The sequence below is a fragment of the Sciurus carolinensis genome, chromosome 5 (genome assembly GCF_902686445.1).
Source record: "Sciurus carolinensis chromosome 5, mSciCar1.2, whole genome shotgun sequence".
NCBI classification, from domain to species: Eukaryota; Metazoa; Chordata; class Mammalia; order Rodentia; family Sciuridae; genus Sciurus; species Sciurus carolinensis.
In genome coordinates, this window is record NC_062217.1 from 112,187,525 (window position 1) to 112,331,703 (window position 144,179).

Sequence of the window (144,179 nt, forward strand, 5' to 3'; positions counted from 1 at the left end):
ACTTGCAAGATGGTATCATAAATAAGTTGTTGAAGACTACTCCTAAGAGAGAATCCTGCTAAATAGTACATTTTCTCCCCAGAACATGAATTCTAATTGCTATGGGCTTACAACTGACAAATCATACTCCCCACCTCCCAGTGTGTATAAACATCATTCCAAATATCCATTCTGTGTTTCTTCCTGAATGAATGGATGTGGGGCTAATCCATGTTTTATTATTTAAAGGACTGTGCTCTACTTTCAAACCAATTTTCTCATTTTGGCAAGGCATATAAATCATGTTATTTTATAGATGAGAAATTAAGCCCAAGAGAGTTTAAGTAACTGGCCCAGGGAAAGAATGGGTACACAAACCCAGAACTGATTCTTAATCACCTTCCTACAAAGTAGGAAGCAAGAGCTAGAGATGTGGCTCAGTGGTAGAGTGCTCACCTAGCATGTGAGGCACTGAGTTCAAATTCTTAGCATCACAATAAATAAATAAAGGTCCATCAACAAAAAAGAAAATTAAAAAGTAGGAAGCAAAACCATATTTATAATTTAAACTTTTAAGAATAAGCACAATACCACACCAATTGTGACATACAAAGCCTAAATATTTGCAGTCGTGTCACTGAATGACATGGATGACACTGAGAAATTCACTGATAGGCAATGTGATTGTGGGAATGTCACAGAGTGTACTTATCACACTGTCACTGTGTGTGGCCTCCTAATGCAATCCAGAGATGCTCAACACAAGATGCATGAGGCTGCTGCTTGGGTAACAGGGCATACTGTTCTATGGTATGCTTTCATAAGTAGTTCATTTTTAAAGAAAATGATAAATATATAAAGCAGTAAGTCCATCTATCACATTGTATGCACTGTTCATAATTGCATGTACTGCATTTGTGCATGACAGGTAGTACAGGTTTATTTATACCAGCACCACCACATACATGTGTGTAATGCATGGCATGACAAATGACAGCTGCAATGCCACTAGGCAACAGGAATTTTCGGTTCCACTGTAGTCTTGAGGGACCACTTTACATATGCAGTTCCTCATTGACTGATGTGGCACGTAACTATTATATTTGCCTGTTTAAACATAACATTTTAAGAGTTGGCTATCCTTTCTATTTCAAAATCTCATCTTCTAGGTTTACTGTTTTAAAGAAATGCAGCACAGAATAGTGCATGAATCGTAAGTGCACAGCTCAATGAATTTTCAAAACTACAGCACTTTAACTAAACCGCACCAGCTCCTTTCATCCTATCTTCCCTAAGTTTACTTTCTAAAGCAGTATTTAGAGTTTAGATTCTATGTTGGATATCTGCCAGAAGCAACAGGGAAATGTTTGTTTTCCAACCCAAAGAACAGGGGAGGGGGAAGAGAGAGAGAGAGAGAGAGAGAGAGAGAGAGAGAGAGAGAGAGGGCTTAAGGCTCAAGAGGTACATTTTAAAAAATTATCTTTATTTAGGTTTCTGATTCAGCACATGTATCAAAGACTAATAAACATAAAGTAAATAAGACATTAATTGGAAGTCTTACATCTCTCTAAACTCCGTCCAAGAATGTCAAGATTGCCACAAGTACCAGAATCCCAACATAGTCAAGTTGTAGACAAGCCACCATGAGCAACACAGAGTGTGCACGGACATGCAGAGGGAAAAGGCGTGCTACCATCTGGCTCTCCTCTTTCCCCTGTTGACCTCTTTCCTTTTGACAGTCCACTTTTGCTTTCCAGGCTAAGTTCCAAGTCAAGTCCAAAGACCACTCAGGGTCAATCCGACCACATACTTTTCCAGAGGAATGTATTATCCTTAACATGTTGTGCCTGCAACTTTGTTTTTGCCAGGATGAAGTTCAGACTGAGATGTACAGTACAATCTAGATGACGGTGCAGACTATGTCAAAAAAGTAAAGTTGAGCAGTAGCCTGAGTTAAGGCATGAATGCACACAAGCACTCCTGCACACACAGCACTGTGCTATCATGAGCACGGGTTCCTTCAACCGCCTACCAAGAGGCAACCTAGGCATAGCAGTTAATCACAACTGCTGAGCATTTTGAAAAATGTGCCCCAAAACTTTATGCTAACATGTTTTATCAAACACACACAGAGAAAAAAAGAGAGGAGAGAAACTAAAAAGCAAAAACTCTAAAACCCCTTAATCTCTCTTACAATGGCTCTTGAGCATGGAACTCGTGTAGCAGCGTCAATGGCTGGCTCTTTAATAATTTGGAAATAAAAGTTTGTTTTACTATGCATTTCTTTGGTAGTCATCACTACAAAGTTTTCAGTGTAGGTTACCTATGAGACAAGAAGTAGACAGAAGATCGAGTGACAAATATTTCTTCTGTACTGATAAATATTAAGCTCTCAAAGCACAAGTGACTATGTTTTTTCTTGCCTGTGGGAAAGCAAGCCTCCGTGCAGGGGAAGTTCATATCTACCTAACAAAGGGTAATGCACATTTTTTCCCCCCTGACAACTGAAGAGTTAACAATTCACATTATAGATTATTTCTGGTCAAATCAGTTAGAAGCCAATCACAAGGCACAGCAGTACTTGATGTCAAAGCCACATTCTGGTCACATTCATTCCATGGTTACTAGTTAGAATCTCAGAAGCTCAGAACTGAAAACTCCTTACAATCCAAGGAGTAAGTTAAATTCAATCTTAAATACTTCTACCATCTGCCAAATTTCTAGAATTCTGTCTAGAATGCCAGCATGCTTGATAAGAGAAAGCAGTTCAGAGCCCAGAGTTGTCAGGTATTAGGTAGGTTAATTTGGTTTGTATAAAAGGCATGGTAATCTGGCAACAGAGTACTTATACTATTAGCAGCACAGTGGTAGCCAAGGGTCTCTGTCAGTAAGACAGGAAATAAAGCTACTAAGCTACTGTTTCTCCCTCCACCTGCGGGATGGCTACTGATTTTACAAAGACCTTTGAGAATCAACATCGGGTTCGGTTGTGCAAGTGGGCAACAGAATGGCAGGAAGCACATTCAGCCCCCATGAGAAGTGCCCAACCTAGGTAAGTCCATTTCCCACAGATGAGGGGGCTTCTGCCTCTATGGTCTCAGGATCTGAATCTCACTGGTCCCGGGTGGCAAAGCAGTTGCCAAGAAATTGTTCTAACTGCTGGTACTGCCCAACCATTAGTGGCTCCACATAAGGTCATAAAACATTTTAAAATGACATGAAACATCATAAATTCAAAAAAGTAGTGTTTGTTCTGAGTTTTGAATGTCCACAGGGAGAAACAACTAGATTTTTGTTGAAAAGTGCTGTTTGAAAGAGCAATATTTTATTTTGAAGTGAAATAATGAGTCTAGGGGAACCAGCAATACATTTCTGCAGAGGTCTGAATGTCAAGAATCTCTCTCTCAAAGGCATTTATCAGGAACTGTCTGCTCAAAGTGCTTTTTCATTCACCATATGGCAATGTTTTCACCTTTGTGCTTTGAGGAGGTAACGAAATTGACAGGAAACTGAGGAAAGATCATTACATTATAGGCCTTCTTATTTGAGCATAAGACACCAACCAACAGCATTGAAATTTACAATCCCATAAACAATTCTTGTAAACGTGTATCTCCCATAAGAAAAAAAAAGAACTGTACGGTGAAGGCAAAATCGGTTTGCCTAGTCACAGAATTCCTTGGAATGGCAATAATGTACCAGAAGGATCAGTGAGCTATTGGGGAAATCCCCAGTTTGACATGTCCCAGTCAGATCACATTAAAAACCTAAAGCCTTGATAATAAATGCCAAACTTCCCCAAGTTTGAGAACTGCACTATGATTATGTATATAACAGACATTATAAATAAAATTTTTACAGATCAACGATTTCTTCCTAACAATTGGGGATGACGTTCTCAGTATGGGGGTAGAAGCAGGAAGAGGTGAAAAACCTTTTTGTTGCTTTTACTCTCAAGTTCTTAAATGCTAGTCAAACACTATTATCCAATAACACTTTTTTTTTCATTCTGTTAACTCTTAAATATGCATTTGAAGGCAAAAATGGAAGTTTCTCTACTGTACAATATTAAATATCTACAACATCATGGTTCCTTATTTTTTAGGAGTGTGTGCAATAAGGAGTTAGATATTAGAGATGGTTGTCACAAAACATGAACTCTTAAAAATTACTGATAAATTAATATTCAGTTCTCTGATTATATCCGTCAGATAACACGTTCTCATCATAAAATATACATTCTCTAGTAAGTTATGTTCATCCACAGCATATATAAATATGCAAACACAGGTGGTAAAAAGCACTTTACTACCAACGTACAAATCAGTAACTGCTGAAAAACAAAAAGAAAGATGGAGCAAGTAGTAATGAAAGAGTGACTCTGTTCCACATCAAAGTGAAACCAAAGGGCTTAATGAATGGAAATATTCAGAATATACTTCTTTGTACACCATACTTGCTTATACTGGGCAAAATAAGCAGTCCTCGGTGCTAACGTACCACTTTCCTCTACATGTCTTTTCTTTCTGCCAAGCAATACAGTATTTTTGGCCATTTTGCCAAGATAGTCTAATGGCAGATAGTATTTTCTAATAGTATTTTGCACCTTTAAAATATTTGTTCAAATTCCATCTCAGGAGAACATAAAGAATGGGAGGGGAAATCACACTGGTATAGTTACAATCACCTGCCCTCTGCAGCAGGAATCAAAGAGCACATTCTAATCAGCCACTGAAATCACCCCAGGTTGTACACTCATGTTAGACTCATGTTAGAGGGGTCAAATAGGTGGAGTAGCATTAAAGATAAAGGGAAGAATCACATCTTAATATGTAAGAATTATCCATCCCAGGTTTGTGAAGATTTAGTCACGTGATTCGTTCTTTAGGTTGTTTTACAAGAGACATGGATGTTGCATTGGAAATAACCTATAAAAGTGTACCTGTAGAAAGCTCTACTAAACAGGGTGTGTCTTGGGCACCGATTCTTCTAACTTCCCATTGTACACTGAAAGTCAGATTTTCAAAGGTGTGAACTGTAGTGCTGAATTCTTGGTATGTTTGGTAAACACCACAATAATTGGAGAAGGGGGTAATAACAGCTGCTCAGTAATTTTCTGCAGATTCATGGAAAAAAATATAAAAAATATATCCCTTTTTATTTTACAAACCTAAAAGCCAAGAAAATGAAGCTCCGGGGCCAAGCAAAAATTGCACACTGCTGCTGTATTACCAAATACCAAATAGCCAATGTTCCAGCCAGGGAATGGACATACATGTAGATTCAAGTAAAACACGGATGGAAAGTCGTCTGGTTAGTGTTGTAGACCCACAACACTGGCTGCGTTTCCAACGAACGTTTACAACACAATGAATAGTGAAGCCTAGATAACCTCAGTGCAAATAAGTCAGATCCAAATATGCCAGGGAAGGAAGCCTTTGGCGTTGAGTAGACGGCTCCAATGGACGAGTCCCAACTTGAAATTCAGACTAAGCACATGCATTAAGGCTGGGAGGAGGGGTGCACCGAATGTTGCGAAGGGGCGGGCTGCGAGGCGCCTGCCGAGGGGACCGCGGGCTGCATGGGTGGCGGAGGTGGAGGCGGAGGCGGCTGGACTGGGGTCTGTGTGTTGGGAGACGGAGGCGGTGTGGGCCGTTTGAATTTGTCAGGACTGTTGCTTCTCCGTGGTGAAGGCCTCTGTGGAGAGGACAGGAAGCAGGTCAGCCTGGGGCGCCAGCAAGTTTCCAACACAGCACCGCCAGGAGTGGAGACTCCTGGAGAACTGAGCAGCGGACACCAGGAACCAGTGATCTCCTTTATCCCCACTGGGTACTGGGGAGTCAGGAGAGCTTAAGGTAGTGCTCACACCTACGCCTGTGGAAAAGCTGGGCAAAAATTACTATAAAACTTGCATTGGTCACACTATTGCACATGGCCCCATGAATGACACAGCTCTAACTTTTAAAAACAGGTGTCATATCATCCCCTTATGTGGTCACTGTCAGTTGTATGTCCTCAGTTTCTCCTCTCACTCCCCTCAAACAACTTCTCCATATCCCAAAGGTCAGAGCTCAACAAAACAGTCCCCATTTTGCACAAAGTCTATCAAACTGACTTAGAAAAAGCTTCAGAAATATCTCAATGATTTCACAGAATAGGGTTCCTCTTTGAAATATTATCTCAGTGGAAATATCCTCAATTCTTTCCACCTTTCTCACCCTATTAGCTACCTTTCTTCTCTTCCTTTGTGTGGTTACACAGATTGAATCCAGGGCCTAATGCAAGCCAGCCAGGCAAACACTCTTATCATTGATAATCATCCCCATTCCCCACCCCTCTTTTTTTTGGAGACAGGATCTCATTAAGGTGCCAAAGCTGGCCTTGACCTTGTAATTCTCCTGCTTCAGTCTCCTAAGTGTCTGGGGTTACAGGTGTGCACCACCTTGCCCATTCCTATTAGCTACCTTTTTGACTGGTCTGTTAGTCAACTATATAATTAATTCTAATTAATTAAATACCCTGTATTTAAGCTTCCTTCTAATTCCAGGAGAGAAATTTCTGAGTAAAACTAGAAATAAGGTTAACTTCAGGGAGAATATCAAGGGTTAGTGAACTGTGAAGGTGTAGATGGTAAATATTTTCAGAAACTATGGCAACCAATAATAATTCTTTATGGCAAGGAACTGGCCAGAGTTTGGTTAAGGCACTGGTCAGACTTCAAGTTACATTTCAAACAGGGCGATTTTTCACAGGAAGTAAAGTTGAAGTTTTGCATACTGAAAAGGAGTCTAGTTTTAACATTAGAACTTTGTGTCAAACTACAGAGAAGTCTCTTCGGTTTAAGGTGAACTGAGCGGGGGAGATGGGAAGAAAGGTAAATGTTTAAGGGCAACAATTGCAGTCTCCGAAGAGGACCATCTGGTACCTGCACTGAAAGCGCTGCTTCCCACCCTACAGACACTTACTGTGATTCCATGGGACGTCCCCATGTGTTGCACGTGAAGACCTGGAGAATTGTAGTAAGACATTCCGGCTCTAGTCAATGAGGTTGGTGGCGTGAAACCAACTGTGTGACTTGCATATGATAGACCTGAAATATAACAACAAATTAAGCATCATCTCTAACTCAATTAACTATTAGTATCTTCAATCATCTAGGTTTTGAAATGCAGAGGTCTCAATTAACCAAAAAATAAAAACACATGAGAAAGGCGATGGGCTCACTGAACAGCATGCTGGATAATGAGGGATATAAGAAGTCGAGCCCTGGAACAGAATAGAAAACCCAGAAATAAACCCACACATATACCATCAACTGATTTATAAGAAACATGCTGAGAACACACAATGGGGAAAAGACAGTCTTGGCAACAAAAATGTTAGGAAAACTGGATAACTACATGCAAAAGAATAAAACTGGACCTTTCTATTATACCATACACACAAATCAACTCAAAATGGATTAAAGATTTAAATTTAAGACCCGAAATAATAAATGCCCTAGAAGAAAAATAATCAAAGAGTGACAAGTCAATCTATAAAACGGGAGAAAATATCTGCAAACTACTTATGTGATAAGGGGTTAACATCCAAAATATACAAGGAACTTCTATACTCAATGATGAAAAAAAAACCAAACCAAACCAAAGACCAAATAACTCAATTTAAAAAATGAGCAAAAGGAGCTACAGGTGTTGTTTAGTGGTAGAACCTATCATATGTGAAGCCCTGGGTTTGCTCCCCAGCACCACCATCATGAATAAAATAAATAAAAATAAAGCAGAGCAATTGGATTGGCATTTCTTCAAAGACATACCAATGGTTGTTAAGTATATGAAAAAATTATGTCATTAATCATCAGGGAAAAACAAATCAAAACCACAATGAAGAATTATTTCTCACTTACTAGGATGACTATCATTTTAAAAAATGACATCCTGTCGAGAATATGGAGAAATTGTATTGTTGGTGGGAATGTAAAATGGAGCCTTTGCTACAGAAAATGGTATGGAGATGCTCCCTGTCACCAAATGAAAACAGAACTATCACAGAGACCAGGAATTAAGGATGGAAATCAGGATTTCAGAGAGACATGTGCACTCCCATGTTCCACACAGCATTATTCACAATGTCTAGATACAGAAACAACCTAACTGTCCATCCATGGATGAACTCATAAGGAAAAATGTGGAGACACATACAATATAATCCCTTTCAAAAAGAGAACCTGCTATATGTGATAACAAAAAAACCTGGAACACTATGCTAAGTGAAATAACACAATCACAGAAAGACAAATACTCAATGATTCCACTTACATGTGGAACAGAAAATAGTCAAACTTAGAGATAGGAAGGTGACTGCTAGTGACTGAGGAGGAAGAAGAAAAAGGGCAGAATTGCTATTCAACAGGCATAAAGTTTCTGTTAAGCAAGGTAAATATGCATAAAGAGTCACTGTACAAAAAAAGGATCCATTCAAGAGTGTGTGGACAGGAACTCCCGATTAACTGTTTTGTGTCCATTAGATGCCAAGCCAAGTGAACTCTACTTCTGCTTTTCTGAATGACATGAAAGAGAGAAGCTGTTAAAGATGCTTTTCTATACACTTTTTGCTTCCACAGTAGACATTCAGCCACCAAGGCTTTTCCTTCAGTTGTCCTACAACAGGACATGGCTGTGCCCTCAACACCTAATGACAAGAACTGACTTTGTCTTTTGTTTATCAATTAGTGGTGCTTTCTGTTTGACATATTTCCATTTCCAATTGTGGATTTTTTATTCCATTTGCAAAACAGAGGTCTGAAGTAAAGCATGTCTTTTGAAGTAAGTGGTCCATATGATGCTTACTGGTATCACAGGGCATTGTTCAGCTAGGAGAGGGAGGAAGAGATTGTCTTTAAATAGGTTTGGCAATTAAAACCCTAATTCTACTTCTTATGAAAGTGGTAAATTTAAGTCTACAAAAGTGGATTCTTATCCCCAAAGAGACCTTAAAAGTTTCATTAAAAAAAAAAAAAAAAAGGAAAAAAAAATTCCAGCAAGTTTTCTAGTATTACTAGGTTAACCTTTCTGAAGAGTAATTATATTAAGTCAGTGACCAAGAATCTCCAAAGACTGTTTACCCACCTGAGGGGGAAAATAAAACTCCAAAAACAAACAAAGAAAAAAAAAAACCTTTCTGGCTGCTATAAAGCTCTATGTGTTTGCCTTCAAACTACCTTCTCATGGTCTAGATCAGTCTTCTTAACATGGGTATGAAAGTCTTGCTTGCCTTACCCCAAACCAAATAAATAAAGAGCTTGAGCCAGGTGCAGTGGTACATGCATGAAAGGACAGTGATTTAGGAGGCTGAGGAATGAAGGTGAAAAGTTCAAGACCAGCCTCAGCAACTTAGCGAGGCCCTGAATCAAGATTAAAAAAATACAAATGACTGGAGATGTAGTCCTGTGGTAAGGTGCCCCTTGGTTCAATCATCAGTACAAAAAAATATAAATAAAAATTCAGGGTAGCTGGCACCAGGGTAGCAAAATGAGAAGTACAGAGATATTATCACTCTTCCTCAGACCTGTCTGTCCATCGTTTGTCACCTGCCCGAGAATGTCTTCAATTTCCTTGCCTCTTCCTTTCCCCAATGTCATTCAGCGCTTCTCCCATTCTTTTTTTCTGGGAGCAGGGGGAATGGGGGATTGAACTCAGGGGCACTCAACCACTGAGTCACATCCCCAGCTCTATTTTGTATTTTATTTAGAGACAGGGTCTCACCGAGTTGCTTGGCGCCTCGATTTTGCTGTGCCTGTCTCTGAACTTGTGATCCTCCTGTCTCAGTCTCCTGAGAGCTCCCCCATTCTTTGGAGAGGCAAAAAGCCCAGGCTTTAAAGCCAGACTGAATGATTATCTTAGATTGCAACTATGTCACTTGGCACTGAGCAAGAACAGACAAGTCACTTACTCCCACTGTGCTTTAAATTCCTCAACTGGCAAGTGGGATTACTTTATAAAATTATTGTGAGGATAAAATGAGTTATCATCATATGTACTGTTCGACCTACTTCCCCAGGTCCTGTTGTGGCTTATAGGCCCTGTTGCCTCTTAGAGGCCACGGTCCATGTCTTATTAATTTTTGTTTTCCCTTGAATGCTAATGATCAAGCATCTCATCTTCTTGCCTAGGGATATAAAAAAAAATTTTTTTTAAAACAAAACAAAACCAAAAAAAACAAACAAAAAACTCTAGGTTAAAATTTCAAACTGCAAAATCTGGTTCACTCAATACAATAGAGTCAGGCATAGCTGAATGAGGAGGGCACAGTCTGAGAAATGCATTGTTAAGTGATTTCGTTATTGTGTGAGCATCACAGAGTGTGCTTACACAAACTAAGTGACAATGCCATCATTGACATAAACATCATTATTCTGCACCCATTTCTTTTATTGCTTAAATTGTTCTAGTTCTGGTGTTTGGGAGTTCCTGTATTCATTGGGCACCCCTCCCCCCCAACCCATTTTGTTTTTTGAGCACTTCCTTAACTTATTATACTACAAGGTGCCTCAGACCCGGAAACATCCATCACTCAAGTAGCCCACGTTCTTTTCACTGATGAATGGAGTTAGAAACCAAAGTCTGGGAGCTGGGTGTTCCCATTATTAGTGGGAGCAGAGCTATTTTTAGAAATCATACTAACCACCCTTGATTTAGACACATCAGAGTATACTAATTGGGATTATCCTTTCCTGAGGCACCGTAAAATAAGGAAGAATTTGAAAAGTAACACACTTCACACATATAAAGCTACATGTAATCAAGAAGAGGAGCTTTCATAAGTTGTTAGATAGGTAGTTTTCCACCGAATTGTGAAAGAGGACGCAAAATAGTTCAAAAAGCTGGAGAAAATGCAAGGATTTCCAATGTTAGCAACAAAAAGGGAGGAATAAAAGCTAAAATATTTAAAGTGGAAATGAAAAATATATAAACTTCTACTAAATAAGTGTTGAGATATTCTTTTTTTTTCTTTTAATTTTTTTTTATTGTAAACAAATGGGATACATGTTGTTTCTCTGTTTGTACATGGAGTAAAGGCATACCATTTGTGTAATCATAGATTTACATAGAGTAATGTTGTTTGACTCAGTCTGTTATTTTTTCCCTTCCCCCCCACCCCTCTTTTCCCTCTATACAGTCCTTCCTTCCTCCATTCTTGCCCCCCTCCCTAACCCCTCCCACCCCCCATTATGTGTCATCATCTGCTTATCAGAGGAGATATTCTTAACATTGAGAACTACTAATTGTTCCAGAAAAAATAAAAGGGAATCCCTTTTTTTCTTCTTTTGTCTGATTTCTCTGGTTAGAGTTTAGAGAACTGTATTAACTACATTGAACATCCTTACCTTGTCCCTGATTTTAGAGGAAATGCTTTCAGATTTTGTCTGTTCAGTATTATGTTGGCTTCAGTTTTGTCACAGACTTTAAAATGCTGAAGTAGGTTCCTTGCATCCCTAGTTTTGCTGGTATTTTTAATATGATTGGGTGCTGCATTCATTAGAGGACTTTTCTGCATCTATTGGTAGTGGTCATATGATTCTTAATTCTATTTAAGTGATGAATTACATTTATTGATTTGCATATGCTGAACCAAACTTGCATTTCTGGAATGAAGCCCACTTGATCATGGTGTATTGTCTTCTTCATGTGTTTCTGAATGTGGTTTCCTAAGATTTTATTGAGGATTTTTGCAGTATTTGGGAGGGTTCTCTCCCTTTCAATTTTATGGAATAATTTGAGGATGACTGGTATTAGTTCTTCTGTAATGGTCTGGTAAAAATCAGCCGAGAATCTATCTGGTCCTGGGTTTCCCCCCATCCCACCCCCAAAGGTTTTCAATTGCTGTTTCAATTTCATTACTTCATATTGGTCTGTTTAGGTTTTCTATATCTTCCTGGTTCAATCTGGGAAGGTCATATGTATCTAGAAATTTCTCAATGTATTCTACATTTTGTAGTTTATTGGAGTATAAATTTTCAAAATAGTTTCTAATGATCCTCTGGATTTCAGAAGTATCTGTGGTGATACCTCCCTTTTCATCTCTAATTTGGTTAATTTGGGTCTTCTCTTTCTTTTGGTTAGCTTGGCTAAGGGTTTATCAATTATAGTTATTTTTTCAAAGAATCCACTCTTTGTTGATCATGTTTATTTTTTTATGCTCAATTTCATTGATTTCAGCTCTGATCTTTATTATTTCCTATCTTCTACTGATTTTGGAATTAGTCTGTTTTTTCTCTAGGCCTTGAGGCAGAACATGACTATTTGGTTTTTTGTTTTTTTTTTTTTTTTTTAAATGAAGCATACGATGCAATACATTTTCCTCTTACTACTGTTTTCATACTGTCCTAGATTTTGATTTTTTGCATCTTTGTTTTCATTTATTTGTAATAATTTCTTCTCTCATTTCTTTGATCCATTCTTCATTTAAAAGTATCTTGTTTAATCTCCATGTGTGTTGTTATTTTTCTTGCTGTTGATTTTTGATTTCATTCCATTATGGTGCAATATGATCCATGGGATTGTCTTTTTTTGTGTATTTGCTAAGAATTACATTGTGACCTAGAGCATGGTCTCTTCTGGAGAAGGCTCCATGAGCTGCTGAGAAGGTAAATTCAGCTGTTTTGGGGTAGAATGTTCTGTAGATGTCTATTAGGTCCATTTGATTTATAGTGTTATTTAGGTAAGATATATATTGATTTTATGCTTTGGAGACCTATTGGTGATAGGGATATGTTGAAATCTTCCAGTATTATTGTTGGGGTCCATCTGGGAATTAATGTCAATGTATTTCTTTAATGTACTTGGGTGCATTGACATTTGGGGTATTTATATATATTAACTATCATTTCTTTCTGTTGGATTGTTCACTTTCCCAGGACTTAACACAGCCCTCTGTCTCTTCTGATTAATTTTTACTTGAAATCAGCTTTATCAGATATGACAACAGCTACTCCAGTTTGGTTTTGGACTCCATTTGTGTGGAATATTTTTTTTCTATTCTTTTACCTCTAGTCTGTGATTGTCCTTACCTATGTGTCTCTTGCAAACACCATGTAGTTGGATCTTGTTCTTTGATTCATCATGCAAATGTTAGTATTTTAATTGGGGAGTTAAGACCATTTATTTTCAGTGTTTGGATATGTTTGTGGTTTGCTGTCATTTTGATTTTTTTCTTTGCATTTAATTCTGTCTTGGTTCTCATTTAGATGAATAGTGTTGTATTTACCTTCATTCATTTGGGAGTTTGGGGATTTCTTTTGGGGTTCCTCTGTTTGCAATTTATTTTTGAACATTCTTTGTAGGGTTGGCTTGGTTCTCATGTATTCTTTTAGTTTATCTTTATCATGGAAGATTTTTAATTCCCATGGAATATGGAAGTTTTGCTGGGTAATCTTGGTTGGCAATTATTTCTTTTTAGAGCTTGAAATATCTCATTCCATGCCCTCCTTGATTTTAGGGTCTGAATTAAGAGGTCTGAAGTAAGTCTTATTGGTTTGATACTAAGTGTGAACTGATGTTTCTCTTATGGCTTTTAATATTCTTTCCTTATTTTCTATGTTAGCCATTTTGATTATGATGTGTTGGAGAAATTATCTTCTGGATAGGTCTTATTTATGTATGTCTACCTCCTTTATGACATGGGGAAAGTTTTCTGTGACAATCTTATTGAAAATGTTCTTATGCCTTTAGCTTGTGTCATGTTCTCCTCTATCCCAGTGATTCTCAGGTTTGGTGTTCTGAAGTTGTTCCAGAGTTCTCAGATATTTTAATCATGTTCTCTTTTTTCTTCTTTATGTACTCTGTGTGCTCAAATTCATACATCCTTTCTCCAAGGCCTGAGGTTCTGTCCTCGAATGCTGAAGTTCTATTTCCCACATAATCTAGTCTGTTGGTGATTGCTTTAACATGAATTTTTAAATTGGTTGTGTTTTTCACTTTTAGGAGTTCTGACTGGTTTATTTTCAATATTCCTATTTCTTTATTAAAATTATCTTTCATCTCCTGAATTTGCTCTCTTAATTCATTCAGTAGATCTTTAGTTCACTAAACATTTTGATAATCAATTTTTTATAATCTTTCTCTAGAACTTCCTTTACTTTCGTTTGTGGATTCTTTGGTTGGGGATTATTAAATTTGGGGGCAGAATTTGCTTGTTTCCTCACATTTTCTGAGGTCCTAGATTTGAGCATCAACTGAGGTGGGTTCCCCTTTCTATTTTATATGTGTACCCTTATGTGTATTTCTTTATTCTTATAGGATCTGTGTTTTTGATATATGAGTAGATGTCTAGGAGGGGGTCCTGAAGTTCCCCTCTGGCCATTTCTCCTTAGGGTCTGGTTTTGGGCTTGGGGTTTTTGTCTCCCCAATTCTATGAGGTAAAGAAATGCTTAGGCTCAAATAGTGTTAAATCAACTGTGGGGTGATGTTCACTGTTTGTTAATCTGGGTTGTTCTTGGTAGCAGGATCTCTTGAATTGTACCAATAACGTTCTAGCCCCTCTTAGAGGGAGGGGTAACCAGGAATAGCACTAGTATCAGTAATACATGTATAAGATAAATTTCCAGTGTCTACTTTGACATATGTAGCCCTAATTGTCACCTATACAGAAATGGTGGGGGCAGCATTTGATATCAGTAGCAGTACACAAGACTGCAAACTAGATAAAGCATTCAACCTCAGGTGTCTACTGTATCATCCACTGTATTTATAATCACATTCATAAGAATGGGGTGTGAATTGCATGAACTGTATGATTTTATTATTTAGTGGGATTACAGTTTCTTAGGTAAAGAGAAAGGAGAGTGGGAAGGTAAAAGAAAGGTTGAAAATTTTTAAAAAGTGAACAGAGGAGAGGCAGAAAGAAGGTAGCAGATGATGACTATAAAGTGCAAGTAATACAAGATTTGCTGAAAATAATAAAAAAAGAAAAATAGAAAGTGGAATAAGAAAAATTGGGGCATTAGTGGGAGAAGAGAGCAAACAAGGGGAGATAAAAGGGAAAATAACAAAAATATGAATAAACTCACAAATGTAAGAGTGAAATAACAAGGATAAATAATAAGTGCAAAGAAAGCAATTAACGTTAAAGTACAAATTTAGGAATATACATTAAATCTTTTTGAAGTTACCATGCAATGAGTACACATGTAACCACACAAAGTCATGCACAATGGAAAAGAGTGAATACTAATATGATAAAATGATGTTTTAAAACATCATTTTAAAACATTTTAAAATTTAAAAAAAGATAAATACAAAATAGATTAAAAAGGGAAATGGTGGAATGAAAAGAAATTAGAAAAAAACTAAATAGAAATTTCTCAAAAGAAGAAATACAAATAGCCAACAAGTATATGAAAAAAAAATGTTCATCTCTAGCAATCAGAGATGCAAATCAAAACCATGTAAAATTTCATCTCACTCCAGTTAGAATGGCAATTATCAGGAACACAAGAATAAATACTTGCAAGGATGTGGAGAAAAGGGTACATTCATACATTGTGGTAAGCCTGCAAATTAGTACAATCACTATGGAAAGCAGCATGCAGACTTCTCAAAAAACTAGGAAAGGAACCACCACATGACCCTGCTATCCTACTCCTCAGTATTTATCCACAAGAAATGAAATCAGCATACTATAGTGATACAGCTATGTCAATATTCATATTAGTACAATTTACAATAGTCAAATTATGGAGTCAACCCAAATGCCCATCAAGAAAATGTGGCATATAAACAGAATGGAGTGTTACTCAGTCATAAAGAAGACTGAAATAATGGCTTTCGCTGATAAATGAATGGAAAGATAGAAAATCATGCTATGTAAAATAAGAGACTCAGAAAAATTAAAGCCAAATGTCTTGTCTCATGTGGAAGCTAGAGCAAAATAAGGGAAAGAGGTGTCAAGGGAAGGCACAAGATATCAAAGATACAGGGAATATCAGTGGATTAGGAGGAGGAGAATGAGAGGGAGAAAAGGAATAGAAATATGGAATTTTTAAATCATCATAATATATGCATATAAAAATGTGCCAAAAAATTTCACCTGTATGTATATGTAGAAAATACCAATCAAAAATAAATATATAAAGGAGTAAAAGAAAGATTAATGGAGGAGAGGAGAGATACTGGGGGAAGGAGGAAGAAAGGGAAGAAGGGACATGGGGATTGAAATGAAATTCCTTGCATGTATTATTTTGTATAAATGAACCCAAATAATATGTACAATTATAATGCTCTAAAAAAAAAAAAAAAATCCATTTTGCTGATCTACTATGTATAGCACTCCAATACTGTCACACAAAAATGGAATAATATTACTACCAAATAGGAAATAAAATCAACTTTGAGGTTATAAATTTAAAATACGATAAAAACATTCTCACTTAGGCTATCTGAAAAAACAAATCTAGATGTTATCTATTACATAGTTTCAGGGAAAAATCACACAGTTAATCTATCCAAGCTAGCCCCATACTTGATGTAGGTCCCACTACAGGGACAGGTGCAGAGAAAGTCAAAATTATGCAAATGGGATAAATTTTCCTAAAGGTTATATGTTATAATAGAAGTAATATTCTGAACCAAGATATGATATTTGTATTTTACTTTTTTCAGTGACTTCAACATTTCTTTTTAATCAACTGAAAATTACAAATCTCTAAAACTTTCTTTAGCTTTAAATAAATCTAACAGGATGTTAAATTATACTAAGAATCAGCATCACCATCAACTGCAAAGTAACCTTCCATCTTGCCTCGTCCCAATTCCTGCCTTACTTTTACATTAATAAATTAAAAAAAAAAAAAAAAAAAAAAAAAAAAAAACCTTTATCATGGTAATGCAACCAAGAGCTATTTGGGGAAAACAGAGAGGCAAACAGGAAGGAAGCCTTTGGAAGGAGACATTAAGGCCACTGGAGGGAAGGAGAAACAGATTTAGGAACATCTTCTAGCAAAAACAAGGGGCAATGACCAGGCCATTATCCACCAGATAAAGTCCTTTTGGTCTGTGATCAGTCCCTGTTTACCTTGCTTGATGTCAGAGAGCATGCTGGCCCAAAATATACACAAGTTGCTACTCTTTGTGTTGACATTTCATCTTTTGATTTTCTCCACTTTAAAAAAAAAAAAAAAAAAAAGTCACAGCAGCCCAGTGCTGGGCTGGATCCCCAAATCACAAAACCAAGCCATTTCTTTCTCATGCTCTTGATAGCTAAAGGCATTACAGCACCATTTTTCTTCATCAACATTAAGGTGAGGGGTCCTTCACTTTATTATGACAGACAAAATACCATTGCCCTAAATGGAAGGTGTTTGACTTTACAAAACCTTATGCTGCCCCACTTGAAGGCAGTCACCTCATTCCACTCTCCTGGGAAACTCCTCCTCCATCCTCCTCACAGACCCCATACACTTTTACCTCCAGTTCTGTTTAAAACATGTTTATCAACGAGCACAAGAACAACAGTCTCTTCATTTCGGCCTCAAGATGCAATTCCTTGGCTGCCACCTGTCTTTCCTCCCCCTCCTCCACCTGCCTCCTGTCCCCTCTTCCTCTCTTGCTGGATCACTGACTTGTCCTCCTGGCCCAAGAGCCCCACACAGTGCTGGTGCTGAGCCAGATACCCTAGGGAGGGTACTTTCAGGTTCTGATGAAACAAGCCTGCCTTTGAGGACAAGGCTTCTGAAAGCAAAGCCAGAATCAGCATGCCAGACACAAGTCCACTCCTTCTTGTATGGCCAGCCTATTGGGGCCAAGTTCCACTCACCAGTCATGGGAAATATTAGGAGGCAGCTCATGCTAAGCAGAACACAGGCTGGGAAACAGCTGTGTCCTGCCTTCTCTCTTACTGGCTCTGTGACCAGTATCTGGGGAACCTCCTAATGGCTGCTTCCCCATGTTTAACACAGAGTAAAAATGAGGTAATGTACTTGGAATGTAGTAAAGAAACCCATAGAAGATATATCATGAGGCATCTTGGAAATCTACCCAGGAATTCTGTCCATCCACTGAGACTTAACATCATAGTCAAAGATAGTCAGTCGTCTTCTTCTTAACAGTCTTCATTTTAAAAGGTATTTCGGAGTCCAATTCCTCTAAGGTTAAAAAAAAAATTGAAGAAAAATACCAGCTGTCACTACAGCTTTTGTGCTTAAAATTTTCAAGTCGATTCAGTCTTGATAGTGACTTGTTTTTGATATTTTCGAACAACACGTGACTGTAATCTGTTATCTGTGTTTACACGATTTTTAAATGCTAGAAGAGAACATAATCAGGGTCTATTAAACATACTGGAAATCAGTCACTGAGGTAGTGAAGACATACTCACCGGGTGATATAGGCCTACTTGAACTTGGAGAAGGTGTGTAAGGGATTGGGCTGGACACAGTGCGAGGTCTTAATCCTTGTGCAGACATCTCGTTAAAATACCTAAGAGAGAAGGGGAAATGATGAAAATGCATTTAAATAATTCTTAAGCGCTCTTCCATGAGAAAGTGTTTGGAGGTCACATCTTGAAGTCAAAATCCAGAATGTTTAGAGTGATAATGTAGCTAGGAGACATAACACGGACTTCCCAGATCACACCGATCCAGTTTGGCAAACCTCTCTCTTACAGGGGCAAAGGGAAGGAAATTCAGGATGTCTTTTTCTCAGGATAGAGGTCTGGTCACAGAGTCACATGGTACACCATGGCTATGCAGAAATTCCACTCTTCTGTCCCAAGAAATGAAATAAAAAGAAACCCATGTTTTAATGGTTATGTGGTCTCCCCTCCCCACCCCAGATACTAGGGATTGAACCCAGGGTCCTTTTATCATTAAGCCATATCCCATATCTCCAGCCCTTTTTATATTGTAATAGGATCTCACTAAGTTACTGAGGCTGTCCTCAAACTTGGACACCTTCTGCCTCAGCCTCTTCAGTCACTGGGATTACAGGTATGTGCCACTATGCCCAGCTTAATGGCTATGTCTGAATTGCAATTTGAAAACTCAAAATCATGGAAGACTCAGAGATTTATGTCATCAAATTAAACAATGAATGGGACAATGAACCGAATGTCAGTCACCTCTTTACAAGGCAAGTCATGCTTATAACAAATGGCTACATATTAGAATGGATCAGAGGACATGAGTATCAAGCACCTTTGGGTAATCATGCTAAGCTACACTTTGCTACGTCTGATTACCTGGATTTTAAAGTCTCATCAGATTTGAGAATGTTGAAAGGTGATTGTGAGGAACATCAGTTTTCACTTTGTGAATCAAGCACAGAGTGCTGAAGAGGAGAAATTTCTACCTGAGAAATTTCCTGATAAACCATCTTTCATGGGCCTGTAGCCATATGCATGTACACCCTTATCCCAAGGAAGACCTCAGCCCCGATATTCAGTCACTTTGCTGAAGAAACTGATGTGGCCGCTTCTAAGCACATTTATGGACTTGAACAAATCAGTTCAAGTTCAGTTCTTAGTTTCACAAGAACTGCAACTACGTAGCCACCGCTGATTCTTCCTATTCTCTTTAGAGCAGCTCACCATAGTGGCACTGGGAGGGACCTCTCTTTGTATTCTACATCCAGATAGGCAGCCAGCACCACCTCTTGTGGTCTGAAGTGTCATGATTTTCTTTCTCCCAAATATGAGATCATCATTTCTAGAAGGCAGAGAAGTACTTATTGGGCGGCTGTACTCTGGCTGGGATAATCTGACCTACAAAAAGTAAAGTAGATCTTCTGGAGGGAATATCAGTTCTGGAAAAAATATTCATCTGAATCTGAAATAACTTTAGCCTTGTCACCACAGCCAGAAGAAACTGTCCCTAGAGTATATCTTATCCAAAATTGGGTACAGGACTCTATGTAGGGTAACATGTGGTCTGCTCTGAGAATCAAGGTGGTTAATAAGGTAGTTAATAAGATGTTTGATGTCCTACCTCACATTATTAGTCCAAAGTCTCACAAGATTCCCGAGGATTTTTAGGGGGTGAAAAAAAAAGTGTAGGGGGGAGGGAGCGCCAGAAATACATCAGTAAAATTTAGAATTAAAGATGACAGTTTTGTAATAAACTTTTGAGAAAAAGTAATGCTTTTTCTTTTCAAGTGAGGACACATAAAACATTTTAAATAGGATAATCTACTATCCTCTTTCTATAAATGTCTTTTTTCTCATTTACAGACTTCCATTACAGAAAAGCTTACATTTTTCTTGAAACTATCGACAGCAAACAGATCAAAGGCTTTGGCAGCCCCCTGGATCTATGACAAGGGTCCAGACATGTTTGGCATCGTCACTACTACTCCACAGATACCAGCAGATCCTGGTCTCATACACTGGCTGCCCAGTCGAGCTGGAGGGGCCCCCAAAGAGGCTCGGTCTCATCTCTCACACTGAGATATGGTCTAAACTCAGGGAACCCTAATCCAGAACAGGAAATGTCCTTGAAGAAAATTTCCTTGCAGAAATTATCTGGTTCAGAGAAAATGTTAATCCCCTACCTGTAGGGTTTCTCTGTTAAACAGGGTTCTAGTTTTGTCAATTTAGATCTCTTGCTTATCTTAGCAACCACTTTCCTCTGAAGTTCAGAGGAGGAGGTAGAAGAGAGAGATCTAGATGGGAGACAAGAGCTGAGACCAGTTCCTCTAGTTAACTAATGGATGACCCTCCCAGCTCATTTGTAGTGACATAGTAAGGAGGTTCAATGAATAGCCTCATGCAGATGAATACCATACCTCAGTTTTATTTTAAAAAGTACCAGCAAAAAAGGCTGAGAAGTTATCCACTGTGCTAAGGCCAGTCCTTGAGATATCAGTCACCAGCACCTGGCTCCTGCTGGTTCTTCAACCTACAGCAGACATTTGTTTCCTTGGGCTGAACTACAGCTTGCTTATGCTTCCATGGGAATTAAGATGTGCTCAAGCTTTACCTAGCTTTAACACAGAATTAGACTAAATCAAAATAAAGGCAAACTCTGCTTCCATTTCTTCCCCGCCAAATAATCTTAAAATAGAAATTTTTTCACTAATTTTCTGTTTAAGGAAAGTGTCCAACCTCCTGCATTCATCCATTCTGAACATCTATTTTTATGTGGTGGCATTCGTCATTGCCATTAATTTGATGTGCATTTAAGCCCTCTACTGTCACCATATCTAATGGGATGGAAAGACAAGTCCTTTCTTGGGACCCTTTTTGTTGTTGTAGCTGTTGTTTTTTAATTTGATGACCCAGGACATATTGTGCACCTTTCATCATCCATTTCTAAGCTGGACTCGCTCTCAGAGAGCTGTCGACAGAGGGCTTCTCTTCTCTCCATTTCCCTCTGCAGCTTCCTCTGCAGCCGCAAGTTCTCTTCCCTCATGTGACGTTCTTCCTCCAGATACTGGGCCATTTTCTCTGAATCTGAAAAGGGAGTTCTCAATTAAACCACATTTTACACAATCATTAGTCAAATCTTAAAAAAGGAGACTCCAGGTCAGCTCCTAAGCCCCAGAGAGGGCAATTACTGTGAGACACTCTCATGCACACAGATGAGATCTGAATTTAAATTTTATTCCAAGCATCGAAGTTTACCACTGATTTATATTTAGAAAAAATATACACGGCAGAGCTGTGAGATAGGCATCTTTATACCCATTCCATCCCCATCCCCATTCTAAAGTACTTTAAGTAGAAGAGGAATTGGAATTGTATTTGAGTCTGGATATAATGGTTTCACCAAGTTGCTGGAATGAGAAGAGGGAGCAACCCAGTTGGGGAAATGGATTCTGCCACATGAGGCCCTCCAGGTACCAGTTTAGCTGCCTCTCTGCTCCAGACACTGCAGGTTACCTCTAGGGCCTATCACACTTGTTAACAGAAGTACTGTCCCTGGTAGAGGTGGTGCACAAAGAAGCACTGTGCTAGTAATGCTTGACAAAAACATTCTTTTGATAAAAATGGAAACTGATAGTAAACAAGAAAGTTTGAGACTAATAGTGGAAATAGGCATCACTGGTAGTATGTGATGCTGTTGCTGTGACAGACATACAGCACAAGTCAGATGGCAGGTGCAGGTCTGTATACTGTCTGCACCTCTTATGATGAACACCTGGTTCTCAGGAGATGCCCCACATACTTAGCCTGCAAGCTATATGAAGGCCTAGGCTGATTCAGGCAGATCCTCTTTATCAGGATCTGAAATGGGAAATTACATCATTATGAGGTCCCAGAATCTCCTGTTAAGTTCGCCTGTCCTTCTGAGGTTATTCATCATAGGATCCTATGGCTCTCTCCAATGAAATGCAAAATCCTCCTCTTCGACCTTCTTGTTAACCTCAGACAGAATCTGCTGTAACTAAGTAACCAAAAAAACTTTAGTATAAAATTCAGTATTTACCAATCGCCTTGCTTTCTTGGTTTCCCTTTAGTCAATGAACTTAGGAAAAACACAAATTTCCATGTTTCTCTCCTTTGAAAATAGGTGCAAATTCAGGGATTATGTGAACATCTCTGGGAGTTTTCTATTGTTGGTTACTACTCTGTATTATTGGCCCAGTCCAAACTCAAGAACGAGGGAGGAGCCGAATGTTGCATGATGCTTTCCCACATCTGACCTTACTTGGATTCCCAATGCCCATGAAATTTGTTTCAGTAACTCTCTGAAGGTCTTGCATTTCAGAAATAACTTACTATGGTAACTGTTTAATGATTTCCAAGAACACAACCTTATAGAACATAAAAAAGTTCAACACTCTTATTCCAGAAATTTAAAAATACTAAATTATTAAACACTATTATGTACACTAAACACTACATCTCCCAATTGTTTTCAATCTAGTCAGAAACCCTGCTGTCTAATCCAGATTCAAAAATCTCTTTAATTGAAGGCATGCTGGGACAATATTTACAAAGTGCACTTTCAATATGAATGATTTCTTTCTTCCCAAACATGAAAGTGTGCAGAATTTTTCACCTAGCTCTACTGGAAGGACAAGATTGGCCCCTGAGCTTACTTACTGTTTCTAGAGCTACAAGAACAACCATCACAACAAGTTGCCTTTCTCTCCCATAACAGAAAAACCTTCCAGAATTGAAGGTTCATGAGGTGCCCAGGACAGTTATTTAAGAGGAAGCACATCTTTTAAAGAAAATATCAATTCATTAGCATCTGGGACATTATTAGCAGGGCAATCCCGAAACAAAAACCTAGAAGAATGTTGCCTAAACTGAACTGATGGTGGGTGCTATACCACCAGTCCTTTTTATTTATTTTTATTTGGAGACAGGGTCTCGCTGGGAGAACTAGAAGACTACCTGGAAATTCTGCAATTCACTCAGATGCCAGAGGCACAGACAAGGCCCCGGGTACACAAGGCTGGCAACGTGGCATTCCTCAGGTACCCTCTACTCACTAACTTGCCGAGTCAGCCACCTTCTTTCTATCCCAAGTCCTTAGGCACCACAGTTCATATTTCCCCCATCTTCAGTTACCTCCCAAAATTTAGTCAACAACGCCACAAACTGAGGGTGAATTCCAGACAAACATGAAAAAGGGGGCCCCCAAAGGATCCTAAGCTGGCCTACAAATTTTGCATTCCCTTCCAATTCAATGGGTAGGAAAAACCAATGCCCACACCCCATCTGAGCCAATTAATTTGGAATCCCTGAGCATCAGAGGCCCAGCCACTGTATATATTAAAGTTCCCAGCAGATTCTATTGCTCAACTCAAGCAGAGAACTACTGAGAGAGAGGATCGTGTTCACATGCAGTGGGACTTGGAGGTGGGGGGGCAATGCCACAGTTGAATCCATAGGAGGCACAGGTCATCAAATCCAAGGGGGATGAGGCAGACAGTGAGGAAAAGCCATGGCTCATCCTCCAAGCCCAACAAAACCAACTGCAAGACAGTAGGAGCCACTTGCTGCTGCTTTGGTTCAGCTGTTTTTGTCCTTATAAGATCAGAATAATACTTATGGATACCTGCACTAGTAACTGCCGTTTTTTTCAGAGATCAAATTGTGTACCAGGGAGAAAAGAATAAGAATGAAAAATCCTTCCCTCAGGTTTTCTAAAAAGTTTCCTTGGGGCATAACAAGGCAATAAAAGAGGAAGAAAATGGCAAGCTGACAGTACAGCAAAGAGCCCAGAAAGGTGCTCGAAGGTATTCGTCTACCCAACACAGAAAAACTCAAAAACAGACCAATAATATTTGAGAAATCTTTGATTAACCTCACATGTTTTCATGGAATATAATTAGTAGAGAGCAACCTGAGATACACATCAAAATTACTTGTATTTAACACGCAAAAAAATTCAGAGGACCACACACTCTGCCCTGGCATAAGTCCAAAACCTCTGTTGTGTTCCTGTCTACATGCTAATCCTGACACCTATAGAAGCTATACTTCTCATGACAAAAGAGACATTGCTGATGTGATTAAATTAAGGATTTTGAGATGGAGGGATTATCCCCGGTCACAGGGTAGACCCAATATGACATAAGAGTCCTGAAAAGGGAGGCAGGGGCCAGGTGTGGTGGTGCACACCTGTAATCCCAACTGCTCAGGAGGCCTAGGCAGGAGGATTGCAAGTCTGAGGCCAGTCTGAGCAACTTAGCAATACACTGTCTCAAAAAATAAGAGAGAGAGCTGGGGATGTAGTTCAGTGGTAAAGTATTCCTGAGTTTGATCTCTAGTACCGCAAAATAAGGAATGATAATGAAAGTGAAAAAATTAGAATAAAGGGAGGCAGAGGAATCAAAGTGAAAATGAGAAGAGACAAGGAAGCAGAGGTGGGAGTGATACCACTGCAGGGAAGAACCAGGAGCCCAGAAAAGCAGCAGCCTCCAGAGGCTGGAAAAAACAAGACCACGGATTCCCCCAGTCTCACCTGGAGCCTCCCCACAGGAACACACCTGCTGACACTCTGATATTAGCCCATGAGACCCATGTCAGACTCCTGGCCTCCAGAGCTAAAAGATAATAAATCTGTATTGCTTAGATCTACTATGTTGGGGTGATTTGTTTTAGCAGAATTATGAACTTATTCACTGTACTACATAAAGAGCCTGGGTATGATCTTGATGCACCATCCCAGATGCATCACAGGACTAGAACTTATGATAAGCCTTAAGAAGAAACAAAGAACCACTGAAATCTCCAATGCACATTCTGTTTGACCCAGCAAAAGCACCTGGGATCTATGCTGAAGGTATTCTTGCATAGGTATCAAACATATATACAGAAATGTTCACTGTAGTTGTAGCCTTAAAGAAAAAGGATCCTTTAGGATTGAGCTACTTAAATTACAGTATATTTAAACAATCAAATACTATGCATCCTTCACAAAAAGGACCTAAGACAGTTCTGTAGTATTCTCTGTAAGTATTAGCTGGGGAGAAAAAAAAAGTGCGAGACATAAAAAGTGAAAATAGAAAGGTGCAAATGAGTATATTCATTTGTATGAAAGAATTTTATATACACATGTATATCTAAGTATTCAGAAATCTACTTCCTTTGATTTCCAATGCAACGTCTTGGCCTTTTCCAAAATATTAAGTATAAATATCAAAAGCATTTATTCTTCAAATATCATGAACAAATGTCAGCTAAGACTAAATTTAAAAGTAAGGAGGGTAAACCCTCAATTCTCTGCCTACATAAGTTCCTCCATAAGTGTATGGAGTTCTCCTACACAGTTTTGGTTAGCACATACCTACAGATAAAACATGGGAGAAAAGATTAAAATTATCACCTTGTGATCTTAGACCCTTCTGATATTATTTGGATTATCTTCTTGACGTATTCTCAACTGTTTGCTCTCCTCTACTGTAATACTTTAAAAATGTATTTCAGGATGACAGATATATTTATGTAAACATCTTTCAGCAATAAATACAATATGGACTTAATTAATACAAAACGAGCAGTAAATTAGTTAATACCATGTATTTGGTAAATGTATTAAGTCAACAGAAGGAAAACCAATGAAACCGGAAGCTACATACGCTGTAACTGGGCAGCCCTCAGTTGCTTCTTTAGCCTTTCCACTTCATTCTTTAAAAATCTGATGTGGCGCATCATGTTTTCTGGAGAATCTATCTCCATGGAGATATCTCTAGGTGATGGCGGAGCAGAAACAGGCTGGTCCAATTTCTCTTGCAGGATTCTTCATTGAAAAGAAAAATTTCAACAATGAAAACCATTTTGACTTCAAAAGACAAAACAACATGCTAACTGGAAATTCTGATTTAAAAGCAAGCTCCTGGAATTGCCATAATTCACAGGGTCACTTAACTGTCCTGTCCATTTTAATTTGTCTGCTCCCCCTTACCTTTATTTCAGGTCAAAGTGCAGAGGTAAAAGAACTCACCTCATATTTTTCTTCTGAATGACACTGGTAATTCAGTCTTATTGCAAAATCTCTATTTACCATTTGGTTCTGATTATTATTCCTGGAATACAGTGAGCACTCAGAATTATGTGTCAACTATTTAACATGTTGGTTTTAGGGCACCAAAACAATAAAGGAATTTCATTCTTAATGCTTTTGGTCAAACTTATGAATTACTATGAATCTCCAGGAAGGATAAGGATGAAGTCGCATTAACATTTTTTTTTTTTTTTTTTTTTTTAACTAACTGGGAATTGGACCCAGGAACACATTAGCACTGTGCTACATCAGCAGTCCTTTTTGAGACAGGTCTCACTAAGTTGTTGAGGCTGGCCAGGAACTAGCATTCCTCCTGTCTCGTTCAGAGTTACTGGAATTACAGGCATGTTCCACAATGTCCCAAAAAGAAACTGGTAAAATTTGTTGTTGCAAAACCAATGCCAAGGGCATGGCAAACTGGACTGGGGAACGTTTGTTTCTGGCCAAAACAAAGAAAAAGTTAGGAACAAAATTTGGTTAATAACTGGTGCTTCCACTTTTCCACCAATTATCATTAGATCGAAACACTAAATGCTGATAGCTTTTGATGTACAAAATGAACATTTTGTACTTTTCAACTCAGTAACTTCATATTAACATATAAAAAGTCCCCAAGTACATTCTGCAAACACTAAATGGTAACATCTTTCATCCTTTTCTGTAAACTGCTGGTGTCTCCGGTTTTATTTTTGACTTTTTAACCTATAAGTCTTCCCAAGTACAAACTATGAATTATCTCTAGGTAAACACTTTTTTGAAAAAACTACAATGTCAAATAGTACAATGGTTCCTATACTTACTAAACACACTTTTTATAATTTATTAATATTGTTATAATAAATATACTTTATTCAATTATCACATGAATGTTTTTTATAGGTGTGTAATTTTCATTTTTCTTAAATCTGTACTTGTTAATCTAGAGATGATTCAAAAAATTTTATGAATGCGCATCCAAACAAAATTTATGACAGAAGAAATTTGGGTGGCAAAAGATTACAGTGAAGTGATTTAAGAAACACTTTCAAGACTCTTTTGTTATAGTCATATGTACATCCCACAGACAGAACCTTCCTGCTATTCCTAAGCCCTGTCTCAACTACTCCCAAAGTACAGTGATTAAAACTGAGGGCCTAAGAATATCTTGCACAAAGGGGTTTAAGAAATATTTGTTGTTGAGTTGACAGTTCACACCCAGGTGTACCTTTAACACACACAGATTCTTCACCTTAAGCACATACAAGCATTTCTTTACAGTAGGTTTTAAAACAGATACTAATTCTTCTATTAAAAACCCACCCTTTCTAATTAATTCTAGGGGTGCATCATAATTGATAGAACACAGTATATCCTAAGTACTTTGAAGAGCAGCTGCAGAAAGCAGTTCAACAAGGTGAAAAGTTGAAATTACAACTACCTTGAAAACAATTCAAAAATGAACAATAGCACCATGATGATTCTATTGTTGCCTCGTGACAGCAAATGAACAAATTCTGCTGGGGAAGAGGACAAAGTGCAAAGAGGCGACCAATGCAGGAAGACTTCAGAAGATTGAAGATTTTTTTTTCCCCTCTGGCAAATTATGACGATGTGTGTCACCCAAAGAAGTCAAATGTCCCATTGTTCACCCTCAGTCACACACCCATACCCCACATTAAAAGTAAGAATAAACAAACCGCTTTTCAGCTTCAAGTTTATCCATCCTTTTCCAGAGACGATTAACTAGCGCTTCTTGTTCTTGTTCCAATGTATTTTCAAGGTCAATCTTCTCCCGTCTCAACTAAAGGAAGGAAAAAAATTTTACCAAGAATGGCAGGCCACTGAAACACTTATTAAAAAAAAAAAAAAAATGAAGCATTAGGAACACCTTACTTGGAGAAAGGTACAATCTTGTGGCATTGGCACAGATAAATGTATTAAGTGTATCTAGCTCTTTTTTTTTTTTTTTTTTTTTTTTTTAAAGTAATGAGGATTGAACCCAGCAGTGGTTTAGCACTGAGCTACATCCCCAGCCATTTTATTATTTTTGAAACAGGTTCTCATGAACCTGCTTATTGCTTCACTAAGTTGCTGAGGCTGGCTTCAAATGTGGGATCCTCCTACCTCAGCCTCTTAAGCCCCTGGGATTATAGGCCCTTCTGCACCACCACACCCTGCAAGTGCATCTAATTCTTAAAACATACTTGAGAAAACCAAGACAGGCTCACTCTTTGATACAGATGCTTAATTGCCATCTGGCACATTAAATACTGAAGCAAGAAATGCAATTAACCAAGGAACATAGAAATTCTTCCTTAGACAGGTGTAGGGAAATCTGTTTACTAGTGTTACAGGACCTATCTGGATTTATTCCTAGGTCCTACATATAGTTCAATGTTAAATCAGGAAGGCTAAATTACCATTTATATAACTAACTGGAAACAGTTCTACATACTTACTGGTTGATGGATGTAGATAAATACATACTAAGAAAAAAAAAAAACAGCATGAAAAAGAGAACACTAAATTCACTAGACTGGTTATTCTGAGGATTTGGGGGAGGGCATATATTTGGGGAGGGAATCCCAAACTGTATTTCATTTCATAAAGTACAGAAACATGGGAAAATTCATTTGTTAATCAATATTGAGCAATATACAATAAAGACTGATAATAATGCCAGACACTAGAAAACAGGGATGCAGCAATGAACCAGGGTTTCAGAACTTTCTACACTCCTGGATATTCATTTTAGTGCAGACCAAGAGAATAAACAAACAAGTATTTAAATGTGAAAGAGACCAGAAGAAAAAGAACTTAGTAAAATAGGTATAGAAATGACTGGCCATTTAAATAACTTATTTCCTATAACTTGAGCAGCAGCCAATGCATTACAAGGGACTCCTATAATGACACTACTCTCTCAAACACTAGATAGAGGTGTTCATGATCACAAACCTTGAGCCCAATTTCTGGTTTCAAATCCCACTTCCCATCAACTACTAGTTGGAAGACTCTAGGAAAATTACAATACACAATTTTATCATTTGTAAAACAGAGGATAAAAATCTCTAGCTCACTGAGTTATTGTGAGTCTTTAACTCCTGCAAAACATTACTGATTAGCACATAGAAGGCACTCAACAGTTGTTGGCAATGATAATTGATGTCTCTGATTAGTTATTCAACTTCTGTCCTAGTGTTCTAGAACGTAAGCTCCATGAGGCCTCCATGCCTGCCTGCTCTCTTAATTGATGTACCCACGGTGTCTAGAACATCTGGCAGCTTACAGGCTATCAACAAACACTGGAGGATTCTTGAACAAGAGAATGAGCACCAGATCACCTAACAGACCAAAATTCAAGCTTCAAAATATTGTTCGCAGGGTGGAATATAACTCTGGAAAACAATTCGGGGCAAGATGTATAGAGGAGGCAAAGTCAGCGTAAGTTTAAAAAAAGAAATTGCACTGTCAAGGTGGGAGCCAGCTAACATGTTGAACAGGTCCTACCTCCACAAAGGAGAAACCCTTGGACACCTCACAGAACTCCCACTGACCTTTGTCAATCCCTAACCTGATCACATTTTGGGCCTAGTTTAATTCATAACCATTTCTTTAAAGAAACACAATTTCAAGGAATTTATATAGCCTCTGATGGCCCTGTGTTAAACTAAAAGCTAAAAGCAAGCATTACAAAAGGAAGGTTGTAAACAAGAGGAAATTCGAGAAGGTATCATATTGTAGTATGAAATCTGGAAGAGAAATGTAAGCCCAGTTATTTTTCAAATAATCATATAAATGCTAATCAGTAACCATGAAAAGCAAACTCTAGAAAAAGGTGTCTTTATCCATGTAAAACTTACTAGTCATGAGCCTGTGAGCAGCCCACTTATTGCCTTGAGCATCCTTACCTACGAATTGAGAAGGTTGGCTTAGGTGAACTCTGAGCTCCCTTTCTGGCTTACCCATCTTATTCTCTACACAATCTCAAGAGGTAGCTGTCTTCTTACTGAGCTAGTTCGGTCACTAATTCTGTAAGCAGAAGTAGCAAAAGAGAACATCTAAATCTACCCTTTTATCAGAGATGAGGAACCCATTAGCCTGGGAAATGGCATGACTGAGGCAAAGTAATATAAACATAGGACTCAATATTGGTCAAAACAGCAGTCAACATTGCTGGGCACACCCAGTAAGCAAGTACAGTCCTCTTTAAGTTCCTACAGGGGAAGAGTAGGATTTGCAGTAAATTATGCTGTGACCTGAAAGCTGTTATGGTTTGGATGAGTGTTCCCCCCAAAAAAACTCACACTGGATAATGCAGGAATGTTCAGAGGTAAATGATTGGATTATGACAGTTGTAACCTAACCAGTGAATGATCCATTTGATGGATTAATAATTTGAAAGGACTACTGGTTACTGTAGGTAGTGGGTAACTGGGAGTGTGCCCGTGAGGATTACATCTTGTCCCTGCTGGCTCTTCCCCTACACTCTGCTTTCCAGACACCATGAATGGAGTAGTTATCCTCAGTCATGCCCTTCCACCATGATATTTCTGCCTCACCTTGGGCTCTGATCAGTGGAGTCAGCTGAGCATGAACTGAGATCTCCAAAACCATGAGGCAAAATAAACTTATCCTGCTATAAATTGTTCCTGTTAGGTATTTTGGATAAGTTCATCCCCTTAGTCAACAATACTTGGGAGTAGCAGATTTGATGGGTAGATGGAAAAGAAATAAGAACAGCTAGAGGAATCCAAGAAAGAGTATTCAGAAACAGGTAATAATGTGAAATGGGGGTTTGCTGACTTTAATTTGCTCTACATTTATTTCCATGAGGCAGACAACCCAGAAGGCCCCACCTTGGCAGTTTCCATTCTCCAGAATTTCAGAGCATAGTCTGGCACTGCTGTAGGAGTCTGTATTATCTTTAGCCTCACAAAGGTCAGGGGCTCTTTTTTTTCTCAGCTTTAAGAATTTCAACTTGTCAGCAATGCTAAGGATTTATCATTGGCATTAAAGGGAGAGAAATGAAAGGAAATCATATTGAGCCATTTAAATAACTTTCCCTAAGTTCCTTATCAGACTCACCTCACCACCACCTTCTGCCCACCTAATTCCAAATCACATAGAATTAGAGCTAAAGTATACACATCAATTCTGCCAATTCAGAGAGGAAGACTTTAAGGCTTATATTGTCCTGGACATTGTACAATCTTACAGTATAAGAAATCAGAAATTCTTCCCTGAGATGTAAACACTGATTCAATGATGCAATGCTTTTAATATTGTTATCCATTTGGAATAATCTCTCCTAGCTCCTTCCCAGTGTTTTGGTTTTTAATTTTAAATTAGGTATTCATACCTTAAGCACCAGCTCATCCACTGTCAAATATCTAAGTCTCAGGTTGATGGATTCCTCTCCTGGCTGTGATTATAATGCAGGACCCAACACCAATGGATACAGATGACTTGTGGAATAGTCATTTAAATGGCTGATTTGTAATTAAGTCAGTTCAATGGACTGCCAAATTCTTTACTCCTGTTCAGTAGCTCCACTTCATTGCGGGTTAGTTAACATCAAACCAAGCATCCTTGTTATGTTCTTAATTATCCTTATTATGTTCTTCAATGGATAAACTTAAGTGTATGTGGCTCCACTGAATTCACAGCCTGTCCTACCTACATCATCTCAGCAGGCGGGTGCTGACTACCCCTGATAAAGCAGGAAGGTAGGGACAGCCAAGGATAGCACCCAAGGGTACCACGCTTCTTCCTCGCCACTGGTTTTTCCTAAAGAGGACTTTGATTCTGGGGTGGGAATAGGGGAAAGGATACTTGGGAAAAGCCTGATGAGAACTCCAGCCTCAGTACTGTGCTCTGCTATATAATGTGAGAGGTTTCTGTGCAATTTTCCAGTGTACTTTGAAAGGATTTGTCTAACCATCATTTTGTCATCATTACCAAGGAAAAATAAAGTTTAAACTTCTGACATCTGATTTATTTATTTACTTATTTAGGTACTGGAGATTTAACCAAGGGGCACTTTACTACTAAGCCACATTCCCCAGTACTTTTTAATAGTTTTTACTTGGAGACATGGTCTTGCTAAGTCGCTAAGGCTGGTCTTGAACTTAGGATCCTTCTGTCTCAGCTTATAGAGTTGCTAGGATTAGAGTCATACACTCACTGGGCCCGGTTAGAAATGAATTTTAAAGTAGACCCACATTAAATTCTTCAGATTGACAAGGTTTCTGGACTCATTTCTTCACTTTGACATACTAACACACAATTCTGGAATAAATTCTGGAATAAATTCTGGAAAGTAGTCCGTCACAATCAAGACATTTACTAATGTAGGTGTAATAAAGGAAATAAAGGACATTTACAAACAGAACAGATATACAGTTTGTGTACAGTATATGGTTAAAAAAAAACATTTTAAATGATAAAAGGAGTATAACTAATGTTTATAAAAAATGAGCAAACTATGCTAAGACCTATATTGACCAAACCCTTAGTTGGACAGATTTTTGGTTTTGTTTTTGTTGTTGTTGTTAATGAAAAAGAGGCAAATGAAAACAAGTGGGAGATAGGAATTAACAATTCCCCAAAACCTTGTGCTTGTCATTTCTGAAGGCCATTAACGGTTCAGTCCAATCGCCTATCACTTTATTATATAATATAATTCATGTTCAATTATTCAAAATGCTGAATGGGAGGTACATCAGAATCACCTGGGAAGATCAAAAAGTTCAATATTCAGAAAATTAATTGGAATCAGAAAAATAAGCCTTTTTGTTTCTGCTACAAGAGCAGACATGACAGAGGGTCTTGCCTCATTCCATGTTACTTTCCCATACATCTCAGTTAATCCAGGGTGTACATATACATTAGAAAGCAGTAGCTAATAGGACTTTTGAAGGGACTATTAAAATATATCATGCTGGAAGTGAAAGAGGAAGTACTAGGGATTGAAATGGAGCAAATTATATTATATGCATTTATGAATATAAAAATGGACCTCTACTATATATAATATATACAATACTTGCAATATATAATAAATATTTAAAAATAAAATATATCAGGTGCAACAGACACAAAAATAGCTAACAACAAGGCACAATGGTCCTTGCTCCACAGCAAATCCTTCACAAATTAAAGCAAGAGAAAAAAGAAACTTAAGTGCAGTCTATGTAGGCTTTTGCTGAGGTAATTGGTGAAATTTTTCTCAGTTCTGGCAACTCCCATCCTTGGCTAGAAGACATCTGACCCTAGCCTTCTGAAAAATATTTTTTTTAAAAAAACAGAATAGTTGATTTGTGTTACAGGTGTTCACAGATCACAGAAACCCTCAAGGTACTTAATCAAATGGCAGCTGCCTTCAGAATCAAGAACATGTTCTAGGACAGCCCCACAGCTCAAGCAATACTGAGGACAGAAAAAGCCAATGGAAGTCTGCTAGTGAAGAACAAGAAAAAGAAGAGTGATGGTCACTTTCAAGTCTAGATTACAATTACAACTGAAAATAAATTTATCTAAACAGAATTCAAAACAGAATTTTCCAGAAGATCAGAATTAGTCATTACTACACCATACAACCTTTTTTTCTCTCTCAAAAATTTGGAGCCAGGAATAGTGTCATAGGCCTGTAATCATAGTGACTTGAAAGGCACAGGAAGAAGAATCCTAAGTTCGAGGTCAGGATCAACAACTTAGCAAGACCCTGTCACAAAACAAAAAAATAAAAAGGTTTAGAGATGTAGCTCAGTAGTAAAGCACACCTGGTTGAATCCCCAGTACCCAAAAATTTTAAAAGAGGGGTATTATTCTTTGAATTATAAGACTTGCTCTCTGAAACTAACAACTTTATGATATAAAAATATTTTATTAGTATGTAAAAATGACCCTATTTATAACTGACCATCTCAGTAAATCTTGCTTCTGTTCAGTGATACTGACAGATGAATATTTATTTAGGTACCAGAGATTTAACCAAGGGGCACTTTACCACTCAGCCACATTTTTAATGATTTTTACTTGGAGACATGGTCTTGCTAAGTTGCTGAGGCTGGCCTTGAACTTGCAATCCTCTTCCCTCAGCTTATAAAGTTGCTAGGATTAGAGTCACGCACTCACTGGGCCTGGTTAGAAATGAATTTTTAAATAGGCCCACATTTAATTATTCATATTGATATGGTTTCTGGACATATTTCCTCACTTTGACATGCACAAATTTACATATAGGGTTCATAATTTGGGGAGCTTCTTTAAGCAAACAATAAACACTGATGGAAAGCATGTTTCAAGGTATTAGGTGTGTGCACGGGGTTTTTTTTTTTTTTCCGGGGGGGGGCTATATCTTGTCCGATGGAGAAGTCTTTAGGAAAAGAAATCATATATGCAACTGTCACAGGCACACTATTCCATCAGTCCATTACCTAAAATAAGATTCAAGAAAATAACCTTAGGGAAACTTCTCCTGATGTACCTTTATCCAAAATAGAGGTTTCCTTGATCAAAAAATGATTTCTTTCCTGTCCTTACCATAGTCAAACTTCTTCATATGAAGATGTTGAGTTTACTTAGCCACTCTCCTAAGGAGAATGCCTTTTCTAAGCCATCAACCAAATTTCATCCTGGTCATAAGGAAATAGTCTATGCATTTCAAAATAACAAGAAACTAAAAAGTCTCACTATAGTATATCTGGATTTTATTGCTCTTACTGCAGCATGTCATGTCCTTCAATTTAACAGACAAGGTCTCTCTCCCCAGTGCCTGACCAGAAAACGGATACTGGAGGCTGGATGAGGTGCTCTCCTTTTACATACAGGAAATTTTAAGTATTTTCCCTCCTGTCATGTAACATATCTCTGCAAACACGGCAAGTGTTACCCAATGCTTCAAAATAAAGTCTGAGATGGAATACAGTGAGCTTTTGTACTTAAGGGAAAGTGAAATTGTTATGGTTTAGATGAGGTGTCCCTTAGAAGCTCATGTGTGAGACAATATAAGAACATTCAGAGGTGAAACGATCAGATTATGAGGTGTGGCCTGATCAGTGGGTTAATCCACTGATAAAGATACTGGGTTGTAACTGTGGGTGGTAAGGAATAGCTGGAGGAAATAGGTCACTGGAGGTGTGCCTTTGCAGTTTATTTTTTGTCCCTGGTGAACAGAGCATTCTCTATCCTTTCTGGTGCCATGCCCTGAGCCGCCCTCCTCCACCACATCCTTCTGTCATGTTGTCCTGCCTCACCTCCAGCCCAGAGGTATGGAGTCAGCCATCTATGAGACCTCTGAAACTATAAGCCAAAATAAACTTTCCTTCCTCTACACTGTTCTTGTCTTTTTGTCCCAGTGATGAAAAAGCTGATTCGAACAAAAATGCATTTGGCCACGCAGAGGTGGAGGTCGGGGAGGGGATAGACTTATCTGTGTCCCCTGACAAAGCACACAGGCCAGAAGCTCAGTCTCTCAGTGGACCTGACATCCAGCAGGTCCAGGATGACAAATCACATCAACTGAACATAGCCTGCTCAAGTTGTGGGGTGGCAGGCAGGAGCATTAAACCTAGTTTGCCTACTTCCAATGAGAAAAAGCCTGTGTGTTTTACCACTACAACCTGAGGTTTCTGTCCCAGTTCTACTGAGTAGGTGGGACCCCTGTACCCAAGCTTCTGAAGTGACTGAAATATCCTCCAGGATTTACTACAATCCAATTCTCACCCTGTCAACTTTGAGGTTTATTATGGTAGTGTCCACCTGTGTTCTCTGTGCTCATCTGCAGGAGCAGGTATATGTTCTGATGTTTCCAAAAAATAGAAAGCAGGGCATCAAATTATACATAACTATTAAAAAAAGAGGATTCATTCATCCATCCAGTGGGATGGGGAATGAGAAAGAATAAGAAAGAAGAGAAAGGGAAGATAAAGACGAAGAAAAAACCAATAGGAGTTGTTCTGGGGAACTGCCATCTAGGTAATGTTTTTGTAATTTTGTACTTTTTGTACTCATTTTTAAAATTTTCTGGAAAGAGCAAAAATTGCTTTTACTATACAAATATTTAATTTCATGAAAGATCCTAAGACTTCCATAACCTGAGATTAGCATTTGAAATCAAGCTTCAAAGTATGCATAGTAGTCACTAAATTTCTCTCTGTAATGCATGTGAATCCTCAGGGAGCAGAATTATTTCTAATGCTTTCAAAGCATTACTACAACAGATTCCTCCCACTTCCAGAATCTGCAAGAAATGTGTTTCCCCAAGGAAAAAAAGGTCAGGCAAGAACGAAAATCTAAATGTGAGCCACAAGACACTCAAGTCACTGCTGCGTAAGTCACAAGGGCACAATTATTTGTGAAACTCACTAATTTCCACATCTACTACAATCAGTAGCATGAGACCTGCATGGTAATTAGCAGTGATGTCAGTCTGGTTAGCATTTTGAATCAGTTACCTCCTAGGCAAGAGGAAAGAAAGTTATCTGATAACCTTAACACTGTCATTAACCATTTTTAATATCTGAAGAGCCACCATTCTAAGAGCTGGAATCGAATACTTTCTTTTCTGAGAGAACTTACACTGAATATTCCCCTGCTTCATTAAAATAAAAAAGTGAGCAAAGCTGTGGGTTCCTACTATCTTCAGGTTTCTGCAGAGTGTGGCTGGGCTCCACCTGCCACTGCCATGGCCCATGGACAGAGTCAGTCACGCAGATTGCCATTAGGCTGAAAAGATGACCATGTATGATGAGTGGAGAGTGGAGACCAGTAACTCGAAAACAGAAGGCTGGTCCCAAAACTTCCAACTTCCACAGTCTCAGCTTCAGATAAAGAAGGCAGCTCACTCAAGTAAAGAGGTAAAGGACAAAACAAAATTTAGCCCTTTCCCAGTCACAGATCTAAAGCAAAGTCCTCAGACAACCAGCAAACTGTGGATGCACCATCACACATAGCAGCTAGCCGGAAGGACGCTGTTCTCAGCCTGTTTTCTGCGGAGGAAGTTCTGATTCCCCTTAGCTAATGAATACAATCCTGTGTTTCCTAATTATTATGAGAAAGGAATAAAGTGCCAAAGAGAAGATCGAAAGCAGCAGCAGGACTAGAAAGACAGAGGAAACAGAAGAAAGGGAAAAGAGGCGTAAAGACAGAGGAAGCCGGTGAGTTCTCAAGGCAACCAGATCCAGATTCCCATGAGGATAAAGATTAGGAGGAAGGAGGAAAGGGAGTGTGGGAGGAGATGACATCACCTCACCCACTTCTCTTGTAGAGGAAGACCAAGAGTTATTTGAGAATTTTCCTTAGAAAGAGGACTCAAATCCTTGATCACAGTCTTCCAAAGCTTCTATTCCTACCCCAGCAGGTGAGGAACAGGACAGACAAAGATCTCCAACCAGGCCTAGCAACTCCGCCTTTGCTAACATGAGTGACACACTACACATAACATCATGGACAACTATGGCTTCCAGGAAGTCCAAGGCCTGGGACTGAGCACCACATCATTGTGGGGCAACAAGTGGGAGAGCATCTGCTTAGCATCACTGTGGGTGATGCCAAAAAGAAGGATGCATCCAAGAAATCTCATTCAAATCTGTTAAATAAAATACATGAGTGTCATATGGAGGAATATGGTTGGTATATAAGAGAGGCAGGGGAATACCTGGAAGTTGAAACCAAGGAAGAAAGTGAAAAATATGCCAAAATTGGGAAAATGTGTGATATCTGAAATTTCTAGTGCCCTGATGATGAAGCAGTATGAATATTTTTAGAATTTCAAAGAGTCAAATCACCAATTAAAGCTGAATGGGAGGTATTTTGGTGGAAGGGCATAAAAGCATGGCTCTACAATTTGGATAAATTCAGGGTCTTGGATTTGGTGGAACTAGTTTGATTTTAAGAACTAGAGTCACCTCTGATGATCCTCAAAAAAGGTCAGACACAGCAGAGACAAAAAAAAAAAAAAAGGCAATAGTTTCCATGGCTGTTGAATACTGAGACTCTTGGACTCCCAAGATATATGTTGATTATCTTTTTTTCATTTTGTGGATATTAATAAAACATAAAAAATATTTTTAAAAGGGAATGCATATGGTGCAACCATTATGGAAAGCAGTATAGAGATTCCTCAGAAAACTTGGAATGGAACCACCATTTGACCCAGTTATCCCACTCCTAAGTTTATACCCAGAGGACTTAAAATCAACATACTACAGTGATGTAGCCACATCAATGTTTAAAGCAGCTCAACTCAACAATAGCTAAATTATGAAACCAACCTAGGTGCCCTTTGACAGATGAATGGATAAAGAAAATGTGGTTTGTGTGTATACACATACACACACACGATGGAATATTACTTAGCTTTAAAGAAGAATGAAATTATGGCATTTGCTGGTAAATGGATGGAGTTAGAGAATATCATTCTAAGTGAAATAAAACAAACCCCAAAAAATCAAAGGCCGAATGTTTTCTCTGATAGTAGATGCGAATTCACAATAAGGTGGGGATAGGAAAGAATAGAGTTACTTATATTAGGTAGAGGGGAGTGAAAGGAAGGGAAGGGGTATGGGGGTAGGAAAGATAGAGTGAAACAGACATTATTTCCTTATATATATGACTGCATGACCGGATGGAATTCTACAATAAGTATAATCAGAAAAATGAGAAATTATACTCCATTTATGTATGATCTATCAAAATGTATAAATGCATTCTACTGTCATGTACAACTAATTGGAACAAATTTTAAAAATTAAAAAAAGAAACAAAATTTAAATCTTGTCCTAATGATCACATCCATTCATTAATCTAAACCCCAGCCCCTGTGATTCTGCAGTTACAGATGGCAAAGGGACTAGAAGAGTGAGAGTCACTCTGCCTTCTCCCTGGAACCTGGGGTCTTGTTGGCCCCTCTAAGTCATCTGATGCTGTCTAGCGTAACTGCACTGGGCACCATTGGCACCATGGCCTGCATGGGCCCTGGGACAGCTACATGGCTGCCTTCTGCAGACTCACCCTAAAGACAAGCTGATGCCCTCAAAATCATCATAAAGTCACTACCACACCCCAGCTTTCTCCATGCTTCATGATGCAGAGGAAAGATTTAGATTCATATGTCCACAAATTCTGCATTTTTAGGCAGTACCTGCAACCATGTTTTCTGCCTATCTCCTCTCCTAGTTCTATCTCCTCACACTTCTCTGGTTCCTTTCAGCAAGGCTGGACCTGGACCTCCCTAGCCAGCATGTACCTTTTTCTGCATCAGTATCAGTGCAGTTTCCAATCTTCTGCACTGGGTAGGGAGCTACTCTCCCCACCACAGTACTTTGCCCAGTGCTTCTTCATCACTGGCCCCAGACCACCAGTGTGCCCAACCCTGGACCAGGCTCCTTGAGGTCAGGGATCTTTCTTAGGAACACAATAGTTGGCACTTAATAAAAGCATATTAATGAATGCAGGATGTGTGTCATGTGATCACATCAACTGGACAATGGCCAAAAAAGAAAGCCGAAAGAACTGGGTCACCAATGATAAATGAGCATCAACAGATTCATAAACTGAAGACATGGGTAACCAGGTGAGGAAGGCAGTTAGGCAGTTTGAGACTAAAATATATATGCAGGTGCATCTTCCTAGGAAATGGGTAGGACAAAAGCACCATAGGAAACAGATTATGATTTTCATTATTAATGATGAGAGTTAAACATTTTTGGAGAACTTACTAGATGAGTCACTAGGAATATGATGGACAGGTAACAGTGTTCCTGCCCTCCTTTACCTTATAGGGAACGAAGAGGAACAAACAAATGAGCAGCATGTGAGCATTACAAAAGGACTGAATCATGCAGAAATACAGTACAGCATAGACACCCAGCTGCCAGGATGAGTGTTGGGAAGCTTGAATAAGGATGGGAGCAAGAGCTCTAGGCAGAGGAAAGAGGTCTGTGAAGATCTAGAGGTAGCAAAGCATTTGGTACAGCAGAACATGTTTTTCAAACCCATTACTGGATTGTGAAATTGGTTTAGTCTTTTACATTAAAGAAAGAAGAGAAATAGGATTGAAGAGAAAAATCAATGCAAAGCACGGTATCACCTTATGAAACTGTATAGCTTATGTATACCCCGTTACATAATCATCAGTGCACAAGGTTACCATGTGAATTTATTTCTTGCTGTGCTGTCTGCATTTGAATAGTGCGCCCTCAAAGGGAATGAAAGGACTTTAGCAAACACGGATGTGATAGAGGACGGTGGAAAATTAATCCTCTCCCCAAACTTAGGGATCAGACATCATGCCAGCTTCATAAAAAGGTCAAATTGCATGCCCAGGGTCACAAAGCTAATTACAGATAGAAGGGAGACTTGAGTCCAGGAAGTTTCCTTAAAGATCTAGTCATTATAAATGGACATTAATGAAATGAATTTACCATACCACTCCTACAAAGTCAGCCTTTACATGTGGCTGTTAGTGCTTTGGGAGAGGGGAGACAACTTAGGATAATATAACTCTAAATTCCATGAAAAACAGAGCCACACTGCCTCAGTTACAGAAAGGAAAAAGGAAAGGCATCTGGTACATGGTAGGGAATCCTGTTTATCATGTAAGTATTCATTGACAACACGGTCTACAAATGTATTCCACTATTTTTTTATTGTATTACTGAATAATGGTTAAGTGTCCAGTTCACATATTTTATGACATGTTCTTTTCTATATTCATTCATTTTCTGTTACAAGGGAAAAAAAAAAAAAAAAAAAAACTAAAGCTGAGCAGTAACAGGGAAAAAGGTTTATTAGTTCAGTTTTATGGAGGTTGAAAGTCCGAGGCCAGGTTCAGCTCTGATGGGAGGCCCCTTAGCTGAATTAAATAACATGGCATCAGAGCAAAAGGCAGGGGTTGCAGAGACTTGAGGGCCTGACTCCTTCTTTTATAACAACTCAATTTCTTGAGAACTGAAGGACTTCATGAGACCAGCATTAATCTCTTCTGAGGGCAGTGCCCCCCAAAACCTAATTTACTTCACAGTAGATCCCACTTCTAAAGGTTCCACCAACTCCCAACGTTGCCACATTAAGGGATGTACAGCACATAAACCTTTTAGCGACAGGGACAAACTATGTTTTATCGTATGGGACAAACCATAAGTTATCAAAATATCGAATGCTATGGTTTAGCATTCACTTTAGATAATTTTCTGAGCAAAGTGCTCATAATCTGCTAACCTAAATGTCACTTAATAAGCTAATGTGGGGCTGTTAGCTCAAGGGTAGAGCATTTGCCAAGCATGTGTAAGGTCCTGGGTTCAATCCTCAGCGCTGGAAATGAACAAACAAAAAACACTAACAAGTAAGGAAAAAGTCTCCTCTGGTTGGCAAAAAGCATTATTTGAATCCAGATTATTTTTAAATTTTTTCTTTTTTAAAAATATGTTCTTTTTAGTTATACATGACAGAATTCATTTTGACATAATTATAAATGCATGGACTATATCTTTTTAAAAATATTTTTTTAGTTGTCGATGGACCTTTATTTTACTTACTTACATGCATTGCTGACAACCAAACCCAATGTCCCACACATGCTAGGCAAGCACTCTACCACTGAGCTACAACCCCAGCCTCTGGAATATATCTTATTCTAATTCAGCCCCAGTACCTTTCCTTCCCCTCCCCGCCCCCAAGTCCCTACTCCTTCCTTCTATTGATCTTTCTGGCATTTACCCATAGTTTGTTTGTTTGTGATTTTTTTTTTTTTTATTAATTTCTTACAGATGTACATGCTGGGATTCACTGTGGTATATTCATATATGTATGTAGGAAAGTTATGGCAGATTCATTCCACTGTCTTTCCTTTCCCCAATGCTCCCCACTTCCTTTAATTCCCCCTTGTGTATTCCACACCTCCCTTATTATGGGTTAGCTTCCACATATCAAAGAAAAAAAATCAACCTTTGGTTTTTTGGGACTTGGCTTATTTCCCTTAGCATGATAGTCTCCAGACTGGATCCAGATTTCTTGACACTGAAAGAAAATTCCAAGTTCTAAATGTTTTTAACATCACCTAAGAAAATGTGAACACCAAATAAGAGACGCACATGGATCACATGTTTGAATAAAAATCTTCCGGTAAGGGTTCAAAGGGGACAGCCAATAGTGTTTGTTTAAAAAGCCTAGAACAGCACTAAAGACATGTTCATGAGACTAATCCAGTTTTTAAGCTAACCCTATGTGCTTCAAAGACCTCACAGTTTTATATTCTTCTCTACATGCTTTTGTACATCTATTTATAAACTGTCTTTTGGCATTCAGCATTTAGAACAACAACAAAAAAAAAATCCCAGAAAGGTAACTAAAGTAAGTGATTAGAAACTAGGGCAGCCTGTTTAAACAGAAAAGAAACAGTTCCCCGAGGTGTAAAAGAAAAATGTTGACTATTCCCAAGACTAAGACTAAGGCCAGGACTTTCCTAGGCTTAGGAACAGAGCACTAAGCTAAGAACCAGGGGCCCATGTCTGCCACTCACTAACTGTGTGACTTAAATAAGCTCATGACCCCTCTCTGGATTTCCATTTCTGAGGGGGGTGGGGTGGGGGAACTCAACAGGTTGGAAGACTTACAAGTCTACCATGGAGAAGCAAGTTGCATCAAGCCTTCTCCTCTGCAGTAAGTTCTGGAGAGAGAGGAAACAGCAATAAGAGGCTACTGTTTCAACTTCAGGTAGCAGAGCTAATGCCTCTGCCTCTGGATTTCCTCATGATACACCACTGTCTCATGTACTCACTGGGGTCTAAAGACAAAGGTTGTCTTCCCTACAACATGGCCTTCCAACTTTAAAATTCTGTGAGTTTACATACTGCAACACATGACAGAATCATTTGTAGCCCAGACACCTTAATCATCTACCTGTTAACATTCCCTATTTGAAGAATGAAAGGATCCCAGGTTCTTGGTCTAAGAGAAGAATCCACACTATCTAATTAAAATGTTCATGTGAAGGCCTTTCAGTGAGACAGACTTTCAAGGAGGGTCTCAGGTATGTGAGTTAACTGGGGTCTATTGAGGAAGGAGTCCAAGACCGAGTCTCTAGGGCCATTTAAGTTCTGCTCTACAGAGAACAGGGACCATCACAAACCAAGCTATGCCTTCAAAACTAATACATATGATCAATATAAACCTCGCACAGATCTTCCAGGATCCCTTCTCAGGTTCAACTCACTACATGCAAATTGTGAATTATTTTAGAATTATTATTTTTTTTTACAATGTTAAACAGTTACCACATGACCCAACAATTTACTCCTAGGTTTATGTCCAAGAAAAAAGGACATGTCCATACAAAACAAAATGATGTTCACAGTAACATCATTCATAATAGTCAAAAGGTGGAAATGCATTAGATTAGACAAAGGGGAATGAAGGAAAGGGAGAGGGGATGGGATTAGGAAAGATGCTAGAATGAATCAGAGATAACTTTACTATGTTCATATATGAATACACAACCAGTGAAACTCCACATCATGTACAACCACAAGAATAGGACCCTAATTAGGATAAGTTATACTCCATGTATGTATATATGTCAAAATACACTCTACTGTCATGTATATCTAAAAAGAACAAATTTTTAAAAAATTTTTTGTGTGCAAAAAAAAAAAAAAAATCAAATCATATTTCGTAACTATAATGTCTAAACGTGAACATAGTCTTGGTTTCAAGACGCCCTCCCTATCCAAAGGAATCTCTCAGGAAAGTTTCAGTTGGGTTGAGTTTGTAAAGTCCTTCTCCCTCATAAATGGACTAGTGGTAGGCATTCTGTACATGAATTAAGTATCAGTAGAAATTAGTCCTGATTAGAGTAACAGTAGGTATAAGTTCAAATGTTGTACATGTGTTTAATAATTATTTTTAAACAAAGAATTATATGCTTATGCTAATTGTGAAAGATCTTCAAATTACAGAAGAGTATAAATGTGGGTGGTCTTACTACTTCCTAAAGACAACTACTATTTAATATCAGCTTTAAAAATCTATATATTTAAAACAGCTCTACTCATTTAATTAAAATAAAAAAGGATATCCCCACTGTATAGATAAGAGATCTAAAGAGAGGTTTAGTAATTTACCTAAACTCGTAGCTATTGTTATGGTTTAGATATTAGGTGTCCCCCAAAAGCTCATGTGTGAGACAATGTAAGAAATTTTAAAGATAAAATGATTGGGTTATGAGTGCCTTAAACTAATCAATGCATTAAAACCCTAATAGGGATTAATTGGCTGGTAACTATAGGTAGGTAGGGTGTGGCTGGAGGAGTTGGGTCATTAGGGGTGTGCCTTTGGGGGTTTTTATTTTGTCCCTGGAGAATGGAACTGTGCTTCCTGGTGCCATGTCCTGAGCTGCTTTCCTCTATCCGCTTCCACCATGAAGTTCTGCCTCACCCCCGGCACAGAGCAACAGAGTCAGCTGTCTATGGACTAAGACCTCTGAAACTGTGGGTACCAAAAACACTTCTCCCCTCCAAAATTGTTCTTGTCAGCTCTTTTAGTCACAATAGCAAAAAAGTTGACTAAAACAGTTACTAAGTATAAGGTATGAATATCAATATGTAGTTTGTGATCTAATAAATAACATGTTATATTTTTATTTAACACCACCACGTAAGTATTTGTCCAATTAATAAACATTTTTGGAAAATACAATTTTAATGACACATGCAAAAATACTCTGTCATGTAGGATATCTTTTGTTTCACTGTTATCATAATACTGTACCATACATAGTATTTACTATAGTAAAGATACATATAAATTTTTTAAAAAGGGAAGGGTAGAAACAAACCCAATGCCCATCAAAGAAGAAGTGGTATATCCATTAGGGGGAGGTCACCTGGCCACAAAAGAAGAAACATGGGAACATACTGCAATGTGGATAAAAACATTATGCTCAGTGAAGAAGTCAGCCACAGAAGACCACATATTATATGATCCTATTTAAATAAAATGTCCAGAATAGGCAAATGTATAGACAAAAGTAAAGCAGTGTTTGCATAAGGTGACTAGGGGTGATGAGTCTGGAGGGCACAGGGTTTCTTTTGAGGTCGTGGAAATGTCCTAGAATTAATCATAGTGATGGCTCCATAACTCTGAATATACTAAAAACCAATGGGTTATATATTTTAAATGAATATGCATGATATGCTATGTGAATTATATCTCAATAGAACTGCCAAAAAAAAGAACTGATTAAAATATTAAGCAGAGGGAACAGGTTTGTTTTTCTTTTCAGAACTGGAGATTGAACTCAATTCAAGTGCTCCACCACTGATCTACATCCCAAATCCCTTTTTACAATTTACTTTGACACAGGGTCTCACCAACTTGCCCCGGCTGGTCTCAAACTGGTGATCTTCCTGCCTCAGGCTCTAGAACAGCTAGGATTACAGGGTGAGCACTACACCTGGATAAATTTGATTCTTTTTGAGTCAGCACCCAGACCTTGACCACTCCCCTGTCCTTCCTTTTGAGTCAATGACTGCTCGCTAGTCTCATGCCCAAAGCCACAATTAAACTGCCTTGGGACATGTGAGGAGGCATGAGACACACAGAGTAACTTCCTTCAAAGAGCCTGGGGTCTGTGAACAATCAGGAGAGAAACTGTTCAAAATATTAACTGCAAGCTCCGGGGCATGGTTAGTGGTCAAGTAAAATCGGACAGAAAGTGGCCAAAGCAAGTTTTATTGGAATTTGGCTCTCAGACGAAATTCCCAGCCCCCAGGGGTACAGGAACCGGAGAAAATCGCCAGTGACCCCGGATGCCCAGGGTCTTTATAGGCCGGAATGGGAGGGGGTCCTGCGGAGTGACAGGTGGATGTTAAGGGTCGGTGGAATTTTCCAGCCCCCTTGATCAGTCACCATTTGGTGGGCTGGCCTTTGTCTCAGCTGCTCTGCTCTGCCCCCTACAGTCTGCCCCCTAAATTCTGACCTAACATCGACCACCATCATCCTGATCAAAGTTTCCACAATATCGAATGTGAGAATTTCACTTGGCCACCAGGTAGCATGTGTGGAGGCATAAGACACACCAAGTAATTGCCTTCAAAGAGCTTATAAATAGCTAAGTAGTTAGAAGTTTACTGTCAGATAAGCAGGTACAGACTACATACAAATCATAACACACAGGGCAGTGCGCACCTTTGCTCTTCTGATAATATACACATAATGTAGACTACAATGTATACCACATCATATAACATGGAAAATGCCAAGAGATCACCAAGGAAATGCAGAAGACATTTCTATTATAGAAAACATTTTCCCTAAATATGACTGAAATTATTTGTAGTTAAACCAAATAGTCAAATTCCCAACATTTAACCAGTCTGCATGCACCTAAAACAAAGGGTGGGGCAAGATTTGATGATGATGTTAACATTTCTCCATATTAGTTAACATGTGGGCCTGATATGCTGAATCTGAGGTTGAATTCTATTAAGTGCACATGTTCCATTGTGGAAATCCTTTTATTGCCAAGTTCTGGAATAAACCTAAAAGTTCACTAAGTCATCAATTTGGTATAAAGAATGTATTCCTTGGACTTTATTTTAAAGACGTTCAGTGACTGAAGTCTTCAAAGGGTCCTAAGACCCTGAAGCAGGGACTCCCTCCCTTCATGGGCTCAGTCTTCCCTTTTCCCTCTGAAGCTAGTTCACTATCTCCATCTTGTGGCCATAGCTAATACCTAGGGGTCACAGTCCCACTCTCAAGTCTCCTTGGAGCCTGTGAACAATCAAGAGAGATGTTCAAAATATTGACCACAATCATCCTGATCAAAGTTTCCATGATACCAAAAGTGAGAATTTCACTTGGCCATCAGGTTAGCTATGAATAACGATATTTACTATGTACACTAACAAGTACTTGGTATATCAGGGACTTAATCTTGAAAGTCTTGATTTAGACAAAACAGGACCTATTGTCTAGGTAGGGAAAATCTTCTAAATTCAAGATTCATCTAAATTTGAAAGCTAAATTGTAAATGATTACTAAATTATTCTGGATACATATACAGTAGTCAACCCATGAAAACTCAATATCCCCCACTTTTTGGTGGTGGTAGGGCTACGAAGGATTAAATCCAGAGTCTTCTGCATGTTAGGCAAGATATATCTCCACTTCCTTTTATTTTTATTTTTATTCTGAGATAGGGTCTCACTGAGTTGCTCAGATCTGCCTCAAGCTTCTGATTCTCCCGCCTCGGTCTCCTGAGTAGACTGTTCCACTATGTCCAGGCCCTTCTTCTCCGTTTATATGAAAGGAATGAAGAAATTTTTTACACACTTCCTGCTTAGTTCTCAAACACCCAGTAACATTCCCCCTTTGATACAGGCAGATACAAGAATAACACACACACAAAAAAAAACAAGTTGGTATTAGTTTTAAAATAAACCCCAATATGCCTCCAAACCTCCCATTCCCATCATGGTTTCACTCTTGGACAGAATGTAAAACTAGAGCAGTCCTGAGAGTGACTGATGATACAGTCTGCACAAGCTCAGATACAAATTCAAGATCCTGAACTTGGGACAAATCAAACAACTTTTTATGTAAAAGTGTTCGCCAAATTGTCACAACAGCAATCAGGATCTACAATAGGGAGAGCTGGGACATCTCCACCAATTCTCAGAATGTTATAAGGCAAAATTCAAGGTAACTATATACAACAGACAGCCTCGTATATCCAGGGAAAATGTAATTTCAGGACACGAGACTGGGAAAAGGCAGTCTGGATATCAGGGACTTCAGTCCAACAACCAACTTGACTGGGTGATGATGTCTGCCCACAGCTCAGTGTGACAGAGTGCAGGGACCAGTTGGGACTACATCTGCCAAGGGCATCAGATAAAAAGATTGTGCTCCATTGCTTTCCACCTTTTGCACCTTCTAGTTCAACATTCCTGATTGTAGTCCATTCTCAGAGAAGTTCATGAAGTTATTAATTCAAGTTCATGCTATTCGGTACTGGCCCAGGATGAGTTACCAAGTCTAAGACTTTACATATCAGTTATCAACAAATTTAGCTGGGAGAAGACAGCATTCATATAAGGTTGCTAATAATTCAAGTAAGAAAAATAAATGCTGATTGTTTATTCTGAATAACGCTTGAAAGAAATATTTAGGTCCACAGTAACGTGTTCTTACAGACTTTCACAGAAACAATCCTGTGGTTATAATCACTCTTCCCCTTTTGCTTTGCAAAGAGGAACCTGACATTTCCTGCTATAAATCAGAGTATCACCACATATCTCCTGAAACTGAACTAACTGTGGTTAAGTGAAAGAGAGAGAGAAAGAGAAGAGAAGAGAACGTTCAGGAACTATGCAAACCTGCCAATGCTTCTTCCTTCAGAAACGAAGCTTCCACTGTGGAAAGAACAGGCTGAACAATTATCTTTCATTCATATTCCACAGGACATCTTAAAGCTGAAAAGAACCAGCTGATCATGAGAAAGCAGTGTCCAGGGACACTTACCTGTTCTAATGTAAGCTGCTTAGAAATGGTATCATTCTCCAACTTTTTAATTTTCTTCATCAGTTTGTTGACCTGAAATTCCTGCTCTTGTTCCAGATGCTGTTCCAGTTCAGCCTTCTCATGCTGCAGCTACAAAGCAAAAAAACACAAGACTCGGGAATCAAGAAACTCAAAAGCCAAGCAAACATTAGCTCCAAAAGCTGATTACACCAAGAGGCCTCATCACCAGCGAGGTCATCCGTGTCTGCTCACACAGCAGGGTATACCTGGGAGTTATCTGCTCCTAACTCCTGTCTCATAACCACAAATCACAGGGCACAGGTTCCCATTTTAAAAAACATGAAGAATCAGGAGGCCAGGGAATGAGGGAGGGAAGGAAATTGACTTTTAAATACATTCCTTTTTGGCACATTTGAAGTTTTATACCATGTCCATTTAAAAAAAAAAAAACAAGAAATTTCAAAAATAGAAATTTCTCAATATCAGTTTTTATTAAATGAAATGCAGTTTACTCAGATTTGCATTGTGTCTATAGAGAGAAAAGAGATGTCACAATCACAAAATATACTTCATAAATTATTCAGAATTTTTATACTATTTCCCAACGTATAAGCAAGCATACTCTGGCAAAAATCAGCACCATTAATTTTCTTTGCCTAATGAAATCATACATCACACTTCACACAACATTCCTAAAAACCACAGGGGGAAAACCCTCTTATTTATGCAATTAAAAGATAAAGCTATACTGTGATTAGAAGGAAAAATTTATAAAAACTATTCCAACCTTCAAAACCAAAAGGAAATAAAAGAGAGGACAACCTGGGGTTCTCGTTAATAACCACACATTATTTCTAACACTCTTGACTGTGGGGTTTTGTTGATCCAGAGCTGGGGTTGGCCCTATGTTTCAGAACCAAGGTGAGATTAAATTAAAAAAAAAAAAAAAAAGATGTACACAAAACTTAATTTTATCTTCAAATCTATATCTTTGGGCAGATGCAGACACTGGACAACAGTTCTTTAAATGCAGATAGGCATGATCATCTCCATTTTGTATGTGACAAAGTAGGTCACTGGACCAAGGCAGTACAGCATGGGGGACACACCCAGCTCTGAATCCTAAGCCAATGTTCACCTACCGTATCACTAGGCAAATTTAAGAGAAGCTTCCATTAGAGACTGCCACCCATCAGTGCCTGGTGCTTGCTTGCCCAGGGGAAGCTGTCTCTCTCTATACCCTCCACAGGCTACAAGATACAACAGAAAGCTCAGTTGAGCCTGATCAATCTCAAAATGGCCACATCTAACCACCTCCACTTTTGACAGTTTCCGCTGCTCTGAAAACACCTACTCAGTTTAATTAAAAAAAAAAAAAAAAAGAAGGGGGATGATGAAGACGTCTTAAAATTTATGTAGTCTTCCAACACTGGAAATGTTGACTAAACAGATGCTGTTTTCTTGCCAACTGTTTTTGATACACAACTCAAAAAGAAAAAAAAAAAAAAGTCACCTTTTTGCAGGGACCCTCTGGTGGAAGGGAACACAGATGTGAGGAGGTGCTTATAACGACAAGTCTATTTTTACCTAGCTCTCTAAAACTCAGGTTCTGCAAGACTAAGCAGTCTTTAAAAGACCTAAGAAGAATGAACCAAGAAGAAAAAGAGGAGTCCCACATAAGAGACACAAAGACCCCATGGGAATAAATAAGGATTATTAGGGGGGAAAAGGCAAAATGTATCTTCATCAAAGACTTTTATTCATTAAACATTTGCTGTGTGTCTTGTTTGGCAAATACTAGGCAGGGGGAGATAAAATCTATAGTTAAGATATTATCCATGCCCTAAAAGAGTTAATGAACACCAAGCATAAATGATATGCACTAGTTCTAAAGAAATGATGAACTTGAATCTTAAAACTATTTGCATAAAGGTGTTTTTAAATATAGTAGCTGTGTTTCTTCCCTCTGATGTTTTCAGTTGCTGCCATTTCATTTGCAAAAAGTGTCTCCTTTTCTTCTTTTTAAAGAATCATTCTTCCGCATCAGGTAAATTACAATCAAGGATGTAATCTAACACGGAAAAATCTTTTGCCCACCAAGCAGTGCTTGTCACAGAATGTTAATCTGAGGACAGTTAAGACTCTCAATGGCCTGCAGGAAAATATTCATTTAGACAGATGGTCAAATCCTATCAAATCTGGTTAGGTATATCCTTTAAGGCTGAAGACTGAACTAGTAACATAGGCCATAAAAGCTCTCAGTTTTAGAAGATTCATCCTCTCAAGAGCTATCCCCTAAGGCCAACTGGATGGCAAAGTTGTCATTACCAGAACTCAAGAAAGGTCCCCAGGTTACACTAACCCATTTGGAGACTATCAAGCCACCCTGAGACCTAACTGTTTGCTTAAGATTCAGTTTTCATCTTCCCCAAAGGAGAGATGAAAGGAGCATCTATGCTGTCTGCTTTGGTCCCCCATCTCTCAGGTGAAAACCAATTTAGAAGAAGGGCATAGTTTTTTAGAAAAAGCAAGGAAAAGAAAATACAGTTCTTCCTCGCAACAATGAAATCAATAAAAGGAAAAACAAAGAAATATAGAAATACTTCCGAATCCCCAAAATTATGAGATAAGATGAAAAGGGGGGAAAGGGCAGACGTGGGAGAAGGGACTCTGAGGAATAACCATAGTGTTATAATTTGCCTGAGAAAAATTAAGAAATTTCTGTTTTAAACAGATACACACTGAGCATCCTTAATGTGATGATCCAAAATGTTCCAAACTCTGAAGCTGAGTGCTGACAATGCCACAAATGGAAAGTTTCACACCTGACCTCATGTGCTGTGTCATAGTAAAAACACAGGTACATGGTTCTTCAGGTTATGCGGGTGTCAGGCATATGTGAAAACTGCAAGGAATTTCATGTTTAGACTTGGGTCCCATCTCCAAGATATCTCATTAGGTATATGCAAATATTCCAAAATCAGAAAAAATATAAAATTCAAAACATTGCTGGTCCCAAACATTTCAGAAAAGGGATAACCAACCCGTCCCATGTGGCCCCAAGAGGGCTCCATCCAACACTCTGAATCCAAAGGCCTATTTTTAAAGTTATACCTCAAGACATCACAAACACAAAACCCTCCAAGGAAGACTGGTGCAAGGCAACCCAAGACTAGCTATCAGAAAGAGATTCCCATTTTCTCTCCATTGCTCATCTTCAACATGAGCAAAATATTAAAGGGATGGTTTTAAATTTCTAATCCCAGGTCTTAACCTACCACTATATGAGCAATTTTATATCTTCCAATAAGGTCAGATTTTCTGAACCAGAACAAAAGCAATTCAAGTAAGAAATAATCAAGCAAATTCTGTTGATATATTTGAAATAAAACTCATTTATCCAACATATATTTCTAAAGCTAAATGCTCAGGCAGATTAAAAGATTTTCCGGGCTGGGGAGATAGCTCAGCTGGTAGAGTGCTTGCCTCGCAAACACAAGGCCATTCGATCCCCAGTACCGCAAAAAAAAAAGATTTTCCAAAATCAGAATGTTTTATGAACATACTTTTTATACAGTCAATTTCAAAGATTATGGAATCATTTTATGATCCCTGGCAGTGTAATATATTGTTAACATTAACAAAAAATAAAACCCTTGTGGAACTCAAATCATGGTATAACATAGATGTTCTCCTGGCAGGTTAACATTTTCAGTGGAAACAGTGCTATAGAAAAGATTGTTCCTTGGGATTCCGTATGAAAAAATATTAATGTAACTGAGGAAGCCATAAGTAAAGATACAACTATAAATCAGGACACTTTTAAAATTCTAGGTACTAAAACTTGAGCATTTTCTTATTTTATCCACTGACGATAGAGGGTCCCAGAGCAAACACCCAGACCCCTAAAAAATTCAAGTGTGGCATTAATTTGATCTGAAATTTTCTGGAACCACTTCAATGAACCAGGCCTCTATATAAGAGATTGGAGAACTGTATACCAAACAACTTTATTTTCAGCAAAATTCTCTCAAGCAGGTAGAAATACTGAAATCATTCACCTGGGAGAAACACTTACCCGTCACCACAGGTGCACACACAGGTTGGTTGTTGAGCTGGTCTTCCCATCCAACATGCAGTGGAAGTCAGCCACGTCTTAGGTTGGGCAAAGCTTAAGTCTGTGGCTTCTCATCAATCCTGCCCTTACTGAGCAAGGCAAGCCCCTGGCTGCCACCCTCAGGACCGAGTTTCTCAAAGCAACTTCAGTAGAAATCCAAGATGCCCCAGATGCCCCTACCTCTCTATGTAGTACCTTCTGTCCCACAATCAACATTCTTGGTTTACTGACAAATACTAAGCACTACAGCCACCTGCACGAGATCAAGCAAAAGCTACCATGAGATGATAACTGCACTAAGTCACTGGATTGTCAAAAACTTTAAGTTATAGTGTCAAAAATACCTTTCAGTACATCAAGCATCTCTCAAGAACTAACTTTTCATCTGTTCCAGCAAGCAGCCTGAGCAGAAACTCTGACTCCCACCACAAATTTGGTGAATCACCACTAAATGTCTCCTGAGCCCACTTTCATTCCCACCTCCTCCCTGCTGCTACTGGTGCTGTCACTCTGGCTCAACACCTCACATCTCCTCAGTTATCAGATCACACTGTCGGCCTCCATAACAGCTGTGGAACACACCCTCCTCTTTCTCTGCTCATAACCCAGTCTAGTTCAAGCTTTTTATTCCTCTTCATGAGGCTATACCAGAACCTCCTAATGGATGTCCCCAGATCCACTGTAGATCATCCCAGCAGCCAAGTCTCGGCACTTCAATGCCCTGCTCCAAGTCTTTTAGTGGCTCCCACCAGATTAATTCCAAGAGTCATTTGAGTCTTTCCACAAACCCTATTGTCACAGTCCAAGTGACAGTCCAAGGTTGGCAAACATAAATGCCTTTAGAGTTTAGGCATCAAGTCAACAAGGAATGGATGGGGCTAAGCAAGGGAGTGGTTACAACTGCATTTAAATGCGAAGCTCAGGTCTTTTTACAAAGACTTTTTCTTAAAAGAATATAATAAAACTTATCATGCGGGATCCAGGGATGGTCCAGGGATCTGGAATTCTGACAACCCTGCTAGTCACACGGGTCCACTCTTACAGAAACTGCAACACTTGTTCCACCCCACGCTCCTGCTTGTGCTGTGCATCTGCCTATGGGGCCTGACTCCCTCCCACCAAGTTACCAAAACTGGGGGATGGCTCAGAAGATTTCCGCAGCATCTTCCCACATGCCCTCAGCATAATGTGCACGTCCCTCCTTCAGCCACAACACTAGCATACTACTGTTCGCGTGCATTTTAATGTCTATTTCCTAGTCCTTCTCAGGTCTTTTTGATCATTCCCTTCTAAAGCAGCTAACTCTTCTGGTACTTACCACATCTCCAGCACTTCATATACATGCATGTGATCAATCACCATAACACTACAGAGATACTATTATTATTTGCATTTTACACAGAACAAAACCACACCTTGGAGAGGTGAAGTGACCTACCCGAAATCTTGCATATAGTGGGTAAATCCAGGGTTCAAATTGAGGTCTATGGCTTTGAAACTTTGGCCTTTAACCCTGGTGTGTGCTGCTGCTTCAAACACCTGGGCGCATTTGCAATCACTCTTATAGGACCACACGCTCTACAAAGGACAGTCACCAGGACTTACTCAACTCTACCCCAGAGCATCTAGAAAATGCCATTGTATGCAAATACTACCTGGATAAATAATAAGTGAACTGTCTGCCTAGATTAAGTCTCAGGATGAGCAAAACAACTGGGTAAGTAACCAACAACAGAATAACAAATGTGATCATTATGATGTACAAGTTAAATTACACCAGGTTTAACTTGTTAAAGAGACTGCTGAATACAGTATAGCAAGAAGTACTACACAGTTCTCTTAAGTGACTGTTAACCAAATCAAGAAATACAACAGTGCCAGATCCCCCAAAGCCCAGCAAGTCTTATTGACCACAGCCCCTCCAAAATGGTACCAATATCCTGATTTTTATATCATTCACTTCCCTACAGCTTTTTTTTGTAAACAATTTTTACTCCTTGTGTATGTATTTCTGAACCTAACTTTTGCTTGGTTTTATTTTGTTCTAACTTCTGCAAAATGAACTTGTGATCTGTTGAACTTTATATTTTCATTGCCTTATACTATCTAACAGAATGAGTATACCATAACTTATCTTCTATACTGATGACAGGCCTTGGGTCATTTCTAGTTCTTGGTTACGATGATCAATGGTAACAAAGGACATCTTCTACACATCTGGTGCACTATGCACACAATAGACACACTCAGGAATAAAACTGCTGGGTTGTAAAGAATTGAGTATTTCTGACTTAATTGAGAGTGGTTTCAACAATTTCCCTTCTCCAAGGGTAGAGCATGTGAATTCATTAGCATATTGTTGTGGTTCAATTCATTTTCCTGATTACTAATAAGGTTGTGAATTTTGTTTACTGGCCACATGGCCATCCACTTGTGGGAAGAGTCTGTTTAAGTCTGGTCATTTTCTCACTGTGTAGTCTGCTTGTCTTACTGATTTGTAGTTCTGTGCTGGTTATGTATGTTGCAAATATCTCCTACTCTGTGGCTTGTCCTTGAATTCTTCTAACGGGATCACCTATTATAGATCTTTGGTTCTCTTCTTTAGATACACCCGCTTCCCTCTGTGACAGCATTAATTCCTATGGTAATAAGTAAGTTCTAGAGACAACATTTATCTGTTGTCCAACTGCTTATCTGTTTTCTCCATTTGAAGTCTAGATTTCTCAACTGAACTTCTGACCTCACCACTATAATCTACTTGCTGTCTTTCTCAAACTTAAAAGATGGTAACTCCTTACTCTTCCCATCACTGATGCCCAAGCCTCTTTCTTGATCCCCTCGACTTTTCCCACACCCACCTTTAATCTACCCATTAAAGCCTGTGGGCTCATCCTTCCAAACATGCCCCGATTCCCAAGGTCACAATTTTCACTGCTACCATCCTGGAACAATCCTCTCCATGTCTCAGTCTTGTAATACAGAATACATTCCAATGGGTCTCCTTGTTTCCACTTTGGCACCCATTCCATAATTTTCTCATGACACAGTAACCAAAGCAATCATGGTAAGAGTCAAATAAGATTATTTCACTGTTCACCACCCTGAGGTAGCTTCCATGGCAAAAGAAAGCCAAAGTTCTGACAGTGGCTCCTAAGGTGTATATGACCTGTATGTTAGGTACCCAATCCTCACTCATTTCCCTCCCACATCTCATATTCCTCTCCTCCCATGACCCCACTCCAACCACATTAGCTTCTTTGCTGCTCTTCCTACATGGCAGGTACAAGCTCACCTTAAGCACTTTCTTATTCCTTCTGGCTATAATACACTTCCCTGAGAAACCCACATGGACAGCTTCCTTTTCTCTAAGAACAGTTCCTGTATTACCTCTATGACTAAGCTTAATTTAAAATTTCAACTACCCTCATATTCTCTACCATGTTCCATATTTCTCTGTGGCATTCAATAGTATTTTTTATTTTCACATTTAACATTTGCTGGTATATAGAAATACATTTTTCTGTGGGGGAAAAAACAGTTCTAATTACTTACCTATAGATTGAGATTTTCCACTTATACAATTATGTATAAATGGTAATCATAGTTCCTTCTTTCAATCCTTATATCTTTTTCCTTGCCTTTACACTGGCTAGCAATCTACAACAATAAATGTATCAAGCATCCTATTTATTCTTCATTTCAAAAGGATAATTGAACACAATGTTTGGGAAGGCTTTGGTAGACACTATCAGATTTAAATTTCCTTCTATTCTTCCTTCAGCATTTTATCAGGAATTATTAATTTCATCTAATTCTTTTTCTCCATCTATTGACATGATTAATTCCTTTTAATTTTGTGAATGTAGCCAATTATACTTACGAATTTTCCCCTGTTAAACTAACTGTACACTCTGTATAAACCCAACACATTCATGGTACCTCCTTTTTAATATGTTGCTGGCTTCATTTTACTTTTACTTGGGATTTTTTCTTATGACTGACATTGTACTATTATTTGACTTTCTTGAACTAGACTTAAATTTAACTTAAATTTGAGCATTAAGGTTGTGTGTTAAAATACATTGGGGAGGCTTTTCTCTTTTTTCCTTTAGAGTTCATGAAAGATTGGAATTATTTTATCCTTAAATGTTTGATACAACTCTCAACGAACCCACTGAATCTGGAATTCATTTTCTATAAAGGCTTGCTTATAATTACTGATTTTCTCCTACTTTCTTCTTCCTCAGTAGCTATAGAAGTTGTGTTTTTTTCTAAAAATTTGTCCATATCACCTCTCAATTTCAAATGTATTGTGACATTGTTATTAAGTTTTTCACTTACCTTTTCAATGTCTGCAATACAAGTGACATTTTTTCTGGTTTCCTGCCAGAGATCACAAGCTTGGCTTTTATTCTTTGAGTATATATAGTAAGCATAGTTGCTTTGTTGTAGTCAAGGCCTGGTAATTCTGATATCTGAAGTACCTGTGAAGTCCATGTCTGTTATTTCTGTTCACTTACATTCATAGAATTTCAATCTTCAACTATTTGATATGAGCTGAATACTGTGCTTCAAAATTTATCTATAGAACAAACTTGTAACTTAGAATGGTAGTATTTTGTTCCAGAATATTCTGTTTTACTCTGCCAGGCACTCTAAGTCTGTGTCTACCTTAATCCAAAAATCAAAGTTTTTAGTCTCTGATTCACACAGTTCATAAAAAACAGTTCACTCTTTCACTAAGGATACGCCTCTTTATGATTTAAGCTTCAAGTGGGAAGGTGATTGATCATTTTCCCCAACTTTGGCCAGCCACAATCTTTCACTTCTGTAGCCCCAATTCCATGGAACTACCACAAACATCTCTCAGCGGCTTCTGAGTGAACTGCCAATGCCCTGGGTTAGCAGCCCTGAGGCTGGAGTCTCCTCCAGATCTCAGGACAATAGGTCTTTACCATCTTATTAGTTTTCTAAAACTTTTAATAAAAATTTTAAAAGTATTCTGTTTTGCTTTTACTTATCCACACCGAGGTTGGTCTGAATTAAAAGCTACATATCACTTTGGTGAGAAGAAAAAATAGCTAGGTCCTTCCAGAAAACTGCTTTTAGTTTGGTTCCTTGTCAGTATTCTCAACACCAAAGGCCAGAGGCAGGCCCTCACCTCTCTTCCGCCTGCTTCCGGCTAACACCTGGTTTCCCATCTACTCAGAGAACCCACAGGGCAAAGTTTGAGTTTTCTGGATTTTAGTAAGCACAAGGCCTGCTAAAAGCATCACCATTTTTTTAAAAAATCTAAACAGGAAGTTTTAAAAACTTGAGTTCCACAAATAAGATAAAGAAGTTCTTTAGGAGGCTCTGGAGTCAGCCTCTTAAAACCTACTCTGTAAAAAGTTGCACTTTCTCAACAGTCCGAGTGAACTGCAAATGCCCTTAGAATAAAAGTCCGAAGAATTCTGACACATTTTTGGAAATTAACATAAAAAGTTCTTCTTACCTAGGTGCTTACCTAGTTTATGAATAAAGAGGAAAAGATGAAAGCAGTTACAAGACATAACTTTATCATAAAAAATTATTAGAAGGTAATTAACTGACTAGGTTAATTATTAATTACTTTGGAAATTAATAAATTAATAAAATGCAAAATATTGTGCCACTTATAACTACAAAGTTTTAAAAATATGTGAAGTGTTTCTAGTGATGGCTAAAGTTCATCTAGAGTGGGGATCAAGTAATTAACAGATAAGATTTGCCTTTCCCACAGAAATATCAAAGCTTCCCACCTCCGATAAATAAAGCAACCTTTTGCCCACTTTTACCTAATTACTTTTATTTTCCTTCTACCTTTGTTTTTCCCTCCAACCTGCTTTTTCTCATTCTATGTCAAAGAAATTAGCACAGAAAACCTCTGAGCCATTATTACTGTCTTTACATTTTTGGGGGATCTGTGTGAGCACATCAATTCTTGCAATACTGTTAGCAAGGGTGTACGTGCACACGCGCACACACACAAAAAATGCACACTTTAAAAGAAACTGAAGTAGAGGCTGAGGCCATGGCTCAGTGGTAGAGTGCTCGCCTAGCATGAGTAAGGCCCTGGGTTTGATCCTCAGTACCACATAAAACTAAAGGTTTTGTGCTCACCTACAACTAAATACATGCATATATAAATTTTTTTTAAAAAAGAAACTCAGGCTGGGTGTAGTGGCATGTGCCTGTAATCCCAGCGACTAGTGAGGATGAGGCAGGAAGATTCCAAGCTCTGCAACTTAGTGAGGCCCTAAGCAACTTAGGGAGAGACCTGTCTCAGAATTAAAAAATACAAAGGGCTGGGGATGTGGCTCAGCAGTTAGGCACCCCTCAGTTCAATATCACATAATTCCCCCACCAAAAAGAATTTTAAAGCAACTTAGTAATTTCTTACAACTGAAGAACTATTTCAAGTTTATTGTGTTTTCTAATCATAACGCAAATTATGTTGTATTGAGAGCTCTGAAGCATTCAACTAACAGGAAAAATTTCTGGTTATATACTTTGGGCACTGGTAGTTACAATTAAAATGCCAAAAACAACCTAATGGTTCCTTGCAGATTATTGTGAATTCAATATGTGAATATGTAAACCCCTTGTTCCATGGAAAGAAACGAAGATCAGACAAAACTGCGATTGAGATAACTGGAATGAAAACAAGAAAAACTTCCGCACCCACTGTTTTAAATATTATTATGTGATGGTATATTTCTCTGATCAGTTTTAAGAGCTCTGAAAACACTACAGGCCAAAAGGGTCTCAGGTCTAGCCATCTTAATGAAGAACATATTTCAAGGTCTATTCTCCCCTCCCATAGGGAGACCCAAGTTTTCATCTGAATGGATACCAATAGCAGTCTTAGCCTTGGTGCCCTTGAAATTAAGGCAATAGTTTTATACGATATTTATCCCCCGACATGATTTTGCTGCCTACACAAGCAAATTCATTACTGTTTTAGTGAACTGGGGGACAGGAAGCAGACTCCAATTCTGGGGTGCGTTTGAAAAGAAGGGAACTAGGAATCTAGGTTCAATTCTGATGCCTGCAGACACATCCTGCTACCCAGACACAACCTTTCTGGGGTTAGGAGAGTGTAAGCGCTCTAGATTTAAAAAAAAAAAAAAATGAATCTAGTAGATTGCACTGGAAGAAGAAACGACTTTTCCAGGGAGGAGAGAGAAACAGCAAATAAACTGGTAAGGCTTCTGTCCAGGTGAATAAGCAGAACTGAGGACTTGCTGAAATTCTTCCAGTTTTATTCCTCCATAAAAAAGATGGAAGAAAAATGCCGCTGCATATCCTCCTGAACTGCTCAGCTATCAATCTTTCTGGTCATGGCAGTTTCAGCAGCAGTTTGGCCCACAACTTTCTTCTCTACACCATCTTTCCATTGATGCCAGGAAAATTTCAACTACTTTAATTCTAGGAGGTGTTCTAACTTCAGGGACCAAGTTGATAATAAAACAAGCCATGACTCTGTACAGGAGGTCCAGACAACTTTCTTAAGTATTTCAAATCATCGATGAAAATGTATCCCCCTATTAGGATTCAGTCATGATTATTCATTATAGTTATAATGATGATATTTTCTTAGGACCAGATTCAATTTAAAACGTGAATCAAAGGAATGCCACTTTATTTTTTTAAACTATGTTATTTTTAAAGTCTAGAAAATTGGGGGTGGGGAGGCACTAACGAGAATCAAAACTAGGGGTGCTTTACCACTCAGTTACATTCCCAGTCCCTTTTAATTCTTATTATGAGACAGGGTCTTGCTAAGTTGTTGAAGCTGGCCTCATATTTGCAATCCTCCTGGCTCAGTCTCCCAATTAACTAGAGATTTACAAATATGAGCCACCACACCCAGACCTAAGGTGTGAAATTTCAATGTTGGATTATTTGTTAATACCCAGGACTCTTCTTATCTCAGTTTTTTTCTCGAATTAATAAATATATATATTTGTTAACTTTTGGCAATCTTACTTGCTGAGATAAGTGTAAACAACAACACTGAACCTGGGGCTAGGCTCCCCAAAGAGCAGGAAGTGAGCCCTGATACATCAGGCCAACATAAAAGCAAGTGAGAAAAATTTACAACAGCTAAAGTCATTAACAATCTCAGCAATGACAGGTCTTCCAGGGAATACTGGTGATTGCTAGTTAACAGTTAGCCAGAAAAACCAGGTTGACTTGTTTGTTTTTTTCCCCCAAGAGAAGTCAGTGGAGTGAATCACATATAAAGACAAACCAGAGAGTTAAGGTAATCAGTAACCATTCAAGCATTCTGATTATACTAGTTCTTAATGATGTAGGCCATCCAGAATATTCCATCACCCATGAATAAGCCTGACTCTTCAGGGGCTTTGGTGCACTGCTGTCCATGACAAAGAGATAGAATTATGAGAGCAGCATTATTAGAGCAGGACTCTGAGCTCTCAAAGTCCCAGGCCCAGATATTGTTTCAAACTGTAAGAATAACCAGGCAACAGAATTTTTAAACTCCCTTTTAAATAACAAGGTATTTCTTAGTTACAAATGTAATTCATGTTGATTTTACAAAATTAGAAGAAAATGAACCCAAAAAAATTAACTGCTAAACCCAACACTCAAGCATTTCTAAAACATTGCTAATGTTTTAGAAAATCACCTTTTAAATATTTTTTCCTAATACAGATTACATGTCAAACTCTGATAGTTTTGCTCATAAAACATTTCTTATGGATTTTAATTACAAATAATGACTAAAATACAACTTTTCTCCAATGCATTCCAGAGCAGAATTTAGCTCAGAGGCAGATTTGTGCCAGATCTGCAAAAAATACTAGAATTTTCAGACCAAATTCTCACCAGTCAAGTAGTCAATCCCATAATCTAGGCTCAGAAATAGACAGATTTTTCCAGGTAAGTGTTTTCACAAAATGGAGACATAAGGGATAGTCACAAAATCAAGGGAGCAAAGTTGCATGCTCTCCTTGGTATATGTAGTTTGTTTCAGTAAGGATTAGCATGCCTGGGAATGAAGAAGCTACCACACAAACTCAATCTTTTGAAGAGCAGGGATTCCCTCTCATCTACACTTAAACTTGATTCAGTTTTTAAAGGTATACCACTTGTGCCACAGCAGATAGGAAGGGACACATTTCTACAGCAATATTTTCATTTTTGTTCTCAGGATGAAAGAATCCCTTTAAAATGCTCATAAAAGCAATGTCCAATTACTGTCAGAGAAAACAGTCAGAGCTTGCAGACAAATTCAAACTGTTCTATAAATAGTGTCTCAGTGGCCTCTAGTGAAAAATGCTAAACACTTTCATGGTGAACAGGTCAATTCACCCACTTGTCTATTGGTGACACTTACAGTATGGTTTCACTAAGCAGGCATTTCATTGTAAAGTCCGACCCAGAAGCAATCATTCTAGAAAATCATACTTAAGTAATTACACAGTTGAAAAAGTCTATGGGTATCAATTACTGTAAAATCTTCCAGATGGACAGCAGTACTTCCATGCTGGGTGGCTGAAACTTTGACTATTCAACAAAGGACTGGTTGAAATCATTAAGGAAATATGTATTGGGAGCCTGGGAATGAGTACCAAAAGCCAGAGAGCCCTTTCCTGCTTATAGCCCGAAGATCCCTCCCACTGACCAACAGAGGGCAGGTTCTTCGATTATTAAAAAATGTTGTGCTACTTGGCATCTAAAGTGATAGATTATGTAGCAGGCCACAGAATGGATATTGCTCAGAAACCTGCCACAGGTCTCAACTTGAACCTACCTACTATCCATCTCCTTCCAAAAGCCTAAGATCCAGGAGAAAGGAGTGAGGCATCACTGTTTAGTGGGTACAGAGTTACAGTCTGAAAATGTCCTGGAGATAGATAGTGGTGACAGTTGCACAACAACATGAATGTTTTGACTGAGGGCAAACATAAGACATGGCCATGTGAGGTCTAGAGCTATACCTTATGTACTATATTATAAAAAAACCATTTATTGTGTTGTTCATCTTATATACTATTCCTTCTCTTCGGAAAGGAAATATTAGGGGGAGTGAATCTAGATTTTTAATATATGAATTTTTTTCTCCTACCAACTAAAACTAATTTTTTTAAGTACAAGAATTATGGAAAAACAATCAGTACAATTCTTCAGGCTATGTCATCACTTGTAGCATGCTCAGAGCCTAAATTTTAAGTTCAAGCCTTCTTACGGCCAGTTTATTATTAAAATTAACTACTTCTTCTGTGTTACATGGCTTTTAGGTTTTCACTCTTTTTTTACTCTTATTTAAAGGGACACTAATGTCCTTGGAAAGCAGGTGGGTTATAAATGAGTGAGAGGTCAGTTATAAATTAATAGCACTTACACTGGAGATGAGTCTTTTAGAGAGCGAAGGCACATCATCTGACTAGGTTTTGGTTGCTTTTCTATGGCACTTTGATCAAACACCCCTAAATACAATGTTAAGGTAGAGGATAAAAATGTTTCTTATAGTATTAAAATATAGGGCACTTAAACTCATGAAAAACAAACCATAACTGCATCCCTATAGTTCTAGTAGTCCCATGCAGAATAAAGCACCTAATATTGCAAAGGTGAGATATATCAAAAGTCAAATTAACCTTTTCCCTCCTTTTCTTCTCTAAATTACAATGCAAATGAATAAAAAAAGTTTCACTGCCAAAATTTTGCCATGAATCTCTGCTAAATGATAATGCCTGGGGGTACCTCTATCCTTCACATTTCAAGAGCTACCATCTAAATCAAATTCTGTACAAGACTGCAATAGTATCTTTATTCAGTAATTAGGAATAAAAATGAAAAAAGAAAAATGAAAGTTTCCAGGATGACTGTATGATCTTAACACTAAAGTTTCTATACAACAAATCTTCTAGTATTCTCACAGGACCATCTATGTGAGGAGAAATTAATTTTTTTTAAAACCTCAAATATTTTCACATTACAACCTTACTAAAATATACACTTCAACCTAATTAACGAACTTGTTAGTAATCTGGAGAATAGAAAATACAAGGAGGTTTCTGTCAAAGACACCTAAAAATTGATAATAATGTTCCTATTGTCATCATTTATACCCGATCACTTATTTTGGACATACTGTGGTTAGTAATGAAATTCTAATATCCTATGTATTCTTAAGTCTATACTAAGTAACCCCTAAACTATTTCCTCTAAAAAGATTTTACTTCTACTTTGCTGATAAACTTTGAAATTAATTTTTTTTAAAAAGTAGAGAGGAATGCATGAATCAAACCCTCCTTTGTAGTTTTGTGTGATGTCTTTGTATTATTAGTGATTATGGATAAGTTTTAATACCAGTCTGGTATCTGTTCAGTAACATATTACTCACCCATTTGAATGCTTGACAGTAATTTTAACTATCACGGATATCGTTTCTTCCATGAAAGACATTTCACTGTATATCCTCATATTTTAGTGCAAGAGAACCACTAATAACAATCAAAATTATATACTCATTATAGATTAAGTATAAAAGGGGAAAGAAATCTCACATTTGGTGCTAATCTCTGTATTTCCAAAATGCTACATATAACATCACCTGTGTTGAGGCCTCATATTTATCAGCAATGTTTTGAAATACTCAGGGTATAAAATATCTTAGTTTCCTATGCAGATGAGCTACAGAACCACAGTCTCAAGTGTCACGATGCTCCCATCCTTAAACTGGTATTTTTAATCTCCAAAGAACTTCAGCTTCAACCTCATCAGCAAATGTTGCAAGCAAAGTGCTCTATCAAAGTCATTTTTTTTCCTACAGAGGAAAATAGGCAGGGAAGATGAGAGGATAGAAAAGATAATTTACCTGCATCAATTTTCTGGAGAGCTCATTAGTGAGGAACTCTTCTTCCTTCTCATAATTTACAGCAAGAGTTTCTTTCTCCTTCTGCAAAGCCTGAATTTTCTTGAACAAAGTGTTACTGATGAATTCTTCTTCCTGTTCAGCCCTGGCTTGCTGTTTAAAAAAATAAAATAAAAGAGAACAAAACAAAAACACATGTTAAGGAAACAGGAAATTTACTAATTGTAATACAGTTCTTATTTCCAAAGAGGGTGCCTATTTTAATTAGAGTTCTATTTATAATTGTGACCAACACACCCCCACAAGCACAAAACAGAGCAAATATTACTATTACCCAAAAGGGACTCTCTGTACCACACATGGTCCTTCTTCTTAAAGTGACATATCAAAGTAGCAAAGACTGTACTGCAGTTTGGGGGAGTTGTTTGTTTTTTGGTACTAGGGATTAAACCCCAGAGTTAGGTGGTGAGCTACATTATTTTTTAGATGATCTCACTAAATTGCTGAAGCTGGTCCCAAACTTGTGAACCTCTTGCATTAGCCTCCCCAGTCACTAGGATTACAGGCATGCGTGTACTGCAGTTTTTATGAAGCATTCACAAATCAATAACCAGAATACAGAAAGTTCCTTCTTCTGTAGTAGAGAGTTCCAGTATGTGCATGCATTCCTAACAACTCTCCATGTCATTACTTCTCAAAGGCTCGTAATTAAAATATCTAGGCAACAGTTTTTTGTTTTGTTTTGTTTTTAACTGGAGCAGAGAAGTTCAAATCACTTAATATCACCTCTTTTAAGATGCTACTGAAAGTGTGGGCATACCATTAAAAAAGCAATAGATTCACATGGAAACATTAACATGTTTATGGATATAATAACTAGAAGGCAATAAACCAAAAAAAAAAAAAAAAATAGTGAGAAGCTCATTGCAAAAGGTAGGGGCAGATGAGAGGAATTTTCTTCCCTACTGGGAAGTATTGGGGTGATGGCAAGAACAGGTATTTCCAAATTAAAACATAAAAACAGAAGAAAAGACAGGCTTAATTCAATGGAGGTGACAATATTCTTATGCAGATCCTCCCAAATGCTTTTAAGTTAATCATTGTCTTACGTGGGGGGGAGAGGTTCTGGGAATTGGAACCAAGAGCACTCACTGCCTCCCCCCCCACTTTTTTTGAGATAGTCTTGCTAAATTGCTGAGACTGGCCTCAAACTATGATTCTGTCTCAGCCTCCTGAACTGCTGGGATTATAGGCATATGCCACTGCATCTAATAAACCTAACCATCCTTGAAGGAAAGTCATCTTTTCAGAAAGAAATGAACTCAACTGTATTAAAAGCACTTTTTAAACTGTAACATTTTTATGCATCTGTACCAAATAATGCAGTCCTGTTTTATCTGCCAGTCAAGGGAGGGAGAGCTACATAAATTCCAAATCTCTGGCACCTCCACTTATTGTAAGAAGGCCAGAGGACAGGAAAAAAGGGGACCCACATCAATTACCACCTTTTAGCATACAAAGGTGCAGCAACCACTCCCAGCTCTTACTGCTTAAATTTGGTACCCCTTTGCCAGCTTCCAACACTTGTACCGTAACACCTAAAGTTTACTGTGGCATCACACACCCTGGGTTCCACATCCCAGCAGCTCTAGAGGAAGAATGTCAGAGTCCCTGAAGATTCTTGCCAAACAAATAACAAAGTCACGCACAGTACTTAGACTGAAAAACAGTTACTCTGAAGCTGGAAACGTTGGGATATAGTCCAGTACTCAAGTTACTAAGGAAGCCATTCTGGGATAGTCCAGGAGAATTGAGCAACAAAGAACCACCAGCTAATAAATTCCTATGACAAGCCAAGGGCACACACTGGGCAGTCTTTAGGTTCACATTAGCTCCCTTACACGCCTCTGTTTCACTAGAGTTTCTCCATGCCTCACCCTTTCCCTATAGTCAAGGAAAACTGCTGAACATGGGGCTTCCCTCTCCCTTTAAAGCAATCCCTACTCCTTCTCAATGCCCATCATGCAATGGGCAGGGTTCCAAGGTATTTACTTAAGGCCTATCTAACGTATGTATCCAAAACCACAATATCTCCGAGCTACCTGTTTTGCTGGTTTTGACTGAAATAGCCCTATATGATTTGAATTCTGATTATTCTGACAGTTACAGAAGAAAAAGGGTGACAGGAACCATAATGCTTTCACTGGTGATTCTGGACTTAGGATTCAAAAGGGGGTTTGCCATAGATTAATTTCATTACCACGCCAGACTCAACTATTTGCACACTATTGAACACTTAATAGTTTAGACCACAGTTAAAGCTAATAATTAGCAATAAGGAGGGCCAGCCTGAGGCTCAGCAGACCATCTTCCCATTTACATGGGGTCTTGGAAGTAAGTAAGCTAACAGTTTATTACTGTGATATCAAAAATAAACCTGAGTTTTATTTGTGAACCTCTCTCTTCCCATGTGATACAACCACTAAGCTATAAAGACAATAGGTTTCAGTGTAATATAAAAATGAACTTTAAGACAGAAAATAAGTTGCCAAAGGAATGAAGAATGAATGCTCAGGATACAGGGTTTCTTTTAGAGGTGAAGAAATTTTCTGGAATTAGATGTTAATAGCTTACATAAACTTTTAGATACACTAAAACTCAGGACACCAGTTGGGTGTGGTAGCTTACACCTATAGTCCCAGGAGCTCAGGACGCTGAGGCAGGAGGATCACAAAGTTCAAGGTCAGTCTCAGCAACTTAGTGAGGTCCTAAGCAACTTAGCAGAGACCCTGTCTCAAAATAAAAAAATAAAAAGGGTTGGGGATGTGGCTCAGTGTAAAGTTAAGCACCCCGGGGTGCAATCCCCAGTATCTAAATAAAAAAATAACTAGATAAACTAGAGGAGATCCAAATGGTAGACTAAACGGTGACTGCATCTCCCGTCGCTCCAGAACTCAGGATTCAAGAAGGGGAGGTATTGAGAAACTCGGACCAACATGGAGCCAGGGGGTGAGTCTCTCCCACCAGGTGAAGCTCCACCCAGATGGTAGGCCCGGACAGTGGACAGTGGACTTATCGGAGCAGGGCAGGGCAGCCAGAGACTTCCCCAAGCAGCCCTGCTCCCTCCGGCGGCAGGCGCAATCCACAGCCAGGTTCTCAGAGCAGGCCCACCAGGTAAGAGCTTTTCCACACAGAACCAACCCCAAAACCAGGACCCAGTGGCGGGGCCCCCTGAGAGGGCTTCTGGGACCAGGGCGGGGCAGCAAGAGACTTCCCCAAGGAGCCCGGCTCCCTCCAGCGGCAGCTTCTAGGGGCTTTTCCACACAGACCCAACCCCAAGCCCCAGAACAAGCAGCAGGCCTGGCCCACAGGCCGCTTCTGGGACCAAGGCAGGACAGGGAGAGGCTTTACCTGAACAGCCCTGCTCCCTCAGGCTGGGGCAGGCACTGTCTATAGCCAGTTTCTAGGAGCAGGACCACACAGTGAGAGGATTTCCACGCAGAACCAACCCCCAACCCTGAACCCAGTAGCAGGCTAGGGGCAGCTTTCTTCCGAAGTACTGCATTATCAAGTTCCTCCAAGACTTCAGGCTACTGAAGGCTAGGAGGTGATATACTGGAAATCTACAGGGACACTATAAGCCAAAAGAGGAAATCTGCAATATCTCAGAGTCCCACTGATATCTGACCAATATGAGAAAACAAGGGAAGAAAATGTCCCAAACAAACCTAGATACTATATCAACAAAACCCAATGACAGCACAGCAGAAGAAATGTCAGAAAGGGAGTTCAGAATGTACATAATTAAAACAATCAGGGAAGCAAACGAGGTGATGAAAGAGGAAATGCAGGCATTGAAAAAAGATGAAAGAGCAAATGCAGGCAATAAATGAATGCACCAATCAACAGTTAAAAAGAGCAAATACAGGAAGCAAAAGATCATTTCAATAAAGAGATACTGAAAAAAAAAAAAACAAACAGAAATCCTTGAAATGAAGGAAACAATAAACCAAGTTAAAAACTCCACAAAAAACATAAGCAATAGGATAGAACACCTGGAAGACAGAACCTCAGTCACTGAAGACAAAATATTTAATCTTGAACACAAAATTGACCAAACAGAGAAGATGGTAAGAAATCATGAACAGAATCTACAAGAATTATGGGATATCATGAAAAGGCCAAATGTAAGAATTATTGGGATTGAGGAAGGCTTAGAGAAACAAACCAAAGGAATGAACAATCTACTCAATGAAATAATATCAGGAAATTTCCCAAATCTGAAGAACGAAATGGAAAAGCAGGTACAAGAGGCTTATAGGACTCCAAATATACAAAATTAAAACAGACCCACACCAAGGCTCATTATTATGAAAATACCTAACATACAAAATAAAGACATAACTTTAAAGGCTGCGAGAGGAAAGAATCAAATTACATTCAGGGGGAAACCAATAAGAATATCAGCAGATTTTTCAATCCAGACCCTAAAAGCTAGAAGGGACTGGAACAACATTTACCAAGCCCTTAAAGAAAACAGATGCCAACCAAGAATCTTATACCCAGCAAAACTTACTTTCAGATTTGATGACGAAATAAACTCCTTCCACGATACACAAAAGCTAAAAGAATTTACAAAAAGAAAGCCAGCATTACAGAACATTCTCAGCAAAATATTCCATGAGGAAGAGATGAAAAACAACGATGCAAATCAGCAATGGGAGGAACTACCCTAAAGGAATAGCCAAATAAAGGAGAAACCAAATCATGTCAAAAACAAAAATGAGTCAAATGACTGGGAATACAAATCATATCACAATAATAACCCTGAAGGTTAATGGCGTGAACTCATTAATCAAAAGAGATAGACTGGCAGATTGGATTAAAAAGAAAAATCCAACAATATGCTGCCTGCAAGAGACTCATCTCATAGAAAGAGATACCCACAGACTGAAGGTGAAAGGATGGGAAAAAACATATCATACACACAGACACAGCAAAAAAGCTGGAGTATCCATCCTCATTTCAGATAATGTGGACTTCAAGCCAAAACTAGTCAGAAGGGATAAAGAAGGACATTACATACTGCTTAAGGGAAGCATAAATCAGCAAGATATAACAATCATAAATATCTATGCCCCGAACACTGGCTCATCCATGTACATCAAACAAATCTTTCTCAATTCCAGAAATCAAATAGACCACAACACAATAATACTAGGCGATTTTAACACACCTCTATCACCACTGGATAGATCTTCCAAACAAAAATTGAATAAAGAAACCATAGATCTCAATAACACAATCAACAATTTAGACTTAACGGATATATACAGAATATACCATCCAACAAAGAACGAATACACTTTCTTCTCAGCAGCACATGGATCCTTCTCTCAAATAGACCATATTTTATGCCACAAAGCTACTGTTAGCAAATACAAGAAGATAGAGATACTACCTTGTACTCTATCAGATCATAATGGATTGAAATTAGAAATAAATGACAGAATAAAAAACAGAAACTTCTCCAATACTTGGAGATTAAATAATACACTATTATATGATGAATGGATAACAGAAGACATCAGGAGGGAAATAAAAAAATTCTTAGAAGTAAATGAGAACAAAAACACAACATATCAAAATCTCTGGGACACTATGAAACAGTACTTAGAGGAAGATTTATTTCATGGGGCGCATTCAACAAAAGAAAATAATCAACAAATAAATGACTTAACACTACAGCTCGAAGCCCTAGAAAAAGAAGAGCAGACCAACACCAAAAGTAGTAGAAGACAGGAAATAGTTAAAATCAGAGCTGAAATCAAGGAAATTGAAACAAAAGAAACAATCGGAAAAATTAACAAAATAAAGAGTTGGTTCTTTGAAAAAATAAAAAAAATTGATAAACCCTTAGCCACACTAACAAAGAAAAAGAAAACTCAAATTACTAAAATTTGGATTGAACAAGGAAATATCACAACAGACACGAGTGAAATACAAAACATAATTAGAAGCTATTTTGAAAATCTATACTCCGACAAAACAGAAAACCTCGAAGACATCAATAAGTTTCTGGAGACATATGAATTACCTAAACTGAACTAGGAGGACATACACAACTTAAATAAATCAATTTCAAGCAATGAAATAGAAGAGGTCATCAAAAGCCTACCAACAAAGAAAAGTCCAGGACCAGATGGGTTCTCAGCCAAGTTCTACAAAACCTTTAAAGAAGACCTCACTCCAATACTTTTCAAAGTATTCCATGAAGTAGAAGAGGAGGGAACCCTCCCAAACTCATTCTATGAAGCCAATATCACCCTGATACCTAAACCAGACAGAGACACATCGAGAAAAGAAAATTTCAGACCAATATCCTTAATGAACATCGATGCAAAAATTCTAAACAAAATTTTAGCAAATCGCATACAAATGTATATTAAAAAGATAGTGCACCACGATCAAGTGGGTTTTATCCCAGGGATGCAAGGTTGGTTCAACATTCGGAAATCAATAAATGTCATTCACCATATCAACAGACGTAAAGTTAAGAATCACATGATTATTTCAATAGATGCAGAAAAAGCATTTGATAAAATACAGCATCCCTTCATGCTCGAAACACTAGGAAAAATAGGGATAGTGGGAACATTCCTTAACATTGTAAAGGCCATCTACGCTAAGCCCATGGCCAATATCATTCTAAATGGTGAAAATCTGAAAGCATTTCCCCTAAAAACTGAAACAAGGCAGGGATGCCCTCTTTCACCACTTCTATTCAACATCATCCTTGAAACTCTAGCCAGAGCAATTAAACAATCCAAAGAAATTAAAGGAATACAAATAGGAAAAGAAGAACTCAAACTACACCTGTTCACTGATAACATGATTATATATTTAGAGGAACCCAGAAACTCCACCAGAAAACTTTTAGATCTCAGAAGTAAATTCAATAAAGTAGCAGGTTACAAGATCGATGCTCAAAAATCCAATGCATTTTTATACATAAGTGATGAATCTTCAGAAAGAGAAATTAGGAAAACTACCCCATTCACAATAGCATCGAAAAAAATAAAATACTTGGGAATCAATCTCACAAAAGAGGTGAAAGACCTCTACAATGAGAACTACAGAACACTAAAGAAAGAAATTAAAGAAAACCTTAGAAGATGGAAAGATCTCCCATGTTCTTGGATAGGCAGAATTAATATCGTCAAAATGACTATACTACCAAAAGTGCTATACAGATTCAGTGCAATTCCAATTAAAATCCCAATGACGTGCCTTACAGAAATAGAGAAAGCAATTATGAAATTCATCCGAAAGAATAAGAAACCCAGAATAGCTAAAGCAATCCTTAGCAGAAAGAGCGAAGCAGGGGGTATCGCAATACCAGATCTTCAACTTTATTACAAAGTAGTAGTAACAAAAACGGTATGGTATTGGCACCAAAATAGACAGGTAGATCAATGATACAGAATAGAGGACACGGACACAAACCCAATTAAATACAATTCTCTCATACTAGACAAAGGTGCCAAAAATATGCAATGGAGAAAAGATAGCCTCTTCAACAAATGGTGCTGGGAAAACTGGAAATCCTTAAGTAGCAGAATGAAACTAAAGCTCTATATCTCACCCTGCACAAAAATCAACTCAAAATGGATCAAGAAACTTGGAATCAGAACAGAGACCCTATATCTTATAGAAGAAAAAGAAGGTCCAAATCTTCAACAAGTCAACTAAGGATCAGACTTCCTTAACAGGACTCCCATAGCACAAGAAATAAAAGCAAGAATCAATAACTGGGATAGATTCAAATTAAAAAGCTTTCTCTCAGCAAAGGATACTATCAGCAATGTGAAGGGAGAGCCTACAGAGTGGGAGAAAATCTTTGCCGCTCATACTTCAGATAGAGCGCTAATTTCCAGAATCTATAAAGAACTCAAAAAACTCTACACCAAGAATACAAATAATCCAATCAACAAATGGGCTAAGGAAATGAATAGACACTTCACAGAAGAAGATATACAAGTAATCAACAGATATATGAAAAAATGTTCAACCTCTCTAGTAATAAGAGAAATGCAAATGAAAACTACCCTAAGATTCCATCTCACCCCAATTAGAATGGCAATTATCAAGAACACAAGCAACAATAGGTGTTGGCAAGGATGTGGGGAAAACGGTACACTCATACATTGCTGGTGGGGTTGCAAATTAGTGCATCCACTCTGGAAAGCAGTATGGAGATTCCTCAGAAAACTGGGAATGGAACCACCATTTGACCCAGCTATCCCACTCCTCGGCCTATACCCAAAGGACTTAAAACCAGCATACTACAGAGATACAGCCACATCAATGTTCATAGCTGCTCAATTCACAATAGCCAGAGTGTGGAACCAACCTAGATGTCCTTCAATTGATGAATGGATAAAGAAACTGTGATATATATATATATGTATACACACCCACAATGGAATATTATTCCGCCATAAAGAATGATAAAATTATGGCATTTGCAGGCAAATGGATGAAATTGGAGAATATCATGCTAAGTGAGATAAGCCAATCTCAAAAAACCAAAGGACGAATGATCTCGCTGATAAGCGGATGATGACACATAATGGGGGGTTGGAGGGGTTAGTGTTAGGGTTAGGGTGAGGGAGAGGGGCAAGAATGGAGGAAGGAAGGACTGTAAAGAGGGAAAGAGGGGTGGGAGGGGTGGGGGGGAAGGGAAAAAATAACAGAATGAATCAAACAACATTACCCTACGTAAATTTATGATTACACAAAAGGTATGCCTTGACTCCATGTACAGAGAAACATGTATCCCATTTGTTTACAATAAAAAATTTTAAAAAAAGAAAAAAAAAAAAAAAGAAATAACCTGATAAACTAGAACTCACTCAACTGTACATTTTAAAAGGGTAAATTTTATGGTATGTGAATTGGGTCTTGATTTTAGATAAAGGGACTTTGATAATTAGCAGGATTTGTACTTCACAGAGCCCAATTTCCTTTGCAGTTCTTCCTCAAGAGAATAGCAAAATTTTTAAGATGTGGGCAAAGAGATGAAGAAAAGGCTTGTTCTACAGTTCCTTCCAAAGTGAGTGACATGTCAGGGGTCTTGGGAAGCTGAGGCTTTGGCAAAGAAAATCATTCACGGTTTTAGAATAGCCACTTCTTTCTAGGCAAAGCCCATTAGTAGGAAATGCCACACGCAGGAGCTCTGAATGAACACAGGGATTGGCCTCTTACTGACTATTTAACTTAACAAAGGGTTAATATGGCTAACAGTTTATCCACAGCTCCCTTTAGGTAAGTTTTTTGCCACCAGTTCTAAGCTCTAATGGGTTAGGGTTGGCGTCAATTGGAACAGATCAGTTTAAGAATGAACACACAAATGAAGGGAAAAACAAAAAACAAAAAAAACAAGATATTCAGTGTATCCAGTTTAACCTCGAAGAAAAACTTTAGAAAATCAGACATAGCATACTAACAATGTGTATAAACTTGATTATCCGAGAAGGAACCATGCATGATAGAAAAGCATCAAGTGTTCATTCACTTTCCCCTGCAAGTTTCTCCCTGTGGTATGTGTAGTATGACCTCAGTCTTGGTTTTCATTTTCCAGTCCCAAAAAAGTCCATTTTATTTAAGCTATACAACAAATTATTTTCCCAATGTATTCTCACCAAAGAACCCCAGATGCAACCAAGTAGACTGTGGTCCAAAAACCAACAACAAACCTCTGGGCACGTATGTGCCAGACATGAAGAGTTGACCCGGCAACAGGTGGGCAGAGGGGAGCTGAAACAGGTCCCTTATGAAATCTCATCCTCAGGTTTTATCAATGTATTTTCCCCTTTTATCTGAAATGCCTGAAAATCTCAGCAAGCCTGAACACAAATTCAAAATTAAGGCTGTACTTCAATCAGTTTACCTACCCTCCTCTAGGTTCTCAAATAAAAATGTGAACCAAAAAAAAAAAAAAAAAAAAATTAGAAATTCTTTCAAAGAGGAAAGCTTTTCCTATTACCGTTTGGTATGTTTGTATAACTGGGAAATTCAAGCAGAATTGAAAAATCTGTGATTGCATTTTCATGCTTAATACGGTTCTAGTGCTATGTTCAGAAATGGAGTGAAACTGGTATAATCTCACTTATTAGTATATGCTAGTAAACACGCAGTCCTCCACCCAGCTGTTTCTACTAATGTGAAGACTGAAGTACCTCTCCATCATTCCTTTCCTATCTACCAGAAGTCCAACATAATCGAAGGTAAAGAAAAGAGCAGGAGGAGCACAGGAGAAATTTACCAAGTCCTCATGGGAAAATAAACAGCAAAATGATTCTTGTAAAATATTTTCTCCTGAGTTATCACATATTTAGGTGACCATACTATACACAAGCATCATTTTCTGCAGATAAGGAAAATAGTTTGCTCTGACCCACTGATCTCATGACCTGGGCATAACTTTGATAGGAGATCTCAATGTGATTGTTTAGGGTCTCTGTTATTTAGGGCACTCTGGAGGGTTGGTATAAAAAGAATTCCAAATCTCTCCCCAATAGCACTCACTGCTGATGAGAAAATCCATGTGCCAAAACCCAAATCAGGTAAGATGATGTAACTCATGATCTGTCAAGCATAAGCTAAAGGGTTTTCCAAAGCAAGAAATTTCAGGCAAACATCTATTTGATAAAGGGTGTGGGGAAAGGATATAATTAGGAGAAAGTTCACATAACTACAAAAAGAAGAAACTTGCATTGGCTTAAAAAAAATACTTTTAAGTTGGTTAATGATTTGTTTTAATAACAAAGAATCATAAAACTAAGATATTTTTGAATGTTTAATTCTTAAGGAACTAGGCAAGATTCATCTATGATTTTAATGACTTAAATTTAAGTAATATATGTGAATGCATTAGTCCAAGTATTTAAACTTACTATTCATTTGTCTAGTCACTTACAATCTAAATTTTAATGATCTTAATCTCAGTCTGAAATAGTATCTGAACCATCTAGTTAGAATAGCAGGTCCTACACAACACACAGCCAAGCAACTGAATAAAACCCAGTTCTTTCTAAACTATCATTTATAGGTGCAGCACTGCACATATGGATTATTCTGGAAGATGCTTAGTTTGAAAGAATTCCTCATGACTGATGGCTGCTGGCACTTACAAGATTAGCTCAAATATCAGGCATGCCAATGGTTTATCAACACAAACGACATTCCTGCAGAAATCTGCTTAACACTGAAGTACCAGGATGGCAGGGGTGGGTGGCAGTGACACAGAACACAAGCCTGTAAACACCTTCATTTCTTCTAATAGGAGAGTCAAGAAAAGGATTTCGATTATACACCTGAGAAGTACAATTCTGCATTTAGTCTGTGAAGTACTAGGATAGGGTGTGCTTTCTTCACATACTGGAGACTAGCTTGCAGTAAAAGCAATTAATCAAAGCAGTTTTATTATCTGCTTTATTCTAGAATGGCCAACAAGTCACAAACCTACACAGGAAGCAGAGTAGGACATTACAAGTCCAGGCAACCACTGTTCTGCCTCAGATTCTGTGCCAAAGCCACTGCCACAGGAATGGAGAGTAAGAGAAACAACAAGCACCACAGGGTGACTTCCTGGATAAAACAACTCAGATCTTGAGGTTAAAAAGTACCCAAGCAGTTACCAAGTTTTATCAACCTCTGGTACCTCTCAAAGCAGCTTTGGAAAAAAGCTACAACTACTGCAACCTGCAGAGGACAGGCACATTCCTCTGTGCATGTGCTATTGCCCAAGAGCAGAACAGCACTTCTCACCATGTGAATTCACCCACACCCAAACTGGTGCACACCTGGCTCAAGAAGATGAGTCCACTGGTCACTTGTTTGGATACAGAACAATGAAAGACTACTAAAAAAATTACTGAATGTTTACACTAGATTTATGAACTTTCTCACAGGTCCACAACAAACAGGACACACTGAAGGGGGGGTTCATATACAGTGTCAAACTCTGGAGTCAGGCAATCGCCTGGTTTACAAAGTAGCTGTGAGGCCCCAGGGAAGGCATATGACCTCTTCAAAGCACGGTTTTCACCTTTGTAAAGTGAAAGTAATGTCACCTTCCTCTGAATCGGTTACAAAGACAAAATAAAATAATCCACAGAAAAAGCTATCACAGTGCCTGAGTCTTCCAAGAAACTGTATGTTCGTACGATAGTTATTCAGTCATAAAAAATAATGTAATGATGCATGCTAAAACATGGATAAACCTTGAAAACATGCTAGGTGAAATAAGACACAATTTTCACATACAACTATGATGTCATAAATATGAAAAAACCAAAATAGGCAAATCCACATGATTAGCAAGTGACTAGGATTGGGAGTAGGAGAGAATGTGAAGTGATCCCCAATGGGTATGGCACTCCTTTTCAGGGTGATGAAAATGTTTGGGAAACAGATAATGATGGTTGTATAACTATTGAATTATTTACTTTAAAAAGGTGATCACCTATGGCATATGAATTGTCTCTTCTTTTTTTTTAAAGGCTTTATTAAGTGACAGTGGAAAAGACACCAAAGTCCAAGCAAAACTGATCTGAGAAGGGGTAGGAAGGCCTGCCATCCTTAAGACTTAGGCGAAGACCCACTGCCCCAGGAGAAAGGTAAACTCTCCTGCCAAAGACACACATCGGATTGGCTACCAGAAGAGGAAGGGCCAGCAGTACTGAACAGCCCCTATGTCCTTGGCCCAGGCTCCCACGGCTTACTCAAGACCTAATGAGAAGAGCTGAGAACCACCCTCAACAGTCTAGTCATAGGAGAAACCAACAGTGAAGCAGTGCTTTTGTGGGGACCAGAGTGTGGGGAGCACACTGCAGGATTCAATGACTCCTAAAAGCTGAGGGGGTGGAGCATTGACATTCAGGAAAGTTCGACCCTACCCTAACTCTAAGGTGACAGTAGCCCACAGCTGGAGGCATTTCAAGCCTCCAATACAAAGAAAGAAATAATTCCAACTGAACCCCAACCCAGCTCAGTTGTGGATTAGATTATTTCAACCCCACATTAATGGCCTAATAAAGAGGAGGCATGTTGTTCATTTCTGGACCTAAACACCACTTACCTCAGTCTCTACAGATCTAATAACTGGCATTCAGTCAAAAATTATTAGAAAAAAAAAAAAATCACAAAAATGCAAGAACAAAATTAAGAGAAAAAACAATGGCAAAGACTTGGAGATCTTAGTATTGATATGTGTTATAATATGGACAAACCTCAAAAACATAGTACATGACAGAGGCTCAACAGAAAAGACCACATATTTTATGGACTATTTATAGGAAGCATCCAGAATAGGCAAATTTACACAAATTTGTGGTTCCATGGGGTTGGAAAGAGGTTGAAGTCGAAGGGAGAAGAACAGGGAATGAATGCCAATAGGTACAAAATTCTTTTTTGGAGTAATGAAAGTGTTCTAAAATAAGATTATGGTAATGATCACAAAACTGTAAATATACTAAGAACCACTGAATTGTACACTTTAGACAGATAAATTTTATGGTATGTAAATTATATCTCAATAAAGCTGCTTTTAAAAAAAGAATTCTAACAAAGCACATTTTTCGTTCCCATCAGAAATATGAAATATCAAATAGCCTTAGGTATAAAAGAGACGGAGGCTTAAATCAAATATGATTAAATATGAAAAAGCTCCAACTTTATATCACTGTAGTGATTCATGAAAGTACTCAGTATATATCAGAGATGTCTAATATTTATCATATTGATATATTTAGGAAAACAGCTACTCCATGCTTCAAACAATATCGCTATTCTGCTCAGGCATGCTTCAATTATAGATGCACTAAAAGTTATAAATATTCTGGTTTATAAGACGGTCGTTAGGATAACATTTTGTACTGCAACAACATAAACTGTGATTCAATTCCCAAGGTCAGTTTTCAAAAATTCCTTTATGGCATGATGTAACTGAATTGTGGTATGAAAAAATTTGGCCTGAATCTATGTTCTAAAAGCAAAGAGATTCTATCAAAGTCGGGAAAAGGAAGATTTTTTTCCCCCTCTTTAAATATGGATCCAGTTTAAGGCACAAATTTCATACTTCCTTGGTATTTTCTCATTTTTCCTCTCAACAATTCTTTTTTGCCTATTACTACCCCCATCAGATATGCTCACATCCTCATGTCCTTTAACTCCCCTATTCTGTATGGTATAACATCCAAGCAATTCTTTCCCAAAATGAATCTGTGCCCCCCAAATCAGCTACTTTATTTCCCTAGCCAGCACCTAGCAACCCCTTCAGCTGGTCACTGAGAAGGTTGATCCAAATTATAGTAAAATGCGGCAGACTTTTTCCTTACCCTAATGATTGTTTCAGGGGTTGGAATTAAGAGGGCATAACGGGAAGCCTACCAGAACATGCTCATGATCCATTATCTACTGCTGCCTAACAAACGGTTCCCAAGCTCTAGGCCCATCACCAATGCGGCAGTTTGTCATCATGCTATGGGTTGATAGGTCTTCCTTGGCCAGTTTTACTGGGTTCCCTCCTGTGGCTGCAAGATCAAAGTCAAGATCAAGGGATAGGAAATAGACCACACCTCCTCAGGAGAGAAGCAGCAGATATTCTCAGATGTGTGAGTGATAGAGAAAAAGAGACAACACAAAACAGTTCTGTGCCTAACAACACCTCAAAATACACACATTTGTAAGAACAACTGTCACAAACTAGAGATATAAACAAAGGGAGAAACGCCCACTTCAGTGTCCTGTATTTGTGGTTCACATCACTGATTAACTTAAATACATGATGTTCAAGTTGATGAAATTACTACCTCCAAAGTATACCTTGGCTCCGAAGCTACTGGGGGGAGTTCTATGCAGTACTCTCTCTGGAGATGTGTTCTTAAACCGAAGCCTCTCTCCACTGCCTACAAGGAAGTCACTGAAGCCACACCTCTGCACTTCCACCTACTGGGACCCTGAGGCCTCCAGCCCTGGCACTGGGGCAATGAATGAGGTTGGAGAAGGTAAGTGCTTCCAAAATGCCACCTATGCTGAGAAGAGTTTTAGCCACACACCTCCTGCTACCAAGAATCAATAGGGGGAGCTCTGTGATAAAGGTCCTCTGGAATAGGAAGGCAGGTCAGCTACAGACCACAGAATCCACTCCCCTCTCAGCCTTCCCCCACAAGGCACATTCCCAAAGACACGGGAATCTTCAAGGAAATGTTAAAAAAAAAAAAAAATGAGCAAAGGCTATGACTCATGGAGGTTGGTTGGACTGTAAACTGATTGAAAGTGACCACCATTGCAGACTGAATACTTGCCATTCACCTCTTCCTCCACTCCTTGTGTGCCTAACACAAAGCCTCCCTATACCAGGAACCAGTATATCTAAATATTTCTCCACTTCTGACATAGGCAGAGGGAACCTCAACACTAGTCCCAGAAAGTAGCTGCCTTTTACTCTCTTGATAATTAATTCCTAACCAGAACAGTTACCAAGTAGAAAGAGAGGCCACAGTCAATAGATTTTCAAAACTTATTCAACATATTTGACAAAAGTATCTCCTACATGCAAGTACTATATGGATATGGCAGTGAATAACACAGACATTGGCAATGCCCTGAAGAGGCATATAATCTTCCTAGCAATTAATAGCAACATCATTAATCCATACGTTCAGCAACTGGCTGTAGGATGATCTAGTCTTGGCTGTATAAAATAGCCTAAGGTGTAGACTTCTAATGGGACTAAGTTGCACAGAAGAAAAAGTTTTGTAAGAAAAAGTAAGTTACTACAGTAACAGAAGAAATAGAAGCTACTGGAGCCTAATGCCTGCTAAGCCTTAGCAATCAAATACCTGCTGAACAGTGAGGAACACAGATGTACACAAACACAGGAACTTTATACAGCAGGCTCTTCCATACAGTATGCCTGCCCCCTGCAGTACCGACAATTGAACCCAGGGGTGCTTCACCACAGATCTACACTCCCAGCCCTTTTTGATATAGGGTCTCCCTAAGTTACTGAGACCAGCCTCAAACTTGTGACCCTGCTACCCCAGACTCCAGAGTTTCTGAGATTACAGGTGCATGCCACAGCACCCGGCAAACACATTATCTCATTTAATCCATGCATTGATTTTACATTTCAGTCCTACATCATATGTAAAGAAATGGGTTCAGAAAAGTCAGGCAATTGTCTGAGGATCCAAACTACTGAAGACAAGGGCTACAATTCAAACTGAAACCCTGGACTGGCTCCCAATCTCCCAGACCTTCTAGGGCCTAACCTCAACACCCAGTAACAATGCCTGCCACTGATCCAAGAGTTGTAGCATCGTGCTCTACCAGTCAAAAGTCACTAACTTGCAATTAAAGGCAACATTATTTGTGCTGTCCCACAGAGAAGCTCATCTTTACAAAGAGATACCCTGTAATTTCACTTCACAAGCAAGAGGGTAACTAAATGTTGGGTGACTGACAGGTAATCTTTAAGAATTGCAAAGGAGCCACTTTCCTCTATTGCTACCAGTTCGTGTAGGAGAATAGGGATTTCCTGGTGGCAAACTCGCCATATGTAGTCTTCCTGTGGGCTGACAGCAAGCTCTGGTAATTTAGCTTTACTGCACACTCTTCTCCCCTCCTCTTTCAGATACTGAATGAAAACAGATCTGCTGGAGTATAGAAGATCTGTCAAAGGGTGACATGGGCAGATCTGCCACAAGAAAGGCAGTGAGGATGTGGTCTCAAATCTATGAAGAATTTGTAAGATGAGAACACACAGACTTCCTAGTAAAGAAAAGAGCTAATACAGCAAGTCTAACTGGGATCTTCTAAAAGTTCTGCTTACAAGGTTGACCCTTGGCTGGCAACTGGAAATTTAGATTTTGGAAGAATTCCTCCCACCATGATAAAAATGGCTCAATGTGTCTACACTTTACAAGCAATATTGTTTACAATGAACACCTGCCTTCCTTTGAGAATCTAGAATTTTGATACATGCTAAGCAGAGAGAGCGCCTCCATGACTAGCCCAATTAAAAAAAGACCTGAGCTCTGGGTCTTAAAGGAGATTCCCATAGACAACACTTCACATGTGTAGTCACAATTCAATACTGGAGGAATTAAGTGCATCCTGTGACTCTACTAGGAGGATTCTTGAAGCTTGTACTAGGTTTCCTCTGGATTTCATCCCATGCACCTGTTCCCATTGCTAATTTTGCTTTGAAGAATTTTGCTGTAACAAATCTTAGTAGCGAGAATGACTAGACATTGAGTACTGTCTGGGGGTAGTGCTAGTGACCCCTGCACTTCCCATGTCTGAAAGGAATGCCTTCCAGGCTATCTTTCAAAAGTCAAAGGAAGCCACAGGCAAGAGCGCACACTTTATCCCTGTCATGCCTCAATCATCTCAGTGTAGCAGTATTAGCTAGAAGCCGGAGCCTTACAGTTAAGAGCAACTTAAAAGATACATGAGACCACTTTGCTCAAAAAAAGATCCCCAGATCTCCAGGCTCTTAGCCATCATCACCTGGAGCTCATAGAGGCATCACAAACATAACAAGCCACAGGTGTATCCCTTGATTCCTTTCCATTCTGCCTAAGCATCAAGATGCCCAGTTGCATAAGCAAAGATCAAGGAGTGAAGTCTTGGTATTTCTTTCCCTCAATGCCCTTATGCTCATTTAGTCCACTGGAACATTCTGAGTCTAATTAAATAAACTGCGAGTGTCTCTTTCTAGCCTTTTCATGCCTTTATTCCATCCACCACTGTCTCTCACCAGGTAAATGACTGCTGCCCTACTCCTACTCTCATGTTATCTATGTTCCACTCGGCATCCACAGTGTTTTGACAGATGGAGAATGATCACTTCATTACCCTGCTCCATCCCTCCAACAGATTCCCATCATATTCAGAATCAGCAATTGCCTCCTATGATCTACCAAACCCCCCCCCCCACGATGGAGCCCCTGCCTGCCTCTCCTACCTGTGTTCATGATGCTCTGGCACACCAGTGTATCCCTTTCCACATGGGGCCAAACATGATTCCTGTTGGAGGAACTGGATATTAACTAGACTTCTCTGCTACATGGTGCACTGGCTTGCTACCTGCCACTTCAGATCTCCCCAAAAAGACTGTCTACCACCTAACCTAGAGTCAAGAACCATCAGTCACTTATTAGTCCATTATTGCTTTCTTCCCATCAGAATAGTCACTGCCACTGGGATTGATATTACCTCCTTCTTTATCTTTCTATCACTTCTACCAAAATGTGGGCTTAGGACACTAAGTCAGATCTGCTGGTAACTATAGCAGCATCGGAGTCTAGAACTGTGCCTGGCATCCAGCAAGCAATCCAACATTGGTCAACAGTTACTAAGATGTGGGAAAAGCCCTCTCAATCTCCAAACCTCTTCTCCCCACTCTCCTCTGCTAGTCTACCAAGCCCAATGCACTGGGTTAAGTACTTATGACAGAAAAATAACTACAGTACTAGTGCTGCTCCGGGAGGAGCTTATACTTGAGCAATTCCAGGTCCTTCACAGCTATTTGTGTCCCCACATTCACTTTCACAGATGTCATCCCCACCTAAACATAGCTGCATACCTGGTAGCTTCAACTTTTCCATCCTTACATCCTGTCACCACTGTTGGATGATGTATTGAGTTGTACCAGACATAAGTGACCCCAAAGTGTTAACCTTCTTCTTCCTCTTTTGGATAACAGTTTCCCCCACCCAATGCTAGTTAGACCCATAACTACCCAGTTAGACTACCTATCCCAGGATCCCTGATGGCTAAGTAACTAATATGTAACTAATGTCTAACACATGGAAGAAAAATGGAAGTGATCACAACTTTGGAGTCACATCTTTAAAAAGGGAGCAATCTATTATCAATGCTTATGCCCACTTCCCACAGCCTGGAATCTGATATTAGTAGCTATAAGCCAGTGCCCACCACAAAGGCAAAGTTAAAACCCCTTGAGAAGGTGGAGCAATGAGGTAAGAATATCCCACACCACTGACAATGCTCAGAGAAAGTTGCCTGCCAGCTCTGAACTCTTAAGTGAGAACAAACTGAACTCTGAGCCACTGTATTTTAGAATCTCCCTTTCAATAGTGCAACCTCTACTTTAACCCATACAATCCTGAAATGAAAACTCAGGAGACTGTAAAACCTAGAACCAAAGACCCCTACCCTCCATTTACTGCTCTTCACCTATCATCCAGTCTTGAGAGGAAGTGAGGGAGCCATACTGTACAGTTCATGTTTGAGAAGAATTGCAGATCTAAGTTTAGAAAAGAAAAACTTCCCCAAGATACAGAACTTAGAAAAGGAAACCACTGAAGAGCATGCAAATCATGATCTCTTAAGTGGGGATAATAAATCTATATAAATAAAATGCATTCATGTAATATTATACAAGTTTATTATATTACAGAAATGTAGGTATCATGCAAACAAACAATTATAATAATTGTAACATTTTTTAAAATGGGCCCAAGAAACATTAACTGAGACTCTGGAGTACAAAGACTAACCTGTCAAACCACATCCACAAAGCTGAGAACATCGCCTCATACATCCTAAGCATGCAAATATTGTTAAAATGAATATACACCTTGTGTTCAGTTGTGAACACACACAAATCTGAGAAAGATTGCTATGCAGGCAATGGATTTCCAAAGTCAAATATCAAGACTGCATTATCATTGTGTAATACCCATTTTTTAAAAAATTGATGAGCTACTAGCATTCAGATTCAACCTCTGACACACTGCGTCAGCTCTGAGGGATGGGCCCAGAGGTTCCAGAGAGCAGTGTAGTTGGTGAACCAAGAGCAGATAAAAATGGTACTGCTTTAGCTAATCAGGAATCCTGGCCAAGTTGTTGCTATTAACTTCTAAATAACCTCTGTGAGTTACTTTCATCCCTAAGCCTACATTTCCCATCTGTACAATGTGAGATAGTCTAAGGACCTTCTGGCACAGCAGATGATTTAAAAAAAAAAAAAAATCTGAGGTCAAAGATACACAAACAGTAGGGAACAGGGAACTAGAACCCAAGTACCACTATTCTCCATTTAGGGCTCTTCCCATCCCATCCTGCCTTGAGAGGAAGTAGTGGACCTACACTGCTTTAAACAAGCCCTACAGAAGTAGTATTCCCCAAACTCAGTTAATTGGGGGGAAAAGGAAAAGAACACTCTGAATAAACATACGGAGACAAATTCCCCTAAAAAGTAAAGGCTCCTGGATTGAAGGTCTTGGGTGGGAATAGGGAATACATTACAAAAATTTGGAAGTTCTCAAGTATAGTCTACTATGAAAAGCAGAGCTAACATCATCTATCCCTTCTAAACTATGCTTGTACATTTTATAAAAACAGTCCATATCATATGCACACTGTATTCCTTTACTCCACTTACTATATTGCAAATATTCTTTGTGATTAAATGTTCCTTCAACTTCTGATGTCCCCAAACCGTCTCCCTACAGTCTGACATTTCAGGTATTTCCTACGCTTTTGTCATAATTGTTACAATGAACAAGTTAGAACAATGCCTGATGCTGTATGTACTCCATGTAAGTTTCTTTCAGCAGATTCCCCAACCCCAGTTATCAGTTAAGATATAGGTATTTAAGCAAATTGCCTCCTAAATTTGCAACTCCAATACCATGTCTGTTTCTTGTGTACTTGGAGGAGACACCTTAGTAGCCAGTTTGCTTCCTGATCATTGTCTGCTTGCTGATTTAGTGTCTAGGAGTTTGGCTTCTCAACACTGACATTCCATGGAAACGAACCCCTCCGAAGAGGTGAAGGGCACAATGATTTGGCTTAACCAGAAGGCTGGCTTTGTGACTTAGGATTGGTGATGTATGGAAATTTTCTGATGTTCAGTGAGGGAAGAGGGATGGAAGATTTAACTTCTTGCCAGAGAATAACTTTCAGCGTGAAGTCTTTATTTCCGTTGGACACGAGGGCACAGTCGCCATACTACATCACATTTGATACCAGGAATTGAATGTATGCATCCACTCAAAAAGGAGAACTACCCAGACAGGGGTGAAAGAAGAGAATATTAGATAGTACAATAATAGTACATGTGTAATAATAACAGAGCTTCCCAGAAAGCTCCCTCCTCTACTGTTAGGAATTAAGGCAAAAACCTGCCACCAGTCCTCAACCCTTTTAAACACAATCCCCAAATCCAAAAGATTGAAAACCAAAAGTTGGCAACCATTTGGCAAGAAACCAAGTTGCCCTGCATTCATTTGGTGGCAAAACTTGATCTGACTTGACAGAATGCCCTGTGCAGCTGTATCATCACATTTCATGCAAATGTTCACGTTTTGCTGATATGTTTGAAGTGTCTGCTGTTCAGCCCACCAGCAGCATTACATTTACATGCTGTACGTGCTCAATATTAATTTTCCATATCCCTATACCCTGTTAATTCCCTTTATGGGATGAACTGTGCCCCCTGATCATAAAAAAAAAAAAAAAAAAAAAAAAGATATGTTCAAATCCTAACTCCAAGTACCTATGAATGTGACCTTATTTGGAAATAAGGTCTTTGCAGCTATAATCAAGTTAAGATGAAGTCATCAGGTGGGCCCTAATCCAATATAACTGGTGACCTTATAAGAAGGGAAAATAGAAACACAGGAGGAAGACAGCTGGGTAACTACAGAGGCAGGGACTAGAGTGCCGCAGCTGCAAACCAGGCACACCTGTGGCTACCACAAACTGGGAGAAGCAAGGAAGGAGACTCCCCTCAACACAGTCTTTGCCACCATCTTGATGACAGACTTCTAGCCTACAAAACCGGGACATGATAAATTTTTGTTTTTATAAACCATCCAGTCTATAGTACTTTGCTATGACAGCCCTGGTAAACTAATATATCCCACCATCACCACCAAAAAGTCTTCATTTTAACATCTGGTCCCGTGGATAAGGGACTTTGGATTTGTATTTTAAGGTTTCTTTATTCTACATATTGCAAAGTAACTCCACGTTTCATTTAAGGTTTCTAGCAATGACATTTAGCTAAGTCTGAGGATTTTGTAACAAACTATTTTAAAATGCGGAGGGCAAAGGACATACTTAGTCTTTAAAAATTTAGAAAGAATGGTTAAAACCATCAACTACATCTTAAATGCCTTATTTAAAAAAAAAAAAAAAAAAAAAAGAATGTTCCCCAATTCAACAACATTGAGGCAGTTTTACAGAGACCCAAAACAGTTGTCAACATCCAAAATTCTGCAAAATTATGCAGTTCATCATTCAGGAGATATATTAATATCTAATACAGACAAGGAAATAAAGTGAAAGAAACAAAGTGCATATAATAAATGTAGACACTCATTTCCTTAGACATTTACCTAGCAAATATTTACCAATAAACTACACGTGCCAAAAGGCACAGGGAATATAATAACATTACAATGAAAGACAGGACTTCACGTTCTTAACAGGAATACAAGAAAGGAACAAATTAGTATCCTCCCATTTCTAAAAATTCCTTTTTGGCATTAAACTTGCTTCTGTTCTCCTACCCAACTAAGAATGGAGTTTCAATAATTTGGACGTTTTTAACATATTAAAATGTTCATTTAAAAAGACTTCGTCTACAGGAGGTCAGTCCCTGGATTAGTCAGAGATACACAGAGATGAATATGTGGAGGCACTCATGGAAATGTCAGCCATTAGAATCCCAAGAGCCAACATCAACCATAACACAGGTAGAATCATGCCTCCCTCACCAAGATGTCCATGTCCATCCCCAGAACCTGTGAAAATTAACTTACATGATGAAGGGTAACTAAGGAAGTGGAATTAAGGGTGTTAATCTGCCGACTTTAAAACAGGGAAATTATTCTGGGTTCCCTGGGGTGGGCCCAGTGTGATTAGAAAGGTTCCTCAAAACAGAGGGCAAGAAGAGGTCAAAGTGATGTCATACAAGAGGGCTCAACCTGCCATTGCTGACTTTCAGATGAAGGAAGGGACCACCAGCCAAGCAATGTGGGTAGTCTCGAGAAGTTAAACAATTCGAGAAAATGGATTTCCTCCAGGGCCTCCAGAAAAGAATGTAGCCCTGCCACACTTTGATTTTAGTCCAGTGAGACCCATGTTGGGTTGTAACCTACAGAATTTTAATAAATCTATGTTATTTTAGGCCACTAAATGTGTGATAATTGATTACAACAGCAATAGGAAACTAATGCAGGCACTGACTTAAAAAAAAAGGGTTTATCCTGACAATGGAATAACATGCTGCCATAATTAAGAACAAGAGAAAATTGTAACAATTTCAGTAGGAAAAAATAGGCTGAGAACCACAACATGATCACAACAGTGCTTGTTTAAGAGATTCACATCAACTCTCCAGTACAATACAAATGACTAGAGGCACATAAACCAGAACAGAGGTAGTTCTGAGGAATGGCACTAATAACCCAGCCTTTGTATAGTAAATCTATTTTTTCAAAATTCCTTCAATAATTATATCAACAGAAAATAATATTTAAAATCTGGCAGAATCTGCTTATCTAGAAGAGGCCATGAGAGGCAACTCAGTTACTGAGCCAAGAATTAGATCTTTGATGGACAAACTTCCTGAGGATGAGAAAAAACATGGAAGGTCTGGGGGATGGGAAGGTTAAAAGAGCATACAAGCTTAAAGGTTCTTGTCCAGGTGAACTTCAAGGACAAAGATACCTTTTTTGTTGTTCTTTTTAGTTATATATGACAATAGAGTTTATTTTGACATATTTATACAAACATGGAGTACATCTTATTCTAATTAGGATCCCAGTCTTGTGGTTGTATATGATGTGTATTCACTGTGGTATATTCATACACGTACATAGGAAAGTTAAGCCAGGCTCATTCTACTGTGGACAAAGACATTTTTTATCTTTCCATTTTTGAAGGCCAAATTCCTGAGCTCAGTACACATTTCAAAAATCAGTACTGCATTTGAAAGTTTCTGATCTGTTGAAAACTACTCCACAAGTTCCCCTTAAGGGAACCAAAAGCTGTTTGGTTAGTTTTCTAGTTATAACATTCCATAGGTTGAGAGCTAGTAGTCTGCCCAAAACCTATTGTCCCCTCAAGCTCTGAAATGTTCAGTGTGTAGTTTTAGAGAATGCACTTTTTTCAGGAACAACAGATCATGTTAGGGCAGAAACCCTTGCACTCAATTTGATGTTTAAGACCTAATTAGGTACCAAACTGGCCAAAACTGACCAAACTGAAAACACTGCATTCCACAGCATTCCAGATGTTTTATATTATATAAAGAATACTGCTATTTCAACATGACTTTGGACTACACACTCCTACCAAAATACTAAAGCAAATTCTAAAAACATGGCTAAAAAAAAAAAATCTAAGGAGCAATAAATCTTGGGAGCTCACAATCCCAAGCACATGGGGGAGGCAACAAGCAGGTACAGACGTGTATATACATACATACATCCTTTAAAAATAAAATAAAAAAAGCATTATCGATGCATTACATGCCCAACTGCCTCCCAAAATGGTTATCAATGCCATCACTATTCTCCCACCAAAGTTACTGACATTTTTGAAAAGCCTCCTTTACCTAGAAAGAATACCAAGCCAGGTGTTTTTTTGTTTGGTTGCTTTGTTTTTTACTAGTCAAGATCCAAACTTAAGACAAAGATCATTGTTATGATATATACACTATATTCATTAATTTTTTTTAAAAAAGGCAAGTTTCCCCAAAGTAGCTCTGATTCCAAACTGTACAACAAAAAGGCCAAAGGCCACTTTTATCTAACACAGAAATCTTGAATAAAATATTAGCAGAAGGGGCCTGGGGATATAGATCAGTGGTAGAATATCTGCTAGCACGCATAAAGGCCTTGCGTTTGATGGGTAGTATTCAAGAAAAGGAAAAAAAATTGTGGAATAAACATCAATATTAAAATAAAAAAATTATCTGGAATAAGGTTTATCTGGAATAAGTGGCTAATCAATATATGATCTATTACTGTATTTTTATTGAGATTTTTTAAATAAACATCTCAGCAAACGCAAATAATTTGACAAAATTCTGCTTAATCACAATGGCAAAAAAAAAAAAAAAAAAAGCAAATATTCTCATTGAGGCATCCACCAAAATCTTTCACCAAATTTAAAGAAGCACTCCCATAAAAGGTGGGAATGAGAAAGGATACTTGATACCATCAACATTAGTCAACACTGTTCAGTGCTTACTAGCTGACGCAATAAACAGAAAGGAAATGTGTGGAAATGCTTCTTATGTCAGGAGTAGATTCCAAGGTTGGTTTCTAAGTAGGAAATGGCATACAGCTGGCTTTCCTTTGATTATGATGTGGATAGGATAGGGGCAGGGAATCCTGCTCTATAAAAAACACTGCCTGTGGAAAGGTACAAGAAATTGGCCCTGAGGGAAACAGACTGACCACAAACACTCATGGAGTAAAAGGGCCAACAGTGGAACCAACACTGTTTAAATTATTACACTCTTACGTTTAGTAGGTACAAATAGCAGAATACACTAATTTAAATGTGAATATGACCCGATTTTGTGATGAGAGATTGGAAGATGCTAGAAAGGACAGAAAACTCATTCTAGACAGCATCTGCCTAGAAAGTACAAGAAAACCAACTAATCATTGTTCATTAAATTAACCAGAAACCAAGTGACATTAAAACACAAAACAAAATCTATATACAATGAGAAACTGAAATAGAAAAAAATCCTTCTCACAGTGGCAAGAACAAGATGCCTGAGAAAAGACCCAGAAAGCCTGTAAACACTATATGAAGGAAAGTCTCCAGGAAAACCCACACCAGGGTTAAAATAAAGAAAATGAACCTCAAGAAATGGACAAACTGGGGATTTTTAAGGTATAAATCCTCCCCAACCTCAAATTCCCACAGGATTTAAGGGACATTATGTGGGGTAGGGAGGGGGAGGCGCAGAAATCACATTAGTTCAAAACAATACTGAAAAACAAGTAGAACTGGGCTGAGGCTGTAGCTCAGTGGCAGAGCATTTGCCTAGCACATGTAAGGCTCTGGGTTCAATCCTCAGCACTGTATAAAAAATAAATAAATAAAATAAATATATTCTGTTCATCTACAACTTAAAAAAAATAAAATTTAAAAAACATGTCAGAACTTACTGTATGATATATCAAAACCTCCTAGAGTTATAAAATGAAAACAGTTATTAACAAAGGAATAAGTGTGTCCACAACTCAATCTGGGTATTTATGGAACTAAGATGTCATTTCAAAGATTTCAGTGGGATAAACAGACTTTTTTGTTTGTTTGCATGAATTGCAGGGGATGGAACCCAGGCCCTTGCACATGCTAGGCAAGCACTATACGGCTGACCACACAGCCCAATGGACATATATTTTAACAAATTAAATTAGAGCATACCTCAAAAGATGCATACAAAGTACTATATTTGATAGAAAAAAGAAAAAAAAATGTTTCCAGTCCTTCCCATCCCTTTATTTCATTCACTTGCATCTGTTTGAGCTTCAAATCAACTGATTCAAGCACTCCTCCTCACCTTCTTTCCCTTCTCTTTGTTGAATCTTGTCAAATTGGATACCACAGACTCACCATTCTCATTCAACAGTTTCACATTCTGTTCCATTAAACTGGATGAGAAGCCACAGCCAGCTGCAGTTCACAGATAAAGATTATAAGCATCCAAGCAGCAAAAAGAAGATAATCAGTTATCAAAAGGTTAAATACTCTGTTAGAAAAAAGGATGGGGAAGGCATAAGCTGGCCACATACTATTCTCAGCCCATGTGAAAAGGGTCAGGAGTCTAAAGAAAGGGACACAGCTCCTGACTCTTCATTACCAACCAAAAGTCTGGGCTTGCCAAAGAACGAACATCTGCTCCAACCCTACCTTCAAAGCAATCACAATGAGATATTTCAGTACCTCCATGGGGCATCCCTCAGAGGTTTCAGAAAATAGTTCTCTTTGTGGACAAGGAATTATTTAACACTGTGACTGTTCATTTAGGCCAAGACTTGAGAAGAAGGGTAAGATGTGGTTGGGTGCTCTGAGGGAAGGCACATCTCCTTGGTTACCTTGAATCCTTTTTGGAGGTAGATGCATTATAAATTAGCAGATATCATCTCATTGTGAGATCCAACAATTACATCACAAGGTGCCATTAAGAAATTTGGGTCACTGTTATAATCACCTTCACTCAACTGGTAAGAAAAGAAGGGTCAAGTGTGATTAAGCAATTGCCAAAGGCCCACATGACTTAACAAGGATAATCTAAAACCACTAAAACCAGTCTATGCAAGGCAACCCAGTCACTTAAGAAGCCCAAAAACAAGCATCCAAAGGGTAATGTTCTAAATATACTTTCTATTTGGAATACTTATTTAGTACCTTAAGGAGTAAGTAGCTACTAAAGGTCAATCCTATTTTAGAAACACTCAAAGTATAGATTTATGAAAAACTAGAGTCTATAAATTTCCTTTGAAAAACAAAAAGCTTGCTATCCAACATCTGATCTTATGCTCACAGCTAGACCTCAATTTTAGTACAAACTGATCTGACACAAGTCAAGTCACATTGTTCTCCTATAGGGCATAAACAATCTCATAAAACAGCTACGTCACACAAGGTCACTTTGAGATCTTGACAAAAAGGGTCAAGACAAGATCGCTGTGAAACACACAAGATACCAAACCTCCTCACCCAACTAAACTGAGGAACTATTACTGCTTTACCAATCATCACTTTAGCTTATTCTAATCTGCCCTCTCTATAGGTAAGATTCAGACACCCATTTTCTGAAAACACGGAATCTAAAGATAGCCCATACTTCCATGGACTCTTCTCAAGATTACCCAACCAAAGCCCACAGGCTTCATAGTTTCTTTTAATCACCTCTTCCTGTAGTGTGTTCTCCCTCCTGCAATGAGCAACGAACTCAATTTGTTCAACAAGAGGTACATTCCTGGTGGTCTCTGGCTGAAGGACACAAATGATTCATCACTTTGCAAATTTCCACATCAAGATCCTGCATGGTTTTACATTTTGAGAAAAACCAAATTTAACTCCATTTACAAATGAACTTTTCAGGATCCTACCTGCTGCACAGAAGCATGTTATATCTATATAACAGAAGGACTTTGGCAGAGGCCCTGAATGCATCAAGATTTACACTACATTCTTCAAAAAAATACTGAAAGGCATCCCTTTATACAGAGAATCCTGCATACCACCAACTCTGAAGATTGTTTTTTCTTCTAAGAATGGCAAACTAAGGACACCTAATGGACCATTTTCCACATTTACAAGTTCTAAAAATACTAATTGTAGACTACGGGGATTTTACAGCCCCAGAGTCTAAATGGGTTTTCTGGGCACTCTAGGTCCCAAGATCCAATCTTAAAAGGAAAAAGCTCCACCATACAGATGAATCTCACAGACATAACTTTAGAAGAAAGACCTTAAATACTGAAGCATGCATACTGTACAATTCTGCTCAGAGTTCAAACTCAGACACATGGTTGCCTGCACAGGCATAATGACGAGGAGGGGCACAGTCCCAGGCGTCAGTCCTGCTGTTTCTTGATCCGGGTGCAAGTTATTGGAGTGCCTTCAGTCTGCGACAATTCATCAAGCTATGTACACTTATCATTTCTGTACATTACACAAGTTACACTACACAGTTTTCTAAAAGAAAGGGATAAAGTAGTAACAGTGTTATAAAGTGGCCTCCACATCACTGAAAGTCTGGAGGTAGTACCTGTCCACTATTTAGGCCAGTCTCTTAACCTCTGTGAGCCTTGTTTTCCATCTGTGAATGAGGATAACTGCTTACATTCACAGAGTCCTTTTGAGAATTATACCAGTTACACCTGTACTTAGCCTAGTACACACAACATGCTGATTCAGCCAACTGGCAGTCCTACCAGGCAGTCTCTGCCCAGTATCTCCTGTATATAACTTGGGTAGAAATGGTCAGCTCTGACATCAGAGGAGATGGCTCCCTTCCTAAAATAACCCATTCATGCTCCATGATAACAAAGAACATAACCTGACATCAATATCTCTGTGTTACACTATAACCTGGTCCAGAGCAGATCAACATCTGCCTGACCTCTGCCACACTCCCATAACTCCTCCTTCCCCAGCGGGTGGCCTCAAGTCCTGTCCAGCAGGACTCACAAGGAGGCTCCTCCAGCTCCACTTCCCATCTGACCATCCCCATCACATCTCCACCATAATACTCTGTCCCTCTCTAAACTCCAGTAGTGCTCACTCTCTGTATCATTCAACCAATACCTGATCTGCTGTCTTCACTGTGTTCTCAGAGATGTAATCGTGAAGTAGGGCTCACTTCCCACCACTGTCACAGGCCCTTGGTGCCAAAAGTCACACCAGGCCAGAGCTATGCTAAGAGAAAGTAAGGCCCAACGCCCTGAGAAGTGGGTATGAGCTGGAGTGTGATATGTCCTGTAAGTTTTAAGAATAGTTATAAGATGAACATCAAGGCAGCACATGCAGAAAAAAATATCAGGGCTTAACACAGGGGAAATTCCACCCACTCTGGTGTCCCAGAAAAGGCATCATCTGAGACAACTACAGCGCTTTCCTCTCTTACAGGTCAGCTGAGAGTCTACTGCAATTTCCAAATTATTTTGAGCTAGCTTTTATGTATTAATTCGTTCTAAACTCACTGAGGGTTCTTTGCATAAACATATACAATCTAAAGAGGGCAGGAGGCATGGATGATCAGAAGGGGGGGGTCAGTCCAATAGCCACATGAGGCTAAAAATTAAAGTTACACAGGTGCTTATCAACAGGTCATAAGAAATTTGAAAACTAAGTTCTGAGTGTCCGAGCAGTTTCTGTTACCTCAAAACCCAAGGATCTTTACTTGGTAGGAAGGTATAAGAAAATAATTTTGTCCATGGGTCCCCATAAAGGAGGGTGGATGGCAGTCTCAGAAATAAGCTCACTTCCTGGCCCTGTCCTGGGAGATGCACACTGAATACTAAGGAATGAAGTGACCTGATATCCAAGACCTACTTTCAGAAGGTCGAGCAAAATGCAGAGGGAGAGGGAAGCAGAAAAGGTCATGTGGGAGGGGTCTGATGTTAAACACTGGTGAATTTAGAAGAAGAATATGACAGTGTTCATTGTACTAATCTAGCTTATAACTGATACAATTTTTTTTTTTTTAATTTCAGGAGGAAAAGGAAAAAAAGAAAAGGGGTATATTCTAAATCCAAAATTCATCGAGTCACAAGGACTGACTCCAAAGGGTCACAATAAGTTAAATAATCATGTGGGTCTACTGCCCACTCTGGCCTCTCCAGGCTCCCTCTCTGTCTGCACTGTCAATGGCTCCCAAGTCTTGGTCTTGGAGTTCAATACCATTTGTGTCTTAGTAAGGAGCAGACGACCCTGCAGTTACATAACGGGCAAAACTATAGTAACGAATGAGATTTGATACTGGAAGCTGGGGGACAGGGAACCGAAAGGGAAATAAACTCTCATTTTTATGAGTTGCAAGTGAAATGATAGCATTACTATCTTGTCAAGGATGAAAGAGACAAACTACAATGTACTCGGGACGTGCCAGGAGCACCACTCTCAAGCACGATAGTAGAAGTGAGGCCAACACCTCTCGTGGGAGCCACCACCTCCCCCCAGAGGCTCTGGATTTAGAAATCCAAACTCTGTCTTTTTCAATTCTATCAAATGAAACTGTGTAAACACAGGTTAATGATGGGGAGGAAAAACCCAATGGATTAGAAAGTTTTATTGCGAATTATAAATCCTATCCAACTGGATAAGAACATAGAAAGCTTATATTCTTTGATTGGTTTGACTTAGACAAATTGGAGTGAACTCAATTGATCATACAATTAATGAGCAAATCTACTTTGCTCTAAAACTCCTTAAAATATATTTGAGAAAAGAGGGCTAAGATGCCTATTATGTATTTTAAGAAACATTATACACACATGCCAGATAAAGTCTAATATGCTGTCATTAGTGTTTAAGACCCTCACTTTAACAGAGAAACCAAACTTTTGAACAAATTTCCTAATATTCCCAAGCATTTTTCAAAGAACATCATCTTCTCATGGGACTCAAGGGAGTGATCCACACTAACAAATGACAGGTCTTTACCAGGGCTCCAAAAACTAGTTTTGAACTTCTATTATCTATCAATTTGCAGATTTTTTACTAAGAAGTATTTGGTAATAAAAGTCATATTATCTTTGCTCTCTCACTTATTTCTAAGTCATTTGGACAAAAGAGTTTTCAGTGTTAAGAAAGTAAACTAAATTCCATGAAGGAAATGTAAGCAACAGGGCAGTTTTTCTAAGTACAAGCAACCCTCACAAAACTCAAAGAATACATTGTGTTTCCTCCTACTGGACAAAGAAAAAGCAAAAGAGTGTTTTTAAAAAAAAAAAAAAAAAAACACGAAGGATTTCAGGTTAAGACAGGAGGGACTATTCACAAAAGATAAGTAAATACCACTCAAACATAAGAAAAATGAGAAAGCACATACTTTTTGAATCAGTAATTCCAACTCTAGTTTAGCCGCCAGATAATATAAAACACCACTACGGTTTACGTGAAAACTTTAAAAAAGGAATGATTACTATGACTTTATTTGTAGTACACAATAGACTGAAAACAATAAAGGAAGCATTAAATACAGTGCTTCCCCTGCATAAAATATTTTACAGCAAGCCCATGAAAACAATAGGGCAGCTCCATGCCCATCAATAGGAATGAACTCCTAAGATCTGTTCTTAAATAGAGAAAAGCAAGAGAGAACACCATGTACAGTGTGCCCATTTCTGGGCATCTCTTAAAAGGAAAATATAGGCACCCACTTGCATTTGCATAAAATTAATCTAGAAAGACACTTTAAAAAATGCAAAAGAAATTAGTAGCTGTGGTTACCTCTATGAAGACAAATCCAGAGTCGGGGATAAAAGACTTAGCCTTCACTTTTCAGGTAGTCTGAGTTCACTGTCACTTAATTTCTTAAACCTACCTGTCCTAAAATATAAAGCTATTTATGTTTTGCAGTTTTAACATGGAGTCTATGCATTATGTATTAGTGAGTCTCGTACTATTGCTGCAAATGAGTAATAGCAGAGAAAGCTCAGGACTAGGGGTAGAGGTGAGCAGTAAATAATAATAAATGATACGATAAGGTTAAAAAAAAAAAAAAAAGAATGCAGGCTGTATCCTGGGAAAAAATGCCAGTGGGATACTTCTGCTTGTTTTCATCTGCATCTTAAGCCTGTCAATACACAAAGATCCATCAGCTCTACACAGGAAACATAAAAGTTGTACTTTCACAAAGTTCTGCAATAATCAAGTCCTGTACTGGCTCTTGATGCCCTCTGCAGAACCAAACCATGTCTAGATAACCTGATTCTTCTCCATTTACCTTTCCAGGTGACTGATCCATGCATGAGAAAATTTTCCTACATCTGACCCCTGCCTAATTAAGACTAATAGCAATTTGTTCCTCCCTGCTTTCCTGAACCTCCTCTCTGACTCTGGCCCGTGGCTGACCTCGTTTGCACTTCCGACTAATCTACCTTCTCCTCCAGGCTTCCTTTCCAATCCCAACACAGCCAGCCACAATCCAGATAGTGCATGTGAGTCTTCTGGCTCCCATAAAGGAAGGTATAGAGTCTAATTCACTCAAGATGCAAATTAAAAGGCTCCTCAACACATGGATAAGATGCCAGTAAATTCCACTGAGGACAGGTGAAGGGTCTAACACATAAGCATTAAGAATCTAATAGGCAAAAAACTGGGGAGCTGTTAGAGGGCTTGTTCTTCTCCTTGTACAAAGCAAACACAGAAGGGGGCTACTTGCCTTTCAACTTAGAAAGGGCAGAGAATAAAAGTGTGAAGCAGGGGGAGGAAGAGAGGAATCCATTTTGGATGCATTTGTGGTCTATCTATAGCCTCTGCATCTTAATTTCCTCTTTAATGCCCAAGCCAAATCTGGAGGTTTGCTTATTAAGGAGTGAATCTTTTTGCCCCATCTGGGTTTTAAAGCATGAAGACTATTGGCAAAAATATGTCCTAATGAAAAACTAAACAAGAATGGATTTAAGTGCCATTTTTGCAGGCTAAATTTATTCAAGTGAAGAAAGTTCTAGATTGGCATAGTCCCTGGAAATTTGTTAAAAAAAAAAAAAAAAAAAAACATGTGTTCCTCATTTAAAAGGCACATGTGCCAGCACTGCTCCTTAAATTATCGGGTCTGATTCAAGATTTGGGACTGAGTCCTGTCAGATCTGGCCCCATCTACTTCCAGATCCTTCCTCAGGCCACATCCTATTACACTCCAAACACACTTAACTTTCAGCTCCTCAAACTTGCCATGCTTCTGTCACTTTCAGGACTTTTGCATAGCCTGCCTGTTCCCTTGACCCAGAACATTCTTTACCAGTTCTTTGTGTGATTAGCTTTTTGTTTAAACTACAGGCAGATGATGGCAGTCTACGTGTCACTTCAAGGAAGCTCTCCCGGCTGCTCCAAACTAGTTCAGTTCCTCTAGCCACATCCTCCTCCGAGAAACACAGATCTTTTGAAGCACTTATCACAATTTTAATTCTGTAATTGTGAAATCAGTTGTCTGATGTCTGTCTTTCCCTGCTAAAACATAAGCTCTACAAAGAAGGGATCATTCTCAAACCTCAGCACAGTACTTGATACACCAAGAGCCTCAGTAATATTTGTGAGATGAACAGAGATTGACCAATATGGAACAAGATTAAATTTAAGGTCCACAGCTTGAAACTCGTCTTTAAGCAGGGGAAATGGAAAACAGTGCAGAGTAAAATAAAACCACCAGAGAGAGCGAGCCTGAAACTGACCAGGTAGAGAAGTAATGCCAATTAAATTTGACTCTTTAAGAAGCTTCTGGTGGGAGAAAAAGGCTACAATAATAGCACCCAAAATGCAAATAATTCAGGATCTGATCAACTAGTCACAAGATTTACCCCAATTTAAGATCTTACATGTAATATAAAGTGCTACTATAGAAAAAGATAAGGGAAAAAAAGATACCAGAAGTGTCTAATGTTAGCTGCAAGTTCAAGTATTTTAAAGTAGTTTAAAAGAAAGTGTGGCATCATTAATTCTGATTTCTTCTGAACCTCTCTTAAATGCACTGTATGCCATTCAAACAATAGTCTGTCCTTTTTCCAAAAAAGTAAATACACAGTAAAATTTTACCACAACACCTTAATATTTCCAGTAGGTTGTACATGACATTAAGAAAGCATAAAAGAAACTTCCTTATGGGGGGGAGGGGGGGACTAAAAACACCAAAAGTCAAAAGATAAATGACAAGTGGGAAAATTTTTTGCAACTCAAAACTGGAATAAAGGGCACATCACTATAACACATAAAGAGCGCTAAGAAAAATGGATAAGAGAAAGATCAAGATTCCAACAGACAAACAAGAAAGGATATGAACAAGGCAACTGCAGGAAAAAATAAATGCAAACAGCTCCTACAAGCACAGGAAAAGGTTTCTCCAATCCCTTGAGAGAAAAGCAAAGACTATACAACAATGCCATCATTTACCAGCAAAATCTGAATTTGAGAAAACCCTCTTGAGAGCACAGTATGGGGCCACAAGCAGCCCCTCTCACACCCTGCTAACAGAAATGTGAATTAGAACAACCCCACCAAGCAAAATGTCTATTCTAAGTACACATATATAAAGCATTTAATACACCAATGTCACTACCAGGAATTTACCCAGAAAGATGTATCACAGAGTGAAGCAATCCCTCTGGAGTCAGTTTGCCTGGGTTTGAATTCTGGTTCTGCCACTCTCTGGGGTATGACTTTGGTCAAGTCACTTAACCCTCTGTAAGTCTCAGTTTCCTTATCTAATGGGAATAATACTGGCTTCTTCAGAAGACTGATATGAAGATTTAATGATTCAATATGCATAAGGAAATTTAAAAAGTGACTGGTACATGTGTGCTAGGGAACTATATCCCCTCACATATACTCACTCACATACAAAATGATCCATGCTCACAGTGAGTACAAGAGTGGAAGCCAAGCCAGGTGCAGTAGTGCACACCTGTAATCCCAGAGGCTCAGGAGGTTGAGGCAGGAGAATCTCAAGTTCAAAGCCAGCCTCAGCAACTTAGCAAGGCCCTATGTACTTAGCAAGACCCTGTCTCAAAATAAAAAATAAAAGGGACTGGGGATGTGGGTCAGTGGCTAAATGCTTGCATCCATCCCCCCAAAAATAGTGAGGCCAAAGAATGAAAACAAAATAAATGCCCATGGTAAGAAAGAACTATACAATGGATTACCATGCAATTATTAAAAAGGGGAGCAGGAACTATTCAATGTACCAATAAGGGAAAAAGCTCCAGAATATAAATAGGGGGAGCACAGAACAATATATACTTTGGAGAATACTATGTGATCTATTTTCTGTTCAAAAATTTCAATTAAAAAATAAAAAGAGTTGGGGGCCATAACTCAGTAGCTCAAACCCAAAGACTGGGTTTGATCCCCAGCACCACGAAAAAGAATGAAAACATTTTTAAAGGACAGCGTTATTTCAAGCCTCAGGAGCCATTAACACTCACAAATGTATGAACTAGCAGTTCCCAAATTTTGTTGTTGGGTCAAAAGCAAATGTGAAATTGCTTAGAAATTTGGGAATTCAAACCCCTTTTTTCTAAGTGCTCCTCTATCAGACCCCTTTTTTCCTTGTCTGACAGGAGGAAACAGAAGAGAACAAAAGCTGGCCTTAGAGTAGGCCATCTAACTTGCAATCCCACCTGTCCCATTTACCAGCACTGTTCCCTGGCTGATAATTTCCTAACATTTCACCTGAGCGCCAAGGCTTTTGTTTTGACCATGAGTCTCTCAGAGCCTATCCCCCCAGACCCATCATGAGACAAAACAGAAATAATTACCACTCTCTAGACACCACACTACAGAATTGGGAGCTGGAGATTCTGGGCAAAGACTGCTTGTTTTTCTACTGCCCCTGAGACTTCTGTCTGCACACACTGCCCACAGCATCCTGTCTTGTGCTCTGGCACCTCCGTGGCTTCATACCTAACACTTCACTAGGCTTTCTGAAAGCCATAGTTGCCAGGTTATGATTTCCCAGGGCATGATTCCCTCAGGGTGCTCATCAGACATTTCTCAGCTAAAAGCTTTCAGGAGAGACCACATAAAATGCCTCATTTCAGATTTCCTTACAGCAGAGCCACAAATGCCAGGTTTCCTACTCCATGCACACAGGGTGGCAACTTGAAATTCATACTGCTATGTGCCATGGGGGCTGGGGCACCAGCCTGCATACCTCACTGAAGGCAGAATCAGCATGACTGGGGGATTGCTACCAAGAAACAGGGCAGTGGGTAAAAGGTCCAAAAGCCTGTTGTCAACAGGTGAAGGCGGAAAGGAGTTAAGAGCCAGCAGCCTCAGGGCACAGAGGTAAAGGCTTAAAGCAGAGAGGAAAAACAAGGATAATACATTTGAGCCCAGAAAAGCCTGTTTTTTGGTTTTTTTAGGACTAGGGATTGAACTCAAAACCTCATGCATATTAGGCAAGCACTCTACCACTGAGCTTCATCCCCAGCACTTTTTAAATTTTTATTTAGAGACAGGGTCTCACTAAGCTGCCCAGGTTGGCCTCAAACTTGCCATCCTCAGCCTCCGAGTAGCTGGAATTATGAGTGTGTACCACCATGCCCAGTTTGCTGTTTCTCTCTCCAACACAAATTTCTTAGGGGAAATATTGCCAATTTCTTTAGGTATGATAATAGTATGGCAATTATAAAGTCTTTATCAGAGATGCAAAATGAACTCTTTACAGGTGAAACTATTTCAAGACTGACTAGTTTAAAAAGTAGGGACAGTCAGTAGTTTGTAGATTCACTCTACTTCCGTGTACGCTTGAAAATCTCCGTAATAAAAAAAAAAAAAAAGTTATACAAAATCCATTATCAGAAGAACAAAATTTCATAGAAGGAAAATGTGAGTAACATATTCTAACAGTCTGATCACATATGCCAAACATTCAGAGCTGGGAAACAAGGCCTCAGGTCACTATCTTGGGCAGCCATTTCACCAGCATCCTCTTCAGAGTTGGGGTATCACTGAACCCAGGAACCACACGCATCACAAATACAACTTGTTCTTGGCCACAAGTTCCTTTTCAATATTGCTAGGGCATAACAAGCTGCTCACCACTAGTTAAATGGCACAGAATCTGTATAAACAGCAGCCGGGCCTGGAAGATATCCAGGCGCAAAGCTTTCCACCACATATTCCCTGTGGGGATGATGTGCATCAGCCACAAATGACAACACAAATGTGTGAGGAAGCACTCTATCAGAGGGGCTTCTTCAGAAGAAGGGACAAAAGGCCTCATGTATCAATCCAGCCATTCAGAGCTGCACAGGATGCTCCAGGTGAAACCTGATGTTCCAAGAAGCACGTCCATGCTGTTGCTTCTCCCTGGAATACCTTTTACTCACATCCTTCTGAGGGAATAAAAGCACATGGGTCCTCCAACATATCACATGCAAAATGTTCAATCACTGTCCAGGTCAAACAGTCATTTCATTTTCATTTCTTCCTGAGTCAGTCCTGGCTCTGCCTCCACTGCCTTCTCCCGGTCTGAAAGGTAGGGGTAACCTCTCTCTGTGACTTACAGCTCCAACTTCCCAAAGTCAGCTAACCTACAACTGGATTCAGCAATGAGAGGTACCAGACAGAGGTTGGAAGGTAAAATCCAAATTGTGGCTCGCTCGTCTCCACCTTGGAGAGGCTGCCCGTCTCTAGGCCCACCGTGGTTCCAGCCTTCTCTGAGTGACTGAAGCTCATGATCTCCACCATCTCCCTCATCCCCCACAGCAGGTGTGGGAGTGGTATCTTGCTACTGCAGTCTAGGGCTGTTCACTGCCACCTCCTGGTGCCTGCTTCTCAGCAACTCAACCACTGGGATAACCAATTCCCTGGCTACATTCTTCCCTCTCGCTCTGGTTTGTCTCCTTTTGTGAATCCTGAATGATAAAATGACCATCTTCCTTCACCCTCGTGGCCAGTGCTTTGCCACCAGTCTCCCCAATGATCTGAGACCCTTCACCACAATCGCAAGGCCTTCCTGGGCTTCAGACAGGCAGGGCACGCGGGTATTACTCACACCTGCCTCACTCCCAAAGGGTATCTCAAGCTTGGCACTTAGTAGGTGTCTGAAATCTGTTACATTAAATGAACTCATAGACATTTCATAATTTATAAAAGTTAAAGAAGGCCACAAGAAAGGTACACTTTTGAAAATATGTTGAAGGCACAGGAGGATTCTTCTGAGGAGAAACTGACAAGGATTCACCCATCCAAAAATTAGGCAACTACCCAGACTGTAGGGCAAGAAATTGAATTATTAATTTCTACAAAATAATGAAACAAAAAACGGTGTAACACTGTGAACTTCTTCAAGGAATTTAAGGACCCTCAGAGCTGCAAGTGGTCACAGAAATACAAGTGCTGTTAAGAACTGAGGTTCCAGGGCTGGGGTTGTGGCTCAGTGGTAGAGCACTTGCCTAGCACATGGGAGGAACTGGGTTCAATTCTCAGTACCACATATAAATAGATTAATAAAATGCCTATCAACATCTAAGAAAATATTTAGAAAAAAAAAGTTCCAGAGTCATGCTGCCCAACTCTGGCCCCACCACCTATCAGCTGAATGACCCTGGCAAATTAACTTCTCTGTACTTCAGTTCCCTATAAAGATGCAATAACTATGCCCCCACAGTTTTGTTTCAAGGGCTAACTCAAACTGGTGCACTTGACCTCATTAGTCAGTATCTGTGGCATATGCCAGGGGTCTCAAACTCAATACCAGAGCAAAGTAACAGGTCTATGAAGCTACAAGGTAGAAGCATCAGACAGAAGTGAGGCCTGCAACAGACTAGAGTGCCTGCCTCCCCAAGACACAGTCTCATAGAGGTCTTTCAGAATTCCAGAGCCAAGCTGGGCACAGTGGCGCACACCTGAAATCTCAGCAGCTCAGGAGGCTGAGGGAAGAGGATTGCAAGGTCCAGACCAACCTCAGCAACTTACCGAGACCCTGCCTCAAAAAAAATAAATAAATAAACAGGCAGGGGAAGTGTGGCTCAGGGGTTAAGCAGCCCTGGTTAAATCCCCAGTACAAAAAAGAAACAAACATAAAAAAAAAAAAAAAAAAAAAAAAAAACCTCAAGAGCCAAAACATTCACCTGAGCCAAACACAGGCACCAGATGCAAACTCTAAATTCTAAGCAAACCTTCTCAGTAAACAGGGAGCAAAATGAGGTCCCAGAAGGATACATGACTGATGCCTGGTCCCACAGTCAGTAAAGATGCCAAGAGGCCTAATTTTCCCTGTGCCTTCACAGGCCTAGGAGGAAAGAAGAAATGAAACAAGGCAGTTGGTAGCATATGGCCAAAGACAGGGAGAAACCTGAGACCTCCAATCAAAGATTCTGCAGATAGGGAGAAATAAGGAAGTTTAACAGTGGAAGGGCAGAAGGAAGAGCAAACTGTGAGCAACTAAGAGTAGTACCATCCTGCAAAGACTGAAGAGCCTACTAAAGAGAAGGGAACTGGATTGGCATCTTCCAAGGCATCAATCTAGGGAGGAAAAGGAAGAAAAAGGTCAGGAAGCAAATTCATAATCATTAAAGAGGAAAAGGGAAGTTCCATACTGAACATATGCTAGGGGCTTTCACTGAGTCCTGTCATTTAGCCACAAAATCAGAGAACTTAGATGATGTTTTAGAAAAAAAAGCGGGATGGCTTAGAGGTCAACTTGGTTGCCCCAGGATCAGCCAGGAAGGAGCAGAACTGTGATACACAGCTCAAGTCTTCCAGACTTTCGACTTCTAGATAAAATATTGGATTAAATTTAAAGTTCAGAAAAATGACAAATAATTGTTCAATATGTGTGAATACCATGCAACATTTGGGAGTTACAAATACGAAAAAAAAAATGTTTTTCTAAAAACTTAAATACAGCTGTGCATTGTTTTTATTTGCTAACTGTGGCAACCCTATCTGATTTCCAAGTCTTTGTGCATTATATTGAGTTCTCCCCCAAAGAACTCTAGGGTGGAAAATGAAGAAAACTGAAAAGAGGGATAATGCACACAGATGGCCTAATAGAAGATGCTAATTGGCAACACATTAAAATTAAAAGCATAAAAGCAGTGGAACCTACAGGAGACTTTGAGACCTGGAGAAAGAGTACACTGTACTTATGGAAAGCAATAAAGTCTACTAGCTTCCATTGTGAGCTAACAAGGGAATTCCAATTTCCTTTCCACATCACCCAGCAGGCACCAGTGACCCAGAGCTTCAAGGCCCTGGGCCAAGAAAGAGCCAACCAAATAAGGGATTACTGTCATTAGTGCTAATCTTCCTTACCTGAAAAAGAGTTCAATGGGAAGGCATTCAGACAAGTAGCATGGGAGGAAGGAAGACAGAGATCCAAAGGCTCCAAACAGTATTGGCAAGAGCCTGTCCCTGCACATCTGGGTTCACCACAGCTAACATCCAGACCCCAGTGTCAACACGGTGCCTGCTAAATCCTTGAACCAGACAAAGAATGGTCCTTGCCCTCTCTTGCCATCCTCAATGCCTTTACATCAGGCCAATAAAATCAAATTCATGTCTTGGTACAAAGCAAATTCAACCTTAAAAAGTCCCCAGGCTACCAATACTACTGCTAGAGAGATCCAGAGGCAACAGAAAGAAAACAGGTCATCTGAGGAGTTCCCTGCAAACAGAAAACCACTGCCTCCCGCAGACCTGGCCCTGGCTGGAAACCTGTGTGTCCTTCAGGTACTGCAAGTCTGCAAGTCGGTTTCAAAGATACTCATGTTTTGGTTTCTGTTCTTTAAACCAGGGGCTAAGCAGAAGTTGCACCAGGGCGTTGCCCATCAAAGTTCACCTTCTGGTATCTATACCCTCACAAAACAGGGCCAAAAGTCAGATAATCAGAGAAGCTGGCTTCAACAGTCTTCTGTCTGCCCATGGTACTAACATCAGGAAAATGGGGCAAAGGTACATCTTGGCTCCTTTTTCAAGAAATAATGCAAAGAGTCCTACAACTGACCTACAAGGAAAAACACATCTTTTAGGAAGCATGTGCCTCCTGCAGTCCTGTTACCTTAACAAGGCCACACGGGCTAGTTTAATCCTGGCTAATCACCCCTCGGGAAATGTGAATAGTTCCCCAGCAACCTCAAGTGCTGGAGAAATGCAGACTCGAGAAGCCAGGCTGTGGCATCCCCACTCCAAGGTCTACAGGCATCTTGGTGCCATCTCAACCCTCTGCTAGCTTTCAGGAGATTATTTTTCTACCATCATCGTATAGGATATCTGGAGCAGGGTTGATTCTGAAATGTACTTTGGGCAACAACAGAGTGAAGATGGGTTGAGTACTAATAACCTTTAATATTTTCTACAGGAATAATCCACATATCAAGAAAACACTTCCATGTATACCATCTCATTTGGTGCTCAAAATAGCAGTGTGGTACAAGACAAGAATCAATCCCACAGATTGCTATTTTAAACTAAGAACCCAAAACTCTGATAAAATGTTAAGGAAGCTAGAACCTCAGCTGATTGGAATTCAAGCTCTACAGGGCCTATACATCCTCTGCTGTGCCATACTCCTTTCCTACTGTCCCACTGCCCAATGACCAACACTAGGGAATAGACAAGGTCACCCAGGGACAGATGCTAAAACTAAAAACAACTTCACAAGGTATTCATATGGCAGAATCGAAGTCTTAGGAATGCTGCATTCTTAAAAAAATAAAGTAACATATATCCTGGGTTGGGTAGTAGTTAGGCAGAAGTTAACCAGGGAATTCATTTTAAAATTCATTGAGCACTATCCAATAAATCTGTATGTTCCAAGTTTGTACACCTGCTGGGTGCAGTGGTACACACCTGTAATCTCAGCAACTCAAGAGGCTGAGAGGCTGATGCAGTCAGCCTGGGCAACTTAGCAAGACCCTATCTCAAAATAAAAAAACAAAAAGGCCAGGTGCAGTGACGCACACCTGTAATCCCAGCAGCTCAGGAGGCTGAGACAGGAGGATGGCAAGTTCAAAGCCAGCCTCAGCAATGAAGAGGTGCTAAGCAACTCAGTGAGACTCTCTCTCTAAATAAAATATAAAAAATAAGGATGGGGATGTGGCTCAGTGGCAGAGATCCCTGAGTGCAATTCCCAGTCCTGAAAAAAAAAAAAAAAATTTTCATACATTTTATAGTATGTTATATACTCCATTTAAAAAAAAAGTTTGCAAAGAGTAAATGTAGGCCCTCCCAAAATAAATTTCACAGACTTTATTGAACAGTTACTGTGTTGAGACTGTAGAGAAACACAAAAGATCTTTCAAACAGCAGAGACTATGTGACAGTCACCATGTGAGGTGCAGTCAGACTATCTGTATTCAAGTCCCTACTCAACCACTTACTGTGATCTTTGAGGTGTTGCTGAGACTCCCTGTACCCCCTCCCTTTCTTCATCTGTGACAGGGTGCTCACAAAGGATTAAGAATTAAATCAGTTCCAAACAAAAGGTTGGGAACTGTACCAGTCACTTAGTAAGGTTGCAATATGCAACTATTGTTACCACGGACTATGACAGATCATCTTATAGATGATATGTGACAAAATACTTGTTTTCAAATAGTTTAGAAGGAAAATAAATGTCTGTACTAAGCAGCCAAAGATTTCTACAATGCAGATATGCTCCTACTGGTCCCTGCCCTTCTGCCTCCCCAGCCTTAAGTAGCAAGCCACGAGCAGAGACCACCCAGATGCACCCATGAACACCACTCTCCTTCTGGGCTTCCTTTTTCTCTAGACAATTAGATTCTGCCTGGATGTGGGAAGAATACCTTTTCCAGTCACCACTCACCCCACCCTCCCAACTGACCCTCACTTTCTTCTGGATTAACTTCAAATTTATCCATTAGGTCTTGGCCAAAAATAAAAATAAAAATAAGATAGAATTCCCTCTACGATCTCACTCCTGGATTGACTCAGGGCCCTCCACCGATGGAGCAAGTACAATCTCATTGTTACATATGGACACAGTATGGCCAGCAGGTGCTCAATATATTGGTTAAAAAATTCCACTTGTGCTATGCTAACTGAACCATTTTTAAGTAACAGCTATAATATAAACACAAAGAAACTGATACCGGAATGGGCAGAGGCGAGATAAGAGCAAGATGGCTATACTACAAAGGTAGCAACATACTGGGGTATGTAGGACAGGCAGGTGGATGTAGAAAAACTACAGCCCAAGAGCAACAGAGCCAGAAAGGGGAGCAGACCACCCCCTACACCACTGCTGCTGCTTTTCCAAGACAGGGTGTTGGCTACGCTGGCAGCACTCCCTCAGGTCCAGCATCCTGGTGATGGGGTAGCCTTGAGTACCCTAACTAAAGAAGAGAACTGTGTAGAAACCACTCTGAGGAAAACGCCTACACCCAATGAAGCTAAAATGGTTCCTAATTTATATCCCACCCTCCTCCTACAAACTGTGCTGTCTTGTCCTTAAGCTCTGGAGCCAAAGTTAAGCTCAAATCCCAGCCCCACCTGATAACCTCAGACAAATTATGCAAGCTCTCTGGGCCTAAATTTGCAAGATTATAGCACTGGATAACAGTAGTACTGATCCCATAGGACTGTGGCAGAGAATTAAAAGGGAGGATGTATGCAAACTTCTTCCAACAGTGTGTGCCCTGCAGTGAGCACTGGCTAAACATTAGCTGTGACAGCAACACAGAAGATTTGGAAGTGGGACAATGCTGGTGGATAAAAATTCTTCAAGTTTTTTTTTTTTTTCCTTCAAGCTTTGTTAAATTATTGTTTATTCAAATGCTGTCAAGAAAATTAAATGCTTGCAATACATTTCATAAAAAAAATAAAAAGCAACAGTCATCCATGAGGTGTCAGGTGTTAGGGCAAAGTCCTTTCTCCCAGAGGACAAGCCCTCACTGTAGGTTATTCACTCCTCTGGTGTTGTTCAAGTCTGGGTAATTATGCTCAAAACAAATTAGGGCATCAGGTGGGTACCATTAGGGCTGGGGTACTGTCCGTGTTTGTTACATGACAGAAGATGCAGAAGAGATGTATCAACAAGCATTTTTATTGACATACATTAGGTCCTACATTATAACTTGAATGCTAGGATAAGACAGCATTTTTATTGAGATATATTAGGTCCTAAATTATAACTTCAATGCTAGGATAATAAGAAACAGTTGCTTTTGTAGATCAGACAAAATTTTTTCCTTAAAGTCAGTAGGAATAGAGGTTACAAATGGGGAAACAGGAAGCGGCTGTTCAATAGGGAGTTTCTGTCTAGGAATGATTAAAAAATTCTGGAAATGGTCAATGGGTGTAAAACCTTGCATGTACTTAACATTACTGAATAGCACACTTTAAAATGGTTTAAAAGTGTTTTATTCAGCTTTTTCACTGCTGTGACCAAAAGACCTGACAGGGACAATTAGAAGAGGAAGTTTATTTGGTGGCTCACGGTTTGAGGTTTTAGTCCACAGATGGCCCACTCCATTCCTCGGGGCCTGAGATGAGGGAGAACATTGTGGATGAGTGTGAGCAGAAGAAAGTACCTCAGGACATCACACCAGGAAGCAGAAAGGGAAAGACAGACTGTTCTCACCAAGGACAAAATATAAACCCCAAGGCACGCCCCCAATGACCCACACTGCCTCCAGCCACACCCTACCTGCCTACAGTTTCCACCCAGTTAATCCCTCTCAGGGGATTAATGTGCTGATTAGGTTAAGACTCTCCTAACCCAATCATTTCACCTCTAAACTTGCTTGCACTGTCTCATACATGAGTTTTTGGGAGACGCCTCATATCCAAACCTCAGCAAAAAGGTAAATTATTTGTTATATATATTTTACCACAACAAGGGATTTGCAAGGAAAAGAGAGATCACTGGCCCTCTTTAGGTATCCCCAGATTTTCTCTCCAGAATAAGCACCATGCACTCAAGGTTCAAGATGGTAAACAACTACTATACTTTCCCAAAGACTCGGCTCCTTACCAGGTGGTGATGTGAACCTGAGGAAGCCCAACTGTCTACTTTATGAAGCATACACTTAAAACTCAATTCTTTGGATAACAAAGATATTAAAATCATTTAGCCTTTTTTCCCCCTCCCTCAAAGTTTACTTTCTCTGTAATCTGCAGCTGCTAAATGAAACAGGCACACAATGTTTTGACTCAGCAAATATCTGTTTGGATAAATTAAGGCCTGTCAAGTGACAAACTCTTCTTCCCTGCCCCCCACCACAAAACAAAACAAAACAAAAAAACTCTTAACAGAAAACTATTACCATTTGACTTAGTTTATCAGGACGATCGAAAAAGAAATCACTGATGTGAAAATAATTTCATAAATTGAGAAATTATCTATATTAAACACAAAGTATAACTATTCTCTCAATCTATTCCTTTCGGCCCCTCTAATTCAATCTCCAAAGGCAGAGAGCACAAAAGATTCAAACTGTTCCCTTCTGAAAGCAACACATGAAGTGTTTTATCCAGGTAACTAAATTTCTAAGGACTTTCTTTAGTTCTCCCATAACCCATGCTGTTTTCATTCTTTCATTTCCTCTTTCCTTCTATGGAAAATTTTTTTGAACGATGACCTATGTCTGGCTTATCATCCCACCTCTGCTCCTCAGCAGAGAAGCCTCATTTGATCCTCAGTGCCCGGAGATGCCCTGGTGGGTATTAAGCAGATCACACTGGACACACACCTGGCACCGCCTAAGGCTGGATTGATCTGGAACAGATGCGTGGAAGATTAGCCCATCAATCAGCACTGCTTTTTTAACAAGCTGGAATTCAAAAACTGTCCATAAAAATTCTAATTAATTTTACCATAAGAAGTCTTTGCTTTCACAGTTTCAGATTAAAAACATGAGAAATTCGATCCCTCCAATAATATTCCACAGAAGGAACATGGGTGGGCCCCAGTGAATACCAGGAATAGAGGGAAAAACCTAGATAATTTCGGTTTACCTGACAGATGCAAATTATGAAATTAAAAATCAATGACATTTTTCAATTATTACCATATAAAAGCAAACAAAAAGCCTCCCTACACCATCTCAGCATCAAATGAACAACAGCTCTCCCCATCACTGCCTCACAAAACAAATAAGCTAATTAAACTGAGTGAATCTGACACATTGTTTCCTTAAAAGGTATTCACTGAGATGGATGAACTTCATTTTGGAAGGCAAAAATGTAGAGTCACCCGCCCTCAGGACCCCTGCTGGAGTTGGTCCTAACTCCCTTTCTTTTCTTTTCGGCACCTGTCTGTTGATTATCAACTCTCCTGGCTGGAGTGAAAAGGATGTTACCCTAGGCACTAAATGGCCTGCATACCTGGCATGAACCAAGCTGAATGAAGTCAGGTGTGATCTTGTTTCTTTTTTTTTTTTTTTTTTTTGGGGTGCTGGGGATCGACCCCAGGGTCTTGTGCTTACAAGGCAAGCACTCTACCGACTGAGCTATCTCCCCAGCCCCCAGGTGTGATCTTTGTAGGCTGCTGGAGGATCCGTGACCTACCTTTGGCTGTTCTGAGTGTCTGGCACACAGTAGGTCATGCAAGCATCTGAAAGCTGAAAACGGTCTATTTAAGGTTTTTACTTATGTCATTTTGTGCCTTTACTGAGGAAGCAAAGGCATGGGGAGTGGGGAGAATCAGAAAATTTCCCAGTGTTATATGAGTATCAAAATGAATTTCAAAAACTAAATTGGACTCCATAAATCAGATTTCAAGACAAAGGGAGGGTTAATTCTTAACCATCAAACACACTGTTAACCCCCACACTTTTTTATGCATTCTAAAAGAGAGAATTTACACAAAGTGATGTTTGCAATTTACTGATATGAGGGTTGATATAAACTTCACAACTATGGATCTGACAGTCATAAAAAGATAAGAAAATTTGACAGTCTTGGGGAAGTAGGAAGAGTGTGCAAGTTAACACCACTCCAAGATCCTGATGATTAGAAGTATTTTCCAGAGCATTAGTTTCTCTGTCAAGAAAACTGCAACCACCAACAAGCAGGAACATACTGAACCCGTAAGCATTTACTTTGCTAGCTTTGACAATAATTCAATATATCTAAAAGCAACCACACTGTGATTGAAAACAAAAAGCAACACCTACCCACAGAGGAAAAAATTACACAGAGGGGACAAGAAAGATTACTGTTACTCCTTGCTCAGCCTTGCTGCAGTTTAAAAGGAAGGATTAGCATTTCTAGGTGGAAACTCAATTATATCTGCAAGTCATGATTTAAGTGGGGGAAAAAAAACCCAGGTAGAACATAAATACACAATTGTAACAACACCCCACTTCCACTCTGCAAGTCACAAGTGGACATCTATATAGCTCAGGTCTCCCCATCCTGTTTTCAGACACTTCCCCAACCATAGATTCAGGTCACCTTGTACTTGCATTGATGCATCTACCTATGCTGGTCCATAGAGGTTTCCCACAGGTGGCTATGGTACATTTCAACAATTAAAAAAAAAAAAAAAAAAAGTCAGGAACACTTGGAATGATCTGTCCATCATCGAAACCAAGTCAGCAAATATGAACATAAACACTTCCAACCAGGCTACTTTTTTTCCTAAGCCTTGTGACAGAAAGCCTTAGAAGGGTGAACCTGAAGACACTTTGTCCCTTCTTTCAAAGGAAATGTATCAGGAATATCCAGGTATACGCAACAAGGTAGCCTACAACATGGCCTACAAAATCATCCATGGTTAGAAGGCAAGGGCTGAGGACACACACTGATTGCAGTAGTCCCCAAAGTATACAGTGTATCCATTCATCCATCCAGTGTTCAGCCATCAATGGTGAAGATGGTATTTGTTGTTAAGGCAGGAGAATGGTTAAATGAACACAAGGTACAAGTGATGGTATTAGCATACTCACCCCAAGGGGAAGGTTAAAAAAAAAAAAAAAAAAAAAAAAAAAAGAAAGAAAGAAAGAAAAGAAACAGCACATACACCCTAATGCCTTTGGAACCAACTCAACAACCCTCTGAGCATCTCCCACCTGCTAGGCACTAAGGAATTCGATGAGGGAAACAAATTCTGTCCCCAAAGCAATTTCCACATCTATTGAGGAAGATCTGTGTGGTTGAGGGTGACAGATAGGTTCTATGGACCCGAGAAGGCACATAAGCCAGTGTGTGGCTGACAAAGTGGCAGTGCCAGGGCAACTGGGCAGAGGAGGTGGCACCATCTACTTGAATTTACAAGTAGAAGGAGGGGAGAAATAGAAAAGAGCATTTAAGGGCAGAAGTACATCCCTGAAGAGTCAGGAAAATCCACTGTAATTCTGGGAACTAGTAGTTTAGAAAGCCTTGAGATCCCTTGCTGGGCTAGATGCATGGGAGAGATGTGGCTGTGAAGCAAACAGCAAGCAGGAGTTGATCATGCAGAGCCTGGTAAAGCACCAAGAAGTTTACCAGATTCCAGAGGGCGACTGGGAGCCATTCAAAGTTTTTAAGCTTCGGGTGTTTCGCTTCAGATCAGTCTCTCTGGTCTTGAACAATGCTCCCCATAAACAGATACTGTGGATTCACTAGCTATTCCCCATTTCCAGCAAATACACAAAAGGAGCACTATAAAAGTCCATCATAACCTCTTTAAGGCTTTAGGGTTTTTTTTTTCTTTTCTAAATTAAGTTCAAGGAGATTATGGGAAACACAGAAGATGCCTACAACTGTGAGAGACTAAATGCAGACAAAACACATGAGAATAGCCTCTTAAAGAAGACTGTGTACAGTAGACTGAACTGTGAGGTCATATTTTCCTCAAAGTTGTGTCTAAAGTTGGGTGTTTCCATAAGAAACTAAGATTTTTTTTCCTTCTGTGCAAGAAAAAAAAAAAAAAAAAAAAAAAGACACCACGCCTCTTTACAAGGGCAATGTCAATCAGATGGCTTCCAAGAGTCTACCAAAATGAACACTTAAAAATGGAAAATAACACATTAGGCTTCCAGAGTAAATAATCCAAAATGCACAGCACCAACTATAGGATGTCATCTGCTGGTTAAAGAAACCATTTCACTATTGATGTTTAAAGTGGGTTTTCTAATCATGACATACCAATGTTTTTCTACTATCACTTCGAAACAGTTATATTTCTGCATTTCTCTAAACTTTTAGAATGAATTAATTTTATAATCGAAAGACACTTAAACACTAGCAACTTATTAAAGGCCTTTATTTCCAAAACCAACACGTGCTGAAGGTCTGAAAAGGTACCCACTCTGGGGAACCAGCTGAACCCTACTTATACACCTAGAATACCAGCAGCAAACTGAGAACTCTGCAGTCACTCAATTATTGCTCACAGAATTACAGCCCACCACTATATTTCCTCACCTTCCCAGAGACCATCAACACAACCACCCTTTTTTTTTGGTACTAGGAATTAAACCCAAGGCGGCTTTGCAATTGAGCCACATCCCCAGTCCTTTCCAGTTTTTGAGACAGAATCTCATTAAGTTGCTGCATGCACCACCCTGTCCAGTCCTTGACTGCATTGTCCTCACTGAATCAGGTACCCAAGATCACATTCTCACCCAAAGGATATGCCAGACGTATCTGGCCTAACACATAAAAGCTACTCAAAAGGGTGACTAAGCATTTGTTTTCTGTTTATTTCCCCCACTCTAAAAATAAAATAAAATAAAATATGATCTATAATTGGTAGCCTGGCTGCACTGCTGATTTAATGGAAAAAATTGGATAATCATGGATAATCACTCAAAACATTCTATTCTACCTCTAAGCGCCCCCCAAAATGAACTAGAAGCAAGAAAGCTTTAATTCCCAGTTATAGCCATGGATGAGAGGCATTTTACAGTTGATTCTTCCCCATAATGTTTACTTCTATTATACAGATGCTGAGAACATAGACCCATAAAGTCAGTCCTTTATGAAATGGGAAGCTCCATCAGAATAAGCACTTATATACCAGAAGAGACAGACAAGACCATTGGTTAGAGATTCTTTTAGCCTTTGAACTTGGCTGAGAAAAAGAAATGCTACTACATACCCATTACAGAAAGGCCAAAATCCAGAACACTGACCCCACCCAATGTTGGTGAGGACATGAAGCTACAGCAACTCTCATTCATTGCCAGTGGGAATGCAAAATGGTTTAAGCCACTATGGAAGACAGTTTAGCAATTTCTTACAAAACTGAACATACTTGTACCATACAACCTATGCTCCTACTTGTTTATCCAAATAAGTTGACATCTTTTGTCCAAAGAAAAATTTGTAGATGGGTGTCTATAGCAGTTTTATTAATAACTGCTCAAACTGACAGAAATCTATAATCGTACTCAGGAGGCTGAGGCAGGAGGATAGTAGTGAGTTTGAGGTCAGCCTCAGCAACCTAGCAAGACCCCACCTCAAAATATATGTTATATAAATGTTATATATATGTTATACATTTTATATATATTTATAATATATACATAATATATATTACATATATAGTGCCATAACTTGAAAGTAACCAAGATGTCCTTCAGTAGACAGATGGATAATAAAGTTACATCTAAACAATGAAATGTTATTTAGCACTAAAAAATGATTAAGACCTAAGGGGGGGGGGATAGGAAACTAAAATACATATTACTAACTGAAAGAAGCCAATCGGAAAAGACTGCATATTACCTGATTCCAACTCTATGATGTACTGGGAAAGGCAAAACTTCAAAGAGAGCAGAAAGCTAGTGATTGGGGAGGAAGGATTGAATAGGCAGTGCACAGAGTATTAGGGCAGTGAAACTATTCTGTGTGATGCTACAATGGTGGATACATGTCATTATGTATTTGTCCAGCCCTACAAAATATACAACTCCAACAGCAAATCCAAAATGTGAACTACAGAATTTAGATGATAATGATGTGTCAATGTAGGATCATGAATTTTAACAAATGTACCACTCTGGTGAAGGATGCTGATGGTGAGTGGCTATGCCTGTGTGGGGGACAGAAGAATATGGGAAATCTCTGTAGCACATGATCAATTTTACTGTGACCCTACACCTGCTCTTAAGAAAAAAAAAAAGAAACAGTCTATTAAAAAAAAAAAAGGAGAGGGGATGTCTCTCTCTTCACCAGGGTGTGGTTGAAAGGCAATATGCCTTCCTGAAGATGCTCAAAGCAAAGGAAAGATAGCCAAAATCACTTTTAGAACTCATCACCACAAAAGTTAATATCATAATACAGAAACTAATAAGAGTCAGGAAGGCAAGTAATAGGATTATGGTACCACCTTCCCCTCAAATTAAAATAGTGAAAATAGCAAGGCCTTCACTTCACTGAAAATCTAGACCTTGTCACAAACTTCCCAGGCAAGGGCAATGCCTAAATCAGACTTGTCATGTATTGTACAGCTTAACCTTGACGTAAACAATGGAACAGTGCTGTTCAATGGGCCCTCATGGCCAAGGACCCATTTCCTGGAGTCCCACATATATCCTCCAAAATTCCATAATTGAGCAATTGAACCCACTCCAACACAATTAGGATTCTAGGTAAGTTAACAAACCCTCCAAACTTGGTGGCATATCTTTTCTACATTTGTCCTTTAGATCCTTAGTTAACATCTGCCAAGTACTAGGAACCCAGGTGGCCCATAAGTAATTTTGTCTCCCTGAATATATTAGAGATTAAAGAAGAACTGAGAAGTTTCTCATACTGTCATGTAGAACACTTTTCAAACTTTACTCAGTAGGCCACAGAACACTTCAAGTACATTTGGTTGTCTGTCAGTTTTAGTTGAGGTTAAGTGCTAAGAAAGAAAGCCACCATCTTACACATTCTTCCCACCAAGTATTCAGAAGGCCTCTGATCTTACATTCCAGGAATGAACACGTTTGCCCCTGCAAAGCCAACGTGTTTGTGTACAATGTACAGGCCTACTTATAACATGGTCAAAGTATCAAACAGATAACCCTTTCATAGTCTCTCCACCCCCCAATCCTTCCCTACCAAACCAACAAAAACAGCCTGAATTGCTCACTGTAAGGGGCTAAAGATTCTGTACCATGTTAAGTTCACTACTTTCCATGGTTTACGATATCCCAGAGACTAACCTTCTCATTTACTAACTCAAACCTTAAATAAATGGCCTTCACCAAGATTCCACTCTTCTCAAACCCCACTCAGCAATCATTCTTAGCCAAGAAAGCTGGAGGAAGTGGCTGCCTCTGCAAATTCCTCCCCCTTCCTACCAAAAGGGCACTTCAAGAACTTTACAATCCGGAGACACATAAATGTCGATCCAATTTCATTCACCAGGACTGGATTTGAGCATGCAAAGTGCCTTTCTATAATCAATTGCTATTTAGGTTGCCAATCACACTGAAACCCTGGTGAAAACCTGCTATCTACACAAATCAAGAATGCCATCTAGTTTTCTATGAGCCAGCACTGGGGAAACACACACTAAAGACGCCTTCCTGGAAGAGGGGCATCCTAAATATGTCCCATTTCATTTCCAGGGTGTGATTTTTTTACCTATCCCCAAATTCATCCGCCTCTCCCGATCTGAGGATTCAATCTAATCAGCCATTGTACAGCAGCGCTGGCAATTTATCCCCTTAATTTCTTGACATTTTCTTCTCTGCTCTTGGCTGGGAAACTGTTTTGATCTGAATAGGGTTGTCTGTGCGGGGATTCTGCATGTTAATGATGTGGAGCTGGCAGGGATGTTAGGTGAGAGCACACAGTGTACTTTTTCTAGTTACGTTTCGCCTCATCGCCCCTATAGGGGCCTTTCTAAACGCCTACCACCCCAGGATAGAGACCTACAGACCTAATCTTACCCTCTTCTGGGGGGCCTCCAGGGGTCAGACAAACAGAACAAACAGCCTGTTCTCCCGTCATATATCTGAACTCAGAAGCAAGATACTCCTAACCACTCCACCTCCACTGAAGGAAACACGTACATCTTGCTCAGCCCGGGAGTCGCAACAGCTACCCTTCACCTTGGTTTCAGCCCCAACCCAATCCCAGCCAGAGTAAGATGCTGCTCTTTCCCGGCTGTATACTTCCAACCCTCCCAAGGGAAGGGCTTCCAACCGAGGTGGGAGCAGTAGCTCTAGTACCCGCCCTTCCCTCTCAATTCTGGCCAGAAAACTCCACTTCCCGGATTCCCGGCCACTCTCTCCCGCCCCCTCCCCGGGCGATCCAGCTAGTGCGGTCCTGATGCCAGCTGGGTGCCCAGCCCAGCTGCGCACCGCCCCCCACAAGCCAGGCCCCTAGGACAGACCTCAGCTTCCTCCCTCTCCCGCAACTCGGGTTCCCCACATTCTGGTCTCACCACTCAGGCATACGAAGACTAAAAAATCCCACCCCGCCCCCCCCCTCAGCCACGCCACCAGGATCCAGCCCTGCCCCGGAGGGGCCTCCTCCCAGAGGCGAAAATGGACCATGAGTGGTTGCCCCATTAGTCTTCTCCCGCACCCCACGAGTGTCCTGGTCCCCCGAGGAGGGCAGACCCACGGGGTCCCAAAGGGTCACCTCCCTCTCCCTCTCAGGTCACGGAGGCCGGTAGGTCTCCGTGGGCAGCGTGCTCGCCGCGGGTCCCCCGGAATCTGGGGGAGCCCAGAGGTTGCCTAGGTCTGGGTGCAGTCCCTCCCGAGGGCGGGCGGAGGTCGGCGCTGCGGCGCGCCCCCGGGGAACACTCACGATGGTCACGCTGGCTTTGCGCAGGTCGCGGTTCTCCTCCTGCAGCGCCTTGCACTTCAGTTTGTAGGTCTCCAGCTCGATCTTCAGCACCTTGTTCTCCTGCTGCAGCGAGGCCAGGCGGTTGGTGAGCTCCTCCAGGCGGAACGGCGAGATGACAATGCCCCCCGACTTCCCACCACCACCGCCGCCGCCGCCGCCGCCACCGCCGCCGCCGCCGCCCGAGGTCGACGAGCAGGACGACTGCATGGCGGCCGAGCTGCTGCTGTTGCCCCCCGCCCCGTCCGTGTCGCTCTCGCTGGCGCTGTCCGCCATGGCCGCCGCGGGCTGGGGAAAGGAGGTGGAGGAGGAGCAGGGAGGCGGCGGCGGCAAAGGCTGGGCTGCGAATGAGTGGGCGCCGGGCAAGCACAGGGGAGCGCCGAGCTGGGCGCCTGGCACCAGGGCGCAGACTCCGAGCGGCGGCGAGAGAAAGAGAGAGAGCTTCCCGCTGCCAAGGGACCTCCTCTGCCAGAGAACAGAGACCCCGCCCGGGCTCGGGCAGTATTGCACTGGGGCTCGCTCCAGCCGGGCCTGGCGCGCTCGCTAGGCCGCCCAGCAAAGCTTGCCAAAAGCTCGGAGACCCGCCCTCCGCCGCCTGGCGACAGCCGGCGGTTTGGAAACGCGCGGGCACTGCGGGTGCGGGAGAACCAGGCCTGCTCGGCACCACCAAGCTAACCCGTCGCACGTGTTCCGAGGGCGGGCCTCCGAGCCCCCTAACCCAAGCCCACAGCTGCCCAACCTCTTCCGGGCTCGCGCCCTCTCCGGGATTAAAAAAAAAAAAGAAAGAAAGAAAGAAAAACTCAGGCTCCACCAACCCCGCAGGTGCTGGGGACACGTGGAAAGGTCAACCTGGCTCCGGCGTCCAGCCCCAGCCGTATGGTGGCCCCATCTTCCGCCGACTCTGCGCGCGTGTCTCCCTCTGTCTGTTTCACCCATACACGCAGTTTTATCTTAACAGTGACCCAAGTGCTTGACTGAGAAGCTTCGGATAGAGTTAAGAGAACAGAAAGTCCCCAGCAATGGGCCGAGTGGGGTGAAACAACAGCAGCCACAGGTTAATCTCCTTACGAAAAGAATTTGCAAAAGAGACACACCGCCCTCCAGTAATGTCATAAAAGCACACTGTGCTCAATTGTTTAAACAAGTTACAACTTCTTTTATTCCCCGTTTCTCTTTGCATTTTGCAAACATTTCCAGCACGTCACGCAATAGGATTAAGAAACTCACATTTGTCTGCTCAAAGAAAAGAGAAACATTTTGTGGAAGGTTTGAAACACATCCCAAGTGCCAATTTTCCAAAGTAACTGCAGACATAACATTATGTTATACAAATAGTCATGATTAAGTGAGAGAACAACATAACTATCACCCTTCTTTGCTATCTTCTTGTTCACTCCTAGAAAACTTCAATAGATAAAACAGATTAATTACTATCATGTGGTCTAATTCAGACTCCAGCATTGAAGAAGCATAAGAAATTCAAAATAAAAAACTCTTACTCCCCCTTCCTGCTCCCCAACAAAGGCTTGCAGGAAATTGACCCAGCAGGTGAAATGATTCTAAACACTTAAACCTGTTAACGCAAAACAGCTTTTACTTATGTATAAAAATTAGAAAGTGAAACTGACCAGACTAGTTTTATTATCCAAGTTTAATCAATGGAAGAAAAATCACATGGAAACAGAAAATAGGAAGAAAAAAAAAGTGTGAAAAGTTTTCTATTGTTTTGAACTGTTACAAAGGTTTAAAAAAATGTCAGTAAGAATAAGAGATGACTTTCATGATTTTTATTCCCACTCCCCCATTATCTTTAAGCCTAAATTCGATCTAATGATTAAACTACTATACCATAGCTAATAGAAACTGGTGCCCCAGAATAAACTAACACACCAAGTATTCCAAATGACATCATCTTTTATCAAGATGGCTGCTTCTAGCAAACAGCTCAAATATGCCAACTGCAGCTAAATCCTAAATTTCTCCCATGTATTTTTTCGTTTAGTACAAGAGGACCTCTGAACTCAGTCACTGTTGGTTTAGCAGTGAATAAAAACAAACAAAAAAGCATTTGGTTTTGCTCTTCAGAAACATAGCCAATCTAAAAAAAATTCTGTTACAAGTGATTCAGTTTGATTTTTACTGAAACATTTTTCTCCCTGACTTTTACTTTTCCTATCTGGTACATGAGACAATCAGCTCGTTAAGTTGAAAAGAGCTTCTGGAAAACTCACTTGCTGGGTAAAATGGAAGAGTAAAACTAGGAGGGAGTAGCACCACAGGGGGAGAACTCAGATTTAACAGCATTCTTTCCACTTTATTCAGCACTGTGATGGAATCTTAAAAGTGGGTCTGGCTTCCATACCTCACAAGTTCCTATTGTTCCCTTCCCATCATATCTTAAGGCTTCCACTTTTAGAGCTCATTGCTGCAATAGGAACATTCCTTCCAGGCAGAGCAGGGGGCAAATTAGCTCTCCCTTAGCTTTATCACTAAACTAGCTGCTTTGGAAAGGCAGCTTGACTGCTTCTAGTCAGCAGAGGGGTGGAGTTTGAAGCGCCTGGCTTTCTTAAAGGGCCCATGTTATGGTAAGCTGAAGAATGTATTGGTCTTCAACCGGATTTGGAGGAAATCTGCATTTGGACATGGTACTTGCAGGCAATAATCATGTTTGGAAGACTTTAGGAAAAAAAGTTGTCTTCTAAAGCTTCCCTGCTGATACAGATGGGAATAAACTGGAGAATATTCTTTTCACTGTGGTTTTTATTGTTATTGCAAAGCAGAAGCGTGTCTAATTTTCTACTTCTTGTAAAAGTGATTCCCCTTTTAAACAGACCATTTATCACAACACCGCTTCAGTAATAGTATTACAATGGAAACACCAGTTACAAAACCAATAATATCATTACAAAACTCCTTCTCAGCTTTCTAGGGGAAATGAATCAGAAGAACACAGGTGAGTTTGCGTTGCCTGGAGGAAGAAGGGGCAAATTTAGATTATTCAACTCCATTAGAGAAATAATGAAATTTAGCTTTGCTCTAAATTTAAGCTGCAAAAATTTGTGAAGAAAAGGGTACCTTGTAGTGTAATTGTAAGGCACATCAAAATCTAAATCTTTGTTATTCTAATACCTTTTTGCAGTTGACTTACTCTGTGTCCTTAAAATTTTAGTGTTCTGAATAGTAAAATAAAGTTAATGGCATAAATCATAGGGAATTTTGTTGCTTAAGTTTGATGGCTATAAATAAATTGCTGTGTGTTACCTATTTACATTTACCTCAGATTCAGATAATTTTATTTAAACTGAAGGATTTGGTGGTTTGAGGACTCACTGTTAGGTTTTGAAAAGAACTGAGTGAGCCAAATGTGAGTTGGCTATCCAATTGTCAGAATTCGGATGGAAACATAGAATGTGCCCCCGTGTGGCTTCTTTCTTTCTCTCTTTTCTTTCTATCTTTTTTTCCCCCCTTTGATACCAGGAATTGACCCAGAGGCACTTAACCACTGAGTTATATCCCCAGCCCTTTTTCATTTTTTATTTTTTATTTTGAAACAGTCTTGCTAAGTTGCTGAGACTGGCTTTGAACTTGTGATCCTGCTGCCTTAACCTCACAGTGCCACTGGAATCACAGGCATGCACCACCACTCCCAGCTTGACTATTATTTTTTGAAGGGTATTTATAGTGTTTATTCAAATGCACTCTTGATTTAGAGCCAGTGTCTCATCCATAGGCTTAATAGGTTCTCGATATTGGAGGTACTGATACTTAGGACTGGATAAAATTTTGTTGTGGGGAACTATCCTGCACATTTTGGAATGTGTAGCTGTATTCCTAAACTCTACCCATTAGATGCCAGTAGGACAACTATCAAAAATATCTCTTGACATTGCCAAATATCCCCTGGGGGACAAAATTGCTCCTGGTTGAGAACTACTAATTTAGTAGAATAATTGCTTTTTTCTGGCTAAAGGCAACCCCACTTTGGAGTGTCTTTTCTTGCAACATATTGATTATGTACTACTGAGTCATCAAGAGAATTTTCCTCTTATTTAATATTCCCATTATCAACCAGTCAGGAAATCCTGGACCCAAACAACCAAGCCTACTGTTCCTACTACTGCTGTCTTCACCACTCTATTTCTTTAACATGCCCTTTCAATACTTTATACTTATTATAGTAAATTAACCTTGGACATGCAACATCTCAACCTGACAAGAGATCATGACTACAAAATTAATTACATATCTCATCTCTATTCTGTTTTTGCTCACTCATTATTGGCTGGCAGGAATCAAAATCATTTTTACAGAGAGCAGTCTGAAGAATTAAGTGCTCAGCTAAAGTAAATCAGATGAGAATCAAGTCAGAATTTCAGCAAGAAAAAGAAAGAAAAGAAACATGACTTATTTTTCAGGCAGTTTGGCAGCCTGTGAGACCTGAAAGTTGTCCTGATACAGACCATCTAAAATTGCTGTGCTGCCCAGAAAATGCTTTTTAAATTCACAGAAGAGCTCAATAAAAGTAAGGAGAAAGCTCAGGCTCTAGAAGCAAAAGAAAAAAATGGAACAACCAAAATGAGCACCTACAATATAAATCTTGTTATATTCATGCAATGGATTAATATATAGCAAATGAACAAACTACATGAAGCAATGTGGTAAGTGAGCCTCACAAATGTAATGATAAGCAATGGAAGATAGACACAAGAGTATATGCTATGCGATTTATGTAAATTTCAAAAGTAGGCAAAATTAACCTACAGTGATAGAAGTGATAATATTGATTCTTCTTGAGAGAGGGTAGTGATTTGAAAGGACACTAAGAGATTTCTAGTGGTTTTCTTTTTATCCAGGTGCTTGTACGTATATAGGCTCACTCAAAAAAAGGTATTAAGTTATATGTATACTTATGATGAATGTAATGTTCTTTGTGTATAATTCAATAAAATGTATGAATCCAAAAAAGGGAGAGCCAGACACAGTGTGTGCACCCATAGTTCCAGTGAATCAGGAGGCTGAGGTAGGAGGATTGCAAGTTCCAGACCAGACTCATCAATTTAGTAGAGAACATTTTTCAAAATAAAATTTAAAAAGGACTAGGGATGTAGCTCAGTGGTAAAGAGGCCTGGGTTCAACCTCCAATAGATAATGATAATGATAATGATAATAATAATAATAGAGACTTGGGAGGCTGTGGCAGAAGGATCACAGGTTCAAGGCCACTCTTAGCTACTTGATGAGACTCTGTATCAAAATAAAAAGGGCTGTAGATGTAGCTCAGTAGCACAGTGCCCCTGGGTTCAATCACCAGTACCACAGAAAAAGGGGGACTTGGGGCCTTAAAGTCAGAATAGTAAGCCTAGCAGCTGGAACTAAGGCAACAGCATTGTGGGATTTGTTGACCATGGAGTTTGTGTTTAATGACCATGAAGGACAAGACTTGAGATCTTAGAGCCATACAAGGGAGAAAGATGTAATTAAGATATCTGTAAGATACCAGAAACATTAAAAAGTTATACTCACACTGAAAGACTGAACTAGGGTGAAAAAGTCTTCCTACTAGGAAAGAGGGAGATGATAAAGGAAGTTCATTTGACTTAGAACATATTCAGAGTTTTGTTTGTTTTAAGAGTTTCATTGGAAAAGTTATAATCTAGACTTAAGCTTCATGAGGTTAGGGGGTTCACATGCATACTTCATACTTCCTTTGTGGTCCAGAAATCTCCAAAATAACATACTAGGGGCTGGGGAGATAGCTCAGTCGGTAGAGTGCTTGCCTTGTAAGCACAAGGCCCTGGGTTCGATCCCCAGCACCCCAAAAAAAAAAAAAAAAAAAAAAAAAACATACTATATTGAAAATTGGCCTAGAATAAGAGCTCCCAGATGATGGAAATGTTCCATACCTTGTTGACACAAACATATGCATTCGTAAAATCTTATTGAGCCTACTATAGAAGGAGATGGTAGGTATAGTGACACACAATCATAATCCCAGATATCAGAAGGCTGAGGTAGGAGGACTACAAGTTCAAGGCCAGCTTTGACAATTTAGCAAGAACCCGGCTCAAAATAAAAAGGGCTGGAGATGTACAAGGAGTACAAGATAGAGTACTTCTTGAATCAATCTTCAGTAGCATACACACAAACATACACACACTTAAAAAGGGTGAATTGCATCTTTGCATCCTATGGAAAATATAACTGAAAAATAACAAAACTAAAAAAATTGTTGGTGCTGGAATGGTAATGTCCCTGGTACACCCAGCAAAATAGAAACAAGTACAGATTCACCCTCAAAAGACAATCTCAAAAAAAAAACTATAAAGTACATAGAGAAATAATTCATTTTTAACAAAAATTAGCAAACAATAAAGAGCAGGGTTATATTTCCACAACTTCAGTTAATAAGAGTATCAGAGCTGGATTGAATAAAATTAAAAACAATTTTTTTATTATTGTAAACAAATGGGATACATGTTGTTTCTCTATTTGTACATGGAGTCAAGACATACCATTTGTGTGATCATAAATTTACATAGGGCAATGTTGTTTGATTCATTCTGTTATTTTTTTTCCCTTCCCCCCCACATCTCCCACCCCTCTTTTCCCTCTTTACAGTCCTTCCTTCCTCCATTCTTTCCACCTGCCTTATCCCTAACCCTAAACCTAACCCTAACCCTAACGCTAACACCTCCCACCCCCTATTATATGTCCTCATCTGCTTATCAGCGAGATCATTCGTCCTTTAGTTTTTTGAGATTGGCTTATCTCACTTAGCATGATATTCTCCAATTTCATCCATTTGCCTGCAAATGCCATAATTTTATCATTCTTCATTGAGGAGTAATATTCCATTGTATAAATATGCCACAGTTTCTTTATCCATTCATCAACTGAAGGGCATCTAGGTTGGTTCCACAATCTGGCTATGGTGAATTGAGCAGCAATAAACATTGATATGGCTGTATCTCTGTAGTATGCTGATTTTAAGTCCTTTGGGTATAGGCCAAGGAGTGAGATTGCTGGGTCCAATGGTGGTTCCATTCCAAGTTTTCTGAGGAATCTCCATACTGCTTTCCAGAGTGGATGCACTAATTTGCAACCCCACCAGCAATGTATGAGTGTACCTTTTTCCCCACAACCTCGCCAACACCTATTGTTGCTTGTGTTCTTGATAATTGCCATTCTAACTGGGGTGAGATGGAATCTTAGGGTAGTTTTCATTTGCATTTCTCTTATTACTAGAGATGTTGAATATTTTTTCATATATCTGTTGATTGCTTGTAGATCTTCTTCTGTGAAGTGTCTATTCATTTCCTTAGCCCATTTGTTGATTGGATTATTTGTATTCTTGGTGTAGAGTTTTTTGAGTTCTTTATAGATTCTGGAAATTAGTGCTCTATCTGAAGTGTGAGTGGCAAAGATATTCTCCCACTATGTAGGCTCTCTCTTCACATTGTTGATAGTTTCCTTTGCTGAGAGAAAGCTTTTTAGTTTGAATCTATCCCAGTTGTTGATTCTTGCTTTTATTTCTTGTGCTATGGGAGTCCTGTTAAGGAAGTCTGATCCTAAGCCAACAAGTTGAAGGTTTGGACCTACTTTTTCTTCTATAAGATGCAGGGTCTCTGGTCTGATTCCAAGGTCCTTGATCCATTTTGAGTTGAGTCTTGTGCAGAGTGAGAGATAGGGGTTTAATTTTATTCTGTTGCATATGGTTTTCCAGTTTTCCCAGCACCATTTGTAGAAGAGGCTATCTTTTCTCCATTGCATATTTTTGGCACCTTTGTCTAGTATGAGAAAATTGTATTTATTTGGGTTTGTGTCCATGTCCTCTATTCTGTACCATTGATCTACCTGTCTATTTTGCTACCAATAACATGCAGTTTTGCTACTATTGCTTTGTAATAGAGTTGAAGATCTGGTATTATGATACCCCCTGCTTCGCTCTTTCTACTGAGGATTGCTTTAGCTATTCTGGGTTTTTTATTCTTCCAGATGAATTTCATGATTGCTTGCTCTATTTCTGCAAGGTACATCATTGGGATTTTAATTGGAATTGCATTGAATCTGCATAGCACTTTAGGTAGTATGGCCATTTTGACAATATTAATTCTGCCTATCCAAGAACATGGGAGATCTTTCCATCTTCTAAGGTTTTCTTTAATTTCTTTCTTTAGTGTTCTGTAGTTCTCATTGTAGAGGTCTTTCACCTCTTTTGTGAGATTGATTCCCAAGTATTTTATTTTTTACCGTGCTATTGTGAATGGGGTAGTTTTCCTAATTTCTCTTTCTGAAGATTCATCACTTATGTATAAAAATGCATTGGATTTATGAGCATTGATCTTGTAACCTGCTACTTTACTGAATTCACTTCTGAGTTCTAAAAGTTTTCTGGTGGAATTTCCGGGTTCCTCTAAATATATAATCATGGTATCAGAGAACAGAGATAGTTTGAGTTCTTCTTTTCCAATTCGTATCCCTTTAATTTCTTTGGTTTTTCTAATTGCTCTGGCTAGAGTTTCAAGGACAATGTTGAATAGAAGGGGTGAAAGAGGGCATCCCTGCCTTGTTCCAGTTTTTAGAGGGAATGCTTTCAGTTTTTCACCATTTAGAATGATATTGGCCATGGGCTTAGCGTAGATGGCCTTTACAATGTTAAGGAATGTTCCCACTACCCCAGTTTTTTCTAGTGTTTTGAGCCTGAAGGGATGCTGTATTTTATCAAATGCTTTTTCTGCATCTATTGAAATAATCATGTGATTCTTAACTTTACGTCTGTTGATATGGTGAATGACATTTATTGATTTCCGGATGTTGAACCAACCTTGCATCCCTGGGATAAAACCCATTTGATCGTGGTGCACTATCTTTTTAATATATTTTTGTTTGCGATTTGCTAAAATTTTGTTGAGAATTTTTGCACTGATGTTCATTAAGGATATTGGTCTGAAATTTTCTTTCCTTGATGTGTCTCTGTCTGGTTTAGGTATCAGGGTGATATTGGCTTCATAGAATGAGTTTGGGAGGCTTCCCTCCTCTTCTATTTCATGGAATACTTTGAGAAGTATTGGAATGAGCTCTTCTTTAAAGGTTTTGTAGAACTCGGCTGAGAACCCATCTGGTCCCGGACTTTTCTTTGTTGGTAGGCTTTTGATGACCTCTTCTATTTCATTGCTTGAAATTGATTTATTTAAGTTGTGTATGTCCTCCTGGTTCAGTTTAGGTAATTCATATGTCTCCAGAAACTTGTTGATGTCTTCGAGGTTTTCTGTTTTGTCGGAGTACAGATTTCCAAAATAGCTTCTAATTATGTTTTGTATTTCACTCGTGTTTGTAGTGATATTTCCTTGTTCATTCTGAATTTTAGTAATTTGAGTTTTCTCCCTCTTTTTCTTTGTTAGTGTGGCTAGAGGTTTATCAATTTTGTTTATTTTTTCAAAGAACCAACTATTTATTTTGTTAATTTTTCCAATTGTTTCTTTTGTTTCAATTTCGTTGATTTCGGCTCTGATTTTAACTATTTCCTGTCTTCTACTACTTTTAGTGTTGGTCTGCTCTTCTTTATCTAGGACTTTGAGCTGTAGTGTTAAGTCGTTTATTTGTTGATTTTTTTCTTTTGTTGAATGCGCCCCATGAAATAAATCTTCCTCTAAGTACTGTTTCATTGTGTCCCAGAGATTTTGATATGTTGTGTTTTTGTTCTCATTTACTTCTAAGAATTTTTTTATTTCCCTCCTGATGTCTTCTGTTATCCATTCATCATATAATAGTGTATTATTTAATCTCCAAGTATTGGAGAAGTTTCTGTTTTTTATTCTGTCATTTATTTCTAATTTCAATCCATTATGATCTGATAGAGTACAAGGTAGTATCTCTATCTTCTTGTATTTGCTAACAGTAGCTTTGTGGCATAAAATATGGTCTATTTTAGAGAAGGATCCATGTGCTGCTGAGAAGAAAGTGTATTTGTTCTTTGTTGGATGGTATATTCTATATATATCCATTAAGTCTAAATTGTTGATTGTGTTATTGAGATCTATGGTTTCTTTATTCAATTTTTGTTTGGAAGATCTATCCAGTGGTGAGAGAGGTGTGTTAAAATCGCCTAGTATTATTGTGTTGTGGTCTATTTGATTTCTGGAATTGAGAAGGATTTGTTTGACATACATGGATGAGCCAATGTTCGAGACATAGATACTTATGATTGTTATGTCTTGCTGATTTATGCTTCCCTTAAGCAGTATGTAATGTCCTTCTTTATCCCTTCTGACTAGTTTTGGCTTGAAGTCCACATTATCTGAAATGAGGATGGATACTCCAGCTTTTTTGCTGTGTCCGTGTGTATGGTATGTTTTTTCCCATTCTTTCACCTTTAGTCTATGGGTATCTCTTTCTATGAGATGAGTCTCTTGCAGGCAGCATATTGTTGGATTTTTCTTTTTAATCCAATCTGCCAGTCTATCTCTTTTGATTGATGAGTTCAGGCCATTAACCTTCATGGTTATTATTGTGATATGATTTGTATTCCCAGTCATTTGACTCATTTTTGTTTTTTGACATGATTTGGTTTCTCCTTTATTTGGCTATTCCTTTAGGGTAGTTCCTCCCATTGCTGAATGCATTGTTGTTTTTCATCTCTTCCTCATGGAATATTTTGCTGAGAATGTTGTTTAATGCCGGCTTTCATTTTGTAAATTCTTTTAGCTTTTATGTATCGTGGAAGGATTTTATTTTGTTGTCAAATCTGAAAGTAAGTTTTGCTGGGTATAAGATTCTTGGTTGGCATCTGTTTTCTTTCAGGGCTTGGTGAATGTTGTTCCAGGCCCTTCTAGCTTTTAGGGTCTGAATTGAAAAATCTGCTGATATTCTTATTGGTTTCCCCCGAATGTAATTTGATTCTTTTTTCTTGCGGCCTTTAAAATTCTGTCTTTATTTTGTATGTTAGGTATTTTCATAATAATGTGCCTTGGTGTGGGTCTGTTGTAATTTTGTATATTTGGAGTCCTATAAGCCTCTTGTACCTGGTTTTCCATTTCATTCTTCAGATTTGGGAAGTTTTCTGATATTATTTCATTGAATAGATTGTTCATTCCTTTGGTTTGTTTCTCTAAGTCTTCCTCAATTCCAATAATTCTTACGTTTGGCCTTTTCATGATATCCCATAATTCTTGTAGAATCTGTTCATGATTTCTTACCATCTTCTCTGTTTGGTCAATTTTGTGTTCAAGATTAAATATTTTGTCTTCAATGTCTGAGGTTCTGTCTTCCAGGTGTTCTATCCTATTGGTTATGCTTTCTATGGAGTTTTTAACTTGGTTTATTGTTTCCTTCATTTCAAAGATTTCTGTTTTTTTTTTTCAATATCTCTAACTCTTTATTGAAATGATCTCTTGCTTCCCTTATTTGCTCTTTTAACTGTTGATTGGCGCGATCATTTAATGCCTGCATTTGCTCTTTCATCTCCTTGTTTGCTTCCCTGATTGTTTTAATTATGTACATTCTGAACTCCCTTTCTGACATTTCTTCTGCTGTGCTGTCATTGGGTTTTATTGATATAGTATCTAGGTTTGTTTGGGACATTTTCTCCCCTTGTTTTCTCATATTGGTCAGATGTCCAGGGGACTCTGAGATATTGCAGATTTCCTCTATTGTCTTATAGTGTCCCTGTAGATTTCCAGTGTATCGTCTCCCAGCCTACAGTAGCCTGAAGTCTTGGAGGAACTTGATAATGCAGTGCTGTCTTATAGTGTCCCTGTAGATTTCCAGTGTATCGTCTCCCAGCCTATAGTAGCCTGAAGTCTTGGAGGAACTTGATAATGCAGTGCTTCCGAAGAAAGCTGGCCGTAGCCCGCTACTGGTTCCAGTGCTTGGAGCTGGCTCTGTGCGGAAAGGCTCTCACTGGGGGGCCTACTCCTAGAAGCTAGAGAAGCTGGCCGTGTAGGAGGAACCCACCGCCGGAGTGCACAGGGCTGCCTAGGGAAGATTCTAGCTGCCCTGCCCTGCTCTGATAAGCCACCCCTATCCGGGCCTAGTGCCCAGGCCAAGCTTCACTCGGTGGGGGAAACTCACCCCATGGCTCTATTTTAGTCCGAGTCTCTCAGTGCCTCCCCTTCTTGAATCCTGGATTCTGGAGCGACAGGAGATACAGTCACCCTCTAGTCTGCCATCTTGTATCCTACAAACAATTTTTAATTTAAAACAATTCAAAGCTATAAAAGAAAAAATAGAAAGCATAGGAAAGAAAATCACAGTCAGAATTAAAAACAGAATTACAACCAGATAGAATATATAGATGTTAAAAATACAATTTGTTAAAAGATATTACCCAAAGATCAGAAACATGCTTGTAGTCAAAAACAAGTTAGTTTTATTTAGTTTCCCACAATAAAGAGAATGTATACCAGAGGATTTGTGGGACAAGACAATTATAAGATTTTTATTGAACAAGACAATTCTAAACAGAAATTTTAAAAAGCAGTCAGGCCTCCTGATGGTTTCCACAGGCTATGTTCTTAGACTGACTATATAGAAAGAGGAGACAGCCAGGGTCATTGGCCTGTTCTATATTGTGAATGGGGCAGGGGCGGGCATATGGAAACAACAACAACAACAATAAAACAAAAAGGTCAGTGCTCAGTTATAAATTAGATCCTTAAAGAAATGCAGGAAATATCCTGATAAATTTTATTTAAGAAGGAGGGGTATTAAAATTATCTCTGGCAAAAAGTTACCATTGCCAAAAGAGTAGAAGTCACTTACATTAGTCAAGAGTGTGATGGTTAGTCATTTTTGTGACTGAAGATTGACCTTTCTCTGACCACTAATTTAGAATGAATTTATATGATCATTTATTTTGTTATCATTGTTTTCTTTCAGTTAGAAACATAATGGCCTAACTGATATCTACCACTTGAAAAGCTTTTTGTCTTATTAAGTGATTTAATTTTAAAACCCTCAAGAAGTAAATTCATTATTAGATTAAACACAACTTAAAAGAGAACTAGCAAAGGAGAAGATAGATCTGAGAAAATTAGAATGCAGCCCAAAGACATATAGAGACAAGAAAAATTTAAGAGTAGATGAGAGATTTAGAGACTAGAATAACAAGACCCAACATAAATCTAATAGGCATAAATAAATTAAAGAACAAAGAGAAAGTATTTAAAATAATGGCTGAGAACTTTTCAGAATTTATAGAGGATATACAAATGTTCATATTCAGGAGGTAAAATGAGAATGTAATAGAATGAATAAAAATAAAACTGTATCAGAGTAATTTAAACATATGTTAGTATAAAACCTGAAGAACAATTACAAGAAAATAAAAACAATCTTTTGCGAAACCAGACAGAAAAGAGAAAACAGAAATCATCTACAAAGAAGAATGACCTATAATTAGCGTCAATAGATTTCTTAAGAGCAACACCTTTAATCCCAGTCACTCAGGAGGACAAGGCAGGAGAATTCCAAGCCTGATGGCAGCCTCACAACTTGGCAAGATTCTGTCTCAAAACAAAATATTTAAAAGGGTCTGGGAATTTATTTCAGCAATAGAGTACCTACCTAGCATGCCTGAGGCCCTAGATTTAATCCCAAATACCACCAAAAAGGAAAAGAAAAAGACATTTAAGACAAAAACTATACCATTAAGAGTCCATCTATAAAATTTCTAGATATTCTTCTAGAAGGAAGAACCGTGAATAAAGAAACTTGGAAAGAAGTGGGTACATTTAAACAAACACCAACTATATAAATATAAAATAATAATGATGAATAATGAGAATTAAAACCCAATAATAATAATAATAATGATTCCTTGATGTTTTTGTTAAGTAGTGTATGTCAAAAATTTAAAGTAAACCACTAATGCAATAGAACTGGAATGTTTAACTTCCAAATTAGTCAAGTAGAATAAAACAGAACAGCAAATACTTGCTCAATCCAACAAAAGCTTTAAAAAGAAAAAGGGAAAAAAAAGAAGCAGAGAAAATCAGAATAAATAGAAATCACACACAAAATAAATGTTTATAGAAATTGATATAAATACATCAGGAAGCATTATAATTATAATAGAAACTTCCTATTGGTACAGAAGGAATTGGAAAAAAACAAAAAGAGGAAGAAAATCTGACTTTCTTTGTCTTTGTGCTGGGAATTTGTTATGGTTTGGATGTGAGGTATCCCCCAGATGCTCACATGTGAGACAATGCAAGAAGGTTCAGAGGAGAAATGATTGGGTTGTAAGAGTCTTAATCAGTTAATCCCTGGTGGCAATTATCTGAGTGGTACCTGAAGTTAGGGTGTGGCTGGAGGAGGTGGGAATTGGGACGTGGCTTGGGGGCACATATTTGAATCTGACAAGTGGAGAGACTCTCTCTGCTTTCTGAGTATCATGTGAACTAATTCCCTCTGCCACACTCTTCCACCATGATGTCCTACCTCACCTGGAACTCTGAGGAATGGAGCCGGCCTTCTATGAACTAAGACCTCTGAAACTGTAAGCCTCCGAATTAGCTTTTCCTCCTCTACGATTGTGCTGGTCAGATATTTTAGTCACAGCCACAAAAAAAACTGGCTAAAACAGGATTAAACCTAGGGGTCTCTACTGCTGAGCTACATCCCAAACCCTTTATATATTTTATTTTTAGACAGGATCTTGCTAAGTTGCTCAGACTGGCCATGAACTTGCAATCCTCATGAGTACTTGAGATTACAGTCACATATCAGCTGGACATCCAACTGTTTTTAACAAGACGTAGAGCACACTCAAACTAAGGACTCAGAAAATTTGAAAGTAAAAGAATCTTAAAAATATACCATGCAAAAAACCTATCTAAAGAAAACTGGAGAACCCATATGTTATAGTGTGGATCTGGAATGTACCCCAAAATCTCATTTATTTGTCCTGAACACAGCAGTGTCTAGAGGTGAAGCTTTTGGGAAGTGATTGGATCATCAGTGAATTCATTCATTTGGTGGATTAATAATTTGAATGGACTACTGGGAGGAGGTGGAAACTTTAGGCAAGCAGGGCATGGTTGAAGGAAGTAGGGGACGTGCCCTTGGAGACTTGTCCCTGATCTCTAACTCCTGCCCTCTCTAACTCTACTTCCCAGCTGGTTCTTTCTCCCAGGCCCTTTCACCATGATGTTCTGCCTCACTTCAGACCCAGAACAATGGATCTAGTTGACCATGGACTAAAACCTCCAAAACTGTGAGCCATAATAAACCTTTCTTCCTCCAAGTTGTTTCTGACTAACATGGAATATTGGTACCAAGCAGTGGGGATGTTGCTGTGCCTATATCTGGTCATGTGTTCAGAAGCCATTGGAACTGGTTTGCAGGACTTGGAAGAGCTTGGAGATGCTTGCTAGAGAAACCTTGGAATGTAATCAGAGCTTAATGGACGATTTTGGTGTGATCTTGGAAGAGATAAAAATGCAAACAATAAAGACTGTGCTTCTGAAGTTTCAGACGAGAACAAGTGTTCTCTCTCTGCTTTCTTCTGTTATCATGAGCTGAGAAACTTCCTTCTTGTCACACCCTTCCACCATAATGTTTCTGCCTTGGAGTAAGCTGACCATGAATTGAAAACTCTGAAATTGTGACTCAAAATAAATCTTTCCTCTTCTAAGTGGTTTTTCTCAAGCATTTGTCACAGCAATGAGAAACTGACAAACACACTATTTTAAATAACCCCTCAAAGAAATGGAATGCTCTGGTCAGGGGCGGCACACACCTATAATTCCAGCTACTTAGGAGACTGAGGAAGGAGAATTGTAAGTTCAAGGTCAGGCTGAGCAACTTAACAAGACCCTGTCTAGAAATAAAAAAATAAAAGGGGCTGGAGTGTAACTCAGTGATGAGGTATACCAAGGTTCAATCACCAGTACCTCAAAAAAAAAAAAAAAAAAAAAAAAAGAGAGAGAGAAGGAAAAAAAAAAGAATTCTACAAGAAGGAAGACACCTAAAAATTAAAGAAATAAATAATCTGGATATATATAATAATTTTTACTTTTTTATATTATATATAATATATATTTTTAATTATATATGTGATTCACAGAATTATACATATAAATTGACAAATCTATGATCATTCTAGATGACCATACCGCATTTCTCTGTTGAAAAATTAGGCAAACAAAAAATGTAAGAGAATGTAGAAGAGTTAAATAAGCTTGAGCTAATAGATATGTAGGCCCTACAACCAATGGTTATAGAACAAGCCCTTATTATAGCACAAAAATACCAAATTGACAATGAAATAGACCACAAAGTAGATCCCAACAACAAATAGCACCTCGTATATAGGTGCTGACTCTGTGCCAGACCTTGGCTAATTGCTTTAGTACATCTTATGTATTAATTTGTTTAATTCTTACAGCAACCCTGCTTGGGTAGATATTATTATTATTATATATTTTTTCTTTTTTTTTGTGGTGCTTGAAATTTAACCTGGGACTTTATGCCTGCTAGGCAAGTGCTGTACCACTGAGTTATGCTTCCCTTCCTATATATTGACATTTTTTCCCATCTTTGTTTATTGGTGCATTGCAGTTGTTCATAATGGTGGAATTTTTTGTCACATATTTGTGCATGCATATATTATAAATATAATTTGGCCAGTACCATTCCCCAGTATTTCCCCTTTCTCTTCCCTTCTCCCACCCTTCCTCCCCCTTATCCCTTTCTTCTAATCTATTGATCTCCCTTTGATTTTCATGATATCCCCACCACCATCAACTTTCTTTTCTTTTTCTTCTCTAGTTTCCATATATGAGAGAAAGCATACAAACCTTGACTTTCTGAGTTTGGCTTATTTCATTTAATATAATTGTCTCTAGTTACATTTATTTTTTTACAAATGACATAATTTCATTTCTATTTAAGTCTGAATAAAACTTTATTGTGTATATATCATATTTTTTATCCATTCTTCCATTGATGGATACCTAGGCTAGTTCCATAGTCTAGTTATTGTAAACTATGCTACATAAACCTAGCTATGCATGTATTGCTATAGTATGATACATTAATTTTTTAGGCTAAATACTGAGGAGAGGTATAACTGGGTCATATGGTGGTTCCCTTTCTAGTCTTTTGAGGAAACTCCATACTAATTTCCACAATGCTCACACTAAATTTACAGTTCCACCAACAGTGTGTTTCTTTCTCTCCATATCCTCTCCTTTATTGCCACTTTAAAGGTAAAAAAATTCATGCTAGAAGAAATTAAGAAAATAATCCAAAAGTCATCAACTGGTAAATTAGAAGATGTGAGTCACACTAGCACAGTCTACAGGTACACAGTTTTCTTCTTTCCTTCTTCCCTCCCTCCCCTAATCCCCCCATTCTTTCTTTATTTCCTTGCATGTGGTGTCAGGGATTGAACTCAGGGCCTTGCACATACTAGACAAGCACTCTACCACTGAGCTATGTCCTCAGCCTCCTTTTTTTTTTTTAATACAGAAAATTTTTAAAGGTGCACACAAGCACGTGTTCTTGACACTGGATGTGTTTTGCCATTTGGTCATATTTCTTCTAGTCTTTTTCTTTTTTCTAAAAGAAAGAAGACACAATAAAGTACCTTTTAATGACTACTTGCAGTTCGATTAGAACTTCTCTACATCTTGGATATATATCCTTTTAGTTTACATTTCATACATTTATTATAACCACTACCTGCTGCCACTAAAACCATATTTTTTTTTTTGGTGTATATGCACATACAAGTATGTATGTAAGCATGGCCATCAATTTTCATAGTTACATAGAATAGAGGGGGAAGGACATTTTGAGTAAGGAAAAAAAAAACTTTCTTACCAAAAAACAGATATTTGGCAAGGTCAGAACATAACTGTATGAGAATAAGTGACTACAGACATGTATTGGGGCCACATTCAAAGCATTTATTTTAATATCACAGTAAGGAGTTTGGATTTTATGCAGTAAAAATAAATCAAAAAAGTTTTTTTCTCTCAGGAAGGGAATGGTATGTTCAGATAATTTTAAAGTAAAATAGAAACAACATAATGTTTCACTTTAAATAATTTTCTTTACAAACAACACACAATTCTTGTCCATGATGGAATTAATAACAATTCTTTTAATATCATATAATACCCTATTGATATCAAAATTTTCCCAATTGGTTCCAGCCTGTCTTTGCAGCTGGATTATTCAAACCAAGATCTAATCAAATACCACACATTACATTGCATTTGGTTCTTTTGTCTCCTTAGTCTCTTTATTTTAATAAAATCTTTTATTGCTTTTTTTTTTCCCATTTCATTAAAATACCAAAGACACTTGGAGAATATTCTAGTTCTCGATGGTCCAATTTTTCTTTTTGATATTGTTTTTATTTATTTCTCTGATCTCAGTGTTTCCTGTAAAACAGACATTAGTTTTAAAGTTTGTTTAGATTAAATATTTTGGCAAAAACACTTCATAGGTGATGGTGTGTGCTTAAAACTGCAATATATCAGGAGGTATACAATGTCAGATTGTTGGCTAAAAATGCATGCTAAGATTAATCGATGAGTTAAAAATGGCAGGTCTTAGCATGCAATGTTGTAGTTTACTTTTTCTACCAGCAAATACTCCATGAGATGACATCTTGGCATTGGATACATTGTCATCCTGTCTTCCATTATTACTTGACCATGGTGTTAGCATCCATGGGTGATCCTCATTTCCATCCGTAGTTTCTTGTTGGGGGTGCTGCGATGGCGCCTGGCAGCCAGTCAGAGGCTGCTTTGATCACAGGTTGATTAACATAAGCACACCCAGGTGATTTGTCATTGGCCGTATCCAATTAAGTCCACGCACACAACGCATGCACAGGTGTTCCCCAGTGCTCCTGATTGTGCTTGCTCCTTTTGACCTTTACCATGATTGGGCAGCTAGCTCCTCGCCTAATTTTTGCATAATTGGCGTCAGCCCTACCCTTCACTCCTGGAGGGTATATAAGCCAGCTCTCCTCAAGCGCCGGGGTCCAAAGTTCCAGGCCCCAGGTTTGAAGTTCCAGGCCTCAGGTTTCCTGAATCTACAATAAACCGTTCCAAATTCAGAAACCTCACTATTCGTTTGTCTCCCGCGCCAAATTGACTTCGCTGGACGGCGTCAGTTTCTGGTCAAAAAGAGTAATTTTTTAGTTCTGTCATTTCTTCTACATGCATTAGCTGTTACTCTTTTGTAAGGTAGAGGCTCTTGGTTTTAGCTGCCTGATATTTAGTTTCCTGATATGCAATTTCTACTAAAAGACAAGATAAATGCTTAACTGTAGGGCATGTGCTCTTAACAACTATGCCTTCTCCATAAAACTATGAAGATTTCTGACCATAATGCAATTAGATGAGAAATCATTTATATATATATATAACTAAAATAATATATATGAGACATATAATGTGATTTCTAAATAAGCCATGTGCCAAAAGTAAATTTAACTACATATTTAGAAAAACTATACTTTTATATTACTTATCAAACATGAATACTTTTAAGAAGAACCAGACAGTAAAATTCAGAAAAAAAGAAGATAAAAAGTGAATACTTATAAGCAATTTACACCAAGAAATTTTCAAGAGTTAAATACAATGTACATTTTTTGGAGAAAAATATTTTGCCATAAAGAAATAATACTTGAACGTAACCTTTGAATAAATTGCATCAGAAGTTTAATGTGTTCCTCCCCCTCCAAAAAAAAACCAATCCCCTGAGATCAGAAAGATTTATGAGAATGCCAGCAAAGAACAAATAATCCCTGCTTATACAAACTGTTCTAGAAAATAAAAAACAAGGCAATAATTCACAACTATTTTATGAATATACACCTGATATTAAAGCCAGCATGTACACACACAAAAAAGGAAATGTAATGCTATTAAATTGCTAACTATTCTCTCCTTTTTTTTTAAGCACACACCCTTATAATATCTCCCAAACTCTTGGAGTCAGATGTAGGCACATCATTTTCTTTATAGAGGAATATAAGTGGAAGTAGCACATGCAACACAGATAACCAATTTCAGCCATAGCCCACCATGCTTTTTTCCTTTGTGATAGTGACCACCATAAAAAAATTCAAGGACAGCAGAACCCCAGCCTGAGTCCATTAAAAACTACATGTAGTAGATACTTACATCTCATAACTAACAAAGGATTCATATCCAGAGTATATTAAAACTCCTGCAAGTGAATAAGAAAAATCCTCTCTGAACTAAAATAAGAAGGCAAAAAATAATTATAAAACAACTCAATTGATAGAAGCAGAAAACTAAATCACCAATAATTAAATGACAAAAATGCTCAGCCTTACTAGTAATCCAAAACAATACCACAGTGGGATATTCTTATACAGACTTCAGATGAACCACAAAGTCTTTATTAACAATAATGAGTGTTTGGTAAGAAACGGAAGCAAAAGAACTCTTTTTCTTTCGTTCGTTGCTGATAGAAGTAATAAAATGAAGAATGTCATAGAAATAGCTAACAAAGTTGGAAAATATATATTTCTTATATCCCAGCAATTTTCTACTTTCTATATATATTCTAGAAAATATCACATGTACACAAGAATGCATTAGCAAGAATTTTTGCCAAATTATGCCTTTGTAGAAAAAACAAAATATAGAAACAAACATAAATTTTCATAAGTAAAAGAGTGACTAAAGTCATACTATTTAGCAAGAAAAACAAATTCTCCAGAGTGATATATACCAATGGATAAGAACATTATGTTAAGAGAAAATAAAACAAGTAACAGAAGCATACTACAGAAGATATAATACATTAAGTTCAAAAGCAGGCAAACCAACTATTGTTTTTAATACTTACATATGTAATAAATACATAAAAGCAAATATAATGATAAACAGCAAATTCAGGATACTAGTTGTCTCTAGCAAGCAAGAAGAGAAAACAGAGGACTTTGATTATGTATACTTTATCTCTTAAAAAAAATAAACATATAAGCCAGGTAAGGTGGCACATGTCTGTAATCCCAGAAACTTGGGAGGCTGAGGAAAGAGAATAGCAAGTACAAGGCCAGCCTCAGAAGTTTAGCAAGACCTCTCAAAAAATAAAAAGGACTGGGGATGTAGCTCAAGGGTAAAGTGCTCCTGGGTTCAATCAAGTAAGGAAAAAATAATACATGTATATATATGGATCTGATGTAAATGTAATAAAATATTTGATAAGATTAGATCACGCATACAAGGTGTTCAAAACTTTTGCGTATGTTTGAAATACAGTTGATCCTTATTGGGCATGGATTTCAAATCTGTGAATGTACTACTTGTTAAAATGTATAATTTTAAAATCAATATTTGTAGTTAGTCATTCATAGATAGCAAAGACTGGTGAAAAACTAAAGTCACACATTGTGCACCTTCACAGCTGAATTGGAACGAGCTATACTCTGCCTTCTTATTTCAGCTCTCATAGTCTAAAATTTAACTTCCTCGCAGCATGTTTAGTGTCACATGTTTCATAGTTTTGTACTATTTATTTGTGGTTTCACAATTTAAATGGCCCACTAGCCTAGTGCATATGTCATCTGTGAAAAAGGAGTAGGACAGTAAAATGTCATGTCCCTGAAATGCTCCCTTCCATTTCCCAAAACTCAGCCAAGTCAAGGGGACAATGAAAGTGGGCCCAGATCAGAATCTCCAGATAAGTATTCTCTTGAAGAATGCTGACTCCCTCCTTCATGCACTGGAAACTAGTGTTATCTGTAGAAACTTTCATGTACACAAAGTTTCTTAGAATGCTGTTCATACAATGGCACAAAGCAAGCTAATGATGTCAGGGATTGTATAATGTAACCTATGAAACCCCTTCCCTGTGGTATCCAGTGTGAAATGAAGCACTGTGGAAGGGATAATTGTTCATCCAGCCAGATGCTAATAAACAAAGCTCTTTGAGGGAGCCAGGCTCTCACTACCTTCTCGTGAAGCACCATGAAGTCTGGAGGTCCAGCCTGTCACCACTGGTCACAAAGCACCATGAAGGATGGATGCGAATTCTGCAGTCTATTACTGATGGACTTTCCCCAGAAGCAGTTTTCAATAAACCTGATGTCTCACATGCTATCTCTATGTAGTACTGATTTCTCAGAAACCTATCCCACATTGCCAGCACAACCGGGCTGTGTAGAATACAATGCTGAACTGCTGTCTAGTATTTCTTAGGATAAGAAGTTTGTGATGTATCTTACTGAGAAAATACACATTAGATCAGCTTCATTTAGGCACAAGATGTAATATATGTGACCATGAAGTTCAATGTTAATAAATCAATAAGACATTAAACATATTTATTTGTTTGTTTTTGTTTTAACAGGGTCTCCTCGTGTTGACCAGGTTGGCCTCAAATTCATAATCCTCCTGCCTCAGTCTCCAAAGTAGCTGGGATTACAGGCATGTGCCACCACACCCAGCTCACATAAAATTACTATGTGTATTGACTGATTGATGAAAATATTGTGACCAGAGGCTTGCAGGAATCTAACCCTGAATTTCTCCTAGGAGCAATGACTTCGTATTCCCTAATTCAATGTTTATTAAATGAGAATCAATGTACTATAACAAGTACTTCCAAGAAATGTGCAGACTGTGCTGTTCCCTGAATTTTTGAAAAAGTGAACAAATGCAAAAATAATAACAACTATAAAAAGGATTCTGGAAAGATGATGGAATAGGAAACACCAGAAATCTATTTCCCCACCTGGAGAAGAATTACACTGTCAGAACCTGTCAGATATAACTGTTTTGGAACTCTCTAGTCTTTTGTAGACATGCAACTTCCAGGGGAAATTTGGGATAGTAAAGTGTAGTTAACTTTAGCAAATTTCTACTCTTAGCACAGTGGAAGCTACCCATTCCCAACTTTTAGTTCATGGCACACAGGGGAGCACATTTTCCCACAGCAGCTTGCAAATAGCTTTCAGGAAACAATATGTGCAAAAAATCACCCTGTCCTTCAAATATTGAGGATCTGTCCTCTGATCCCTGGCTACTGCTTCTGGCTACTGCTTCTGGAGACAGAGGCAGGAGGTCATTGTTGTTGCATTTCCCTATTGCTAGTTTTTCAAATGAAGTAACTTCCAAGGAATTTAAAGGACAAATGCCCTTTCCTCTCCCTGCTCATTTTTCTCTTTTTTCCCTTTGGGAGCCAGATATCAAAACCAGATATTTAAAAACAACTATTTATCTGGGAATAGTTGCACACACCTGTATTTCCAGCTACTCACAAGGCTGAGGCAGGAGTATAGCAAGTTCAAGGCCAACCTGGGCAACTAAGCAAGACCCTGTCTCATAATATAACAAATAAAAGGCTGGGTATATAGCTCCAGTAAAACACAAAAATTCACAAAATTTTTAAATGAAACAACACATTCCTATAAAATAAATAGATCAAAGAATAAATCAGAGGGGAAATTAGGAAATAGAGATGAATTAACACAAAAGCACAAATGCCAAAACTTATGGAATGCAGCAAAATCAGTGCTAAGAGTAAATGATGGCTATAAGTACTTACATTAAAGACCAGAAAGATCTCAAACCAACAATCTAATTTTTAAACTTAAGAAAGTAAAAAAAGAAGAACAAACTAAACTTAAAGTTAAAAAAAGGAAAGAAACTGATTCTTATTTGGTTCTTCGGAAAAACCCAAAAAGTTGTTGTTGTTGTTGTTAATATTTTTTGTTGTTGCTGTTGTTTTGGTTTTTAAAAGATCAAGAAAATAAACAAACCTTTACTTATATGGGCTGAGAGGTAGAGAAGCTTAAATCATTAAAATAAAAAATAAAAGTGGGGATATTGCTACATTCTTGGAAAGCAAATGATTATAAGGCAGCACATTTGCAAACTAACAAACTAGAAAACTAAGATGAATGGACAAATTCCTAGAAACACCTGTCAAGATTAAATCCTGGCCAGGTGTGGTGGCATATGTTTGTAATCCCAGCTACTTGAGAGGCTGAAGCAGAAGGATTGCAAGTTTGAGGGCAACTTGAAAAATTTAGTAAGACCCTGTCTCAAAATAAAATAAAAAAGGGTTGGGATGAAGCTGAATTACAGGTAGAGATCTTGTCTAGCATATATAAGGTACTACATTTAATCCCCTGTACGGGGGTAAGGGGTAGGGGTGAACAACTAAATCCTGAAGAAAGAGAAAATATGAAATGACTTGTAACAAGTAATGAAAATGAATAGCAAACAAAAATCTTCTGACAGAGAAAAGTGGTAGTGATTGCTTCACTGGTTAATTCTACTAAATATTTAAAGATGAAATAATACCAATTCTCCTAAAAATTTTCCCAAAAACTAAAGAGGAGGGAATACTTCCTAACTTATTCTATAAGGCCAGCATTACCCAAAGCGAGAAACTAAGGAAAACAAAACTACAGACCAATATCTCTTAGGTACTCTGATGCAGCAACAAAATGCTTGCAAACCAAATTCAGCAGCATATTAAAATATTAAAACTAAATGGGATTTATTCCTCAAAATAAAAAAATCAATGTAACATACCATATTAACTGAATAAAGGAATAAAAAATTCACATTATTTGAATTGATTCAGAAAAAGCATGTGGCAAATTCAATAACTTTTTTATGATTAAAAACCAAACCAAACCAAACCAAAACAAAAAACCCTTAACAAACTAGAACTAAAAGAACACTGCTTCAACATAATAAAAGTCACATATGAAAAACCCAAAGTGAATATAGTAGTCAATGATGAAAGACTTCCCTCTAAAATCAGAATTAAGGCAAGGATGCCAGTTTTCTACTGAACATAATATGGAAAATTATAGCAACTACTCAACATAGTACTGGAAGTTCTAGCTAGAGCAATCAGGTGAGAAAAATAAATAAATAAAAGCATCCAAATAAAAAAGAAATAAATTATCCCTATGAACAGACAGTATTATCTTATACAGAAAATCCTAAAGATGCCACCAAAATATTCTGTTAAAACTAATAAGATTTCAGCAAAGCACAGGATGGAAAGTCAACACGCAAATATCAGTTGCATATCTGTACACTAAATGAACAAATAAAAAAATCAGGAAATTTCAAAAACATTTCCATTTACAATAGCATCAAAAAGAATAATATACTTAGGAACTGACTTAACAAAGGAGGTAAAGGACTTGTACAAAGAAAACTACAAAACACTGCTGAAAGAATTTATGGAAGACCTAAATAAATGGAAACAGGCCACATGTTCATCAACTGGAACACATTAAA

At 38.9% G+C, this 144,179-nt stretch overlaps 1 protein-coding gene and 2 pseudogenes across 1 annotated transcript; 2 read left to right on the forward strand and 1 right to left on the reverse strand.

Annotated features, from left to right (window-relative positions):
* Positions 1-1,441: 1,441 nt before the first annotated feature.
* On the reverse strand, positions 1,442-119,383 carry Ccdc6 (coiled-coil domain containing 6). The gene is made up of 9 exons (XM_047552948.1): positions 118,879-119,383; positions 64,927-65,076; positions 48,938-49,066; positions 28,108-28,211; positions 26,007-26,167; positions 21,264-21,420; positions 18,352-18,452; positions 6,945-7,069; positions 1,442-5,676 (listed from the first exon to the last, which is right to left on the reverse strand). The coding sequence occupies exons 1-9, from the start codon at positions 119,188-119,190 to the stop codon at positions 5,482-5,484; spliced, it is 1,434 nt and encodes a 477-aa protein (XP_047408904.1). The 5' UTR covers positions 119,191-119,383; the 3' UTR covers positions 1,442-5,481.
* Positions 37,150-38,303, forward strand: LOC124984787 (splicing factor 45-like; annotated as a pseudogene).
* An 18,262-nt stretch (positions 119,384-137,645) lies between the features above and the next one.
* The window catches only part of LOC124985718 (transmembrane protein 126A-like), a 13,466-nt pseudogene continuing 6,932 nt past the window's right edge, over positions 137,646-144,179 (forward strand).

Excerpts from the sequence above, each read along its gene's own strand:
- Ccdc6 (XM_047552948.1), bottom strand. The coding sequence starts at position 119,190 with ATGGCGGACAGCGCCAGCGAGAGCGACACGGACGGGGCGGGGGGCAAC. Across the intron at positions 28,212-48,937 it reads AGCAGCTTACATTAGAACAG|TTGAGACGGGAGAAGATTGA; the intron begins GTAAGTGTCCCT and ends TCCTTCCTTTAG. Across the intron at positions 18,453-21,263 it reads TTAGAAATGGATGATGAAAG|GTATTTTAACGAGATGTCTG; the intron begins GTGCACAATATG and ends CTTCTCTCTTAG.